The sequence below is a fragment of the Xyrauchen texanus genome, chromosome 7 (assembly GCF_025860055.1).
Source record: "Xyrauchen texanus isolate HMW12.3.18 chromosome 7, RBS_HiC_50CHRs, whole genome shotgun sequence".
In the NCBI taxonomy this organism is placed as follows: Eukaryota; Metazoa; Chordata; class Actinopteri; order Cypriniformes; family Catostomidae; genus Xyrauchen; species Xyrauchen texanus.
Window position 1 is genome coordinate 47,252,133 of NC_068282.1, and position 144,179 is coordinate 47,396,311.

The 144,179-nt window shown below is 41.3% G+C and overlaps 2 protein-coding genes across 3 annotated transcripts in view; both read right to left on the bottom strand.

Moving 5' to 3' along the window:
• Window positions 1-10,705: 10,705 nt before the first annotated feature.
• Window positions 10,706-105,795, bottom strand: st3gal3a (ST3 beta-galactoside alpha-2,3-sialyltransferase 3a). The gene is given in 14 exon segments (XM_052131062.1): window positions 10,706-13,435; window positions 18,104-18,250; window positions 18,751-18,897; window positions 34,818-34,904; window positions 34,906-35,005; window positions 35,187-35,282; window positions 35,471-35,534; window positions 41,096-41,190; window positions 52,854-52,946; window positions 57,288-57,330; window positions 61,254-61,301; window positions 79,420-79,568; window positions 104,825-104,912; window positions 105,768-105,795. Coding segments are annotated over 12 exon segments (1,119 nt in total). The 5' UTR covers window positions 79,529-79,568; window positions 104,825-104,912; window positions 105,768-105,795; the 3' UTR covers window positions 10,706-13,345.
• A 12,541-nt stretch (window positions 105,796-118,336) lies between these two features.
• The window catches only part of LOC127647014 (lysine-specific demethylase 4A-like), a 32,754-nt gene continuing 6,911 nt past the window's right edge, over window positions 118,337-144,179 (bottom strand). Inside the window, exons 10-22 of one of the 2 annotated variants that reach the window (XM_052131061.1) lie at window positions 141,878-142,032; window positions 139,857-141,559; window positions 139,691-139,781; window positions 139,305-139,486; window positions 138,699-138,894; window positions 138,143-138,219; window positions 138,006-138,061; window positions 137,758-137,866; window positions 126,230-126,418; window positions 123,304-123,474; window positions 120,701-120,820; window positions 120,508-120,600; window positions 118,337-120,415 (exon numbers count right to left, since the gene is read on the bottom strand). In XM_052131061.1, coding sequence (XP_051987021.1) covers window positions 120,278-120,415; window positions 120,508-120,600; window positions 120,701-120,820; window positions 123,304-123,474; window positions 126,230-126,418; window positions 137,758-137,866; window positions 138,006-138,061; window positions 138,143-138,219; window positions 138,699-138,894; window positions 139,305-139,486; window positions 139,691-139,781; window positions 139,857-141,559; window positions 141,878-142,032 — 3,280 coding nt within the window. In that variant the 3' untranslated portion in view covers window positions 118,337-120,277. Of the gene's footprint in view, window positions 120,416-120,507; window positions 120,601-120,700; window positions 120,821-123,303; window positions 123,475-126,229; window positions 126,419-137,757; window positions 137,867-138,005; window positions 138,062-138,142; window positions 138,220-138,698; window positions 138,895-139,304; window positions 139,487-139,690; window positions 139,782-139,856; window positions 141,560-141,877; window positions 142,036-144,179 lie in introns of both variants that reach the window. The other variant, XM_052131059.1, reaches the window with a different exon arrangement.

The window sequence follows — 144,179 nt, forward strand, 5'->3', positions numbered from 1 at the left end:
CCTGTGGTAAATGGCACAAAGACATTAGCAGCAGATCCTTCAAGTCCAGTAAGTTGTGAGCTGGAGCCACCATGGATCGACTTATTTGTCCAGCACATCCCACAGATGCTCAATCGGATTGAGGTCTGGGGAATTTGTAGGCCAGGGCAACACCTTGAACTCTTCATCATGTTCCTCAAACTATTCCCAAACAATGTGTACAGTGTGGCAGGGTGCATTATCTTGCTGACAGATACCATTGCCATGTAGGTGTGTACCTGATCTGCAACAATGTTTAGGTAGGTGGCACGTGTCAAATTGACGTCCACATGAATGGCCGGACCAAGGGTTTCCCAGCAGAACTTTGCCCAGAGCATCACACTGCCTCCACTGGCTTGTCGACTTCCCATAGTGCATCCTGGTGTCATCACTTCCCCAGGTAAATGGCGCACACGTACATGGCCGGCCACGTGATTTAAAAGAAAACGGGACTCATCGGAACATTCTTCCACTGCTCCAAGGTCCAGTTCTGATGCTCGTGTGCCCATTGTAGGTGCTTTCGATGGTGGACAGGGGTCATCATTGGCACTCTGACTGCAGCAGTGTGCAATCCACTGTGTGTTGTGACACATTCCCCCACTAACCATCATTAACATTTTCCACAGTAAACCTTCTGTCAGTTCAGACCAGAGGGGATAGCCTTTGCTGCCCTCGCACATCGATGAGCCTTGGGCGCCCAACACCTTTTCACTGGTTTCTGGTTTGTCCCTCCTCGGACCACTATCGGTAGGTACTCACCACAGCTGCCTGGGAAAACCCCACAAGCCTCACATTATTTTGTATTTAATTCATCATAATACATTAATGCATTAAATTAACAGTCTTACTAAAAATACAGCCTTACTCGCTTTTGACGCCACTCTGTGGACATTTCACCCGGACACTGGAGTTCACACGCGTCCATACGTTTAACAACACTTCCAGCTTTGGCCACTGGGGGCAGTGATTGTAATTTTGGTAAGCATAGACTGATTTCAGCAGAAGAACTTTCGACCTCTTGTCGCCGATTTCACAGTGCGATCACATCTATCTGTCTGTCTGTCTGTCTCTCTCTCTCTCTATCTATCTATCTATCTATCTATCTGTCTGTCTATCTGTCTATCTGTCTGTCTATTTGTTCTAAAGCGGCATAATTCAAGTTACTTTGAATATAAAGCAGCTGCTAAAGCACAAACAAGTATCTACCAAAGGGCTCATTTTACACTGAATGTTCCCAAGCATTGTCTTCAGCAATACAGCAGCGAGTGACCTTTAAAAATTGACTAATGAAGAATATGATTTAATTCTAGTACTAATTTAGACTCCAGTCGGCTTCTGTCAAAGTGATATATATTCAGGGATACGTTTTTCAGCTGCGAAAACAAAGCACTTCGCTTGTAACATCTTACAGTGTGAGTGAAATTCAGTCCCTGTAGTGTGATCACAGAGCCGCAGCTGACCCGCGTTCACACACATGTGTACTCAGGAAGCCAGACTGCCTGCTTTTCAGAATACCGGGTACACAAAGTTCCCCTGAAAAAAAACATCTTGTCTGGAGAGCATCAAATTAATTCAAACAAAAAGTGTGCTGTTTTTCCACAAGAACGTGCTCAAATTTGGTATATTTTGTTTAGCCTCAGACAAAGTGTGCCAGCATTCAGAGCCAGAATTTGACACTCCAATGACCTGATATGTAATCAGGGCAATGAAAGAATAATTTACGTTAATAAATGGCTGGGGAAAGAAATAACATATGAGATATGCTGCATCTGAGCCAGTATAAAATTGCATTTGATGACCAACACCATCAATCAAATCCACAAAACAAAGATGCAGTTTTATACTCTTTAGTACACTTGATGTGGATCTGCCTTGTCAAAGTAGTCAGTTAGACTGCAGATTGTAAATGCCTCACTGTAACTGAGGAGGGACGAGTTGATTTTCTTTTTCTTTTTTTTTTTTTTTGTGGTAATTAACATTATGCCACAAATGCTGTCGTTTGAGCTTAACTTGTATTAAAACCAGAAAATTCCTTTAATTCAAGACACACTATGTTCTATGAAAACAAGTCTTAAAGGGACAGTTCACCAAAAAATTTAATTTCTTTCATCTTTTACTCACCCTCACGTTGATGTTGTTCCAAACCCATATGACTTTCTTTCTTCTGCAGATCACAAATGGAAATTATTTAACCTCGTGTCCACAAGTGTGGACGTTGTATTTTGGCTTTGCTATATGCAGCATAATTTCAATTAATTTAAGCCGACTGAATACTGTTCACAAGACTCTCGGCTGTCTTTGAATGGTTAAATTTCTCACGCACCGAGCCATGTGACACAACAACATGACGTCGATTTCCATGAAGTGCTTCTACAGGCACAGAGCCAACATTAGTGCCTCTAGTAAGAAATCTCTTTACATCTCTTTTCATTGAAACCTGTTTGGGTGTAAAAGGTAGCGTCTCTAGTATTCATATATATTAACTGTACATTATCACATTTAGAATAAATGGTTCATCCAAAAGCTAAACATAATTGTTCCCCGAGCATTTATATGGAGTTAGAATGAAAATAAGGTGCATATGAAACTATTCTGAGACCAGTGCAGACAGACAGCACACTTGAGGTTAAGTCGTTCACTAATTAGGGAGCAAGGGTGCATCCTATAGCTCTCTATGCAGTTAAGTGCATTCACTCTTAAAATCTGATCAAAAGTTCAGTTTCAGGCTGCAGATGATGTTTGGATCACTCAACATGTTTGACACACATGGGATGATGATCATCAGTACATAGATTCACCATTTATAATGGATCATTTTATTTGAACATGGTTGGCAGTGATTGGATGATGCTGGACATTACTTTGAATCTGAATTAATTATGCTAATTTCTGATGTCTATAACGTTTTAAAAACATGAGTGACATAATAATTAATTTGATAAAAATCAGACTTTCTATAGCTTAGTGTTATTTAAAATGTCACAACTTAGTCCCGCTGTCCACATATGTGGACATCAATTTCTAGGAAATCTATTTGCTCAATAATTGTCAATTTATTTTTGCTTGTTTATTAGGTGCTACTAGTTACAAATCAACTTTGATGTAAGTTATATTTATTCATTTATTAAGTAGTGCAACAGTTTGGTGTTAGCTGTTTTTGTCTAAATGAATATTAGTGGCCAAATCATGCTAAAGCAATATTTTTTGTGCTGTGTTTTGTTAATACTCATTAAGTTACTGCTTTTAAACAGCAAGCTTTCTCTGGACCATAATATTACCCTTACACAGGGCCATTCTGAGTTCTGTACACATTCCTCAGATTCAGTTATTGAATGTGATTTTCACATTCTGAATTAAATGGATATAGCATTGACCTTACGTCACCAAAGTGAGGACTCCGAGAAGCACCGCAAGAACTGAGGGTGGCATTTAGGACAGTGCTTTGTTCGTAACCCCTGAACATGACCTCCACCCTAAGATCCTTGTGTGTGTTCACTCAGATGTCCCACGGAGACCTGCTCTCACTCTGGTGTCTATTGTGAGGAAAATCTCAAGTAGAACAAGAAGACAATGGTGCTGAACAAGACTCTTTATAGCTGCACTCATCAGACGCTGACCTCTGAGACCTAGATATACCACCTTGATATGAGAGAGGTCAGAAGATGCTTGGGTGGTCACTGCAGGTCTGAGTATCCAGGATCAGACTCCTGTGGTTCAGGTCAAGCTGGCAAATAATTCCTCTATGCATTACCATTCCATGGGCCAAAAGACAAGACTACCACCCCTGATCAGTGTCTGCATCAAGACATGGCATTCAGTATGTTTATTCTGTAATATAAACAATAGTATCCAGATAACTAGATTTGTACATTCATACATGCACATTTGTACTTTTTCTTTTGTGTGTGAAACAAAATGTAAATGGTGAATGCCCATGCAAAATTTGCCAGCACAAAGCATGAAGGGGTATTGTGGGTGGTTGCCATAGGATATCTGGGTGGTTACTTACAGCCCGATTCAAAAAGAGCCCACCCCCAAGTCTCTATGATATTCTGGTCTGTAGATATGTCTCAGGTCCTTCCGTCAATGTAAGTCTATGGGATTTGTTCATCCATTTTATCGTCCTCTTCCTCACAAGCTGCATTATTTGTGAACAATAGCTAGTTTCTGTCCAAGTTGCCAGTATAATTTTATGTAAAATATCGGAATATCGTAAAAACTATTCGCGATTAAAGCAGCGTTTCCATTTCATGTGTTTAAGAGAACAAATTGATCACTTCTTGGGAAATTGACACAAATTAGAAGTTAAAGGAATATTTGGGGGTCAATTGACAGCATTTATGGCATAATGTTGATTACCACAAAAAATGTATTTCGACTCGTCCCTAATTTTCTTTAATAATAGCACTTACAATGGAAGTGAATATGGCTAATTTTTGGAAGGTTTAAAGACATAAATATGAAGTTTATAATTTTATAAAAGAAAAACGTTTGTGTTTATTAAGTTTAATAAGCGATTTTATCACACTAAAATCATGTGAACACACATTGTTGTTGCTATACTTTTGAAACAGTGAGTATTTTAAAGTTTACCGACACATCGAACGAGCTGTCAGAGCTTTCTCTTGTGTGTAATACTTGTGGATGAGGTATTCGTCATTTTTCCAAGCGCCGGTTTGCCTTTGAAATTATTCACTTTAGACCGCAAGCTAATACAGATGCATTTGACGCATGCGCATGACTGCTTTGCGATCCTCTTAAGTACATGGTTTTTACCATTTTCAACCAATGAAATTTTATGACATTTCCAGTCAAGTGAGATGTCGGGAAATACATATTTTTAAATAATTTTCATTCAGACTGATTCGCCGATGAATCATGACCAAATAACTGCAAAGAAACTACTCAAACGAAGGATTCGGTCACAAATCTGACAATGCTAAATAGCTTGAAGGTAAAAATAACCAAGAGCATTATTTAGGGATTTCGATATTTTAGAGCACAGCTTAACTTGAAAAATTTATTTTCAAGACTGGAAAACACAATTTTAATATGTCTATCTTTTCATAGACTGTGGGAATCCTGTTAGTACAGTTGAAGGCAGGTGCGTGCAGATAATGCGCACAGATACAGACCGGTCACGTGTCAACAAACACGAGCGGACAAATATGCATCACAAACACTTTGCGCCAAATGTAGTGGCACGTGGACAACCAAACTATACTTTGGCCATTTGGGTTGGGAGTTTGTTTATATCTCTACGTTTTTATTTAAGCAAGCACCACTAATGAGTTTAGTAAAACCCGAAACTAGAAGAATCTACTTCCTTATGAATGAAATAGTTGCCAAACCTTCCAATTAAATATAGATGATACGGCTTGGACATTTATGTTGGAGGACAGTAGGCCTACATGCTGGCCTCTTAAAGACAGAACATAAACTAACAATATAGCAAACAAAGCTGGCGTTTATATTTAGTCTGTTCAGCCAGAGAATGTACCAACGCATTGAGAGGATGCTTGACGGTGAGGTAAACACACAAACATATCGGAACGTTCTGCTTCTTAAAAGGGTCCCAAACAGAACCGAATGTTCTCAAATCTTCCGATTAGATCATTAAGAGCATTACCTTCACAAATTAAAGGAATACTCCAGGTTCAATCTACAGCATTTGTGGAATAACGTTGTCCCCAAAAATGTATTCGACTAGCCTCTTCTTTTCTTTAAAAATAAAAAATGGAGGTTCTAGTGAGGCACTTATAATGGAAGTCAATGGGGCCAACCTTTGGAGGGTTTAAAGGCAGAAATGTGAAGTTTATCATTTTATAAAAGCACTTACAGAATATTAATTCTTCTGTTAAAACTCATGTATTATTTGAGCTGTAAAGTTGTTTAAATCGATTTTTACCTGGATTATAGGGTTTACGGCATTACGTCATCATGGCAACAAAGTTGTAACATTTTACATAACTTTACATAGATAAGGTTAGTAAGCCATTTTATCCCACTAAAATCATGTTAACACACACATTGTTTACGTCTTGTTGCTATACTTTTGAAACAGCTAGTTTAAGGATTGGCCCCATTCACTTCCATTGTAAGAATAAATAAAGACTATTACATGTCATGTCCACCAAACACAACAAATAATCGATAATGTGAGCCTTAAGGATACAATTAAATGGTTAGTTCACCCCAAAACAGTCCACACCATAATATTCATATTGTCAATCTCATTGAGGGGGCACTGAAATCTCTTTTTAAGGGTGCTGTTGCTCTGTTTGTCATTGTGGAAGCTGTTGTAGGTGTGTTTTGTGTTGGGGTTTCAAAAGAGAAGGTGGGAACTGACAAAGTGTCGGGAAGAATAAAGCCAACGGAGAGTGATTCTTCACAGGCACAAACCGGCCTTTAGTCAAAACTCACATGTTAAATAATTGTGTAACTGAAACCTGGTCAACTCGGCCCCATGGAGTGTGTAACTGTCAAGATGTGACATCACCATCACAAGTGTGTCACGAAGGCCCACCTACATGGAGAAAGACACCTGTCAGAGTGAATTCCACCCCCTCTATTCACTTCTTCAGCTCTGGAAGCCAGCAACGCTCTCGCTACGCACACAGTCACAAACTCGGCCGCAGTGTATGACCAGGTCAAGGATTGTCTTGAAATAGTAGACACCTGCCTGTTGTGTTCATAGCTCAACTGTCTGTGATCTCACACTACTTTCTAAATCTGTTTGCTATTTACTGCAGTCCGAATAAATGTTTTAGCACACGGGCAGAGACAGAGAAGTGACACAGGTTGAAGGCAAGGCCACGAGGCACCGTTGGCATCCTAGAACTGCTGCCCTGAGCACCACATAGTTGTGGAATTTGTTTTAACGCTTGTGTTTGAAAGATTTACATTGTGAAATTTCACTGTTAACATGACATTTAAAAAAAAACAAAACAAAAACAAATCAGGAAACATTCATTAATGATATTTAAAACCATTACCGAATTTTTAACCCAAAAAAGCATTTGGAGACTTTTGGACACTTTAGTAGTATGGAGGACCAAATTATTCTAAAAATGATTTAAATAAATCATTAAATATATAATACAACTGTTACAATTGATGGTAGTGAAGAAAAGACAAGAAAAGAAGGGAATCAGGAAATGTTGCGAGCCATAATCGAAACCCACATAAGCATCACTGTGTGATATATTAAAACCCAAATAACTAGACCAGTGGTTCAATGTAACCTCAAAAAAAAGATAGATTCTTTATGAACACAATTTTGCTTTTACATGTATTCAACATAGTCTCATGACAACTCTAAAATGTTCTTTTACCATAGAGACCAACCAATCAACAAACAGAATTTAAATACAATGTCTCTGTACAAATGTGGTCACTCATTCCATATTTATGCAGTTCATTTTTTTTAACCCTTTGTAATTCCAAAACAAATAAAACAAATACTGGTTTTCTGCATTAATTGGTCATAAAATGTGATCTCATCTTCATCAAAGTCACAAGTACAGACTAACACAAAGTGCTTAAGCTAACAACACACAAACAATTATAATCTTTCATGTCTTTATAGAACACTTCCCATTAAAAATTCACAGTGCTGTGGAAAATCTACGTGAACCCTTACATTTAATAACATGTCTTTCCTCCTTCGGCAGCAATAACCCCAACGAAGCATTTCCGGTAGATGCGGATTAGACCCGCACAGTTTTGGACCATTCTTCTTTTCAGAACTGCTTCAGCTCAGCCATATTCTTAGGATGTCTGGTGTGAACGGCTCTCTTGAGGTCATTCCACAGCATCTCTATTGGGTTAATGTCTGGGCTCTGACTGGGACACTCCAAAAGTTGGATTTTTTTAAGCCATTCTGTAATGGATTTACATCTATGTTTAGGGTCATTGTCCTACTGCATCACCCTACTTCTACTGAGTTTCAGCTGGTACACAGACACCCTGACATTATCCTGTAGGATATCTTGATAAACTTGGGAATACATTTTTCCCATGATTATTACAAGCGGTCCAGTCACTGAAGCAGCAAAGCAGCCCAAATCATGATGCTCCCTCCACCGTACCTCACCATTGGGATGATGTTTTCTCATGTTGGTATTCGGTGCCCTTTTTACACCATAAGTAGTGCTGCGTGTTCTTTCTAAACAATTCAACCTTAATTTCATCAGTCCAAAAAACATTTTACCAGTAGTGTTGTGGAGTGTCAAGGTGGTCTTTGGAAAACTTCAGGCATGCAACAATGTTTTTGTTGGAAAGCAGCAACTTCCTTCGTAGTGTCCTGCCATGGACACAATAACTGTTTAATGTTTTCCGTATAGTAGACTCATGAACAGAGATGTTAACCAGTTCCGATGATTCCTTCATGTCTTTATCTGTCACTCTAGAGTTCTTCGTTACCTCATTGAGAATTCTGTGGTGTGTCCTTTGAGTCATCTTGGCTGGACGACCACTTCTAATGAGAGTACCCATAGTACTAAATCGTCTCCATTTATAGACAATTTGTCTAACTGTGGACAGATTAATATTTAAGCTCTTCAAAATAACTTGGTAATTATTTCCAGCTTTATGCAAAGCAACAATTCTTCTGAAATCTCTTTTTTTGGCATGGAGACATTAGTCATTAGTCTAGGGGTTCACATACTTTTTCCAATCTACACTGAATGTTTGTCTTTGTTCATTATTGCAACATAGATGAAGATCAAACCAGATGTTAAGACAAATATACAAAATTGTGAGTAATTCCAAGGGGTTCACATACTTTTTCTTGCCACTGTATATCGATGTTTTCTTTATTCTGCGGTACACAAGTTATCTTCTTTTTAAAATTGTGGTTAGGTGTAGGGTTTGAGGAAGGGTTACACTTTATGGTTAGGTTAAGTTTAAGGTTAAAACAAATCCTAAAAAAATGTCAATGTTTTTTATTTTTCTCTATGGAAAAAAAAAAGTTGTGGATTTTTGTACAAGCCAACTTACAATTTCGTTATCTCATACTAATTACCAGCAGGGCTGGACTGGTAATCTGGCATACCGTGCATTTTCCCAGTGGCCGACGCACTTTTGGTCCGATCAGGGGTGGAATGTCCATCAGGAGAACCGAGCGGGCCGGTGGTTTGGCTGCGAAACGGGCCGCGATAAGCAACAATGAGCCAGCGTGTTATGCAGAACGGACCGCAAAACGGCGACGTGATATGCAGAAAAGGCCAGTGAACCCCCCCAACAGTTGGGCCAGTTTCCATATTAAATCACAGGCCGATTTCTCTTCCCAGTCCAGGCCTGATTACTGGTCATGAGAACGGGTTGAATGTATCTAGTTTTAAGGATGTTAAGATGATTTAACTGGAACGACAACTTCCAGAGGAAAAGTTGGACCAAGGCATTCACAGTAAACACACAGTCGAAAAGATATCATTAACCTTCAGACCTACAGCTGATGTACTGTATCTCACGTGAATAACTATAATCTCCATGATTCTGAAAGAGGCTGGGCACCCTAGAATGAAAGATATCATGAAAATGGAAAGTGGTGAAATTGTGTTCTCAGGTCGTCTGGATGGTTGACAGGAGAGGTACTGATCTCGGAAACCAAACACAAGGATTTCCAGGAATGCTGCCTGACTCCCAGCCTTTAAAAAGGATCCTTCAAAAATTCCTGATACTTCACATTAACCTTTTGGCACAAGGGTCCAGAAAATCCCCTCAGCATGCCAGTGACTCATCAGTCAAACAGCCAAAGTGTTTGCTTCCACCACGTAAACATCCAACTGAATATGGTAGGTTGATCAGGTGGGAGTTTGAATGCTGACAGGAGAATAAACATAATAAATCACTAATATATATTAGACTGGTGATTATATTGACCAGGCCAATAAATCTGACATTTTCAATTTGTTGCTATTGGCCAATAAATGTGCACAAATGGCAGATTGATTGGTGATAGTTACCTTTCTGGCCTTGTACTGTAGATGGATGGATATTGCTAAATTGTTTATTAAAGATAATTTTGAGAAAATATTGTGTAAAATAAATTGTAATATATGCAGGCATTATAGCGGCAAGACTGACAAGCCCACTAGTTTAGAAACTTTTTAGAAATCGTTAAAAAGCTAATTTTCTTTTCATTAAATTTATTTTATGAATCTACTTATAGCTTTTTTCTTATTCTAAATAGCTCTAGCTCATTAAATCACAAAAAAATATCACTATATATAAAAAAGGCAGGCAGGATTATAAAATTATGGCTGGCAATTAATTGTCATACAATCATAAAATGTCATAAATCTCACATTTATGAAGTCATCTATTCACATCGACCTGAAAGAAATACAATATAATTTCCTTTAAGACTTTATAAACAAATATTACACCGTTTAGAATGACATGGGGTCCACTTTTCTGTTTTGGATACCAGCACACCTGAATATTATATTTAGTAATAATTTATAAATTAATAAAATAATATAATTATATTATACTGCATATTTTTATTATGTATTATATATATTGTATTGTTATATATTCTTTGTTTTATTTTGTATTATTATTATTTTATTACATTGAATATTAGATTATGTTTATTGCATTTCATAGTATTATTATGGAACAGTAATATACAGCTCTGGAAAGAATTAAGAGACCACTGCAAAAAGATCAGTTTCTCTGGGTTTACTATTTATCAGTATGTGTTTGAGTAAAATTAACATTTTAGTTTTTTCTATAAAGTACTGACAACATTTCTCCTTTATTCCAAATAAAAATATTGTCATTTACAGCATTTATTTGCAAAATAACAAAAAAGATGCAGCATTTTCTGACCTCGAATAATGTCCATATTCATTTTTCAAGAACACAATACTACTCTTCTAACTTGGGAAGAGTTCAGAAATCAATATTTGGTGGGATGACCTTGATTTTCAATCACAGCTTTCATGTGTCTTGACAAGATCTCTAACAGTCTTTCACATTGCTGTTGGATGACTTTATGCCACTCTTGGTGGAAAAACTGGCTGAAGCACTCCCAAATCATCGCCGATGCTCCACCAAATTTCACAGTGGGTGCGCAACACTGTGGCTTGAAGGCCTCTCCAGGTCTCCGTCTAACCATTAGACGACCAGGTGGAGGATCGGTGATGATCTGGGGGTGCTTCTGCAAGATTTTCCACCAGGAGTGGCATAAAGTCATCCAACAGCAATGTGAAAGACTGGTAGAGAACATGCCAAGACACATGAAAGCTGTCAAGATGTCAAAACAAAAATGTGTTCTATATGAACAGCCCCTTTTTCAAATGCATCAGTCTACAACCAAGATGAAAACCTCATTTTGGACTCAATCATTTATAAATCTCGATAATAATTTAATGGACCTGGTCTCCTACACTGTGTGCACATTTATTAGGCAAACTGTATTCCTCTGGTTTAATTATATTGTTGAACAAACACAATGTTCTTAGTCAATTCAAAATGTTATTGAGCCTCAAACCTGAAAGTTTAACAAAGAAAAAGTGAGTTTTGTCTTTCTCAGGGGATATATATATATATATGTGTGTGTGCCCAATTATTAGGCAACTAAATTACAAAAAGTATTTCTCCCAACCCCATCCATGGAGTCTGTCAGTTTCATCTGTTCATGATCAACTCTGGCCTGAATGCTGTTCAAAGGGGTGTAAATGTCCCTCACTGTAAATGTCACATTTGAGGATTTAAGTCAGGTGAGTAAGGGGGCCAAGTCATTACTTCGGCATCTTTGCGGCTCATGCTGGCTAGCCAAGCAGTGGAGTACTTGGATGCATGTGATGGAGCATTGTCCTGCATAAAGATCATGGCCTTCTTGAATGCTGAGGACTTCTTCCTGTACCACTGCTTGAAGGAAGTACTTTCCAGAAACTGGCAGTAGGTTTGAGAGTTGAGTTTCAGTCCATCTTCAACTTGAAAAGGTCCAACTACCTCATCCTAAGTGATAGCTGCCCATACCAGTACCCCCTCCTCCACCTTGCTGGCACCTGACTCAAAGTGGTGCCCTGTGCCCATTAGTGATCCAGCCATGGGCCCATCCATCTGGTCCATCAAGAGTCACTCTCATTTCATCTGTCCATAAAACCTTTGAAAAATCTGTCTTAATGTAATTCTTTGCCCAATCGTGATGGTTCAACTCATGAATATATTCAGTGGTGGTCGTGTTTCAGCCTTCTTGACCGTGGCCATGTCTCTGACCACTTGGCACCTTGTACTTCTGGACACTCCAGGTAGGTTGCAGTTCTGGAATATGGTAGCATTGGAGGATAATGTGTTCCTGGTAGCTTCACGTTTAATTCATCTCAATTCTTTTGCAGTTAATTTGCGCCTTCTCTTCTCCATGCTTCTTTTGCTCCCCAGTTGATTATTCACAACAAAACGTTTGATTGTCTGGTGGTCACGCCTCAATAGTTTAGCTATTTCAAGAGTGTTGCATCCGTCTGAAAGGAATTTTACTATATTTGACTTTTCAGTGTCATTTAAATCTCTTTTTTGGCCCATTTTATCTGAGGTAATGAAGCTGCCTAATAATTATGCACACCTTGATATGAGGTGTTTCATTACACAAAAACATCCCACTTGAAAATGATTGAATACAATAAGCACTCAAGTTTATATGGTTTAGAGTTAGAAAATGTGCATGGAAATAATGATAAGATCAGAATACTCACTTGCCTAATAATTGGGCACACAGTGTATATATCATGTTCAGACTCCACACAGAGAGTTTTACACATGTGCAAGGTGCAGGAAGCAAGTAAATGTTGATTGGATAAATGGCACAGTTTTGATCAGAAGAGCAGCAGGAAATCAACGCTGACAATCATTTGTTCTGTGGTGTTGTGCAGTAACGCACAGCCTGAGATTGAACAGTTTAAAAGCATTTCAGTTTACCTATCTTAAAAAAATAAAGCATCTTAGTGATGGTGATTCGAATACGGTCTAATAAATATTAAGTACATTCAAAGAGTTCACATCAGAAACCGCTTTTACCTCTGCTGTAGAGTAAAAAAAAAAAAAAACGGAGGAGGCATCAAAGCTTTCAGTCTTTGTCTTGCTCTGTGGCACAAAAGGATGGCCATTCCAGTGTTTGAGGTATGGTTGCCATGGGTAACATCACCATAAGGGGGAAGGCCATTCCTCCAGAGGTACCATGTGATAAACTAAAACATCTCTTCCTTTATGACCTGTGATGGCTCACATTAACGTGTCCATCCGCAGGGACTGCTACACTGTCCACAAAAGGAGGATGTTGAATACTGCCTGTTATCCGTATGATGAGGGCGTGACATCAGATCCCATTGGTCAGGTCCTGAATAACTCCACCCTTCACCAGCTTCCGGAGAAACTCCTTCTCTTTGGGTATGTCGTGTGTCCACGACTGGGTGTGTGTGAGAGAAGAAAAAGACAAACATTACAATGAACGTATAGAAATAGACACAAAACAATCAAAATACGTAGTATATGCGATGTTTACCTTAAGTAAACGTGTTACATTTTTGTAACATATTTAATGTTACAAATATTAACGTACAAATGGCTACGTATGTTAATGAGATCAGGCTGGTTGAATCAACATTGACATTGCAACAAAATTTCAAAGTTAACATCATTGAATCAATGTTAGAATTTGATGTTGGATTCTACATCACTTTTGTTGAAATATCAACAAAGATTTAAGAAAATTGGTGAAAAACAATTATATAAATAAAATCAACTTTCACATAGTTTCTACAGTTTCATTTATTTTCATCACAATAGTAATAACAGTTCAAACAAAAAAGTTTTAGCTGGAGTAGAGGTCTGCACGGGCTTTAAAATTAAACCCGACCCGAAACCCGTTGTTTTCTCGTTGGGTTGCAGACCTCTAAGCTGGAGGTACTGGACAAACTCCTCCCACACACATTTGCCGAATTAATGCATCTAAAACAAACATATCAAAGAGAAAAACTGTATGACCAAAATTCATGGAACAGAATAATAATATTGTGGCAGGGCGGAGGGCGGTCCCAGGTTTCGGCACCAGTGTAAAAGGATTAAAGGGAAAGGAGGCGGCGAGAACGGGCTTGAGAATATAAATAATATTTGAATAAGAAACTTAACCAAAAAGACAAACACACACACAGGTGTCGGACAGCTGTCTGTAAATCTCTCTCTCTCACACTGCCGTCTTCGGTCGGCCTTTATCCCTCTCGAGGGCTAATTAGTGTGCGGAATCAAGACCCGGCCCTGCCACAAATATGAATTGTCCACAAGTGGAAATTTTGTTTGTATATTCCAGCAGTGTCATGCTTTGACAAATTGATCATATATGCTAGTTCAGTCCTGCACATTTTGAATGTCTCCCTTGATTCAACTCATCTCGTTAGAAGATCAGAAAAACATTCATAATGTGCAGTCCGTGGGAACAAACAATTCCGGCAACATACGGTTTGTCTAGATTTTTTTAAAAGGTCTCTGGTATTTTTCCATGTTTATTTTTTCTTTATTTTTCTAAACTTCTCCCTCATAAGACACGAGGAAAGGATGCAAGGATGCTATGCAAGTGCAGAATCAAAGAATGAAATCATCAATACTGTACATGTGTAAAATGGCATCTCCTTGCTTACTCAGGGTAATATGCTTTTACACAGAATGTATAACCAATGCACGTTGAGGGATCTTCCATAATGCTGTTTGAACTTTGTTAATGAAGACATTCCTAATAAATCTTGATTAAACAATGTTTTAGATGCTTAAAAGACTTTAAGCACTTTTTAATGAATGCATTTAATTAGTGTAACTAACAGAATCCATCACACACAAAAAAAGCAGTGCAACAAAAGGACAGAGAAAAAATAAGCAACGCCATTGTTTGAAATTGTGCCAGAGAATTTGTGAGTGTGTCATGTGGTTCAACAAACAAGACTTCTGTGTACGGTGTACCTGTGATTCCTCACTAACGAGGAAGCATTAATTAGAATGATCTTGTGGTCATCAACTACAAATCAATGTAAGTTCAACACACTTTAAACATTGAAATTTAGATCTCGACCAAAATGATGATTCAAATGAAAAATCAACATTGTATCAACGTCGCCTTGCCATCTGGGTTGGTTAATTAACAAGAAGAAATCAATCAAAGCGATATCAAATGAGCAAGAGTGCGATATGACCCTACATCAGCACTGCTGTGATTCGGCCGCAGGTCAAGTGCCGTAGCGAGTGTGATATTGCTTATATACAACAGAAAATGTAAATAAATTAGGAAAAACGGTATGTACGGTCATAAAAACGCATTTGTGCATGGAACTAGTCTCTTACGCAACCGATCAGAATCTGCTGTTGCTGGTTCAAACCAAATGATGCGTCCAAGCCTTCGTTAGTAATTCAAAAATGTCACTTCAGAAATAGTATCACGGCTTGTACTGTTTCTAACAAATTATTGGATAAACGAGGATAGATGGATGGATGTGTGTGTGTGTGTGTGTGTGTGTGTGTGTGTGAGTGAGTGAGAGAGAGAGACGGAGTGTGTGCAATCACCTGTTGCCACTCCCAAGCAGAGATGCTGTCAGCTTTCTGAATATCAGCTTGCTCAGTGGAAAAATAGCATACAAGCGGGGATATTTCTCCCTATTTTGCGGTAGCCGGTGCGCAGGAGTCGATCACTATAGAAACCGTGATGTCCTCCGCCATTTTAACCAGTACTTTTTCTCCAATGTGGAAAATCCAGTAAGAGGTAAGCACTTTGAGTTCTGTAATAAATCAGTCTGTTGTGTCTCTCAGCTGTGATAAGCCTTAATGTTGAAGTTGTCCGTTTAAAGCTATTTCCTAGCTTTGGTAATGTATTAGTAATACGAGCGATCACGGAGCGCTGTACTATGTAAACGGATTCACTTTACGTCACCAACTGGCTCGTATTACACACAAAAATGATCTTTTGCCACCACCTGCTGGCTAACATAAGTGATGTCAAAAAAAAAGAGCACACACACACACACACACACACACACACACAGGTCTGAGTGCCGTTTCAATACTCTGACCTCTTGGGTTTCTGCTTGTTCATGAAACAGCAGCCGCAAGGTCATGTGACCTGTTTGTAGACGTGACTTATCAAATAGAATATTCCAAAACATCATCAACAAGAGAGCAAACTAGAGGACACATTAATAAAGTCCATTCTTTTTACCCAAGCAGCTTTTCTGAATGTAAAGAAATAGTGGCTGTGCTGAGCTACACACCTAGGCATATAAACATATTAAACAGATAATGAATGGCATATAATGCATTATTATATAGGTGTTTCTCAATAGTTTATTTAATTTGTCTACCAACAATGTCCATTAGTGTATGTACATACATCACAGGATATTTATGTCATTTATGTAATTTTTAAAGTCATAAAAATTCCAATCACAGTGTAATTTCCAGCACATCTAAAATTCTGAATTCTGTGCTGGAAATGATGCTGATGGAAATTACATTTTTTATTTTATTTAAAATTGTATCCCCTTTTTTCTCCCAATTTTGGAATGCCCAATTCCCACTACTTACTAGGTCCTCGTGCTGGCGCGGTTACTCACCTCAATCTGGGTAGCTGAGGACAAGTCTCAGTTGCCTCCGCTTCTGAGACCGTCAATCTGCGCATCTTATCACGTGGCTTGTTGTGCACGACATCGTGGAGACTCACAGCATTTGGAGGCTCATGCTACTCTCCGCGATCCACGCACAACTTACCACACGCCCCATTGAGAGCGAGAACCACTAGTCGCAACCACGATGAGGTTACCCTCCCTAGCAACCAGACCAATTTGGTTGCTTAGGAGACCTGGCTGGAGTCACATCCTGGATTTGAACTCATGACTGCAGGAGTGGTTGTCAGCGTCAGTACTCGCTGAGCTACCCAGGCCCGCGGAAACAACATTTTTAACCTTTTTGAAATGAAATGACAAAATGCATTTTTCTTGCTAAGGCTAATTTCATGGCGTACATACTTATTTATTAATATCTTCACACTTTTTACGTTATTTGGAAAAATGTATCTTGATTTGAAATGATGCCCGATAAAAATATTCTGCTAACAAGCAGTGTTGGGTTTATTCCATTTACAAATAGTTTCTATAATCTAAATTCTTTTTAGTCAAAAAAGTAGCGTAATGCATTACATTTTAAATTCTTGTAATCAGATTACAGTTAACTTTAAATTAATGTAATTACTTTTAAATACATTAGAGTTATGCTATTATTTATGTAGAGTACATGAATTATGGCCCCGTAACGAGTCACTGTGAAGGAGAAATATGATGTGCTGAATGTATGACTTGTGTGTAACAATGAACAAGAAATATAGACATAATTTTGAATTTGTTGAGCAGAAAAGTCTTTTAGAAAGTAACTTGAAAGTAAAATAATTAGTACCGTGATTACTTTTAAAACAAAGTAATTAGTTAAGTACTATAATTACAATTTTAGATAAATAATTAGTCATTTGTAGTGGATTACTATTTTTAAGTAACATACACAACACTGCTCGCCAGCAATATTTACCTTGATTCTTGTTTTCTTCAGACATCACTTTTGTTCACTTGTTTGACAAGTACACTAACTTTTGAAAACAAAAAAAAACCTTATTAGGGGACAAAATTGTTTGGTGTGGTTGAAATGACGCCACAACGGTGGGACAGTCGTAATTGAGGAAAAATTTAAAGAGATTATTTTCACACTATATGAATTGAGATGGTATATGTTTATTTCACTATTTGTTAAGGTTATTATAGTTTTAAACACGTAATAATTTGTATACTTAACAAGTATTTTCATTGTTTATTATTGAAAGTCTGGGTCTGGCACAAGGCTAAAAGATCAAATCTATTCATATAAGGCATTTGAAAAGTACCAAACATAAATAATAAAGGCCTGGTAAAAATGTTCCAAGTCCATTTTAATGTGATCTTCATTTAACAAAATGAAGGAAGTTGGGGCAGTGTGAACCAGTGTTCATAAAGTAGCTGCCTGTGTATGCAGTAGACACTGAGTCTGGAAGGTCAAGTCAGTGTGGTGCTGTTACCTCTTTGATAGCAGACATCTTGAGTGTCTCATAATAGTGCACAGGAGCATTAGGCGAATTCAAGTCATATCCAAACCCAGCCACTGCCACCTCATCACAGTTATGAAGGGCCATCGTGATCGCAACGGCCCCCAATGTTGGAATATTCTGAAGACAACAAAAAACACTTTAAATTCTCTGAAGTATATTTATAAAGTGCTGTACTCAATAGTATCACTTGAGAATTTCAGTAAATATATATACTTTATGAAAATGGACTCAAGAATAGAAATGGTGAAATACAGGGGGTGAAATCTGTTGTGCAGTAACCACACTCAGGCTACTGTTGAGTGCTTTGTTCAAACACTTCAGTTCAGATAATGTCCCCATGTGACTGACTATATCAGAGAGAGATGTGTGTCTGTGCGTGTTTATCAGCATGTCACTGTCTGATCAGCGTGTTTGGAGTCTCATTGTTTTATCTGCACAGAGAGACACTTTCTTGGCTAATCCTGCTCCAGACACTCTGCCTGTATGCTGATAATACAGGAAGCACATATAAACTAGAGTCCTGTGGCTCACACCACCTTAAACTACTGTGTTTTCATGCTCAAACAGACTCTGGATCAGGCTCAAAGATGTGAGTCAGAGTACGTTATGCTCCTCACCCCTCTGCCCATGAGGCCGTTGTTGTGTGGAAGGCCGATTAATCTGAAGGCTGCTTCTTGAATGAAATACGGATTGAGGATACGCATGTCCACAGGTTCTCTAGGAATTCCAAGCGCCACAGACTTCCAGAAGCCCTCTGTAGTCCGCTGCAAGAGACAGAGAGAAAGTGTGGACGTCAAGAACAGGATATATTGTACATCACAATACATACACATGAAACAAATGAAATGACTAAACCTGCGTGACTTTACTGGTGGTCTTTACTATGAGCCGAAGCAGCTCTGTGAATGAGCTATTATAAGCGCAGAAAGGTTGTAAGTGAAACTGACACAGAACAGTCACTCGCGATCGCTGAATAATGCACTCAGCTGAGTAAATAAGCCACTCACTTTGATAGCCTCGCACTTTGATTTTCAGAATAAAGAGGGTGACGCCAGCACACCAGAAATGTCATTACAGTTGGCCCGGAGCCAACAGCATGCCCAAACACAGAGCTCTTGCTGTCCTGGTGGGACACCCACTTCACCTGCACCCAATATTTAGGACCATACAGGCACACATGGAAAAAGCAAAAGAGTCTATAATTTTGTCTATAAATTCTATTCATGTCCATCCCAGTAGTGGTGGTGGTGGCGTAGTGGGCTAAAGCACATAACTGTTAATCAGAAGGTTGCTGGTTCGATCCCCACAGCCACCACCATTGTGTCCTTGAGCAAGCCACTTAACTCCAGGTTGCTCCGGGGGATTGTCCCTGTAATAAGTGCACTGTAAGTCACTTTGGATAAAAGCATCTGCCAAATGCATAAATGTAAATGTCCTTGAATCAGTTCAAACTGTACATGTCAATGCATTGATTCCATACTTCTGATTCTATAATTTGTTGAATCGTTTGTGCCTGAAGTTGAATATATACATTTATTCATCTTCAGGCACTTTCATGTCCCAGAGGTTGATTTTTATTAAAACTAACAGATTTTAACTTTTTAATCGCAGTTTGAAGGTTACATAAAAACTGACTTGGTAACTATTAACTAGACCTTGAACATTTATTTTTAGTACTTTCAAATACCTTTTATGTAAAGATTGTCCTGTTTTAGCCTTGTCCCAGATCCAGACTTTAAATTGGAGGTAGACCGATATACTAGTTTTACCGATTAATCGGTGCCGATAGTTGGCGATAGTGTTTTCTTTTTTCCCTAATTTCTTTAAATCTTCATCAATAAACCTCATTTGGTGAAATATATACATACAAAATTCAGCTGGTGAATATATAGGCTATAAAAAGCTTCATTTGGTAAATACATAATATAGAGCATTGTAACGAAGCCAAGTCTTAATCATCTGCTTTATGCACCAAATCTTCATTGTTCTGGTTAAAATTGGTATTTTGGTTGCACTATAAATTGTTTTTGGGACTCTATTCATTTTGGACTCTTGTAGCCTCAATGTCTGTGCCCTTCATAGTAAGGAAAGACTAAGACATTTCTATAAATCGATTTTTAAAAACTATCGGCCGATTAATCTGTTATCTGCTGTTATCGCTATCTGCAAAATCCCCTATCGGTCAGCCTCTACTTTAAACTATGAAAATCTATTATAAAAAGTTTTTGTCACTTATAGCGTTTTTCAAAAGTTAGTGTTCTTGTTATCAAGTTGATAAAAGTGTCAGCGAAGAGCATGCTTGTGATGGTTGAAGAAAAATCAAGGAAAATATCATTTTTGAGCCATTTATTTTTATAGAAAGTTTTATCCAATCGAGCTGTACTTTCTAGAAGTTTATAGTGCTAAAAGTACCTGAAGTTGAAGAAACACCTATTTGTCGAAGAAATATGTTATTGTTATTGTTAAAGGGCTGAAAAATATCAATATGATTTTTTAGCTATTTTCCCAGCCATACACCTTGGGAAATGTGCCTCGTAAAAGTCGTAACTTTAGTTGACATTCAGGAAGTCTGGGGCAGCAACTCCGGTGGGAATTCATCAAACGGCATCCCACTCTTAAAAGTCATGGTACCACAAATGAACACCGTATATAATTACACACCCTGTATGAAGCCTGTGTTTTCTTTTCATGGGTGGGACAAGCTTTACAGGTTGCAGAACTGCAAAAATAAAAGAAAGGAACAAAAAAAAAAAAAAAGTGGTTTGTCACACAGAACGTTTCTTGTGGTTTTCTGGTTATAATAAGATGCTTTAATGAGTGCAAATATTGAATATACAAACCACATGGGGAGCGGCACAACCCAGTTATTTGCTCCATCTGGATCATGGCCCTCGTTTAATGATGTAAAGGTACGCAAAAAATCACAACCTGCTCCCTTACAACTAACTACACCAAATCAACTGATTCACTCAGTTCATGCATGACAGAATTTGAGAGAATGATCAGAGACAGGATTTCTAAATGAAGTTAAACAAGGGCTGTATCCCAATTTGCTCTACTATGCTAAGAATGTACTTTACAGGTGATGAGAGAGTACACACTTTTGGTTATGTACTACGGCCACGTCCACACAAATATGTTTTCATTTAATTACGCATTGATTTAGCTATGTTTGCCCCTCTCATCCACACGGGGACATTTTAAAACACTCTCCATTACTACCGGTAAATACTTTGTAATGGAGAAACTTAAAACAGGACTTCCAAAAAAAAAGAAAAGTTTAATATCCCTTTATTTATTTGGCAAACCGTCATGTAAACCTACAGGCAGCTACCAATATTTTGCCACTTACCTTATTTTGTAATTATGTTTATAAATGTACAAACAGGTACAAAAGCTTATTTATTTTTCTAACAATCAATAATTTCCATTGAACATGGATTGGATCTGCTAAACACATATCTGGCCAACATTTTAAAGAGAGCCACAATAGAAGATAAATAGAAAAAAAAGATACAAAAATAATTACGTATGATAACATGATGATTAATATGAAAAAAAAAAATTTTATACTATTTTTGCACTTCTGATTTTGCAGTTTAAAACAACAGAACTCACACTTTACATGAATGTACTGTATGTAACAGAACATTAATAATTCACACTATGCATACTGTATGTTGGGTAATTCCACAGAAATGTTAACCAAATCATGCAAAAATGAAAAAAATTTAACCAAAAAGAACAAAACCCCCTTTTAAATTCTGTATTATAGTATAATGGATAATGGAATCCAGACCGCTAGAGGGCGCCGCTTGCTCACACAGCACAGACTGAAGCGCTGATTGCAGAAACAAAACCTTTTTAGGTTTAGTTATAACGCAAGACCATATGGTGATTTCAATCTTAATTCAATCAATTGTGCAGCATTAATGGATAGCGTACTGATATTTCATAAGTCAAAGTCTGCTGGTTTCAAAGTGTTTTGTATGGTTTCCCTCATCATGTAGCCTATAGGTAAGTGCCGTTTTCACAACTGTCACATCCGTTTTTCCACATTAACTTGAGAATGAGAAATAATACAAATGAAATATTACATGTTAGGAGTGCCACATATTTTGGTTTTTATTATTTCTGGATTGTGCATTTGAGTTTTCACAAAGCGTGTCACTAATGGTGCTGGTAAGTCCCTGACAAACTTAAACCCTGCCACGGCAAGCTCTGCTCTGAGATGCTGAGTATTCAGAACAGGGTGCACTGAAGCAGAAATAAATCGTAGAGCAGCAATATGTTGTTCAGTGTTGAACTCAGCAGCTTGCTTGAAGAGGGTGAGTCACAAACACAGGTGGAAAATGTGACGTGGATCAGGCAGAGGGATATAAACACAATACCCTGCGCCATAAGAGGAGAGGGGCCATTTAAAAGCCCTTTGAAAAACAAGAAGGGCAAACAAAACCTCATAGAAAAGGAAGCCCCTGTATCATTCACCCTGCGGCGGGATCTGCCTCCTGCATCGCAAATGGCCTTTGTGTGCAGAGTTTCTCTGATACCTGTGGCCGAATCGCTTTAAATAGATCAACGGGTAAAAAAACAGACAACTGATGATTACGAACTCTGAACTCTGGCTGATGTGTGTCCACTAGATGCAGCTGACAGTGCTGTCTACATTACTCATTGTGCCATATTACACACACGGTCACTCAACACTGCCGTAGCAACGAGCAGCAACTAATCTCACAGAAGTGTTTCCCACACCACCATCTCGCGTGTTTTCTACTTTGGGCACTTTTAGCACTGTGGACTTCTAGAAAGTAAAACATAAATTAAAATACTTTTCACACTCTCACAGGTTTTTATGACAGCCATAAAATTCCAATCACAGTGTCATTTCCAGTGCATCTCAATTTCTGTATTGTGTTTAATAGAATTATGTGGTGGAAATTACATTTTTAACACTTTTGAAATAAAATGGCTGTATCTTTTGCTTTGCTAAGACTAATTTCATAGCTAACATTTTATGTATCATAAATACACACAATGAAATAATATGTTTGCATTTTTTGGCCAAATTACAGCTTGACTTGTAATGACCCCCAATAAAATCAAATGACCTTGAACTTTCTTCAAACGATAAAGAATTTATCAAAGTCGAAGTACAGACAAACACAATGTACTTAAGCTAACAACACACATTTATAATCTTTCATTACTTTATTGAACACATCCCATTGAACATTGACAGTTCTGTGCAAAAAGTAAGTGGACCCTTGGATTTAATAATTGGTTGTTCCAACTTTGGCAGCAATAACCTCAACCAAAGTTTCTGGTAGCTGCGGATTAGACCTTCAACGTTCAGGAGTTTTGGACCATTCTTCCATACATTACTGCTTCAGCTCAGCCATATTCATAGGATGTCTGGTGTGAACGGCTCTCTTGAGGTCATTCCACAGCATCTCTATTGGGTTAAGGTCTGGGCTCTGACTGGGACACTCCAAAAGGTGGATTTTCTTTCTTTGAAGCCATTCTGTAATGGATTTACTTTGATGTTTAGGGCCATTGTCCTGCTGGATCACCTACTGTAACTTCTACTGAGATTCAGCTGGCACTCAGCCACCCTGACATTATCCTGTAGGAAAGGGGTCGGGAATTTTTTTTTAACTAAATATTTTTATTTTTGGTTGATGCATTTTCTGGAAAGAGCCATAGCACAAACAAATAATTTACTATTTTCAAAAACAACGTTTTTCAATAAAATAAAATTTTATATTGCCCATAGACTACTCAAAAACACAAAAACAAACAAATATGCAAATTGTGGAATTGAATGTTTAACATGTTTGTGCGGGTCTCCATAAAATTACTTCATTTTACAATTGTTTATGAAAACTTTAACTTCCCTTTTGGGCTGGGCAATATGTAAAAAATATTTTAATGATAATCGCCTTTAAAATATCACGATATCCTATTATATGGTCAACCCCCTGCCAAGAGTCGTGAATATTTTTGCTTTATTGATTTTGCTTTAAAAATTAAATTAATTTATTGAAACACAAAAACTTTTCTAAATTCAAATTTCACTTTAAACGAAAAGAAAAATGCTATTAAAATAATAGTGATTAAAAATTTGTGTCTCATTAATAAAGTTTATGCTGCCTAAAGAAAAGAAAATAGAACTCAATTTTAGGTTCAAGTTGAACATCATAACATCATCAAGTTTCATCTTTGTTTCTTTCATTCAAAGACACCTGTATATATTACTGAACCTGCAGAGATGCGTTCACAATGTGTAAGAGCAAACTGCTCCGTGGAAATAAAGCAAACTAAACTCACAACACCTCACGAGATGATCAGAGATAATTTGCATCATTCTCATAGACAGCATTATTCTTGCAAACAGTTTTAAGACGAATGAAACAGAGAAAAAGGAGTGATAATTCTTTCCATGCACTTGTTCCACGAGACAGGGTCCCGCTTCACATCTCTGAACAAACAGAGAATCAGACACGAGCACTGACGACTTTTCTTAAAAAAAGTCTGTTCTTACAATACGATAAAGTGTGTTTCTTCAAGCACATGTCTTTTTGACTAACAGCATTTCTTGTCATTTGTCACTCTGAGACGTCTTACAGGTCACCCACCTTTTGCGGGTAGATAAGCAAAATTACATACGCATGAAATACCTGCATTTGAACGAGGAGCTCACAAACTGGATTGAGCCTTGTCGCATTTTGCGGGTGCTATTTCACACGCTGGGCGATTCATAAAATTGCTCGTAGAAAATGCTCTTAACAGCTAAGATCAATAGTTATTGGGAAAAGAGTCCCAGAACTCTATGAATGTACGTGTGTTGGAGAAGCGTTTTCATTGCACTTGTGAATAACAGCGCTCACTACGAAAACATTTCAAATCAGACGCGCATCGGCTGCTTTTCTTTCGTCTGTTCTTCAAAATATAATCATGTTTCGTCAAACACACGTTTTTGTGTCTAATTTCTTGTAATAGATCACTCCGAGAAGTCTTACAGGTCACCTTCCACAGTGGCTGGTACATCAGCAAAATGCTCAGCATGAAAAATCTGTATTTGGCAGGTGTTCATTTCAAACCTTGTTCACCAGGAGTAGGCTGTACAACAAATTTGGGTGAAAGGAAATCAAAAAAGGGTCATTGACTTCAAGCATTGCAATCACCCCTACACTTTCTGCAGGAAAATTATTTCTAGAAAGTTTTAAATGATCATGTGTTTGTGAATGGTGAAAAAATGGTGTTCTTCTCAAATAATTCAACCTTAGTTTCATCAGTACACAAAATATTTTACCAGTAGCGTTGTGGAGTGTCAAGGTGGTCTTTGGAAAACTTCAGGCATGCAACAATGTTTTTGTTGGAAAGCAGCGGCTTCCTTTGTGGTGTCCTGCCATGGACACAATAACTGTTTAATGTTTTCAGTATAGTAGACTCATGAACAGAGATGTTAACCAGTTCCATTGATTTCTTCAAGCCCTTAGCTTTCACTCTAAGGTTCTTTATTTCTTTTAACCTCATTGAGCATTCTGCAGTTCACCCTTTGAGTCATCTTAGCTGGATGACCCCTTCTAGGGAGAGTAGCAACAGTATTAAATCATCTCCATTTATTGACAATTTGTCTAACTGTGGACAGATGAATATCTAAGCTCTTTATAGCTTTATGTATTTAAATGTATATTAATGTACTTTGTCCTGTTAAATGTATATGGAGTGTAAAGTGTCCTTTAACTTGTAGAAAGTTGCTATATAAATAAAACATTAATATTATTATTTATGCAAAGCAACAACTCTTCATCGCAGGTCTTCTGAGACTTTTTTGCAAGGCATGGTCCATGTCAGCAGATGCTTATTGCTTATATACTCAAAATGTTTAGGTGCTTTTTATAAGTCAAAGTAGCTCTACACCTCCAATTTATTTTCATTGATTGGATGCCAGGTTTGCCAACTCCTGACTCTAATTACCTTTTGTTGACATCATTAGTCTAGGGGTTCACATATTTTTTTCCAATCTACACTGTGAATGTTTGAATGATGTATTCAATATGTACAAGAACAATACAATAAATTGTGTGTTATTAGATAAAACAGATTTTGTTTGTTCATTATTGTTACTTAGATGAAGATCAAACCAGATTTTAAGGCAAATGAAGACTATACATAAATCCAGGTAATTCCTAAGGGTTCACATACTTTTTCTTGCCACTGTATTGTGCAAAGCACCAGTGAATATTGCAGTATTGCTCTGCTGATTTCCACCCCTAGTTTGAATCAGTGTAACAAATTTGTCAAATAATGAACTCTCTGAAGAATGTGAACCGCAAGGCATTACTTTTGGTTTTATCCAACCCACTGCAAAAACACAATTCTTTAGGAAACACCAGCAAATACACACTCTAGGTCACATACTTTCCCCGATGGGTAATCTTCAAACCCTCTAGTTCTTAGCCTCCAAACTTCCCTTTCTTTGGTTAAAAGGGATCCTGACACATTTTTGTGTGATGATGCTGGCCTGTAACCTGTGGGCGTAGAGCGGGCCCTGTGTTACCCTGCACTTGAGAGAGGCACTGGAAGTGATTACAGCTCATACACAACAATAGCCACTCTCAGACTCTGTTACTCTCTGGAGTTGCGGGTCGCAGACTTTATCGCAAAATCCATCAGTTTCCACTCCGCTGACACACATTGCTGCATTCATAAACCACTGCTGTCTTCAGCAGTGGTCTGATCTGTGGTTGAGCGCGCTGACCTCGACACTGACCTCCACTCCGCTGTCTCCTCATGTCTGAATCACCAGCCTCAAGCACACTTGATGCTCATTCACATCATTGTGTTTGAATGTGTAAGAAGAACGTGTCCTACAAAGCATTAAATGATTCACAGACATGGGCCCTGTTACTAATTCTAGTGAGCGGCCTATCTAAGCCACATTTTAAGGCATCATAGGCATACTCCGGACATGAAGGCTGTTCCAAATAGTAGGCAGTGAAATTAAATTGCATTAAAAGAAATTCCATTTTGTTGCCTACGATGATAACTGCTTATGTAGACAGGAGCTAACAAGAGTTTAGAATAGGGCAGATTTCCTGATTTGATTTCAAAAGCTATCAAATTGATTCAGATTAATTTGGGTATATTTAAGTTCAAATTACCATTGTGCTTACATATAAAAAAAAATATCTGCTAATTCTGTTAATTATACAGGGGCCCTCATTACTTGGTACATTAATAAAATAAAAATATTAAATAAAAAAAGTTATTCGTTTTTCATCATTTTGGTCAAATTTTTGCTTTTTTAAAATGTACAAATTCCATCAATAAATATGTCTTATTGCGTGAAATTGCACATTATTTACACTGATGAGACAAAACATTATGACCACTCACAGGTAAAGCATATTACATTGATCCTCTCCTAACAAGGCCACATGTCAAGTTCTGGGTAGATTAGATGGTAAACGAACAATCAGTTCTCACAGTGAAAGTGTTGAACGACCAGGGCGTACTGAATGACTCCAGTCAGGCTTCCTAAGCAACCAATTGGCCCGGTTGCTAGGGTGGGTACAGTCATGCTGGGTTAACCTCCTCGTGGTCGCTATAATGTGTTTCTCGCTCTCGGTGGGGCATGTAGTGAGTTGTGCATGGATGCCGCGGAGAACAGCATGAAGCCTCCACACGCGAGGCTTGTGGGGTGCTCCCAGTCAGCAGTGGCGAGTACCTACCAGCAGTGGTTCGAGGAGGGAAAAACCGGCGACAGTGTGTTGGGTGCCCAAGGCTCATCGATGCGTGAGGGCAGTGAAGGCTATCCTGTCTGGTCCAACCTGAAAGAAAGTCTACTGTGGCACAAGTCAAAGAAAATTAAGGATGGTTACGAGAGGAATGGGTCACAACACACAGACCATCGCACCTTGCTGCGTATGGTACTGCGTAGCTGCAAACCGGTCAGAGAGCCCATGATGGCCCCTGTCCTCCGTCGAAAGTGCCTACAATGGGCATGCGAGCATCGGAACTGGACCTTGGAGAAGTGGAAGAAGGTCGCCCGGTCCAAAGAGTCCCGTTTTCTTTTACATCACGTGGACGGCCATGTACGCATGTGCTGCTTACCTGGGGAAGTGATGCCACCAGGATGCACTGTGGGAAGACGACAAGCCGGTGAAGGGAGTGTGATCCTCTGGGCAAAGTTCTGCTGGGAATCCCTGGGTCCAGCCATTCATGTGGACGTCAATTTGACAACATCTTTGCAGACCAGGTACACCCCTTCATAACAATGGAATTCCCTGATGGCAGTGGCCTCTTTCAGCAGGATAATGTGCCCTGCCACACTGTACACATTGTTCGGGAATGGTTTGAGGAACATGATGAAGAGTTCAAGGTGTTGCCCTGGCCTCCAAATTCCCCAGATCTCAATCCGATTGAGCATCCATGGGAAGTACTGTACCAACAAGTCCAATCAACGGTGGCTCCACCTCGCAACTTGCTGGACTTGAAGGATCTGCTGCTAATGTCTTGGTGCCAGATCCCACAGGACACCGTTTGGGGTCTTGTAGAGTCCATGCCGCGGCAGGTCGGTGCTGTTTTGGCAGCACATGGAGGACCAACAGCATATTAGGCAGGTAGTCATAAGGTTTTGACTCATCTGTGTTTATATATTGTTAGACGTTAAATGTTTACATGCATAATTTGTACTACTTCCAAGTATTTACACTGATATTTATAACAAGAGCTAAAACTTTACTTTCTCTTTAAGAATAGTGGCAGATCAGCGTGTCTCACAGAAGTGTTTCGAATCAGCATGTATTAACGAGAATCGTACGGCTTCTTTAGAGCATCCATGCTGTGTGATTTAAGAATTAAATGTTTTTTTAGATGTTTATTATGATCAACAATTGACTGTTAAGAACAGGAAGGGTATTAAAAGAGACATTATTCAATGATGAATAAATTGCGTGAATCTCATCTTTGGACACATATTTCACAGAACTTCAAACAAAACGTTTATTCTCAACACGCAGTGAAAGGATCTCGCTGCTGAACTTCTTCGCCACTATACAACTCAATCACTAATGAGTTAAATCTTAACATTTACTTTCCAGTGGCTAGTCATAGAAATTTTCATTCACATAATACAAAATCTGGTCACATTTGTGAGTGATTTAATAGCAATGTAGAAGTTTGTGCATAGAGATCATTGTTGGGATTTTAGGAATCGATATTAGGATTGTTCAAATGATTGTTCATCTTGATTAATCCCCCTTTATTTTTTTTTTTTAACCCAGCCCTAGCTTGGACCAGTATTTGTCTTCAGAAAAGAAGGATGAACTAAATGGTATAACTGTATTTTCAACTGAGTATGTTTTAAAAAGATGATATGAAACCCTGCCAATCCGTTCTCTAAACTCTCATGTCACAGTGTGTAAAGTGATCTGGTGAAAAGAACTAACACTAGGATCAAGTTGACAGGTGATCCCTAAATCCCCTTATGTTCAGAGTCCATTCAGTGACACCAGAACCCTTGTGGTAACATCAGAACCCTTCTACTACTGCTGCTGCTCATTCAGGCACATCAGTTCAAAATGCACCTAATTTTCAACCTAACGCCATATTAAGCCTCGGAAAACAATTTATTTAGCTTTTGGGTGAACCCATTGATTCTCAATGTGATAATGCAGTAAATATAGGAATGGATTTACTAATGTTAATGAATACATCCGTATTGTACAGTGATCAAATAAAATATAACAACATTTACAATAAAGTTAAGCAAAATGACCCACAGACATGTTAATATTGAAAGTTATTCAAAATATCTAACATGTATTTTCAACTTTTGAGGGAATACTGCTCAAAATCCCACGTATGTGGACATCATGTTTATCAGTGCGCTGAGGCGCAAAAATGTATAGCAAAAATAAAGCGGCAAATCAAACGAAACTAGAGATGCTACTCTTTACACTCAAACAGGTCTTCACAGAAATTGACGCTATGCTCTTGTGTCAAGTGACTCAGACGTTTGTGCCAGACGTTTAACCCCTTGAATGACAGTCTAGTCTTGTAAACAATATTCACTCATTTAAATTAATTTACTTTATGTGTTGCGTATAGCGAAGCTAAAATACAACATCCAATTGCACAAGCCGCATCACTATATCAGCTCAAATAGAGCAGAGTTAAGCTGGATTATGGGTGGTTAGTGAATAACTAACCTCTTCTCTTCTCATTTACACAGAGCAGCTAGAAACGACTCATTACACCAACAGTGGAAACAACAGCAACCAGTTTATTGACTGCTCACCCACCTGCTCATGTTTACCTTTCTGTACAGCCGCTTTAGAAGCTCAATTCAAAGAGACAAAGAGGAGACAAAAGCATAGGGACAGCTACAACAGCTGACATGACCAAAACCTCCTCAGCAGACCTCTGGCTGGGCTAATATCTCACATATGGTGGCATTAGTCTAAACAGACTGCAAACGCAATGATGATTTAGCTGTTTTGACGCATCATTTACGACAAGATATCTTGGCCGTTCTTTTGCTTTCAGAAGACATAGTTGCCATTTAATTCTGAATCAACAGAGATGAAAGTAATAAGCGTATTTCAAAGTCTAAGAATCGCACGGCAAGATTACCGCCAATAAACAGACATGAAGGAAAAACATCTACTTTACCTTCGACCTCTCAATTATTCTCATCAGTTTTCCTGTTTGAATGTTTTGAATGGAAGGCTTTTTACTAGACAGTTCGGCTTGAAATCCGCACACTTCAAAACCTTCCCCGCAAAAACACGTTCCGGTTAATTTCATGTGTAATTTAGATTTGTGATTGTAGCATGCAGGAGGAAGGGTCAATGACGGATAATGCTTTCTAAGTGGAAGAGACATTCAAACTGAAAACAATTATTTGAAAAATTTATTTTGTTGTTCTAAGCTGTGGAGTTTTTTGAAGTCTGTTTATCATTATATAAAATTACAAGTAAATTCTACTTAAAGTGGTTAATTTATTGTTCAGTTTGTTCTGTAAATCACTCTTACAGGCCTAAAAGGTAATGGATCTACTTATAACGCACGCTATGGCATGCCGTAAGACTGAAAAGATCCATCTTCAATCTCATGCATACATAAAACACTCCAGACCTAATGGGCGATCGGATCCCATGGCAGACTTTTCCGTACCTACAGTCCTCTCTTGGTATTAATGGCTTTGGCGATGGGAATTCTAATGGAGTTGGATATAGAAGGCGGAAGGAACGTTATCTTTGGCAGGTGTTTTTAGAATAAGAAAGAGTCAGTAAAGCGGTTGCCTATGGGGAATAGTGCTGTATGAAGTCTTTCAATAGACACAGTGGTGAATCTGAGCCACGAACCTTATCAGGATACAGTGCGACACTAAATTGATCTCTTATTCTAAAGACGGCCTCTCCAGAAGATGTTTGTGGGCTTTGTGTAACTCCTTTTGAATGACTCTCTAGTCGGATTGGCTGTCAGCAAACACACACACACACACACACACACACACACACACACACACACACACACACACACATATATATTTAAAAAAATACTAATAATAATTATAGACATTGAACGTTTTGTACTGTTCCATGTTAAATTCATGTTGATTTTGATGGATGGTGTCCCTAGGGAAAAGGAAAAATACCAGACATTTATGACCTGATGATCTGCTGTCGATGAATTACTGAGCTCATACATGTTTCATCTGGGCATACTGTTGTACCTACTGTCTACCTGCTACTGAATGCATCAAACAAACTCTTGAGTTTATCTCTAAGATCGGATGCCACACTAGATCCTCCTTAAAAGTGTTCATTGTATCAGCCTCTTTCAGCCCAAAGCAGTCAGTCAGAATGGACTAAGAAACTGACTTTACCAGCCATTTGTCTCTAAGAGAATCCAAAGAAGACATTTCCTTGAGCAGAAACTCCAGTTACACACAAGTGATTTTTATTACAGTGTAGCAACGTGGGCATCCAAATAATGCAGAAACGCCCTTGAGCTGACTGAACCAGAGTCAGCTTTCATCACGGGAGAAGGTCCTCTATCAAAAGAGAGGCCAGATGTGAGTGCCATTTTCATTAGCATTCTGGACATAACACACAGAAAGAGCCCAAACCCAGGAGATAAGAAGCCCATTCTCCGGGCCAGAACACACAACTAAGCACATCGCTGAACTCCTGTCAATTACCTGAGGGAAACGTTACACTGCCTGTCACACAAAGACAAAGACATCAGCCACACACAGCTGCATATAAATGACATAAGAAACACAAAACCCACAAACTTCACAACTTGCCACCAGCTGACCAGTTTCCTGGATACCTGTGGTTAAAAACCACTGCTACATATTTAATTCTTTTTTGTAAATTATATTCTCTCATTGATAGAATGGGAGGAAACATACAATCTGTGGCCGTGCCCAAATGTGTTTATGACATACAGAGAACCCAAGAAATTACGTGGACACTAAGCCCACTAAAATGGATTAATTTAATTGCACTATATAGCAAAATATAGTAGTAAAGTTTATGTACAATCTTTCTAGATAGATCGATAGAGCCATTGTTACAGCCATGCACATTCACTTTGTCTAATGTGTTTAATCTTGCACTGCTTTTTGAGCATCCCACTATGTGCATTGACTAGAAGGCGGCATTTCAAGTAAAAAAATAATACAACTTATTAAAAAACCCAAAAGAGCCTAATTATATAGGCTTACCTTTTAACCAATACGTTGATTAGTCGTTCAGGCAACCAATCAATTAGGCATGAAGTTTTGCAATTTAAAGTGGTGTCTGCAAATACTTCCTTATGCTTGACACATGCACAAGTGCACTGTTTAAAAGGAAGCAGGGAAGTGTAATCGAGCTTCTTTAATGAACGAACCAAGGAGACTGGAAATCCAAGATTTGTACTTATAATGGGGTTTTTGGGGTCCTGGGTAGCTCAGCGAGTATTGACGGTGGCTATCACCCCTGGAGTTGTGGGTTCAAATCCAGGGTGTGCTGAGTGACTCCAGCCAGGTATTCTAAGCAACCAAATTGGCCCGGTTGCTCGGGAGGGTAGAGTCACATGGGGTAACCTCTTCTTGGTCACTATAATGTGGTTCTCGCTCTCGGTGGGGTGCGTGGTGAGTTGTGTGTGGATGCCGCGGAGAATAGCGTGAAGCCTCCACGTGATAAGATGCATGGATTAACGGTCTCAGACGTGGAGGCAACTGAGATTCATCCTCCACTACCCGGATTGAGGCAATTCACTATGCCACCATGAGGACTTGGAGTGCACTGGGCATTCCAAATTGGGGAGAAAAAGAGGAGAAAATAATAAATAAAATAAAAATCAGTTGATTCGTTTCCTACCCAAAAATTATTGTATTTCTTCAGAAGACATGGATTAAACCACTCAAGTAATATGGATTAATTTAATCCTTCTTTCATGTGCTTTTTGGAGCTGACTTGCATTGCACAGAAAAAAATACAAATCATCTCCTTCACAATATCTTTGTGTTCCGCAGAATAAAATAAATTAATGCGAATTTGAGGCGGCATAAGGGAGAGTATATCTTTGGTTGAACTATCCTTTTTAAAGGGATAGTTGACCAAAAACTGAAAATTCTACCATCATTTACTCATCCTCATGCCATCCCAAATGTGTATGACTTTCTTTCTTCTGCTGAACATAAACAAAGATTTTTAGAAGAATATGTTAGCTCTGTAGGTCCTTACAATGCAAGTGAATGGGGACCAAAATTTAAAGCTTCAAAAAGCACATAAAGGCAACATAAAGTTAATCCATAAGACTCGAGTGGTTTAATCCATGTCTTCTGAAGAGATATGATAGGTGTGGGTGAGTAACAGATCAATATTGAAGTCCTTTTTCACTATCAATCTCCACTTTCAATTCCACATTCTTCTTCTTTTGTTTTTGGCAATTTGCATTCTTTGTGCATATCACCACCTACTGGGCAGGGAGGAGAATGTATTTTTGGGTGAACTATTCTTTTAAGATAGTAGCATTACTACTTTGTTAACTACTCCCATCACTGGTGAACACTATATCTATTGTTATATCATTTCAAACCTAATAAACTTCTTTTGATTAATGTTTTGCTTGAAAAATGTGCTTGGGATATCTTTTTGTTAAAAAGAACATACAGCTTTTATATATATATATACATACATACACATACATATTTTGTCTCTCTCCACTGCTCATACATGAAAATAATATAAATAATTTCTTTTTTTTTTCAGGGCTGACTAAAATCTCTTTCACAGACTGCAAACACTCATCCCATGTTTCCAATGGATCCCATGGATCCATTAATTCATCTTCAATACCAGTGTTCAGAGCACACACCATGCTGCCCCCTACTGGTGCATGTATCAGCTGTCAACATTTGATGATCCATTTTTTAATCAGAATAGTTTCCCTTTTCTGTGTTGATTATGAAGTAAAAATCTGTGGAATTCTGATAAATTATTATTTAAGCATGGTAAAATGTATCAAAAGGCGCTGAGAGTAATAGACTCCTATAAATAGCCAAAAGCATAATCAAATTAGCATGCATAAGTAATCTAACACAATTTCTATGCGATTCTACCTGCTTATAAGGTATGAGAGCTTGTTGTTGCATGAACAGCAAATGTCTTACCGGTCTCTCATTGAACACTATGTCTCGGAGCCATTTGAAGTCCATCGATTTGAAGGCAGAGAGGACAAAAAGCGAGTACTTCTCGTAGCTGTGCCAGTTTCTGGATGGATCCTTCAGGGTATGTGATACGCATGGTTGTCTTGGAGCCCACGTACTTCTCAAACCCACTGACTGGAGCCGAATTCAGTCTAAACCCAACGGATAACATGAAATCAAAATGGACCCGATTAACTTTATAACAATGCAAAAAAGTTCATCTTTTATTAAAATGTAATCCTAAATGACTTTTCAACTGACTTCTCGCCTCTGAAACAGAATATAAAAAAATATGAAGGCTAAACAATCAAAACATATTTTCTTAAAGCTTACCGTACAACAACATCATATCCATCAATTCTGGACCCCAAGGACTTGCTCAACAAAATGCCGCCGTTGCCAATAATAATACACCTTTTACAACTCATTCTGCAAAAGACAAACAGCATTTGATTAAGCATTGATCATTATTCAGTTGTACAGCATTACAGGCTGAAAGCATGAAAATAAAATGCTTCTATATAAGATAATATAACAAATACTTTTGGTGGATGTTGATTGTAAAAGAAAGGAAATAAGTGCTGACACGCTTCAGTTTTTCATTAGAAATAAATTACCTGTCCATTTCAGGGCCCAGTGAATATCTCTTTGTAGCCTTTAAAATAAGATCGATGATATTTTCTGTAGACAGAAAAATAACCAAGTTACCCATCCAGAGAGTATTAAAACTGATGAAGAATACTTCTGAGCTGTGGTCGATGTTGACCTGAACACAGGAACAGAATGCCAACAGGAAGTCTAGTGAGCATCTAACAAAATGCATTACTTCCTATTCATTATTACTTAACTGTTACAACATGTTCAACTATCTAAACTCAATGTGTTCAGAGATAACTACTCTACGTATGCTATTTGTAGTTTGACTTCCTTAGGAATTTACACACTCTGTCTCTCTAATGGAGACCATTATTTGAATATTGTTCTGTTTATTTGAGCAGTCTGACGTGACTATTTCTAATCTTGCATTTAGGATGGACAGTATGTGAATTAGGATGCAGAAAAAGAGACTAGCACAGTCTCACGCTGTCATGAACAATGTTTTATCCTCACAACAGCTTCAAACACACTCAAGCATGAGTTTCCAACTCACTTTATCCTCTGCAATATCCCCTGTGCTATTTTTAGTAAAACATACAAATCCAGTACTGGGAAACAAGCTCTTTACTCTGAAGATAATAGAAAAGGATTTCAATGTTAAGTCTACAATAACAAAAAATGATGGAGCTGTTTTACTTTAAAAACGTTTGTCTATTCCAAATAAGCACATGTTTTTAGTATCTCTTAAATAATCCTCTTGAAAAGATGTTGCTTAAGTGTTCTGACTGTTATGTAGCACATTGTTATGTGGTTGCTAAGGTGTTTTGTCTGGTTGCTAGGTGGCCAAAAGAGCCCACCTTCAAGTTTCTATAATATTCTGGTCTCTATATCACTGCAAGTCTATTGGTTTGCTTAGCATAACAATAGCATACCTTTGAAGTTTGAGGCATCATACATGTCTATGGCACAAAAGTGCGGTACAAGTTACACAGTAAAATTAAAAACTTCGGGAAAGTAATTGTAATAAATAGTACTACTGATGCTAGCCTAGCAAACATCACTAGCAATAAAGCGCAACAGTGTCTGCCAACTTTTCCAGCCTTCTTGTTCCGGAAGTGTATTTCCATTAATGTCACTGCAGAGCTCTTTTGGCGCACTTTGTTTTTATTGTGATTCTCTGATTGGTGGATTTCCCCCTCAAGATCATGGGAAGTGTAGTTCTTCATTAATCACATCTTTTTAAAAATGAAGTTGTAATAATATGGACTGATGGCTTCAACAGAAGCATATACCATCGATTAACTTGGAGGTCTGTATTTAAATGTGCACTCAGTAATTTTTTGAATATGTCATCTTGGACTTACACTGACACCTAATGGCTTGGATGCAGCATCATTTAAAATCAAGTTTTCAGTTTCAGACGCCATTGTAGACATTCACAATTCACAGCCAGTCATGATTCATTTAATCTCTAAGTGTAAGGGTCAAATAAGAGGGCAGTTACTGAGATTAAACAAGAAGTATTCGGCTGGTCATGTGATTCTAACATGGCCGCCCCCATGTGCGGATCCTCTCCATGAAGAATAAAACAGCTTTTATAAGGTTACTGATATCACCGGAGTCTTCATCTCATGCGAGCACTTACAATTTTATACATATGTTTCAAAATATCAATTAATTTCTTTAGAAGTAAAACTTTTTAAATTAGGAAATAATGACTGAGTGCACCTTTAAAAGGTTTAATTAAAAGTTATCGCTAATAATCAATTCCCTCCGGGAAAAATGTATAGGATTTTTCTAAATGGCATTGCTTAGAAAATGCAGCTGTTTAAAATGCACAACAGCATCTGCTCACTCACTAAGGTAAAAACCAAAGTAGCTAAGCGGAGTCAGAGAAACATCCATCACTTAACAGCAATTGTGTGATTTAATCCGGCTGGGAAGCAATTAGACCCAAACCTCAAGGGCAGCACTGAATGAAGGTAAGTGGCAAGGAGAAATGGCTTGTGATTTTGATTTGAACATCTGCAAGTATCTGGAAATGGTGGATGTGGACTGCTATAAGAAACTGGCTTCCACCTTACCTCTAAGGGGCCCCAGGTGACTAGTTAAATAGACATTATCTACAAACTATCTAACCAATTTTTTTCCCCCTCATTTGTTCTCATTAGTCACATTTGAGTAAAAAATGTCCACAAAATGGAAAGAAAAGTGTAGGCTATAAACTGCTTAAATTGTCTAAATCTTTTGATTTGAAAGTCCTGTTAGACAGACATTTGTGGCCATTGTGTTGTGCCCCTATATGTTTCCATCACGAGCATCACATTTTTAGATGTTGTGCCGAGTTAAAAAAAACGTGCATTCCGTTTCCCTCAAAAATGCATCCTCCAAATTTGTACCCATTTGGCAAGTAGTTTTTCTTGATACAAGCATAAGTCTTCCAAAATTGAGAAAGGTTAACTTGAGTAAATTGAGTTGGGTACAGTAATAAGAGAAAACAATTTGCCAATGGTGTAAAGAAATTAACTTAATTCAAGATATATTCGCTGTAAACAAGTCTTACTATTGTACACAATTTGACTTCTCAATCTTATACGGTGTGTACTGGACAATAAGACAAAAAGTCTAATTCAGGAACTCGTGCATCTGTGCCTATCTTAGAACATAACAATGGTTAGTGCTATATGTGTAGATGTTTATAAAGCTACATGAATGGAATCTTCTCAGTTAATGGACACCATCACTGACAAAGAATAGATAAGATTACACCATCGAGAACCAGCTGTTAATGGGTAAAGCTTGACAAGAATCTTCTGAATGAGACTGCTGAACTTATTTGACTGTTTAAGGCAGTACAAATACATATCTGCCAGAAGAATCCAGATCTGAATCTGAATGTACTGAGGAACAGTGTTCGGAGCAACACTGCCTTCACTTTATATAGTGCACTTCATCATTGTGACCGCAGGTCAGTCTGACTGCAGCTTGAAACACACTTTAAGAACAGGAAAGATAAAGTTGACTGAGCGTATAATGACTGTACGTGAGGGAATAGAAGCTGATTAAATTATTTTCTTTTGCTGAGAGGAGATCTTTGGGGACGAATAACACTCTTCATGTGCAGATCATGTTGAAGTCTTGTTTGAGCTTTATATTCTGACTGGATGAGCCGTTCAAAGCTGTTGTTAAAAGGACAATATATAACAGTTAGCTCCAGTCTAGGGATGCGCCGATGTGAATTTTTTTGCCAATTCCGATTTTAACCCCCCAAAAAACGATAGTTTGCCACTGTTTTACTTTGGAATTCTTAAAAAAATAATTTTTTTTCACTTTTAACAATAAATAATTTCCATTGTACATTGGATCTGTTGAACACATGACAGGCCAAAAGTTTAAAGAGAAACACAGTGAAAGATAAATAATATTTGAAAAATAAATAAATATGATAACATGATGATTGATTTGGAAAAAGGTCATTTTTGTACTTCTAAAACTTCTGTTTTTGCAGTTTAAAACGCAGCCTTTTGAGGTTTAGTAATCACACAAACCCATATTGTGATTTCTAATCTTAATTCAATCAATCGTGCAGCATTAATGGACATCATCCTGCTATTTCAGAATTCAAAGTTTGCTGGTTTCAAAATGTTTTGGATGATTTCCCTCATCATGTAGCCTATAGGTAAGTGTCACGTCCATTTATGACGTTTTTACCGTGAGAACATTGAATATTAAATAATAACAAATTTACATTACATGTTCTAAGGAGTGCCAAACCTTCTTCATATTGTGGCTATTATTATTTTTGGATTGTGCATTACCCATTTTACCATGGGTAAAGGGTGTTCGGAGGCTCTTAACAGAGAAAAATCGGCCTCGAGTGGCATATGCTTTAAAACAATGGCGGTACCAGCAATATGATAACAGATACCAATGTACAATAAAAAGTTACATTTATTTACAACAATAATCAGAGTAAACAATTATTCAACCACGTAAAGTGGTTTATCACCCTAAATGTAGGCTGTTTATGGTTACCAACAATGTAGCAACTTGGCACAAATATTATAAATGTGAGGTCACAGGCAGGGCTGGACTGGTAATCTGGCATAGTGGGCATTTTCCAGGTGGGCTGACGCATTTTGCGGCCATTGGGAGAACCGAGCGGGCCAGTGGGTCAGCCGCGAAAAGGCTGAGTGGGCCACGATAAGCTAAAATGATCCGCTGTGTTATGAAAAATCCCAGGCCGATTTCTCTTCCCAGTCCAGCCCTGGTCACAGGTATGCATATATCATCCTTTCACAGTGTGTGACTCATCCAATCAGAACTAACTAAACTATCGTTTTATAAGAGGTCTTGTTCTCATGGCTTATTGCTTTATCTTTGTACATCAGGGTATGGGATTGTTTTGTATTATTTAAACAGAGTATCAAGAGTAGTTAGGGGCATGTGCAACTGTGCAAGAGTCTGCTGGTTGGCAGAGCAGCACAGATCACACAAACAGTCAGACAAGACAGACTGGAACATCCTGTTGAATCATGGATCATAGTCCTAACTCTTTAATCTTACCAGCATGGAGCTGTCCATCCCATGTAGGTTTGTTTAAGAGTAAATGTCACTTTAATAACGATAGACATCTCAAGAATGTGCAATATATTGTGTTGTAAAATCGTATGGATTTTGCAGTGATAGCTTTTAGTGTGTACGTCAAGTTCTCCTTCTTTTGCTAAGGGATAGTTCACCCATAAATGAAAATCCTGTCATAACAAACAGTCGTTCCAATCCTGTATGATTTTCTTTCTTCCATTCAACACACAGGAGTACCATATATAAAATATCAAATATTGCGCACCGCTGTGAAGCTAAAATTAGCTGTGTGTGAGTGTGTGTGTGTGTGTGTGTGTGTGTGTGTGTAAACAGGGCAGGATGAATTCAATGACATTCATGATTAATATTCACTCTGTATATATTATATATTATTATATTATAAGTAATTTCATTATTAATACTATTTTATACTTATAATTATAACTAACAGCAACAACGACCATAATTCAGCAAAAATGAAGCAGAAATGTATATAAGTGATTTTAAATATGTAGGTTTTACGTGTGCAGAAATAAATGACACATGTACACATTTAATCATGTATTTCTGTAATAACAAAAGCTTTTTGTTATATATAGTATTTGTAACTTAAATGATTATTTCAGACTTTTTTATTCATAATCGTCCAATATACAGAAGTAGCATTAAAATAAAGTTCAGGACAAAATCTGTTGATATTTCTCACTTCGCGCTCATAGTTTTTAATTGATTACATCACATCCGGTTGGGCAGTCGCAAATGGTCTAGTCGCACAAGCTCAAATATTTCAACGCAGCCGAAGCTCCGAAAATGGTCGGAACCGTACGTAGCCTCCGTGCGACTCTCCATTGGAAATGAAAGACTTTCGGTCTATTGCCTGTTGTCTGTCAGATGCAGTGAAAATGTGGTTTGAATGATAAATGCATTTTCTTTCTTGTGAAATTTCCTGTAATTGAAACCGTTCTAAACAAATAGAGAAATGAATCACACCTCTGTGCAACTTTACCAGAGCAGTCTCCAGGCAGGTGTGACATAAAAATAGACCCAAGGAATAAACATACCTTGTGATCTCACTCCAAAGGGAGGTGGGTATCTGCTGATCCTTGACAGCCGTTTAAAATTTTGATCGAGGAAAATGGGGGCTGGTTTTGAAAATCTAACAGAATAAATATAAGGAGAGAGAAAAGGAGAAATCACAAGATAAGTTACAGCCTGTGAATAAAATGATCACATTTATGAGCCCGCATGAGAAACAGGAATAAGGAAGATATACTGATAACCAGTGGGGCATTTGAAAGGATTATACGGTTCATATTACCCATAATCCACTAGCTACCAGTGTGTTTATAAGAGATGAGCAAGGGAATGTCTAAAGAAGCCAAATATGGACATGTCCTTACATGCCCTAACAGTATTGGGGAAACTCACTCGTCAGTTAAAATTCAATCAAGCAACTGGTTTGAAAAAGTAGTTAGCTGCATTTATAAGCTACTAACAAAAAATAGCTAACTACACTGAAGCTATTTAAGAGGGCAATATCTTTTTAAAATGTTTCTACAACTTCAGGCACTTTCATATACCAGGAGTTGTTTCTGTTTTTTTAAACAAACAAATTTCAACTTTTTTCTTTTTGTTATATGAAGGTCTCATAAAAACTGAATTAAAAACTTGTTGCCAGACCTTCATCACTTATTTTTGGTACTTTTCAAATGCCTTATATATATATATATATATATATATATATATATATATATATATATATATATATATATATATATATATATGTGTGTGTGAGAGAGAGAGATAGAGAGAAAAATGTTTTACATTTTCATTCCAGTGATGTTTGAATAAAACAAAAGAAGACAAAAAAATTACGTAAATCATGATGCATTTAAATACATTGTTGGACATTGTAAGTAGGCAAATAAATAAACTAGTGAGAGTTTGTTTTAATGAGACATTACTTTCTAGACAGTGCTAAAATATGCCGAAAACACCCACATATATCACCAAATATCAGATTATTTCATTTATTTATAATGTACTGTAATAATTGCACTGTAAGTTGCTTTGGATAAAAGCGTCTGCCAAATGCATAAATGTAAATGTAAATGTAAAATATGACCTTGTAAGCAGGAAGTATCTTGCTGTGAAGAGAAGCACAAGCAGAAAGATGTTTTTTTTTACATTTGAGGTTTACTGATTGTTGTGAGACAGCAAATGTATTCAGGTACATAATGACATTCATGCATAATGGTGCATATCCAATGCATAAAAACCCATGATTTGATTAGCACACTATTAGCTCTGAAGCACTAAGCTAGCTGCTTTTTTACAAAATAGTCACTATGAGGCAAAATGCGCCAAACAGTCTGGGGTAATTTGAGCCACATATTTGTTCAAATAACTAACTGTTTTGTTTATAATGTTTACAATTAAAAGAGGACCTTAAAAAAAGGAACTTTTCCAAAGATTTAAAAAAGTAAGAAGGAAATTATAATTAATAAATAAATAGATTATACATTTTGTGGAATTTTATTCAGTGCATAACTGAACAAATTCAATGGTCAGCTTATCCCCAGATGGCTCATCTTACCCACTGACAAGGAGGACCTTAACCCTAACCTGTGGCTGGTTAACCCAATGGATCACTTTATTTTTTTAAACTTCCATCACAGACTCATTTTTACAATTTCAAGTGATAACAGACACCCGGAAAAAAAGGTAGCTCTATTTGACCTCTGTTCAATTTTTTCTTGTATAGGAGACAACATATGTAAAAATCGGCTCATCTTACCCCACTCTCCCCTAAATGGAATTCTACATAACGAAAACAGACAAAAGGAGTGATAAAATGAAATGCTCCAAGACTGTTTAACAAACTTGGAAACTATCTTGGAATGCCGCTAAACTGTTATTGAGACAGACAGAGAACATTTGAGGAAACCGTGTTTGCTCAGCTGTAAAGCAGCATGCACAATACAATGTGATGTAAAAAAAAAAAACAGCAATGTAGCATTTTGTAACGCTACACCACTACTTCTTGTGAAAAAATGGTTACTGGAAAAGCAACACTTTTCCTTAAACAGCTAAACTGCTGTCACACTAATGAGAAATGGGCTAAACTTTACAGTAAGTTTGTATACACTATAACAATGGTTAACATGAACTTAAAATGAACAATACTTTGAGCATTTATTAGTCTTGATTAATGTTAATTTCTATAATGAACAACAGTATAGTTGAACTAAGATTAATAAACATACAAAATCATTCAATCTTAGTTCATGATACTTAATGCATTAACTAATGTTAACATATAGAACTTGTATGTAAAGTGTTACCACTAACTGTTCAGTGACATGTATTTAACACCAACCACTAACTTGTTCTGCAAACTATATAATAAAATACTCTCCTTGTTTTGCCAGGAACAGCGCCTGTGGTGTAGCTGTAAATCTGCATTTCACAGAGAAACACCCACCCAACACACGCACACCTGACTTGATAGCACCATCCACCACAAACACGCTTTCAGTCAGGCTGACAAAACAACGCCTGCACACTTTGTGCACAATTTTCATGTCGTACAGAACTGCCCAACCCCTGGTGTAATGTACTAATGACACAGGTGGTCCAGTGTATTAGTGTTCTCATGAACGCAGGACTCTGGGCCTCCTCACGTCCCAAACGTTTAAGTGAAGGTGACACACACTCCCCCAGTTTCTCACCAGTTCTGACTTCCAAACACGTACACGAGAAAAGTCTGTGAACCGCTCATAATTGTCGGTATTGCACATATGACTACAAAAATGTGATTGGATATTCTCTGTCATAATAATAACAACACAAATCTCACAGGTCCACATTTTTAGTGAACAAATGAGTTAATGATAAAGTGAATATATGCATTTCAGCGAGAAAGATATCATGATAATTTGTATTTTATTAAGGGTGTTCAAAACAACTTAGGTACAGTATGGGCAACAACTCTGACTGAAGTTGTTTCTTGAAATCTTTCAACAACTTTTTTAAACACAGGCTTATGCTTAAATGCTTGAAATTAATTTTGTAGAATATAAATAGTGCCTGATAGCTATATGTGTACACCTTTCCAAACTAAGGCAACGCACTAGGGTTGCGCGGTATACCGGTACTAATGAAATAACGTGATACAAAAAACATTTAAAAAGGTACCATATCATAATATTTTTACATTTTGGTACTAGCCATTAGCAAAATGCAATCTAATGTGACAGTTTTGAGATCAAAGACCATTTAAAAGTAATAATAAAAAGCCTCTATATAGCCAAGTGTGATCATTAAACAGCAGAAGGATGTAATTTAATGAAATAATATACAGTCAAATGCGCTGCACCCCACAGTATAAGAGGTGCCTCTCTGCCCTGTCATTCCCTTCACACACACACACACACACACACACACACACACACCTAATGCTTGATTTTCATGCGGTGTGTCCAATAGTATCCATTTGCAGAGCCACAGATCAGTGTGTTTAGTGTACACACGGCTGTGAACTCTCAAAATGACCATTTTCACCATTGCAGCTCAGAGATTTCAGCTCACGAGATGCAGGAAACTTGACATAAAGAATGAACCCTTCACATACAGGAAGAACTTCAAATGTCTTTTCAAATTAAAAGTGCCGCTGAAATGACAGCTCTATTCAAGTGTAATTGAAGAAATTACAACAGAAAAATATTACAACTGCGTAAATGTGTAATATTTAAAGCATTCCAAATAATATTCATAGTAACAGTGATATAATATTAATTGGTTAAATTATTAGTAGGGCTGTCAATCAATTACAATTTTTATAGAATTAATTACATGGTGTCTCGATTCATTAATGGCGTTTAATCGCATTTACAAATATTTGCTGAGAAAGCCCCTCATATAAAAATTACTCAGTATATAATAATGAAATAATGATACATAGTTACAGTGAATAAAAAAAGTCTACACACCCCAGTTAAAATGCCAGGTTTTTGTGATGTAAAAGAATGAGACAAAGATAAATCATGTCAGAACTTTTTCCACTTTTAATGTGACCTATAATGTGAACAATTCAATTGAAAAACAAACTGAAATCTTCAAAGGGGAAAAATTAAAATTAAAAACCTTACAATGACCTGGTTGCATAAGTGTGCACACCCTCTTATAACTGGGGATGTGGCTGTGTTCAGAATTAACCAATCACATTCAAACTCATGTTAAATAGAAGTCATTACATACCTACCATCATTTAAAGTGGCTCTGATTAATCACAAATAAAGTTCAGCTGTTCTAGTAGGATTTTCCTGACATTTTCTTGGTTGCATCTCAGAGCAAAAGCCATGGTCTGCAGAGAGCTTCCAAAGCATCAGAGGGATCTCATTGTTGAAAGATATCAGTCAGGAGAAGGGTACAAATGAATTTCCAAAGCATTAGATATACCATGGAACACAGTGAAGACAGTCGTCATCAAGTGGAGAAAATATGACACAACAGAGACATTACCAAGAACTGGACGTCCCTCCAAATTTCATGAAAACATGAGAAGAAAACTGGTTAGGGAGGATTCCAAGAGGCCTACAGCAAAATTAAAGGAACTGCAGGAATTTCTGTCAAGTACTGGGTGTGGTACATGTGACAACAATCCCTGTATTCTTCATATGAATGGGCTATGGGGGAGGGTGGCATGACAGAAGCCTTTTCTTACAAAAAAAAAACATCCAAGCCCGGCTGAAGTTTGCAAAAACAAACATAAAGTCTCCCAAAAGCACGTGGGAATATGTGTTATGGTCTGATGAAACCAAGGTTGAACTTTTTGGCCATAATTCCAAAAGGTATGTTTGGCGCAAAAACAACACTGCACATCACCCAAAGAACACCATACCCACAGTGAAGCATGGTGGTGGCAGCATCATGCTATGGGGAATTATGAACAGTTCCAAATACCAGCCAATTTTGGCACAAAACCTTTAGGCATCCGTTTGATAGCTGAAGATGAAGAGGAAGTTCACCTTTCAGCACGACAACAACCCAAAGCACACGTCCAAATCCAAAAAAGCATGGCTTCGCCAGAAGAAGATTAACGTTTTGGAATGGCCCAGCCAGAGCCCACACCTGAATCCAATTGAACATCTGTGGGGTGATCTGAAGAGGGCTGTGCACAGGAGATGTCCTCGCAATCTGACAGATTTGGAGCACTTTTGCAAAGAAGAGTAGGCAAATGTTGCCACATCAAGATGTGCCATGCTAATAGACTCCTACCCAAAAAGAGTGCTGTAATAAAATCATTAGGTGCTTCAACAAAGTATTAGTTTAAGGGTGTGCACACTTATGCAACCAGGTTATTGTGAGTTTAAAAAAAAAAAACATTTCCCCCTCAAAGATTTCAGTTTGTTTTTCAATTGAATGGTTCACATTATAGATCACATTAAAGGTGGAAAAAAATCTGACATGATTTATCTTTGTCTCATTCTTTTACATCACAAAAACCTGGGATTTTAACGGGTGTGTAGAACATCTGTATCTTTAAACAGTTCAAAATTATATATATATAATAAAAAAATATTCAGATAATTAAAATGCATTACATTCTTGTGGCAGAAGAGTTAATCATTAATAAGACAATTAAAAAAGTGGCTTTAGAATACAATGTATTGTTTTCTACCATATTATTGATCATAAGTCAATCATTGTCACACAGTTCACAGCAATCCATTTCACAAGTGAATTTGTCAATCAGTTGGAGATTTATTATGAGGGCTTGTTTAAGGACATAATGGCGTAGTGGGCTAAAGCACTTAACTGGTAATCAGAACTGGTAATAAGATTGTAGGTTCGATCCCCACAGCCACCACCATTGTGTCCTTGAGCAAGGCACTAAACTCCAGGTTGCTCCGGGGGGATTGTCCCTGTAATAAGTGCACTTTAAGTCACTTTGGATAAAAGCGTCTGCCAAATACATAAATGTAAAATGTAAATGTAATGAACAGCTGTGTCAGACATGCTTGTGTAGCGTCTCGGGTGCGTTGCGTCATAAATATACATTTTATAGGTCACTGTGTCAAGTTAAATATAGTTTAATAATTAGAACACATCTTGAGATCTCTTAGTTCGGATTTGCGCTCCATCAAGTGTTTTGAACGCAAGAATGTAACACGTGTTTTCATGTAATGAAATATTCTGTATATACAGTACTGTGCAAAAGTTTTAGGCACATAAGACGTTTCACAAAAACATTTATTTTAAGATGGTTATTAATATCTTCAGCTTTAGTGTGTCAATAGGAAATATACATTTTAGACTCCCAAACATTACTTCTGCAAATAGAAAAGATAAGAATAGGAGAACAGGGAGCCCTGCAACAGATGTAATGGCCCCCACAGAGACCCCCACTGAACATCGGGTCAGTCTGAGAATACATAAAGAGACAGAAGCAATTGAGACAGCCGAAATAGACAGAGGAACTGTGACGAATTCTCCAAGAAGCTTGAAACATCCAATCTCCCAACAACCAAGAAAATTGATTTTAAATAAATTGATTTAGCTTTTTTATATTTACTGCACTTTTTATGACATTAACTGATAAATTAAAACTATTTATGTCATTATTTTTGTAGACATCCTCACTTTGCAACATTTTTCGCAAGTGCCATAAACCTTTGCACAGCACTGTATACGTGTCTATATATATATATATATATTAGTTGGAAAGTATTATATTTTCATTTGATTAAAGCTGTACAGTATGTATTGATTAAACACAATTTGATCATAACATTTAATTAAACATTTAACATGCAATCCAGAAATAATAAAAAAAATACATTATTTGTATCGAGTTAGTATCGATACCGAGGTACCAGGGCCAGTATCGTACCGAAGTCAAAACTTTGGTATCAGAGCAATACTACTAAGTACACTAAGGACTAAGGACTAATTTGAAAATGGCACTTTTGTTTTCAAAATGCTCTTCATCCACACATTTCCAAAAGTTGGTTGTCCACACTGAAACGTTTGAAAACATTAAAATCCGTGCATGCAATAAACAAACAAAAAAACAAATGCCATTCCATGTTCAGTCTAAAACGCAATTGTTGTCGCATTCCATCGCCGGACAGCAATTTTGAGTAAACTTTCCGTCACCTTTGAAGGAATGCAATGGGAAGGTTGTACAAAGTAACATTTATCTTTAACTATGCTATCAAAGTGAATATCAGGCATAACAACACCTCTACAACATGGGCCACCATCTTGATTGTTTTGGGTTGAATGGATCACATGACCACGTCACTTGATCGTTTTAGAATATCTTTGTTTTCCCAGTCCACACCACAACACAAATGTATTCATTTGGGACAGCATTTTCGAAAAGCTTTGTTTTTGTGGACGGAAGGCCAAAATGTAGGGAAATTAATTTGTTTTTAAACGAAAACATATTGTGTGGAAGTGGCCTAAATTTTAGTGTGTAATGTGTCCATATTACTTACACAGTTAAATTGGAGCAGATAGTACAGGAAAAGCAGTCAACAAGTGTCCGGCATATACAGGAACTCCTTCAATACTGTTTAAAAAGCATCCCAGAATGCAATTAATGAAATTGGCTGAGAAAATGCCAAGATTGTGCAGAGCTGGAAACTAGACGAAGACTTCGAGAAAGCTAAAATGTAAGATTTTGATTTGTTGATTTCTCGTTTCTACATAATTCCTATACTTCCATTTGTGTTATTTCATAGCAAAAACAACATTTTCACATTCTAAAATATAACAAATAGCAATGAAGGAGTGGGTGTGCCCAAATATTGGACTGGTTCTGTATATGTCTGATCTGACGTGCCATACAAAAAAAGTCCTAAAAATGCCAACAATGGGTTGGCATTGAGTCTATTAAAAGTGTGTGGTTCATTGGTGTTCATGGGATGTTACCACAGAATAAGACACAAAAACATTGCTGCCAGTTTCAAGTTCACTAAATAGGCAACTTCCTGGAATTTCAACATCATTACTGGAAATCTGCTTTTTGAAGAGGTTAGTCAAAAGAGGTGCAGTAATGTTTTGATCTTTGGTCAATGACTTCCCCACTGTATCAGGAAATCCAGTTTTCTTTATTTTATTTATTAAGAATGGGACAAAATATGTATGTAGCCTATGTGTGTTTCTCACAGATTATTACCCATGAAGCTCCACAAGATTACTCCATTACTTTTTTATTTGAACATCTGTTAAAATTATGACACTAAAATGTTACTTATGTTGTTTGTTCATATTTAGGCACAATACATGTGATTCAGAGTGAATTAAGGTAATCTGGGATATTTGAGAGAGAGGGAGATGTAAGGAGATTTCAAATGAAATATTAGTTTCATAGGAGACGTTTGTGAACAATGCCACTGTATAGCACGGTGTTTGCTCATTACGTTTGCCAACTTAAATCTAGCTGGTAAGTGACACTGCAGTTCTCCTTGTATTGAAATGCTTCATGCCATTTTCTGTAAGCAGCTCCCAGGGCACGTTCAACAATGCGTGTCAGATGCTAATTACAAGCCTAACTAGATGTTTTAGGTTTAGTGTCTAAACAAACATTGAAGATGTCATGGTCTATTTAGTGTTCACATCTGACTCCATTTAGACTTGAATACTGTCGGTTCTGTATCAAGAACCCAAAGTCAGAACAACAATCATGTGATCTGGGTTGCCCCATATTTCACAACTCATCTTTATTCAATAGAGCACTTTCACATGAATGCTGGGTAATTTCTAAAGAAATAAAACAAACAATAAAAAGGTAAAACTAAACGCTTTTACATTGACAGCTGTACAGTGTATGAAAAACAGAATTTGAATACTCTGTTGGACTAAAACTAATATATGGACTTTGTTAAAATAAGTATTTTTATACACATATTTTATTAAATTAAAGGAATATTCCATGTTAAGTAAAGCTCAATTGACAGCATTTGTGGCATAATGTTAATTACCACAAAACATTATTTCAACTCGTCCTTTTCTTTAATCTAATAAGAATCGCAATTGATATAATGAGAAATAATGAGAATTTTTTTCAAAACTTACGACCTTTTAACCAATTAATTTATAAAAAATGTACATGACTTTTCCTGTCGTTCATGATTACTGGATAAGGTTTTTAAATAAAATCATATTACATAAAGGTTGCACTTTTCAATTTCCATTGTTTTTATAGGCCTTGAAATTACTATTAAAAAATGTCCTGATATTTCAAGCCTTCACACGACAACAGGAACCCGGTCAATAGCGAAATGCTTGTAGTGAAAATGCAAATAAAAAAGAAGAATATCTGTAAAAGCAGCTGAAGACTTTGCAGAATATTTCTTTTCTGGTTTAACCACACAATTTGAACCACAGATCGCCAATAAAAGCCTGAATTCGTGGGCAAATCCGAGCTAGCCCTCGCAAGCGACGATCGCAATGTATGAACTATCAAAGACGCAATTTGAGAGAAGCGCCGATGCATCGCCAATGTCAGTGAGATATCTAGAATGTTAAATATCTGGACCTGTCTGCGATTCCAAATCGCGCAATGTGAAATATGTTTTGACTGAATACAACAGCAGCGATGACCTACAGCCAACGATAGAGCAAGAAACGGGTCACGGGAAATTTCAGTGGGAGGAGTCCTGATGTACCAGCAACAGAACATCAACGAGTATGATTGCAGTGTCAAGAAAGTCTCATTGCACTGAAGAAATGGAGGAAAAATTAGTGAACATTGGCAGGAGCACTAGTGCCTATTTGATGTTTCATCTGAACTGTAGCACAACCGGGTGGAGAAAGAGAAGCGTTGGAGAGAAATTGCCAATTCTCTTGGACAGTCAGGTGAGCAAATAGGTCGATTTTTCAGTAGGAGATACTTATTCATATTGTAACCAATAAAATATATGATTAAAACCATACACATCATATTCTGTAATGCAACACATATGATCATGCATTTGTTTTCGTATCTCGTATCACTTCTCAAGTGCACTCTGTTGTGAAACGTAATTTGGAGTCAAGGTAGAGTTGTCGGGATTCGTCAATAGTGAACTGTTTTGTAATGTGTTCACCCCTGTCGCCGATTCGTCGTGTAATTTGAAAATGCAACGACTTCCATGACAAGACAGACAGTTGTGTACACGTACCACAATCCGATGTCTTTGAAAGTCATGTGGAGTGTAGGAGGCATAAGCGAGTAGTATTCGGCTGGTCATGTGATTCTAACATGGCCACCCCCATGTGCGGATCCTCTCCATGTAGAATAAAACAGCTTTTATAAGGTTACTGATATGACTGGAGTCTTCATTTTAATGTGAGTGCTCATGATTTCCTATATATATTGCAAAATTACAATTGATGTCTTTAGGAGTTCAACTTTTTTAATGAGGAAAAAATAACTGAGTTCACCTTTAAATAGACGTTTTCAACAGAAACTCTCTCATGGGAGCTCATTAATATGTATTGATACAGCCTACCTACCATGAAAAACTGAACAAGTGTGATTCTGATCGTTTATATCAATCTGTGAGGCTTTGGCTGAAATCTAGTGGCTTAAACCATTGCGTGTGAGTCTGCTGAATGAGTATATGGGCTTTCTCACGCACTGGGAGCTCAAAGGAACACAACAGACCCAAAAAAGATCCTACATCATACTGAGCGGTGATCACTGGACACGAGCATCTTTGAAATATGCCTTATATAAACACACACCGGACAAAGTGCATTCAGTATGGAATCCAATATTTAATTATTTAAAAGAGAAAATGAAATTGTTCCTTTTTATGCCACTCTGAGTTCCTCCTGGGAGCAATGAATGGAGAAACATCCTCGCTGTGTAATAGGTTAAATGCAAACTACAAAACACTACTCAAGCAATCTGAAAAGAAGGGCATATCCAAAAAAAATCAGCCCACTGTGTGTTATTCATTCTATATCGCCTATTCAAAAACATACAGGCATAACCTGGCGTGCATTGCATGGAACTACAGAGCTGAAATATTTGTTCTATAAATCTTAATTTGTGTTCAGCAGAAGAAAGTCATACACATCTGGGATGTTATGAGGAGTAAGTAAATGATTTGTGGGTGAACTATCCATTTAAGGCAAGTAATCAAATTAGTTATTTTAAAACTTTAATGTTAGTTCCACCTTGTAAAATTCTAGCAGTGCAAAGCTAACAAATTGCAATTCTGCTGTCACAAAAGGGACATTTTGTTTTACACACAGCACAAGTTGTAGGCCAATTGTCCCGACACGTTATACCCACAACTTTTAATTGACAGGAAATAATCGGCCCTGATCATTGGCTGTTTTTAAACAATCTGCCCATATTGGATATCGTCCAATACATCGTGCATAGCTAGTTAAACCCATCATATTGCTAGTTACTGGTATATCTTAGGCTCTTTTATGCTGGTTTGAACTGGTGACCAAAATGGCTACACTGGTTAAGATTGTGTATTTCCTATAATTACTAGCATCAACAGCTTGTGCTGGTAACAGACCAGACTTGCCCAACTAGAACCATTTCCAGTCAACATGTAATCAAATTTATATACACATTCCTGGTCTACAGCTATTTAGCTGATGCTTAGCAGAATGAATGACACCCTATATGACTCAAGTCTGTTAAAGAAGGCATCAAGAATATATGTTATGCTTCATCAAGAGATCAACAAACAATAGGCCATTGTTAATACAGTTAAGAGTCGCTTTTTTGACAGAAGAACAAAGTGTTTGTCTGTACTGTGAACTTCCTCTATTTCACAATGTAGGGTGAGATTAGCTTACTTTGGATAGATTGATGTCATCTTGGCTGCTGCGTAGCCTGGTTTACACTCGCCTTTACTGAGATTTCCATATTTATACTGGAGCTCAAGGGGCCTGTGAACCAATGAAAACAAAAGATTTATGTAGTAGTGCTGTCCGGCGATTACATTTTTTAATCGTGATTAATCACATAATATTTGTAATTAATCGCGATTAATTGCAGATTTTGAAAGTGCTGAAATTTGACACTATATATATAATTATTTTCTTGTCAAAATGCATTTATTTCTATCTTAGGAAAGAAAACAAATCAATATGTAACAATATAATACATTATTAAAAAATTTCAAACAAAGCCTTCCACAAGAAATGCCCTAAAATATCACCAATTCGAGTCTAAGTGGGAGTTTGACTAATTGATAGAACAAGTTGGTTTAAAACAGGTTGCATTTTCATTGCAATGGGCATTAAAATCTCTTAAACTGTCGTCCTCCACGATATTAATCTGCTGGTAGACTGTGGCTATCCGCTTTGTTATGGCAATCACAAAGCTGCATTCATGATTTGCGTTAGAGAGTCAGCACCAGCACCAAGCGCTACTTTGAACTCACCATGAAAAGTGCTTCCAGACAGATATGTTTGCGTTTTGTTGATAGTTAAGTCTTGACTTGCTTCTGTGGTAATTAAAATGCACCTTACAAGTCCCATCTGGGCTTGTTTTGTACATCATACAGCGCTAAGAGCTTCTTTATCCATAATTTTATCACTATTTTACTAAGATAACGATCTCTGCGGCTCCATCATAGGTGAATATTACAACTTCACCGCTCATAGAATGTCAATGGGTCCGCCACTTTATGTTATTTTATGCTGAGCTTGTAGGCTCCCCTTGGTAGAAGGGCTCTGGTGTTGTGTAATGACTCGTTACAAATGTGGACACATTACAAAGGTTCCGCCCTTCACACCAATGTTTATGCTGTATTAACAGTAAATGCATTAATCGTGATTAAGAAAAATTAATGCGTTAAACTTTTAATTGCACGCGTTAACGTGTTAGTTCTGACAGCTCTAGTATTTAGCCATTGCGTTGGATCTTGCTAGTTTATTTTTTCTTCAAACTTCTCGCACAGTGATCGTTGCATTTTTAAAGTAAAAAATGGTCGAGTTAAACTAGTTTAACTTTTAAAAACGTGTTTCGAGACCCGTGAATTCTGTTGCACACCACCTAGATAGAGAGGATTTTACGAAAGGCGAAACGAGCTGTGGTGAGCTCAAGCTGTCCAGAGTATCTGCAACGATAGAGGCTGCTCTATTAGATGACAAGTCATCTGGGGTGTAGTTTATTTTATAAAAGCGCCAGTATAAACCCACTAATTCACAGGCCAGCAAATGGAAACTTTCTAGTACGTTTACATCAATACTGCAAGTGCTGGACATGAAAAAGATGACCTGTTGACAGTGCTATTTATACAGGTGGGCGTTAATGGTAATAGGAGAGGTCGTGTCATGTTTTTCTTCTAGTAAACGGACCTCCCATTTAGATACAATCAGGATGGTGAAATCGGACAAGGCTGGGTGAGAGCCATTGAGTGCCAAGACATCATTAATTAGAGAGGCTTTAGGGCTCCATTAATTATCCTTGCAAAGTAAAGCTCAAATAAACAACAAGCCAAGTTATTAAGAGAGACAAATTGTTGGACAGCATGGGCCAAAGTGAACCCACACATGCATGCACATATTTATGCTCTGTTCCAAAACCTAGTGAGCTGTCTTACTGTCTAGTGCCTACATAGGCAGCTGCCTTTAAAATCAGCATTCTAACTAAAATGGATCATCAGTGATAGATTCGGAAGGCTCTACATAGGAATCAACTCTGTGATCCATACAAATAGTGCACTGGAGACTAGACTCACGTTTGTTTCAAAGAGAGTTTGACGTTTGCATGTTGCTAAGCAAACAACGCAAAACTCTTAATAAGCATAAAAAAAATTACAAATCCGTGGGTGAAATAATACATTTTTAATTAGACTGAACTGTTTCAGCCTTTTATTTCTATTACACTTTTTGCAACGATACTTTTCAGTATTGAATGAATAAAGTATGTATATAATCAACATATGTCTTGCATTGTCTGCCATCTTTGACAGATGTTTTTTGTTAAGCTTGTCGCAATATTTTATGAGATTATGTTCTCTACAAAGCATATATTTGACGTTAGCATGCTGCTAAGCTAACGACGCAAAACACCTAATAAGCATTAAAAAATAAATAAAATCACAAATACACAGGTACATTTTTTTATTAGATTAAACAATTTCAGCCTTTTATTTCAATTACACTTTTACGCTACACTACTCAGTATTTAATTAATTATTTATATAATCAACAAATGTCTTGTATCGTCTGCCATCATTTAACAGAATTTTTTTTGCTAAACTCGTCCCAATTTTATGGGATTACATACTCTGCAAAGGATACAGTTGAAGTCAGAAGTTTAAATACACCTTAATCAAGTACATTTAAACTCAGTTTTTCACAATTCCTGACATTTAATTGTGGAAAACATTCCCTGTCTTAGGTCAGTTAGGATCACTACTTTATTTTAAGAATGTGAAATGTCAGAATAATAGTAGAGAGAATGATTTATTTCTTTCATCACATTCCCAGCGGGTCAGAAGTTTACATTCAATGTGTTAGTGTTTAGTAGTATTGCCTTTAAATTGTTTGACTTGGGTATCCTTCCACAAGCTTCTCACAATAAGTTGCTGGAATTTTGTCCCATTCCTCCAGACAGAACTGGTGTAACCGAGTCAGGATTTTAGGCCTCCTTGATCACACACGCTTTTTCAGTTCTACCCACAAATGTTGGATTAAGGTCAGGGCTTTGTGATGGCCACTCCAATATCTTGACTTTGTTGTCCTAAAGCCATTTTGCCACATATTTGGAGGTATGCTAGTGGTCATTGTCCATTTGGAAGACCCATTTGCGACCGAGCTTTAACTTCCTGGCTGATGTCTTGAGATGTTGCATCACTATATCCACATAATTCTCCTTCCTCATGGTGCCATCTTTTTTGTGACGTGCACCAGTCCCTCCTGCAGCAAAGCACCCCCACATGATTCTGCCACCTGCATGCTTCACAGTTGGGATGGTGTTCTTCAGCTTGCAAGTCTCACCCTTTTTTCTCAAAACATAACATAATGGTCATTATGGGCAAATTTTTTTTGTTTCATCAGACCAGAGGACAGATATTTGTCCCCCTGTGCACTTGCAAACTATAGTCTGGCTTTTTTATGGCGGTTTCGGAGCAGTGGCTTCTTCCTTGCTGAGCAGTCTTTCAGGTTATTTCGATATAGGACTCGTTTTACTGTGGATATAGATACTTGTCTACCTGTTTCCTCCAGCATCTTCACAAGGTCCCATGGTGTTTATACTTGCATACTATTGTTTATACAATTGAATGTGGTACCTTCAGGCATTTGGAAATTGCTCCCAAGTATGAACCAGACTTGTGGCTGATTTCTTTTGATTTTCCCATGATGTCAAGCAGAGACAATGAGTTTGAAGGTAGGCCATAAAATACTTCCACAGGTATACCTCCAATTGACTCCAATTAGCCTATAAGTAGCTAATTGGATAATTGCCTAAAGGCTTGACATCATTTTCTGCTTGAAGGCACAGTTAACTTAGTGTATGTAAACTTCTGACCCACTGGAATTGTAATATAGTCAAATAAAAGTTAAACAATCTGTCAGTAAACAATTGTTGGAAAAATTACTCGTGTGAAGCACAAAGTAGATGTCCTATACGACTTTCCAAAACTATAGCTTGCTAATCGTATATCTGTGGAGTGGTTAAAAATGAGTTTTAATGACTTCAACCTAACTGTATGTAAACTTCTGACTTCAACTGTATGTAAGTTTCTCTGCCAAGCCGACAAAATATGTCAGACCTCAATTAAAACACAACGCAAGTAGTACATGTTGCATTCTTAAATTTGCCACACGGGCGCTATAGAGGAAATAAGTGTGAACCATCTGTTTCTACAGTGAGTTTCAACTACTGTAATGGTGGAACATCTCTTAAAGATAGTTTTGCTGAACATGTAAGGTAAAGTTAATATATTTATGACAACTTACCTGAATAAAAACAAACCCAGTTTAAATGGCACAAACTTTTGAAGGTAACTCTATCGCCCCTTTGAATACTGAGGTTTGTTACCACCTCAGTAACTAAAGATTGCAGATTATGCATGTTCGACTGGACCAGATGTTGGGAATGTGCAGGCCAATCTTTTGCATTTATAAATATGTTTCTGACCAATTCTTTTGAAACAATCATCATGTTGGCAGTGTGTCTATGGTACTTTAAAATGCTGCCTATTTAGGCAGTTCACTAGGTTTTAGAACAGAATCTTACACCCATGGAGAAATACACAACAATGTGTTACTTACAGTTTTCCATCAAGTTTAGTAAGGAATCCCTGCTTGTCGTATTCTGAACAAAGAAGAAATACAAGAAATCAACAGTTTAAAAACCTGAAAGAGAAATTAGAGGAGAGAGATACAGCATGCTATTCTTACTGTGCCAACAGGAAGGGATCCTACAAATAATACGGATATAAATTATCCATCACTTATGAAAACCCCAAATTCAGAATCTCAGAAAATTAGAATATTGTGAAAAGGTTCAGTATTGTAGGCTCAAAGTGTCACACTCTAATCAGCTAAACACCTGTAAAGGGTTCCTGAGCCTTTAAATGGTCTCTCAGTCTGGTTCAGTTGAATTCACAATCATGGGGAAGACTGCTGACCTGACAGTTGTGCAGAAAACCATCATTGACACCTTCCACAAGGAAGGAAAGCCTCAAAAGGTAATTGCAAAAGAAGTTGGATGTTCTCAAAGTGCTGTATCAAAGCACATTAATAGAAAGTTAAGTGGAAGGGAAAAGTGTGGAAGAAAAAGGTGCACAAGCAGCAGGGATGACCGTAGCCTGGAGAGGATTGTCAGGAAAAGGCCATTCAAATGTGTGGGGAGCTTCACAAGGAGTGGACTGAGGCTGGAGTTACTGCATCAAGAGCCACCACACACAGGCGGGTCCTGGACATGGGCTTCAAATGTCAAACGTCTTACCTGGGCTAAAGAAAAAAAGAACTGCTCTGTTGCTCAGTGGTCCAAAGTCCTCTTTTCTGATGAGAGCAAATTTTGCATCTCATTTGGAAACCAAGGTCCCAGAGTCTGGAGGAAGAATGGAGAGGCACACAATCCAAGATGCTTGAAGTCCAGTGTGAAGTTTCCACAGTCTGTGTTGGTTTGGGGAGCCATGTCGTCGGCTGGTGTTGGTCCACTGTGCTTTATTAAGTCCAGAGTCAACGCAGCCGTCTACCGGGACATTTTAGAGCACTTCATGCTTCCTTCAGCAGACAAGCTTTATGGAGATGCTGACTTCATTTTCCAGCAGGACTTGGCACCTGCCCACACTGCCAAAAGTACCAAAACCTGGTTCAATGACCATGGTATTACTGTGCTTGATTGGCCAGCAAACTCGCCTGACCTGAACCCCGTAGAGAATCTATGGGGCATTGCCAAGAGAAAGATGAGAGACATGAGACCAAACAATGTAGAAGAGCTGAAGGCCGCTATTGAAGCATCTTGGTCTTCCATAACACCTCAGCAGTGCCACAGGCTGGTAGCATCCATGCCACGCCGCATTGAGGCAGTAATTAATGCAAAAGGGGCCCAAACCAAGTACTGAGTACATATGCATGATTATACTTTTCAGAGGACCGACATTTCTGTATTTAAAATCCTTTTTTTTTATTGATTTCATGTAATATTCTAATTTTCTGAGATTCTGAATTTGGGGTTTTCATAAGCTGTAAGACATAATCATCAAAATTATATCAAATAAAGGCTTGAAATATCTTACTTTGCTTGTAATGAGTCTATATAATATATTAGTTTCACCTTTTAAGTTGAATTACTGAAATTAATGAACTTTTGCACGATATTCTAATTTTTCGAGTTTCACCTGTAGGTTATGTTAATGCCTTAAACGGTTTTCTTGCATTGTCGGATTATTTGAATGTTGGTTTTTGGTAGTTATCAGTGTATTGATGAATATTGAAGGGATGAAATTAGTTAAAACAGCACTTGAAATCAGGACAGAAGACATTCAATGATTTCACAAGCCTTTTCAGAGTAAAGGATTCAGGTGTAAGATTGCAATAAATGAGGGCTGGTTGACATCAAGTAAAAAAAATACAAATCTTTGAGACACAAGATGCTAGACCATGAACAAGCAACATTAGGCTGCGCAGATCACATAGGAAGAGGCATTGTTTTATAAGCTCTGATCTCATTAGTAGACATGGACGGTACCATACAAAAAACAATTTACAGATAAGTGATACTTTCCTGAAAAAAAGAAGTAAAAAGCAATGATCTTTAAACATTTTCAGATTTTGAAGAGGGACTGCTCAGGGTTTCTCGGGGTGTGTTGTGCGCATGATGCTCATATGAACATCTGGCATTAGTATGGAGGTAACAGAAGCTGCAGCAGGTGTTAGGTTATCAGCACAGAAAGTCTTACAAAGATCACAATGCTTCTGTCAACTGCTTATTATAGCATGACTGAAGAAATATTCCATACAGAATGCTAATTATTGTACGCTCTCCTGAACACATATGTGGCATGAAATAAACATGACTAATAATTATGAAACATTGAATATTAATTTGCACAGACACGGTTCTAGTCACTAACACACGTGATGTTTAAATGTTATGGTTATATCTTCGAAACAGTGTGATAGCTGTGCATTTAAAACGTTTATGTGCAGTGCATATATAATAACTACATTTCTCATTTGTTTTTACAACCTGAAGTTGAAACTATTTTCAGGCCACAGATGCTATCAATATAGCTTAAGTTGTATTCTACTTGGAATATTTCTTTGTTAATAATTCTACATCTACATGATTATTGATACATCTGGGTGTTTCTTCGACTTGAGGCACTTTAAGCACTGTGTCTTGTGAAAACCTCTCTCACACTTTAAAATACAAATATTCAGTTCACAAGTGATTTTTACCTTTACTTCACTGCTCATATTTCATCTCAAGCTTTTCATTGACACTTTTGTCCACTTGGTTAACAAGTGCACCAACTTTTGAAAAAAACGTGATTGGGGCAAAATGTTGTAATTGCTTTTACAAATTGATAGATATTTTCACAAAATAAATATCGAAATGGTTTATGTTTATTTTACTCCTTGTTTAGACTATTGTAGTTTTATTCATGTAATCATTACATACATTTGTATTTTTATAATGGATTTTCATAGTTTAATACTGAAAGTCTTGGAACAAGACTAAAACAATAAAATATATATACAAAAGGCATTTGAAAAGTAACAAATACAACGAGGAAGGCCTGGTAAAAAGTTTCCGAGTCAAGTTTAATTTATATAATAATAATAATAATAATAATAACAACAATGTAATACCTATTAACAAATAACCTTTTGACACAAAAGTGCCTGAAGTTGTCTATTTCAACACTATTAATATTTGTAATTAGTATGTTTACTGCTATCTATATTCTAAAATTCTAAAATGAAACTGACTGGTATTCACACTATATCAACATTGTAATGTTTAGTACAGTAGATAAAAGATTAGTTATCTTTATGAATGTTAAATGGTGATCAAAAGGGTTTTCACCTGTGCTTATCATGCAAAGCCGAAAAACTAGTATTTATTGCCTTTATCAGAGAGTCAGACAGAAGCATGACAGATGTCTTGAGGCGCACTGCTAAAACATCATAATGTTGGGAAATTAAAAGTGCTATTTAGCAATTTATTCACTTTTGTATTCAATATTTATAATTTAATTATTTAGCTATATAATTTCAGTTATGTTTTCTAATAACTGAATTTATTATTTCTGCAACAAAATGAAAGATATATATTTAATTTAGTTGCAAAAATATTTGATTCTGTATATATATATATATATATATATATATATATATATATATATATATATATATATATATATATATATAATTATTTGTATTTTTTTAAAGCATATATGGGAGACCATGTCAACTTAGCTGTCACACTTTTTACTCCAGTAAATATATTTGTATTTATTTAAGTCAATTTGTAAAGTCAACCTTTCGGTTAAAATCTGTATAACAAAAACGCAAATTGGGTTTTTGTTTGTCCGGAGGGTTGAATTCACAAAAAAATGTCCTAATGTAAGATACAAAACCACTGATAGAGAAAACAAGCATTTGTGTAACAACTTGCACGTGTGACAACTAGCCCTGGTCTCGCCTATAATGCAATTGTAATAGGTACAGTTTTAATTTTCCCAATATTAATGTAAAATACGGTATAGGGTGAACCTCTACCTGAAGCTATGACCTGTCTCATAGGGCGTAATCTATCCAAATCAGCCTCTGAAACACAAGAGTGTGAGTTGTTCATACAGCAGTCATGTCATCACCTCTGTTTGAATACAATCAGATGCTTTGAGTGTCTCTGTAAACATTACAGTAGTAAGTATCAGAACAAAGCTGTGGTTAGCACTTCAAACAAACACAATACACACTGGCACTCATAGTGCAATAAAACAACAGTGTAAAACAAACACAGTTAAAAACGTTGAATGAAATAACTTATTGCATTCATCATGTCAATGAATAAAAACGAATCGGTTACTAACGTAACCTCGGTTCTCTCTAGATGAGGGAACGAGTATTGCGTAAGCTAGCTTACGCTATGGGAAAGATTCATCTTTTCTGAGATATTGAAGCCAAAAAAATAATCCTTAATTTTGTATCCATTGTCAACGCAGTGCGGCAGCTGCAGACCTTGAGCGGGCTAGCTAGCGAGCTCATTGGTTGCTCTGCGGCATCTGCTGCAGCCTATAGACGAGCTTGGGCGAACTCGCATCCAATGAGAGGCGTCCGCGCGCTCACTGCATCAAAGCCCGCCAAAAAGGGCGTGACTAGAGTGCATATAAGCGTAGTTCGTAGGCTGGAACCCTGGTTTTCATTGAATGAAGCGAAAAAATCGCTCGTGGCGCGAGCACGGCCGGTTACGCAATACTCGTTCCCTCATCTAGAGAACCGAGGTTACGTTAGGTAACCGATTCGTTCTCTTACGAGAGGTTCTCTCGTATTGCGTAAGCTAGCTTACGCTACGGGAACCCTTTGTCAACACCGTGCGCGCCAAGCATCCACTGCATGAGCCCCAGGGAATTAAGAGGGACCCGGGGGAGCCCTTGTGAGTGGGGAATTAATATTTGGCCGGCAAGAGTGCGGGCCAGTGTGTGTGTAGTACATAAGCACATAGACAGAGCGGCGGTGCCGGTCTGTGTGGACTGTGTCCCATTAATGCAGCTCACCAGGGGAGCTGTAGCGTATTAAACCGCTAGCAGTTTAGCCTGCAGAGCGGGTACTTCCAGATTGTAAAATCTGACAAAGGTGGAGGGGAAGCCCAGCCCGCTGCCACACATATGTCGTGAATGGAAATCCCGCTGGACCATGCCCACGAGGAGGCCATGCCTCTAGTGGAGTGAGCCTTAATGCCTAGCGGGCATGGTAGGTCTTTTGACGCGTTACGTGTCTGTTTCGAGGCGCGAAGACCTTGGTGCGCCCTCCGAACGAAACGAAAAGCTGCTCGGAGCTTCTGAAAGATGCGGAGCGCGCAGTATACAATCTCAGTGCTCTGACTGGGCAAAGGAGATTGGGGTCGCGTTCGCTATCAGATGCTGGTAGCGCCGACAAGGAAATGATCTGTGCTCTGAAAGGAGTACCGACCACCTTGGGGACGTAGCCGTGTCTAGGCTTTAAAATGACCTTGGAGTCACTTGGTCCAAACTCAAGACACGCAGCGCTGACAGATAGCGCGTGAAGGTCTCCCACCCGTTTAACTGATGATAGGGCAGTTAGAAAAACGGTTTTAAGTGAGAGGTGTTTCACATCCACGGATTGAAGCGGTTCGAAAGGGGGGCTTTCATAGCTTCGAGAACTATAGAAAGGTCCCAGATAGGAACCGATGGGGGGGCGCAGAGGGTTCATCCTTCTAGCTCCCCTGAGGAAGCGGATGACCAGCTCGTTTTTACCTGGCCGTGCAGGGGTTCAGCGAACGCCGCGACGGCCGCCACGTACACTTTGAGCGTGGATGGGGATCTGCCCTTATCCAGCAGCTCTTGTAAAAACACGAGCAGCGGCGACACCCCACATGTCCGTGGGTCCAGGTCTGTGTCGGTGCACCATTTTGAAAACACAGACCATTTTGACGCATAGAGTCTTCTCGTGGAGGGGGCTCTAGCGTGTATGATGGTGTTTATTACTCCTTCTGGCAAAGCGACGGGTAGTCGTTGATCACCCACGCGTGTAGCGCCCAGCGCTCTGGGTGGGGATGCCAGATCATTCCGCGAGCTTGCGAGAGGAGATCTGCTCTCACTGGGATGGGCCACGCGCTGTCAGTGACAGCTGCGTAAGCTCCGGGAACCATGTTTGATTCTCCCAGCGCGGGCTATGAGGAGCACCGAGTGGCGCGTTTCCTGATCCTCTGCATTACCTGTGGCAATAGCGAGACGGGAGGGAAGGCATAAAGCGGGTGGTTGGGCCAGTCCTGGGCCAGCGCGTCCTCGCTTCGAGAAAAATATTGGGCAGTGAGAGTTCTCTTCTGACACAAAGAGGTCTATCTCTGCTCTGCCGAATATGCGCCATAACGTCTGGACTGTTTGAGCGTGCAGGGACCATTCCCTGGGGAATATTGTCTCTGGACAGTCTGTCTGGGCCGTCGTTCAGGTGACCTGGCACGTGCGTCGCCCTCAGCGAGCGCAGGTGGCGCTGGGACCAACTCAGTATGCGTTTCGTCAGATGGAAGAGGTTCCTGGATCTGACACCGCCCTGACGGTTTAGATAGGATACCACAGACCTGTTGTCCGAGCGGACCAGGACGTGGTGACCCTGAATGATCGGGAGGAAGCACACAAGCGCGTACTCGACCGCTATCATTTCCAGACAATTTATGTGAAGGAGCTTTTCCTGAACTGACCATAGGCCAAAAACCGGAGAGCCCTCGCAGACCGCGCCCCAACCCGTGTTGGACGCGTCTGTCGAGATGACTTTTCGGCGAGATACAGCTCCAATCATCACTCCCCGCTGATACCACTCGGCCACTGTCCAGGGCTGCAGAGCTGAAATACAGGTCTGAGTCACTCTGATTGGCTGGCGGCCTGTGGCCCAAGCACGGCGAGACGCGCGGGTGTTTAGCCAATGCTGAAGCGGGCGCATGCGCAGTAAACCCAGTTGAAGTACTGCTGCGGCTGAGGCCATGTAGCCTAGCACTCTCTGAAACTTCTTCAGAAGTGTGAGGCTGTTCATCTGAAATCGCTGCACACAGCGCGCGCGCTGTGTAGATAAGCGAGCCGTCATTGCCACTGAGTCTAGTTCTATTCCAAGGAAGGAAATTGTCTGACTGGGCTGTAGTGAGCTCTTGGTCCTATTGACTGCAAGGCCCAAACTGTTCAGATGACTGAGGAGAACTGTCCTGTGAGACAGAAGCTCCGTATGTGATTGTGCCAAAATCAGCCAATCGTCCAAATAGTTCAGAATTCGCAAACCCTGACTCCGCAGGGGTGCGAGCGCCGCGTCCATGCACTTCGTGAAAGTACGAGGTGCTAAGGACAGGCCGAACGGAAGGACGGTGTATTGATAAACCTGGCCGTCGAAGGCGAATCTCAAGAATGGCCTGTGACGGGATTTATCTGAATCTGAAAGTATGCATCTTTCAGATCGAGAGAAATAAACCAGTCCCCTGGCGCACATGCACGAGGAGTTTGCTGGTTGTAAGCATTTTGAATGGTCTTTTGCAAGCGCTTTGTTCAAAACCCTGAGATCTAATATTGGTCTGAGGCCGCCGTCTTTCTTGGGGACAAGAAAATAACGGCTGTAAATCCCTGACTCGCTCAGGGAGGCGGCACTCTCTCTATGGCCCTTTTGCACAGAAGGTTTGCTATTTCTGAACGAAGCATGCACGCTGCTTCCGTGTTCACAGTAGTTTCGAGCCACGCTCAGAAGCGAGGAGGACGGCGATCGAACTGTAGCAAATAGCCCTGTTTTATTGTGCTTAACCCCCATTCGGATATCCCTGGAATATCTTCCCACGCTTTGAAGCGTAATGTTAGAGGGTGAGTGGCCAAATCGCTCTGATTGCCGCACACAGCACGCTGAACAGAATGTGTGAGCGCGCTTACTGTGCTTACGCTGGACTGCTCGCAGACAGCATGGACAGGCTGTTCTGTGAGTGACTTCTCGATTGAGGTGAATGGGGAAAGAGTCACGTCTGTTAAGTGATACGCAAGCATAGTCACGGGCACGGGACTTACATACAGAGAAGTGTTTGCTGGCCGTGTGACAGAGCGGGCAGAGAATGGGCGCGCGCACGTATTTGTGAGCGCATTTATTGACTCTAACACTCGAGTGGCTCGTAACCGCTTTTGAGTGTGCTCTGATGGGGACACAGAACGTGTAATGCTTGTGTGTAGAGGTGAACACTGGATTGTGGGCACATTTTCTACACATAAGGCTGGTCGTGTGACAGAGCGGCCAGAGAATGGGCGCGCGCGCGGATTTGTGGGTGCGTTTATTAACCCTAACACTCGAGCGGTTCGTAACCGCTTTATGTGAGTGTGCCGTGATAGGGCCACGGGATGTGTAATGCTTGTGTGTAGGGGTGAACACTGGATTGTGGGCACATTTTCTACACATATGGCATGCTTGCTCTTTACCAGATTTATTTGGGTCGCCGTGAAAACGCCGTTTGAGTGCAGGCAAGCGGGCGTTAACACCGGCTTGTTGGCTGCTGAATCTACAACTGTAGTAGCCTGAAGGAAGGGGACTGACAGGGGGTGAAGCTTTGACGGTGGTCCGGCCGCAGCGGGACTGATCCGTCGTTTTGTCAACAAAGCTAGGAGGACTTCGGTTGTTCAGGTTTCAGCGCAATTCTAGTCCGAGGCCCGCGGGGGGGTGGCGGTCTGTGGCGGCTGTCTGAGCGAGATCGAGGGCGGCCGCCCTGTCGACGCTGAGAAGTCTGGCTTTGTTGAGCTGGGCGCTGTGAAGAGGCTCGTGCAGGAGGCTCACGTGGGCGGCCTGCAGAGGAGCTAGCGCGACGAGGCAGAAAGAGATTCATGGCTTGTGTGGCTTTTTGGACCTCTGAAAACCGGTCAATGATACCACTCACTGCGGAGCCGAAGAGACCGGATGGAGAGAGCGGTGCGTTGAGGAACGTAGAGTGCTCTGCTTCTCCCATGTTGGCTAGCATTAGCCACAGATGTCTCTCGGTCACAGTCAGCGCGGCCATGCACTTCCCTATAGCTTGGGCTGCAGCTTTGGTAGCGCGGAGGGCGAGGTCCGTAGCACTCCGTATGTCTGCAACCGCCTCTGGATGCCTGCTTTCCTCATCCCACTCCCGCAGAAGGTCCGCTTGGAGGATCTGTAGGACGGCCATAGAGTGCAGAGCAGATGCAGCTTGGCCGGCGGCGGAATAGGCGCGGCCAACACAGGCGGAAGTTGTTCTGCAAGCCTTAGACGGGAGCACTGGTTTAGACCGCCATTTCGCGGAGGGCGGGCAAAGGTGTGCTGCTACCGCATCCTCGACTGGAGGGATGGAAGCGTAGCCCTTCTCAGTGGCGCTGTCCACCGAAGCAAGAGAGGTGGAGACGTGGGATCGGACCCTGGCCGAGAAAGGCGCATTCCATGATTTGGAAAGCTCGCTGTGGAGTTCGGCAGGAAGGGAGCGGCCCGGGTAGCGGGCTCTGTAGAAAGCAGCCGTCAAGTCTGTTGGGTGCTTGCTCAAGGGGCGGTGACCACTCGAGCCCAAGGCGGTCGACGGCCTGTGAGAGGAGGCGTGTTAGTTCCCCTTCGACTCCGGCGCGAGTCCTGCTGGATTCCTGGGCCGAGGAGGAGGCGTGTGAGCCTGACCACTCCTCGCTGTCCGAAGCCATGATGGAACAGCCCTTATCCTCCGCTTCTTAGTCCGAGATGGCAGCAGAGCAGCCGCTCGGCGGGCAACTGCGCGCCCGGGTGGGCGGGGAGGGTGAAGGCGATGCTCGAGGGATGGGCTCCGGCGAGGCAATCGCTTCTACCACTGTTTCCGGCAGCCTTTGAGAGCGGCGCTTTTTTCTGCGCGGCAGAACGGAAGGCGGCGCGGCGGCTCGGTCCTGAGCGCTCGAGTCGAGCCCGCAGGGTCGACATCGGCAGCTCCTCGCAGAGATCGCATCCGCCCGGCGAGGGCGAGCTCTGCATGCCCCAGTCCCAGGCAGAGAGCGCCAGATGATGTGGCGGTCTCCGGTGCTGAGAGGAGCGCGGCATGAGGCGCAAGTGGAGCGAGGCATCTTAAAAAGACGCTCATACTCTTTTGTGAAGTTCTTTAAGAACTAGCTTGCTTTTAAAAGGATACGTCGCCGGATGGCGTAGCTCGCAGGACGGCTGAAGGTGGCGAAGACGGCCGGCTTCTTCGAGCGCTGTCCACGCTTGCTTGATGCCCCTCGAACGGCGACGCGGCTTCCGGTTCAGTGATGCGAAGAGCTTCGCTGAAGAGATGAAAATTAGGGTTCCAGCCTACGAACTACGCTTATATGCACTCTAGTCACGCCCTTTTTGGCGGGCTTTGATGCAGTGAGCGCGCGGACGCCTCTCATTGGATGCGAGTTCGCCCAAGCTCGTCTATAGGCTGCAGCAGTTGCCGCAGAGCAACCAATGAGCTCGCTAGCTAGCCCGCTCAAGGTCTGCAGCTGCCGCACTGCGTTGGCTTCAATATCTCAGAAAAGATTAATCTTTTCCGTAGCGTAAGCTAGCTTACGCAATACGAGAGAACCTCTCGTAAGAGAACTGTCCTAGTGCAATGCCAACAAACAGAAGTTACCCACAACCTGGGTTTTGTACTACCTGAAATACACCTGGGAATTGTTACAGTGCAAAACATTGCAATTCATAGATATGTAAAGTCACATTTTATTCACCAGCTATTAAACCATACAATTTAGCTTCTGAAACAAGATTACAGTAAGTTTAAAAACATCTGACTGAATGAATTACACTATAAAATTGTAACAACATGTGATGACTAGGTGTCTTCTTTAAAGACAGCATTTTTATTTTGAGGAACTTTATTCGTTCAAGTGACACTATGGTTAAATCTTAATTTTTAACATTATAAAATCAACAAATTACAAAATACAAACAAAAATTGAATCTGATTTACAGTAGATGATGAACTCGAAACCTTTTTTTTTTTTGTGAGAGGATGCCGATACTAATATCAACTCAGCAAAGATATAATACAATTTTAAGATAGCAAATAAGAGCTACACAAAATTCCCAACACTTATAACACATATTTTACATATTTATAAAAAATATAAATATATATATATATATATATATATATATATATATATATATATATATATATAATAAGATATTTGAGTCTGAGTGATTCTCACAAAACCTGTCAAGACAATGTCCTGGTCATATTTAACCCCTAATAAAAATAAACAAAAATGAAATTATAAAGAAAATGAAGCTAACGCATCCCGCTGTTTTACTTTTATTATTCCCATTGTTTTCAATGGAGATTTACATTATTGTAACACTGTCATGTTTTAACTGTATTACAATAAAAAGATGCTGTTGTACAATTAAAACAATAAATCGGAAATGAAAGGCAGTACCAAGCGATTACTACTTACTGAAAAAATAAATCATAATATAATAATTCACGTTGCTGTAAAGAGAATACTATAACGAAACCGCTATTTCTGCATTGTGGTAATGAAAAACGAGGGGTAAAATGTGCATAATTTTCATGAAAATACTGTGACAGTGACAAAAATAGGTTTCATTTTCTATATGCAAAATATTACTGATTTGTTTCTAAAGTTTTAAATAAATAGGATCGAGACAATTTTTGGACAAGTTTTGGGAGAATCACCTAAATAACTCCCTTCAGTTGATCGCTTCTGTTTATCGACCAATAGGGATCAGTTATTGGCCAATGCCGATAATATCAAAAGAGCCAAATATTGCGAATATTTGGCTGTTTTGATTAATCACCCCAGTCAATATATTAGTCTATAACTAGCTATACGATCTCATGCCATAAATCCAGCAGAAAACTGCAGGGCTAAATTAAAATCTGATTTACAGTGAAGCAAGCCTCTGACTTGGCGAGGAGATCTGCCAGCAGGGGTTTGGAGGGTAGCCGAGAAAATTCACAGAAAAACACACCATATCTGGATGAAGAACGCAAAAAGAAAAAAATAATGCAGCCACATGCTAGTGCACAAAGAGCTGAACAGTAAGCAATGTGGTAGCATTTGTGCTCCATTTTGCAACCTGGACTCATAGTGAAAACATAACTCTTGTATACATTTTGGCAAAACCTGATATACATGTCTCCAGGTACAGTTCCCTGCAGTTTTCAGGTGAAATGAACACTAGTGGCACTACAACACTATGATTATACAGCTGATTATGACTTTATAAACACTTATTTTTCTCTCTATTACTCATACCCTGCTATGTTATGATATCGAGATTCAATTTATAATTTAAAAATTATAAATTTCAACGATTGTATGACAAATTCATCTACATACAGTATATACACTTATTGCAACATAATTAGTTTGCGTGGTAGCGCACTTCATAGAGAGTTGGACTTTGGACTCGGAGGACCGCGGTTCAAAACAAGACAAGAACTCATGCTGACACGTGACACGACAGAGACAAAGTGACACGAATTGATGTAGCTGCTTCAGAATATTTGCTTTCCATTTCACTTCTGCGTTTTAAAACACTATCGGTTAAGGTTAGCTGTTGGTTAACGGAAAGGATGTCTTTTTTTAAAGTCTTATTACTCTTTTTGGACACAATTGGTTAAGTTTAGGGTAAAGTTTTAGGTTAGGGAGGTACGTTTAATTAAAACTTCCACCTACAATTCACCTTAAAAACCTCATCTGATTACAACCTAATTTCGCTCAGTTTTGGCACCCCCTGCTGGACATTTCACTTGAAAAGTGCAGCTAAAAGTGTTATGAAGCACGTAATTTCAGTTTTGCAAATTCTCATTACTAAAAAATGCTGATCAGACTCAGTTACAGAGATTATTTCCAGTTACACTGTACAGGAAAACATTGAAGAAAGAGAGAGAAAGAGAGAGAGAGAGAGAGAGAGAGAGAGAGAGAGAGAGAGAGAGTGAGAGAGAGAGAGTGAGAATCACCTTTATTTAAAACATATAGGTAAACCCACTCTGTGTTACCACTGAAGATCTACATTCCACAATCTCAAATACAAAGGGAAAAATAATAACAAAGATTTAAAAAGTTAAATAAAAAAAAAACGATATAACTTAAAGTCAACAGTAAATTATAATTTTCATTAACTGTACATAACAGCCCATTTATGGCCCAAGTATTCACAAACATTGGTAAGCACCCTACCAGTTTGTAATACACATATTCTATCCTAAACCTTGATGCTACCAAACCCATTAACATCAATAAAGGATCTAAAGTATCTTTACCAAGCATCTTCTTTTTCCTTGTTTTCCAAATGGCGAGATTGGCAGTTCCAAACACAAAATATTATAAAACCAAAACATTTTTAAGACTAACAGAATATTTTGGCCCAAAAAAGAACAATTGATGAGATACATCTTCACCTAAAGATGATACCCATTGAAGTAAATAAGAAAACAAATTACCCAAACGTACACATTGCACAAAAAGATGAAAAATGGTTTCATTTTCAGAACAAAAAGGGCAACCCACCCCTACAGTTGGATTGAGGTGCACCACATGTCTGTTAGTAGCTATTGCACCATGTACAATCCTCCACTGTAAGTCACCAGACTGTTTATAAATTAGCCATTTGTACCTCAATTAGCCGTTTGTACAGTGACTGCCAGCTACCTTTGTCCACTCCAAAAAATTCAGTCCATCTAGATGACATTACTCCAGATAAAATATGTGCATTGGTCACTTTCACACGAGTCACATGCAGAGCTTTTTTTCCAGCAGTCTGAAAACTATTCAGCTGAGGGGTTTTAAAAGACAATATAAGACTTTCCTCCTCATGCCATTCCCTTACGTCAGCAGTTATCTTCAAGGATGGAAAATCATAGTCACACCCAGCTATCCATTCTTTAATATGGTTAGAGTTGTTGATAAAGAGTTGTTGATCAAAATTCAGCTCTCCAACTACTTCATCAGTAAGCCGTTTCAAAAGTCGAATAGATTTGATCCCAGTTCTCTCTCCTAGGGTATCAAAACTGACACTTAAAATGTGGCCAAGTTTTACACATCCAGCAGTTATCAGCCGTATTGACAAATTGGCAGAGCATTAGCGTCTAGAAGGTAAAAAGGGTTCTGGAACAATGGCTCTTCCATCAGCCAAAAACTAGCAGGTCTTGAGACAGAAAAAACTTTACAGGCTTCCATCACAGATCTATAGAAGGAAGTCAAGTCTGTTAAAATTGTTTCATTCAAGTTAATTAAAAATAAGTGTTTATCAAGTCCCATGCTGCCTGCCTTTCTCAGGAGTGCAACTGCAATGTTAGACCAAGCAATATCATTGTTATTCAGCAATCTCTGAGCAGCTTGTAGATGAAAATTCATAAGTCTAGATCTGATATCTACCAGACCTTGTCCCCCTTCTTGCACTGGCAAAAAAAGAACAGCTGATCGGACCAAAGCTTTCCTGACCAAAAAAAGTTCACCAACATCTTTTGAATGTCTTGAACTAATCCAGCGGGAGGCTGTAACACAATAAATTTATGCCACAGAGCAGAAGCAACCAAATTGTTCGCAAATAAAACTCTCCCCCTGTAGGATAACTGGGGTAGCAACTAGTTCCCTCTACACAATCTCTCCAAAACTCCCTCTCAATTTTTCTTTTGAAACTCAGCAGATCCCAAAAACACGGCAAGTATTTTTAGCCCTTTTTTATTCCAGTTTAAGTTACCTGGTAGTTGTGGGAGATTTTCCAAATTTCTTTGGCCTGACCAGAAAGCCTCAGTCTTATCCCAATTTACTTTTGCTGATGATGCCCTTTCATACAAAACAAGTGCTCTAGACAGAGCTTTTTATCATTATTGTCATTGACAAAGACTGTAACATAATCAGTATAAGCAGTAATTATAGTTCTTAAATGCTGAGGCATTGTGGGTATTAATAAACCAGTTAGAGTTTTCCTTATATTAAAAATTAATGGTTCAATAGCAATACTGTACAATTGCCCTGATAAAGGGCATCCTTGTCTAATGCGCCTTGAAACCAGAATAGGCCGACTTAGACCACCCCCCACCTTAACCATACAAGAAGCTCCAGTATATAACAACTGTATCCATTTGATAAAATCCTGACCAAACCCAAAAGCAGCAAGTAGATTAAAAAGATAATTATGATTGACCCTATGAAATGCCTTTTCTTGGTCTAAAGCGATCAATCCAACCTCATTTTGCAGATATCAAACATTTTGCAGATATCTAAGGTATCTCTCACCAAAAAAAGATTATCCATTATAAACCTCTTTGGAATGCAATAGGTTTGGTCTTGATGAATTATCTAATATAAAAACTTCTTAAGTCTATTAGAAAGACATTTGGATAGGATTTTGTATTCTGTTGTTAATAAAGCAACAGGTCTCCAGTTCTTTAACAAAGTCAAGTCTCCCTTTTTAGGTAGTAGGGATAATACAGCATGTTGACATGTAACAAGTAGAATGCCATCTTTATAACTTTCACAAAAGACTTCATAGAGGTCCATTCCAATATGCTTCCAAAATGTTTTATAAAATTCAGGAGTCAACACGTCAATGTCAGGAGAACGACCAAATTTAAACTGTCCAACAGCAATAGTGAGTTCTTGAAAGGTAATTTGCGTGTCCAAAGCAGTCCTAGAAACACAGACTATTTGAGGAAGTTCATGCAAAAGTTGTGCTTCACAACCAGAATTGCAATGCTCAGCTTTGTAGAGACAAGAATAAAAATCAACAGCATGGTGACACATTTCTATAATGTCATTTGTAATCTTCTCATCTGGAAGACGTAAACATGTCATCTGCTTATATTGTGCCACTGAATGTTTAAAATAAAAGAAATAGGCACTTGGGGCATCAATATCAGTGACTGTCAGTGTAAATCGTGACCTCACCAAAGCTGCCTTCACCCTCTCATTCAAATTAAAACTTAACTGTTTCTTTTTCTGTAGTAAGTTATTAATAACGTTTGGGTCATGTTTTTTAAGCATTTCGGTCTCTATAGACTCTAAATCTCTTTCCAGGGCTTGAATAGTTTCTCTTTGAGTGGTAGTACAGTATGCTATGTACTGTTGACAGCATAGTTTTATTTGAGTTTTACCAACCTCCCACCATTGTTTCAAGTTTTCAAATTCTGTTTTCTTTTTTTTTGTTTTTTTACAATTTAGCATTAAAATGCCAATAAGATTTTCTTGGAAACTGTACCATATTTACTGAAATAAAAACCAGATGGTGACCAGAAAAACCTTTAGGAGAAATACAACAATCAATAGCCCTGTTATTAAATTGTTTTGAAACAGATTCTGTCTAATCGAGCAGCACTAACTCTTTCAAAACAGCCTCTTTCATTAATCTTGACAAATAGTTGGAGGAAAGCATATGACGCTCTTCATTGTTACGATAAACATTGAAACATTCTGTACAGTTCCAATCTCCACCAATGATGATGTTTCCATCGCTAAAATCTTCACACATTAGTTAGTATACTAAAAAATAAATTGTCGTTCATGTCCCACATTAGGTGCATAAACATTTATAAAGTAAAATATGGTCCCTTCAATAATAGTTTTAACAAGGACAAGACGACCTTTTACAAATTCAATACTAACTCTTCTATCTGGATAAAAATGGAGAGCAATTCCAGCGCTCAGATTTGTACCATGGCTAAGTATATGCTGACCTTTCACCACATCCCCCTCTCGGTTTCATGTCCATATCACTATGGGTTTCTTGCAATAAAATGACGTTTAGCTTTTTATTCTGCATTATTTCAGACACTAAGGCTCGTTTAGGTCTATCCCTCCCACCATTAATATTTAATGAACCCACCCTCAAAAGATCCATATATAAGTTTAGGAAGGATAGAGAAAAGATGAAAGCAGAAGAAAACAGTAGAACAAAAGACAACAACACCACGTGATGCATGGCTAATCACTTATAAGAATGCATTTAGCCTCTTCTTTTTATCCGCCTTTTTACATTTTCTGATGACTGTAACATGTTTTTTTAAACAAAAACGTTTCTTTTCACTCAGTTGGTCAAGACTCACAGTCTTTTGAAGAGATGCCACCGACCTCTCAAATTTTTCAACATAAGGAAAAAAATCTTTCATGTTGAATTGTTTTCCAAACGTCTCATCAAGAAAATCATTAATTTCCTCTAACGTATACAAACAAGGATCTTTAAAGGACATATCTTGAGATTCACCTTCAGGTCCACATACAGAACCACCTTGTGAGTCACATTCATAATCAAGAAGAGAACCATTTTCATCAGATTCAACATCATCCATTGCACTACCATCATTACTGAGACACAACTCTCTTTTTCTTGTACCCAAACAAAAAGGCTCGTCACACCTACTTGAACTGGGCCCTGCATTTACCTTGTTACCTTGCTGCTCATTTGCATTAATATTTTGTACAATATTTGCAATATTTTCATTATGCTGACGTTCATTCACATTAGTATCTGTATTAGTAACAACATACTCATGTGTTTCTACGGCGGATGGCGCCGCACAAGAATCGCTTGCCTCTGATGAACCTGCTTTTTCCTCTTGAGCAGTGTGCTCCGCCACATCTCCCTCTCCTGAGACAGTAGGCCCATTCTCTGTTGCACGCTCTCTATGTGGGCATGCAAACTTTTTATGACCTAAATCGCCACATTCAAAGCACCTTAAACTACCAGTTGTTGCATACACCATGAAGGTTCTCCCTTCGTATCGTGCTTGGAATGAAACATCCAGCGTATTCTCGGGGGAGTCTAGAAACATAAACACCTGTCTTCTGAAAGACTTAATGTGTTTCAGAGATGGGTGTTTACAGCCTAGCGTTATAGTTTTGAAAGCGCTGGCAAATTTGCCAGACCTTACTAATTTCCGTTCCAAAGCGCCATCCGGAATAAAAGGTGGAACATTCGATACCATGATTTCCGCTGTCGGAGCATGTAATGGGGTAACCTGAACAAAATTGTAATTTATAACAAGGCCATTCACGATTAAATGATTAACAAGGTTTTGCTCTTTCAAGAACACCACTACGGCTTTATTCATGCGAAAAGCGGACACAATATTTTCATGTCCTACTTTCTCCCCAGTCGAAATGAGCACATCTTCCACTGTGACGCCATCCTCTGGCACACACCTAAAACCATTGCGCAAGAACAGCGATGTCAGCGATGCCATCTCCTTGTGCAATAATCACAATAATAATCAAACTGAGTCTAAATCAAATTTAAACAAACCTTGCAAGGAAAATAGTTAATAGAGAAACAGGTCTCCAGTCCTTTAACAAAGTCAAGTCTCCCTTTTTAGGTAGTAGGGATAATACAGCAAGTTAACATGTAACAAGTAGAATGCCATCTTTATAACTTTCACAAAAGACTTCATAAAGGTCCATTCCAATATGCTTCCAAAAAAGTTTATAAAATTCAGGAGTCAACACGTCAATGTCAGGAGAACGACCTGATTTTAACTGTCCAACCACAATAGTGAGTTCTTGAAAGGTAATTTGCGTGTCCAAAGCAGTCCTAGAAACAGAGACTATTTGAGGAAGTTCATGCAAAAGTTGTGCTTCACAACCAGAATTGCAATGCTCAGCTTTGTAGAGACAAGAATAAAAATCAACAGCATGTCCTGTGACGCATTTCTATAATGTCATTTGTAATCTTCCCATCTGGAAGACGTAAACATGTCATCTGCTTATATTGTGCCACTGAATGCAATTTGAGCACGTCTTCCACTGTGACACCGTCCTCAGGCACACACCTAAAGCCATTGTGCAAGAACAGCGATGATGCCATCTCATTGTGCAATAATCACAATAATAATCAAACTGAGTCTAAATCAAATTGAAACAAACCTTGCAAGGAAAAATAGAAAAAACATAATTAAGGCAAGGTGAATTCACACAGCTCAGATCTCACCCAACACCACTATCAACCCACTCCCAGCAAACAACACACAGACAGAGAGGGAGAGAGAGAGAGAGAGAGAGAGAGAGAGAGAGAGAGAGAGAGAGAGAGAGAGAGAGAGAGAGAGAGAGAGAGAGAGAGAGAGAGAGAGTGAGCGAGATCTTTTATAATGGCAGGGTAAACAGACTCGAATTACTTGTTATTACTTTATTACCTGAAATATCTAAACAACTGTATGGCAAGTTTCCACATATTCATGACTTATGAAGCATAACATCAAAGGGCATTTTAATGTTTTTCAGGTAACCTTACACAGGGATTTTCAAACTTTTAGGTACCAAGTATCCTCAAATATGACGATCGGCTTGTGAGGCACGTCTCTTTTAAAATATAAATATTTTGCCATCTATTTTCATTTATAAAGACCAATTTAAACTGAGAAAATCTGTAAGTGTGATATTACAAATACAACTTTTGTAATGAAGTGAAAATATATTTAGCTTCCTTTGCATTAAGATGACAGCATTTAGTTTTTTTCCTCCCAATATTTGAGTGATGTTAAATGTATAAAACTGAGTGAAACTTTTAGATTAAACTGAAATGTATTTATAGTCTTTATAATGCAGAATTAAATAGCAATAATATAAAAAATCTGTCAAAAAGTATTAACAATTTTTCTTCCTCAGAAATTTCCCATGGATCACCTAGCACTCTTTTACTACCCCCAGTTTGAAAACTCCTGACCTAAAATAGATTTCATATAGTAAACAAAGAGCGATAAAGTCGATATCAGTCGAGCTGAAAATCTAAGAAAAATAATAATATTATAGAAAGGCATGGAAATAAATAAAATGTACAATTTCAGAATAGTTAAATTTTTCAGCGACTAAAACAGATAGTTCAAACTTTAATTTCTGACTGGACAAGCCAAGTATAAAGCTGTTGTTAAACCTGTGACTGCACATTCTATAGTAATGCAAAAAGCTGCTATGCCACTTGAAAATCGTCTCCAGTTAGGTTATTTAACTATTTTACTTGGGCAAAAGAATTGTTTATTAAAATTATTATTATTATTATTAAATGCAGCGATTTCATTGAACATTGCTGTCTTTTTATACACAGCTGTTGCTGCTATTTTAAAAAACAAAGCCATAAGAAGCAGTAGGGCTGGGGATTGATGCTTATTTTCCAATTCAATTCACAAGCTCTCTATTTGATTTTATTCTGATTTGTTTCAATTCCAATTCTTTTGGGCATATTCAAGTTATAATGTCCATTTTGCTTATTTATGCTACCTCTCTCAGCTAATGCTGATAATTATACAGGGGAACTAAATTTTTACAATTTGAAAATATTAATAAAAATATATATATTTTATCATTAGTTTTTCATAAGTTAGGTTACATTTTAGCTTTTGGAAAATGTGCAAATCCATACATTACATCAATAAATATGATGCTGGGGACCTGGGTAGCGAGTATTGACACGGACAACCATCGCTGGATTCACAAGTTTGAATCCAGGGCATGCTGAGTGACTCCAGCCAGATCTCCTAAGCAACCAAATTGGGCTGGTTGTTAGGGAGGGTAGAGTCACATGGGGTAACCTCCTCGTGGTCGCTATAATGTTGTTCTCGCTCTCAGTGGAGCATGTGGGGAGTTGTGTGTGGATGCCGTGGCACACGTGCTATGTCTCCGCGGTAATGCGCTCAACAAGCCACGTTATGAGCGGATTGACGGTCTTAGTCATGGAGGCAAATGAGATTCCTCCTCCCACACGGATATTTCTGTATATCTTTACTCAGCCCTAAGAGTCAGTGAGTTTTTGTCATTGTACCACTGTTAAACAGATTTTATCCCAGTTAAAGGCACTCTTAATGTTGTGCACCCATGGTAAAATCAACACATGGCCTCTCATGGCTTATTGTTTTAGTTCCCATCCAACAATCATAAATGATTGCTTTCAGGTCTGCTCTTTGTTTCTTATTACTCAAATTGGTTTTGGATAGTATCAGATAGTTTCCTTCTAATTTTAAACTGCGACAGATGATCAGGTTAATGCTGCACTGCTGTGTAACTACAGTATAAGTCCTACAAACTGCAGTCTAAATAAAGCCATCTACAGGATAGATTTAACCTAACAGGGTCTCCAAAAACAGCAGAAAATCATGACACAAATGATCTAAAACTGATTAGCTTTCTCTTGCTCTTCACAACTGAATACTTTTAAAGTATTATTTTAAGCATAGCAATGATCAGTTTGTTCATTATTCTGTAGTAGATGATGACCTTTAGTTTGGTTTGCCGGTTAATTTGTTTGTTTCCAGGAAGCAAACACAGCCAGCGATGGGGTCTTAGCTCCCCCTTCTGGCCACAGTAAAACAGGAATTGGTTTATTCTTGAGTCATTCTCATTTTTAAGCATGACCTCAACAGTTATCTGATGCCAAATACAATGACTAGGTGAGTTGTGTGGCAAAATTAACTGCCTCGGTTTTAGATAAGACATTATTCTTGAGAAATGTAGAAGAACAACAAACAAAAAAGCATTTTGAGAGAGTGCGTCATCAATATTTTTCCTATGACTAACTAGATGCTCTTGTATTATAAATCAGATTAGAACAGAATTAAGATCAATTTGCAAATCTCATGGAAGTCAGAGATCTATGCTATATCAACCTGCACATTGAGACCTAAATACGGTACATTTGCTTGCACATTTATTTATTATAAACAGTTCATGTAACATGTCAATTCCAAATCTGTGTTCAATACAGGTTAAGGTCAATCAACTGCATTTGTGGCATAATGTTGATTACAATAAAAAATATTTTGACTCATCCCTCTATTTCTTACACTGAGACACTTACAATGGAAGTGAATGGGGCCAATTTATGTAGGGTTTAACATATTTAGCTCAGATGGGCCTGCCGCTGCTCTACTTTACAATCCATGTAGGCATTATGACTAAAACTAAACAAGAGCTTTGAAATTTGCAGACAAATCCGAAGTGTACCATTCTGATAATTTATTTAAAAAAACGTTGCACTGTACATATTACTGCAATCAGTAAAAACATCAAACTGATCAAATAGCCATGTTTCAAAACTCTCAAAGAGTAGAATACAACCAGCCCAAAATTGGCAAAAGTAAGAAATCTCAAAATTAAGACTAAATTAAACTCTTATTGTATGTCAACAATGATCTCATTTGTCTCTATTTTTATTTTTATTAAAGAAGTTGATACATAAAAACTACTCCATTAAGTCTTAGGAGCTTTGACAAAGAAAGTTCTGACCAATAAATCCTTCCTCAGGAAATACTCACGAGATTTCTGGACCCAGGTCCGTAGGTGCAGTTTTCCAAAAGAATAGTAGAGGAACCCCAGCACCAGCATGGAACAAAGTAAAAACATGAAGTTCCGTCTGGACTTCATCCTTGCTTTCTCACAAGAGGCTTCATCTGCTCTGTGACACCTGAGAACACAAAGACACACAACACAATGACTCATCTGTTCTCCTGTAATTTCGCAATACAAATTTGAACTTGAGGAATTCAGAATCTGAAACTGTCATTGTGTTCACTTACATTTACCATGGCTACCAAAAACAGGATTGCTACCTGATCTGACCCTATCAAATACTTACAAATGCAAATACTTTTATTGGTGTAACCTAATGTTATCATAAACTGATATATCGACAACGCCAAATAATTGGCCACTAATTGCCCTGCAAAAAGCAACAAAAAGTACAATGATATTACCATGTTTTCCGTACATGTTTTGGAAAGTGTTTGTGAGAGTGAACATTTAAGCATTTTTTTAAGCATACCTGTGGTATGCCTGGGGGAGGGCGTGGTCATGTGTTTGTCTGCGGGAGAGGGAAAGTGGTTTAGCTCTAACACCTGTCTCTCATTATAGTGATGGTGGAGGGAGACCTTATAAGAGACACCAGAACACCAGAACATGAGAGAGAGTGACCAGAAGCCACGAGAGAGAGTGACCAGTGATTTAGAGTAATTACAGCCCAGGTGACGAGTCTAAACAGACAGACACATTTATTTTGAAGTGCTTAAAAGAATATCATAGTATTATCATGATAAATGTCCAAAATAACATTATGAGCCAAAGTACTGTGGTGAATCCGTGGTACAGTGACTGTACTAAACGGTAATAACACAATATGTTCATGGTTCATATATAACAAATACCATGGTATTTACATGATACTCCGAGGTGTTTCAAAGAATACCATGCTATTGCCACGATACATGTCCAAACAGCATAATGGCACTACAATAGTAAACGTCAACAAACACGGCATTACCATGATGGTATTTTTTCTTAGTGTACCCAATTCAATGGTATCACATGGTAATACCATGATACACTGATAAAAAGTGCATTCAGAAAGTATTCAGACCCCTTAATTTTTTTCACGTTCTATTGCAGCCTTGTGCTAAAATGCTTTAAATTACAATTTTTTTCACATCAATCTACACTCCAAACCACATAATGACAAAGCAAAAAACAGATTTTTGATAACTTTGCAAATGTATTAAAAAGAAAAACTGAAATATCACATTGCCATAAGTATTCAGACCCTTAACGCAGTACTTTGTTGAAGCACTTTTGGCAGCGATTACAGCCTCAAGTCTTTTTGATTAGGATGTGACAAGCTTTGCACACCTAGATTTGGGGATTTTCTACCATTCTTCTCTACAGATCCTCTTGAGCTGTCATGTTGGATGGGGACTGTTGGTGGACAGCCATTTTCAGGTCTCTCCAGAGATGTTCGATTGGGTTTAAGTCTAGGCTCTGGCTGGGCCACTCAAGGACATTCACAGAGTTGTTCCTAAGCCACTCTTGTATTGTTTTGGCTGTGTGCTTAGGGTTAATGTCCTGTTGGAAGGTGAACCTTCGACACAGTCTGAGGTCCCAAGCGCTCTGGGAGTATGGGATAATTGTAATATTTGGGTGAACTAACCCTTTAAGTTTAATCCAGTAAAGAAATTCACTGCAAAAAAATCTAATTGTAATTATTAGATAATTTTGTCATCCAATGTATTTAATTTATTTTGTTGATCTGCAATCCCCGTCTCGATACGGCTCAGCTGAGGGAAGAAAGAAATGACACAGACACCCAATGGTATCAAATCCTTCTTCAAAGTTTATTGTTCAGAATTCTGTTATATGGTCCAGAAAAAACACATTCCACTGGACCCCCACCAATGAAATAGTTCTTTACCTTATATGGGGGTGACAAACAACATACATGTTTGAGCTACATGTGAAAGGTGAGAGTAGAGACAAGAAACACATTCCTAAAGAACACATCCTTTGAACAAGGAGCAGCTTTCCTTTGTGATGACACAGAGAAGTTGTTGAGAAGCATTAATTATTTCAGTTATCAAGTGTTATTGTTTTGTTTTCCATTTAAAATAGTCTAAAAATCCATAAAACAAGATACATTTACTTGAGAAGCAGCATATAAGATATTTAGATTTGCTTTAAGAGAATGTATCTTAAATATACAGTATGTGTATTTTGTATATACGTGTATATTCTTCACTTGGTTATACTTCTGCGAGTGCAGTAAAGACAAAATATACTTCTATTCAAGATCTATTCTCTAAAAGCAAGTCTAAATATCTTTATAAGCTGCTTCTCAGGTGAATGCATCTTTTTTATTTTTAATATTATATTCAACACTCTCAGATAAAAACATTTTCTTCTGCAGAATAATTCATAAAGTAAATGTACACTGTTTTAATTAGTTTTAGATATTCTTATTGGAAAACAAGCCAAAACAAATCATAAACCTATTTTGTTGCAGTGTATAATGGGGCCAAGACTCTCTCTTGAATTGCCAATTTTCTTCACGATAAGAAATGCACAGTGACATATTGTAACGTATGACCTTGTCTTGTTTTACTGTCTCCCCTTTTGTTTTCCATTTGTGTCACTTTTGTTACTCCATAGTCTTCACTTTTGACCCGTCTGTAACTCCACAGTCTTGTTAGCCCTCGTGTTCATTGTTTTCACCTGTCCTCGTTAAGTTTCCCATTGGTTTCTGTTCATCACCTTATCATGTTATTTTGAGTTCTGTTTGTTCATTGGTCCTTTCTTGTATTTATACCCTGCCTGTTTGTTCAGTCACTGTCGATCGTTGTTTGTTATGGAAAGTTTGTTTAAAGCCTGCTCTGTGTTCACTTCCCGAGTTCCTTGTTTATGTTTATTTCCCCATCGTGGGTTTTCCTTTGTGTTTGTTTATTTAATAAAGTTACTGCTTGTGGATCCTCAACCTTTGTCTTCTTCGTTGTCCTACCGCTATTCGTGACAGAACGATCGACCGCATAAATGGATCCAGCAGTTCAACGGGCTAACTTTCTTCTACTCAACCTAAGACAAGAAGACCGTCTGATTGAAGAACACGTTAGCGTCTTCCTCAAGCTGGCAAATGTCTCGAACTTCCCGGACTCATCCCTGGTGGCCTTCTTCAGGGGTAATTTGAACACTTCCTTGAAGGAGCGGTTGCCAAAGGACACGCGAGGCTGGACTTCCTTGAGGAGACGTTACTGGTGTGAGGCTCGACACTCACTGTGGGCGTTGCTGAGGAGGACTTTACCTCACCACCCACAGGGGAGACCCTTCAGCCATCCCTGGCGCTCCCAGTCACACCAGCTCCACATGTCAGCGAGCAAACCCCCACGCCAGCCACTTCCCCGGAACCCACACGGTCAACCTCGTCTGCCCGGAGGAGGAGGAGAAGACGAGCTTCCGCCTCACAGCCCACGCCTGCCCAGGTCTGTGGGCCAGAGCCAACACCTTCCCCGGTCGGCGAGCCAGTGCCTACTGCCTCAGTCGTCAATGAACCAGCGCCTGTAGCCTTGACCGTCCCTGAGCCAGCGCCTGAAGCCTCGACCGTCCAAGAGCCAGTGCCAGTAGCCGTGACCGTCCAAGAGCCAGTGCCAGTAGCCGCGACCGTCCAAGAGCCTGTGCCAGCAGCCGCGACCGTCCAAGAGCCAGTGCCAGTAGCCGTGACCGTCCAAGAGCCAGTGCCAGTAGCCGTGACCGTCCAAAGGCCAGCGCCAGTGGTCGCGCCCGTCCAAGAGTCCGAACCCCCCAAGCTTTCCAGAGCTCCTCCTCCCGAGCTTTCCAGAGCTCCGCCTCCCGAGCTTCCTAGAGTTCCGCCTTCCGAGCCTCCCGAGCTTTCCAGAACTCCGCCTTCCGAGCTTTCCAGAGCTCTGCCTTCCGAGCTTCCCAGAGCTCCGCCTTCCGAGCCTCCCGAGCTTTCCAGAGCTCCGCCTTCCGAGCCTTCCAGGGCTCCGCTTCCCGAGCCTCCCGAGCCTTCCAGAGCTCTGCCTTCCGAGCCTTCCAGGGCTCCGCCTCTCGAGCCTTCCAGGACTCCGCCTCTCGAGCCTCTCGAGCCTTCCAGGGCTTCGCCTCTCGAGCCTCCCAGGGCTCCGCTTCTCAAGTCTCTCGAGCCTCCCAGGGCTCCGCCTCTCGAGCCTCCCGGGGCGCCGCCTTCCAGAGCTCCGCTCCTCAAGTCACTCGAGCCATCCAGGGCTCCGCCTCTCGAGTCTTCCAGGGCTCCACCCCTCAAGCCTCTCGAGTCCTCCGCGGCCTTTCTCCCAGAGACTCCCGAGCCTCCCACGGCTCCGTCTCCTGAGCATCCTATGGCTCTGCTCCCCGAGTCTCCAAAACTTTCTACGGCTCCACCTCCAGAGCCTCCTACGGCTCCACCTCCCGAGCCTCCATGATTCACTGCCAGCTTTGGACTATATCACACTTTTTCTTTAATTTTCTATCAGTGAGTAACTTCGAGGTACGCTATGTGGAAAGCACCTGTCTATGTTTAGATTTTTGATATTGAAATAACTCAAAGTCTGATGCATTCAGTTTTATTTTATTTATTTATTTTTTTCCACAAGGGCATGGTGATTGGATATGGAGGCGCACTTAATGTGCGTTATAAAAAGAGCACAAAGTGTGTAAACTTATAGTGAAACGAGAGTGATTAATTGAGTGTTAATAATAGCGAACAGCATCGGTAGTAAGGGTTCTGGTTTGGCTAGAGAAGAGTGGTTAAGCTGCTCCTCACTGTGTGTGGAGTGGTTGCATGCGATAGCTGGAGACGTACTGTCGAGGGAGGGATATACATACGGGGAGGTAGCGAGGGGTAGTTTGTGTTCATGTTGTTGGATATACGTTCTCATATCCGGGTTGGTTACGCTTCTCCATGAAAAAATCCTGTCTTATGAGGTAAATACTTATTTCCTGATTTTACAGTTTTGATATATCTCAAATGTCGCAAACACTGAACCTGAAGTTTGTTACGTGGAACTGCAGGGGCCTACAACGCGTTAAAAAGATTAAACAAGTTATGACTAAATTAAAAGATATGGACTCTTAAGATAATATTTCTGCAGGAGACACATCTTGTGGAGGAAGATGAGACAAGGGTTAGGAGGAGGTGGCGAGGTAGTGTATTTACAGCAGCATTCACATCTAGAGCAAGAGGAGTTATGACTCTGATCCATGATTCCGTTCCATTTCATGTAAAAAATTTTATTAAAGAGGGGCAGATATTTAATAGTTCAGGGATCTTTATTATTAGAGAATTTAAATTAGGTTAATGTATATGTGTCAAGATTCCCTTGTTGTCTGCCCTGGTTTCACTTGTCTTTGTCCGAACTACATTTCCCACAATCCACCTGCCGTCATCACTGCCATTTTGTGTCATTGTTCACACCTGTTTATCATTTGTATTATCCTGTCTTTGTGTATTTAAGCCCTGTTTCTTGTTCACTCCTTGTCGATCGTTGTATGTTGTAGCCTGGTATGTGTTCTCCTGCCCTATTGTTTTAGTTTATGTTTTGTTTCCCCATTGTGGGCTTTCCTTTGTGTTTTGCCTGTATTCTAGTCAATAAAGATAACTGCATTTAGATCCTCTCTCCTCGCTGCCTCATTCGTAACAGAACGATCGACCTCTATGGATCTAGCGGTTCTACGAGCCAGCTGCTCAGCCTCATTCAGGGGGACCATCCTGTGGAAGACCACATCCGTGATTTCCTCGAGCTGGCGAGCATCACGGACTTCCCAGACTCCTCCCTGGTGGGCTTCTTCCGGGCCAACCTAAACAGTGTGCTCAAGGAGCGGTTGCCACCGGCGACGCGCGGCTGGACGCTCCGCGCGTACATTGAGGAGACTCTGCTGGCCTGCACCTCGCCGTTCACTGTGGGCATTTTCGAGGAGAACCCTGCCTCTTCTCCCACAGTGGTAACCCTCCATTCGCCCGTGGTTCGTCCCTTCACGCCTGCAAGCGAGCCAACCTCCATGCCTGCCTTGGTCAAAGAGCCAGTGCTGCCAGCTTCGACCGCCCGGAGGAGGAGGAGAAGAAAGGCTTCCGCGCCCCAGTGCACACCTGCTACGGTCAGTGAGCCTGCGCCTGCCCCCTCAGCCGTCCCTGAGCCAGCGCCTGTAGCCTCGACCGTCCCTGAGCCAGCGCCTGTAGCCTCCGTCGTCAGCGAGCCAGCGCCTGTAGCCTCCGTCGTCAGCGAGCCAGCGCCTGTAGCCTCCGTCGTCAGCGAGCCAGCGCCTGTAGCCTCAGACGTCAGTGAGCCAGCGCCTGTAGCCTCGACCGACCCAGAGCCAGCACCAGAGCCAGCACCTGTAGCATCGACAATCCCAGAGCCAGCGCATCTCGAGCCTCCCAGGGCTCCGCCCCTCAAGTCTCTCGAGCCACCCAGGGCTCCGCCTTCCAGGGCTCCGCCTCCTGAGCCTTCCAGGGCTCCGCCTCCCGAGCCTCCCAGGGCTCTGCCTCTCGAGTCTCTCGAGCCTTCCAGGGCTCCGCCTCTCAAGTCTCTCGAGCCTCCCAGGGCTCCGCCTCTCAAGCCTCCCAGGGCTCCGCCTCTTGAGCCTCCCAGGGCTCCGCCTCTCGAGCCTCCCAGGGCTCCGCCTCTCAAGTCTCTAGAGCTTCCTAGAGCTCCGCCTCCCAAGTCTCTCGAGCCTTCCAGGGCTCCGCCTCTCAAGCCTCTCGAGCCTACCAGGACTCCGCCACTCAAGCCTCTCGAGTCTTCCAGGGCTCCGTCCCTCAAGTCTCCCGAGCTTTCCAGAACTCCTCCTCCCGAGCCTCCTAGGGCTCCGCCTCCCAAGCCTCTTGAGCCTTCCAGGGCTTCGCCTCTCAAGCCTCTCGAGCCTACCAGGACTCCACCACTCAAGCCTCTCGAACCTCCCAGGGCTCCGCCCCTCAAGTCTCTCGAGCCTCCCAGGGCTCCACCCCTCAAGTCTCTCGAGCCTTCCAGGGCTCTGCCCCTCGGGCCTCCCGAGCCTTCTACGGCTCCGCCCCCAGAGCCTCCCGAGCCTCCTTCGGCTCCGCCTCCCGAGCCTCCTGCGGCTCCGCCTCACGAGCCTCCTGCGGCTCTGCCTCCCGTACCTCCTACGGCTCCACCTCCCACGGCTCTGCCCCCAGAGCCGCCTTCCTCGGCTCCGCCTCCTGAGCCTTCCAGGGCTCCGCATCTAGAGCCTCCTACGGCGCCACCTTCCTCGGCTCCGCCCCAAGAGCCTTCCAGGCCTCCGCCTCTAGAGCCTCCTATGGCGCCACCTCCCTCGGCTCTACCTCCTGAGCCTTCCAGGGCTCCGCCTCTAGAGCCTCCTACGGCGCCACCTCCCTCGGCTACAACTCCTGAGCCTTCCAGGGCTCCGCCTCTAGAGCCTCCTACGGCGCCACCTCCCTTGGCTCCGCCTCCGGAGCCTCCCAGGCCTCCTGAACCTGTCCTTACCCTGTGGCCAGCTCCCAGGCCTCCTGAACCTGTCCTTGATCTGTGGCCAGCTCCCAGGCCTCCTGAACCTGTCCCTGCCCCTTGGACTGCCTGCCTACCCTCTGTGCCTCCTTGGACTGCCTGTCTGCCCTTTGTGCCCCTTGGTCTGTCTGTTTGCCCCTTGTGCTCCCTTGGTCTGTCTGTTTGCCCCTTGTACTCCCTTGGTCTGTCTGTTTGCCCCTTGTGCTCTCTTGGTCTGTCTGTTTGCTCCCCCCCCACACTCCTTGGTTGTTTCTGAGGAGCGTCTGGAAGCCGCTCCTTTGAGGGGGGGTTATGTCACGATTCCCTTGTTGTCTGCCCTGGTTTCACTTGTCTTTGTCCGAACTACATTTCCCACAATCCACCTGCCGTCATCACTGCCATTTTGTGTCATTGTTCACACCTGTTTATCAATTGTTTCTTGTTCACTCCTTGTCGATCGTTGTATGTTGTAGCCTGGTATGTGTTCTCCTGCCCTATTGTTTTAGTTTATGTTTTGTTTCCCCATTGTGGGCTTTCCTTTGTGTTTTGCCTGTATTCTAGTCAATAAAGATAACTGCATTTAGATCCTCTCTCCTCGCTGCCTCATTCGTAACAATATGGTCCTAATATAGATGACTCAGGGTTTTATCAAGATTTATTCCTTTTACTTTCAGCATTACCAGGGCGCTATGTGATTGCAGGGGATTTTAATTGTACCCTTTACCCAGGCATAGATAGATCTGAAGGAACAGACCAATCACATAACAACTGTAGGATGACTTTACAACGCTTTATAAAGGATTTTAGATAGCTGGATATCTTTAGGAAATTGCACCAACAAACCAAAGTCTATTCATGCTATTCAGCAACATTTCAGACGTACTCTAGAATAGATTATTTTTTTAATTTCATCAGAACTGCTATCCAAAATTCAAGATTGTTTATACGACAGCATAGTAATCTGTAATATAGAGACGACAAACTTACATGTGACCCACCTAGATGGCGCTTTCAGCATAAATGGCTGATGGATGAAGAGTTTAAGTATATTGGACAACAGATTGTAGTCAGGTCCGAATCTTCAAGATTGTGTAACTGTAGGCATTTTTGAGGAAAAGTTGTTATAACACATTTTTTGAAAGTTCAATGTCTCCTGAATAAGGATCCACCGTATAACATTGAAATAAGGATCCCATTTTCTTGTAATTGTTATCGAAACAATAGGTGCATTATTCACAGCCGAAACACTACAGGTGGATAGGGTAAAAATTTTAAGTTATAGATATCACCATAAAACTTTTCCAGTTTTTCAGTTATATAGAGACAAACATTTTTTGTATTACAAGTTTTCTGAAATGTCATGTTTACATATGTAAATGAGGCATTATCGATTTAAATATGTGCTAATTTGCATAATCTAAACTTTTATATCGGAATTGAAATCCACAGACTCGAATAGACAAAGTGTCGTTAAATTAACAGTTGTGCTTTGTATTGTTGTGTATTTTCTTTGCACTGATCTGAAGGAATACATGTTAAGGAACCAAAATAACACAAAATCTCAAATGACCACTGCATAAAAAAACAACAACAGTGTTTTTGGTTGTACTTCAAGTTAAATAGTGCCATGAGCATTATGCAGGGATCAAATGTCTAGCCCTTTTTGTAACAAATTTGATGCAGTGCCACAAAACAGGGACAACAGCATTTGGATATGTCAGTGAAGTATAGCATTATAAATAAGACTATTTCTTCCAGTTTGCATTTCTGATTCGCCTGATCATGGAAGCTGTTTGCAGTCTCAAGCGGATTCACCATTCCCCAAATTTAGAAGAATGTCTCATCTGTCAAGAAAGGAAAAGGGAAAGGTTAGTAAAGGCTGGAGAAAAGGGCTTTGAGACGTTAAAATGTGCTTCCCAAACAAGAGAGAAACTGTGTGATATAGACAGCAAGCCTGCAATCGACCGAATCAAGGAAATATCTTTACATGATGTTAATCCGCTGTTGTGGCACAAGTCATGTTTCTCATTATTCACAAGCAAGACTCTCATTGAAAGATTACAAAGGAAAAAGCATATTTCCAGACCACAAAGTGGTGAACCTAGTACATCAGCGACAATGCTGCGAAGCTCAACGACATCTGTCAAGTGGGATCAAACAACATTGCTTGCTTCTGAAGAATTTCAAGCAGTCACAGAGGCCTACATTAAAGCCAACAACAACCCAAACCTCATGTTTTGGTGGGGCTACATGAAGATGGTTCACATTCTTCTATTTTTCATTCGTGCACAGAGGGACGGAATCTGGGACCTGCACCTTTGTGCATTCCAGCAAATGTTGCCTTATTTCATGCGGTATAACCACATCAACTATGCTCGGTGGGGGACCATCTACCTGAACGAGATGCACCAACTTCCACAGCCTGTGAAGGAGGAGTTTGAGGCTGGAAACTTTGTAGTCAAGCGCTCTTTACATCGCTTCAACCAGGTGGATCCCAATCATAGTCAGGAGTGTCTAGGCTGTATTGGAAAAAAGGGAGGAGGAATTGTTGGTATCACAAAGTCATCTTCAGCTCTTGGCAGATGGGCTCTGTCTTTCAACTTCCGATCCAATCTTGCCCATGACACAAAAAGTGCCTTTGGTCTGGATACAGACGATGACTACATCCACAATGAAACCACAAAAGGCAGAATGAAACGGGACTCAATAGATGAAGATGCTTTGCTTGCAGTATTGCAGAGATTTGGTCTCTTTTTGGCTAACCTGCCCCAGACACTGCAAAACATTGCAAACAAAGACTTTGCCACCCAGGATATTGAAGATGAGCTGTTGACAGCTACACAGAAAGGGCAAAGTCAACTGGATACATTTGTAGAGGAGAGGCTGTTGCCATCTGAGGGGAGAAGAGTCACTTTCAGGGACAAACTGAAAAAGAACAAGTATTTGACTTTTGCTTCCCTGTTTGAAGTTCAACAGTCAGACCCAATCACTGGGAAGGCAAAAACTGTCAAGGCAGACAGAAACATTCTACAGCCTCATTGCTGCATATGAGGCAGGACGCCCAGTCAACCTCAAAAGCATTATGATGCATGAACTATTCGTTGTACCTCTGTCCTTGGCAGAAGTTAATGGGCAGCTTCGTTCAGGTTCAAAGGCGATACTTACTAAGGTCTTGACTGCTGACATTCCATGTCCCAACTACCTTGGTGCCACAGACCTACAAGACGAATCCATGCTTATCGTTGATGGTCAAGCTTTGGTCATTGCTATTGGGAAGCCACAAGAAGCAAAGACTTTTGGAGACCTGGCAGACATCTTTGTGGAAACTGTTCTCCGAAGTGGAGCACAGTTCCAGCGAATTGATGTTCAGTTTGATCGTTACCACACACACTCAATCAAGAGTGGAACACGTAAAAGGCGTGGAAGAGGCTTGGTGGCAATCAGAAGACCAGTTGAGGGCAGAGATTTACCTCTTCCCACAAAATGGGAGAACTTTATCGCTCACGAGGACAACAAGGCAGACCTTGCTCGTTTTCTGTCACAACAGCTGATTGTGAGAGCACCAGACACCAAGATTATAGTTGCTGCAGGTGGCTTCAGTGATGAAGAGAGGGTTGAAGCATCTAATACAACCCTTAACACTGACAGTTTGGAAGCTAAACATGAAGAAGCAGACACAAGAATTATCCTTCACTGCATCAGAAGCAAAGCATCAAAAATTGTTGTCTCTGCAAGAGACACCGACATCTTGGTACTGCTGATTGCCCACTTCCACATGATCCAATGCAAAAAGATCTGGATGAAGACAGGTACAGCAAAGGAGAGAAAGTACGTCCCAGTTCATACTGTAGTGGAACAACTGCAGATGGAGCCACAGGTCCTCGAGCTACTTCCTGTTTTCCATGCTCTCACTGGGAGTGACTCAACTTCATACATTGCAGGACATTCAAAGAAGACATGCTGGAAAGTTTTCATAGAGTATTCACATCTACTAACGGGGCTTGGCGAAGGTCCTGAACTGAGTGACCACACCATTCAGAATGCAGAAAAGTTTTTCTGCAAACTCTATGATGTAAAGGATGCTGATAACATCAATGAAGTTCGAGCAAGCATGTTTGTCAAGGGCATGACAATAGAAAGACTGCCCCCAACCAGAGACGCTCTCTACTTCCACATTCAGCGCTCTCTCTTCCAGGCTTTGGTCTGGCGGCAGGCCCACTTGCAGCAGCCAGTTCTGCCACCCCCTGAAACCATGGGATGGAAGACAGAGGGGAATTCCCTAATCCTCAACTCATGTCACTACCCCCAGTTTCAGATGCTTGTGAGGAGTTCATCACCTGTTCCTGCACCACTGGGTGCAAAACAGCCCGATGCGGCTGCAAGCCTAATCAATGCACTGCAACCTGCAAATGCAGAAAGTCCAATGATACTTGTATGAACAAATAACTTTTGGAATACCTGTGATCACAGTATTGTTGCTTGATTTTGTTGAAATTGTCAGAGTTCCAGCAGCCATTTAAACATTAAAAACTGTCCCTTTCATGTTAATGTTGTTTTTTCATTGTTTACATGTTTAAATATTCTGAGAATGCACAGTTTAGTTCTAATGTTTAATGTTTAAACTGCAATAAATGCATTAAAACGTTTTTTTTTTTTTTTTTGGCATCCATTTTGTTTTTATTGTTTATGCCAAAACAGTGATGTTTACAACTTGTTATATGGCAGAAATGGATTCAGCACCTAAAAATCATATAGAAACACTTGAAGTACTTTTCCTCAAAAATGCCTACTGCATCTTATCCATGGCTATTTATCTATTTTGGGATTAGACTATTGAAGAATTTTTTCAAATAAATACAAATCAAACGTCAGCGTGCGTGAGATGGGATGCTTTTAAAGCGGTTCTTAGGGGGGCATATTATTAGCTACACGGGCAACAAATCTAAGAAAGCTAGAAGGGATAGGTTGGAATTAGAAACTAAAATCAGGACCATTCAGGAAAGGGTTTATCAAACAAACGACACAGATTTGAAAAAAGAGTTGCTGTTACTAAGAGCTGAATATGATAAACAATCTAGTTTTAGGGCTGCGTCTAGTCTTTTAAGATTAAAACAGTCATTTTATGAACAAGGAGATAAAGCAGGAAAATTATTAGCTTGGCAAATTAAACAACTGGAATCAACAACACCAATTACATCTATTAGAACACAGGAAAAAAACGCTCACAGATCCTAGAGATATTAATAATGCATTTAAAGAATACTATCAGAAGTTATATGATTCCCAAGAAAACCATGATGGTAACGACTTCAATTTTTTTTTGAATGCGCTAAATATTCCAGTTATTTCAGATGATTCGAGGGTTCATTTAAATATAGGAAAAAATAAAGTAGAAATATCACGGGCAATCGATGGGATGAATTCTGGTAAGCAAGCAGGACCAGATGGTATTCCCATTGATCTCTATAAAAAATGTAAAGATAAATTGCTAATACCTCTATTAGATATGTTTACAGAAGCATTCGAAAAAGGCGAACTTCCATCTTCCATGAATCATGCCCCAATTACTTTGCTGCCAAAGCCTGGTAAACCCACTGATAAATGTGAAAACTTAAGACCTATTAGTTTACTAAATTCTGATATCAAGAACATTTGTAAACTTTTAGCAATACGGCTTCAAAAAATTCTGCCGGACATAATAAATAAGGATCAGAATGGGTTTATAATTGGAAGACAAGGTTGTCATAATGTAAGAAGGGTTTTGAGTGTTATTTAGTCTAAGGAAAATACCCAAGATACTGCACTCCTATCGTTGGACGCAGAAAAGGCCTTCGACAGGGTTGAATGGCCCTATCTTCTTCATGTTCTGGAAAGGTTTGGATGTGGAACTAACTTTATTAAATGGGTCAAAATACTCTATAATAACCCGACTGCGGAAATCATGCCAAACAAGTTATTTTCAGAGCCAATTAAAATTAAAAAGGGCTGCAGGCAGGGATGTCCACTCTCTGCCTTGCTATTTACGTTAGCAATAGAGCCTTTTGCAACAGCCATTCGCATCCATCCACAAATTTCGGGAATTACAGTGGGAACCACGGAGCACAGAATCTCTTAGTTTGCGGATGATGTCATCTTATTTTTGACAAACCTTAAGACGTCAATCCCGGCGGTGGTGAAAGTGATTCAGGAGTTTGGGAAAATTTCAGGTTATAAAGTAAACAATACTAAATCTTCCATTCTCTTATTAAATATAGCTGAAAGGACCAATTCTATCCGCGAGATTACTCAATTTAAAGTAGTGGAAAATTTTACCTATTTAGATGTCCAGATTTTTCCAGTATTGAATCAGGTTGTTAAAACTAACTATGAGAATCTAATGAAAACAATAAAAGATTCAATTAATAGATGGACAACCATGCCTATATCCGTAATGGGAAGAGTCAATATTCTAAAAAAGAATGTACTGCCAAAGTTATTTTACCTTTTTCAAAACGTTCCGCTGCCACCTCCTCCTGAATTTTTTATATGGTTAAAAAAAATTACTGTGGAAAAATTACTATTATATGGAATAATGGGAGGCCCAAGATTCATCTCTCCTTACTCTATTTACCATTCGATGGTGGAGGGCTAAGGTGTCCCAACTTTAAATTCTACTATTGGGCAACACAGTTAAGGACTATCATCTTTTACTTTTCAAACAAAAACAATCCACATTGGGTCGAAATGGAGTCTCAGGATTTAAAATTATCTCTCCCATTGTTCATGTATTCCGACAGGGCAAAAAAACTACGGAAACAAACTAGAAATCCAATACTAAAAAATATGATTAAAGTCTGGCATGATGTAAGTAAATCTTTCAAAGAAACAAACATTTTGTCACAATTTAGCCCAATATGGGGCAACCAGCTCTTTGTACCAGGAAGGGCAGATGCAACTTTCAAACGATGGGCATCTGTAGGACTTAAAACCATTAACGACCTTTATTCATCAGAGTCTGATATATTTATGTCCTTTGAAGAGTTACAATCCAAATTTAAGCTTGATAAAAAACACTATTTTAAATACCTTCAGTTGAGAAGTTTTGTGAAAGTGAATCATAGTAATCTAAGTAAACCCCCTCTTACATCGCTGGAAAAGTTGATGGTTAAAAATAAATTGAGAAAAGGCATTATTTCTGACTTTTATAATCTATTGATCTCCACTGTAGCAGAGAATTCGAGGGATAAACTTATGTCATGGAATGAGGATCTGTCATTATCGCTTGGAGAGCAGGAGTGGGAAATGGCTTGTGTACCATGTCTATAAATAGCCGTCTTAGAATGCTACACTATAAATGGCTCATGCGCGTATATACAGTGAGGAAAATAAGTATTTGAACACCCTGCTATTTTGCAAGTTCTCCCACTTGGAAATCATGGAGGGGTCTGAAATTGTCATCGTAGGTGCATGTCCACTGTGAGAGACATAATCTAAAAAAAAAAATCCAGAAATCACAATGTATGATTTTTTAACTATTTATTTGTATGATACAGCTGCAAATAAGTATTTGAACACCTGAGAAAATCAATGTTAATATTTGGTACAGTAGCCTTTGTTTGCAATTACAGAGGTCAAACGTTTCCTGTAGTTTTTCACCAGGTTTGCACACACTGCAGGAGGGATTTTGGCCCACTCCTCCACACAGATCTTCTCTAGATCAGTCAGGTTTCTGGGCTGTCGCTGAGAAACACGGAGTTTTAGCTCCCTCCAAAGATTCTCTATTGGGTTTAGGTCTGGAGACTGGCTAGGCCACGCCAGAACCTTGATATGCTTCTTACAGAGCCACTCCTTGGTTATCCTGGCTGTGTGCTTCGGGTCATTGTCATGTTGGAAGACCCAGCCTCGACCCATCTTCAATGCTCTAACTGAGGGAAGGAGGTTGTTCCCCAAAATCTCGCAATACATGGCCCCGGTCATCCTCTCCTTAATACAGTGCAGTCGCCCTGTCCCATGTGCAGAAAAACACCCCCAAAGCATGATGCTACCACCCCCATGCTTCACAGTAGGGATGGTGTTCTTGGGATGGTACTCATCATTCTTCTTCCTCCAAACACGGTTAGTGGAATTATGACCAAAAAGTTCTATTTTGGTCTCCTCTGACCACATGACTTTCTCCCATGACTCCTCTGGATCATCCAAATGGTCATTGGCAAATTTAAGACGGGCCTTGACATGTGCTGGTTTAAGCAGGGGAACCTTCCGTGCCATGCATGATTTCAAACCATGACGTCTTAGTGTATTACCAACAGTAACCTTGGAAACGGTGGTCCCAGCTCTTTTCAGGTCATTGACCAGCTCCTCCCGTGTAGTTCTGGGCTGATTTCTCACCTTTCTTAGGATCATTGAGACCCCACGAGGTGAGATCTTGCATGGAGCCCCAGTCCAAGGGAGATTGACAGTCATGTTTAGCTTCTTCCATTTTCTAATGATTGCTCCAACAGTGGACCTTTTTTCACCAAGCTGCTTGGCAATTTCCCCGTAGCCCTTTCCAGCCTTGTGGAGGTGTACAATTTTGTCTCTAGTGTCTTTGGACAGCTCTTTGGTCTTGGCCATGTTAGTAGTTGGATTCTTACTGATTGTATGGGGTGGACAGGTGTCTTTATGCAGCTAATGACCTCAAACAGGTGCATCTAATTTAGGATAATAAATGGAGTGGAGGTGGACATTTTAAAGGCAGACTAACAGGTCTTTGAGGGTCAGAATTTTAGCTTATAGACAGGTGTTCAAATACTTATTTGCAGCTGTATCATACAAATAAATAGATAAAAAATCATACATTGTGATTTCTGGATTTTATTTTTTAGATTATGTCTCTCACAGTGGACATGCACCTATGATGACAATTTCAGACCCCTCCATGATTTCTAAGTGTGAGAACTTGCAAAATAGCAGGGTGTTCAAATACTTATTTTCCTCACTGTATTACACCTGTACAACTAAATAAATATAATAATAATATACCGGATGTATGCATAAAGTGTGGCTCTAGAGGGACTCATTGCATGTGGGAATGCAGGCAAATATAAATCTTCTGGGAGGAGGTAAAAAATTTAATTGCAAAAATTACCTCTAAACAGATAGTATTGGATCCAAAATTGTTTTTAATGGCTTTATACCCAGACAAACATGATTATAGCAAAACTGAATGTACTTTTATAAATATAAGTTTGTTGTCTGCAAAGAAATGTATAGCCTTGTCTTGGAAGAATGTGAACAGACCCAGCGTCACCCAGTGGTTAAAGCAGATGATGTCCAGCCTCCCTCTAGAGAGAATAACATACATTAGGAAATCTAAACAATATTTATTCGATAGGATTTGGGGACCTTTCATAGACTTTATTAAGGACTTAGATTTGATGGATGACTCTTTGGACTTATGAAACAAGCCCGTAGTTCCACAATTTAAATTTAAGCTTAAGTTTAAATCTCATTTTAGGTGGGAGGTGGCCATCGGACAGGGACAGGTCCAGGAGGCCTGGGAGGCAACCTCAGGACAGGGGCAGGTCCCGGAGGCGGAGCTGAGAGGGGCTCTGGAGACGAAGCTGTGGGAGGTTCTGGAGGCCCAGGAGGCGGAGCCAAGGGAGGCGGACCCATGGAAAGCTCTGGAGGAGCAGGAGGCAGAGCTGGGGGAGGCTCTGGGAGCTCAGGAGGCGGAGCTGAGGGAGGCTCTGGGGGCTCAGGAGGCGGAGCTGAGGGAGGCTCAGGAGGCGGGGCTGAGGGAGGCTCTGGAGGCAGAGCTGAGGGAGGCTCTGGAGGCTCAGAGGAAGGCTCAGGAGACGGAGCAGAGGAAGGCCTAGGAGGTGGAGCCGAGGATGGCTCAGGAGGTGGAGCCGAGGGTGGTGGCGCCGTAGGCAGTTCTAGAGGCGGAGGCCTGGAAGGCTCCGGGGACGGAGCTGTGGAAGGCTCAGGAGACGGAGCCGAGGAAGGCTCTGGAGGCGGAGCCGCAGGTGGCTCTGGAGGCGGAGCCACAGGAGGCTTTGGAGGCGGAGCCACAGGAGGCTCGGGGAGAAGAGCCCTAGGAGGCTCGGGAGGCGGAGCCGCAGGAGGCTCGGGAGGCGAAGCCGTCGGAGGCTCGGGTGGCTCAAGAGGCGGAGCCCTGGAAGGCCCGAGAGGCGGAGCCCTGGAAGGCTCGAGAGGCTTGAGGGGCGGTGCCCTGGAAGGCTCGAGAGGCTTGAGGGGCGGAGCCCTGGTAGGCTCGAGAGGCTTGAGGGGCGGAGCCCTGGTAGGCTCGAGAGGCTTAGCCCTGGGAGGCTCAAGGGGCGGAGCCCTGGTAGGCTCAAGGGGCGGAGCCCTGGAAGGCTCGAGGGGCTTGAGGGGCGGAGCCTTGGAAGTCTCGAGAGGCTTGAGGTGCGGAGCCCTGGGAGGCTCGAGAGGCTTGAGGGGCGGAGCCCTGGAAGGCTCGAGAGGCTTGAGGGGCGGAGCCCTGGAAGGCTGAAGAGGCTTGAGGGGCGGAGCCCTGGAAAGCTCGGAGGGCGGAGCTCTGGAAGGCTCGAGAGGCTTGTGAGGCGGAGCCCCAGGAGGCTCGGGAGGAAGAGGAGCTCTGGAAAGCTCGGGAGGCTTGAGAGGCGAAGCCCTGGAAGGCTCGAGAGGCTTGAGAGGTGGAGCTCTGGGAAGCTCGGAGGGCGGAGCTCTGGAAAGCTCGGGAGGCTTGAGGGGCGGAGCCCTGGTAGGCTCCAGAGGCTTGAGAGGCGGAGCCCTGGAAGGCTTGAGAGGCTTGAGAGGTGGAGCTCTGGGAAGCTCGGAGGGCGGAGCTCTGGAAAGCTCAGGAGGCGGAGCTCTGGAAAGCTCAGGAAGCTCGGAAGGCGGGGCTCTGGAAAGCCCAGGAGGCGGAGCTCTGGAAAGCCCAGAAGGTGGAGCTCTGGAAAGCTCAGAAGGCGGAGCTCTGGAAAGCTCGGGAAACTTGGAAGGCGGAGCTCTGGAAAGCTCGGGAAACTCAGAAGGCGGAGCTCTGGAAAGCTCGGGAAACTCGGAAGGCGGAGCTCTGGAAAGCTCGGGAGGAGGAGCCCTAGAAGACTCGAGAGACTTGAGAGACTCGGGAGGCGGAGCCCTGGAAGACTCGGGAGGAGGAGCCCTGGAAGGCTCGAGAGGTGCTGGCTCTAGGATGTGCACGACCACTGGTGCTGGCTCTTGGACGGACCTGGCTACTGGCACTGGCTCTTGGACGGTCATGGCTACTGGCACGGGCTCTTGGACGGTCACGGCCACTGGCGCTGGCTCTTGGACGGTCACGGCTACTGGCACTGGCTCTTGGACGGTCATGGCTACTGGCACTGGCTCTTGGACGGTCAAGGCTTCAGGCACTGGCTCTTGGACGGTCGAGGCCTTTGGTACTGGCTCTTGGACGGTCGAGGCTTCAGGCGCTGGCTCTTGGACGGTCGAGGCTACAGGCGCTGGCTCAGGGACGGTCGAGGCTACAGGCGCTGGCTCAGGGACAGTCGAGGCTACAGGCGCTGGCTCAGGGACGGTCGAGGCTACAGGCGCTGGCTCAGGGACGGTCGAGGCTACAGGCGCTGGCTCAGGGACGGTCGAGGCTACAGGCGCTGGCTCAGGGACATCTGAGGCTACAGGCACTGGCTCATTGACGTTTGAGGCTAACGGCACTGGCTCATTGACGTTTGAGGCTATCGGCACTGGCTCACTGACGTCTGAGGCTACAGGCACTGGCTCGGGGACGGTCGAGGGCTCAGGCTCGCTCACAGTGACATGCGAGGGCTCTAGCTCGCTCACCGTGGTTGATGAGGACTCAGGCTCGCTCACAGTGACATGCGTGGGCTCTAGCTCGCTCACCGTGGCTGACGAGGACTCAGGCTCGCTCACAGTGACATGCGTGGGCTTTAGCTCGCTCACCGTGACATGCGTGGGCTTTAGCTCGCTCACCGTGACATGCGTGGGCTCTGGCTCGCAGACCGGGGCTGGCGCGGGCCGGGAGGCGGAAGCCCGTCTTCTCTCCCTCCTCCGGGCAGACGAAGTGGGCCGCGCTGGCTCATGGAAGGCGACTGGCGACGCTGGAACACTGTTCCTGGTCGGCGTGACTTCAGGCTCGCTGGCCAGGGCAGGCGTAGGCTCTGGCTTGCAGACCGGGGTAGGCGTGACAGGAGGAGCCCCAGACGGCTGAAGGGTCTCCACAGTGGGTGGAGAGGTAGGGTCCTTCTCGGCGAAGCCCACGGTGTACGGCGAGCCGCAGACCAGTAAGGTCGCCTCTAGGAAGTCGTGGAGAGTCCAATCACGCGTAGTCGGCGGCAAACGCTCCCTGAGCGAAACGTGTAAAGTGTCCCTGAAGAAAACCACCAGGGCTGAGTCCGGGAAGTCCGTGAACTTCGCCAGCGCGAGGAAGTCGCTGATGTGGTCTTCAACAGGGAGGTCCTCTTGTTTGAGGCTGAGCAACCGGTAGTTGGCCCGAATAACCGCTGGATCCATTGTGTGGTCTGTCGTTCTATAACGAATGAGGTCGGAGTCAGACAAGGGATGAGGATCCAAATGCGGGTTTATTTGATTAAAGGAAACAAACAGGCATGAATAAACAAAACTACCATGATGGGCAAATGAAAACAAAACATGAAAACACAGGAACTGGAACACGGGAACACAGGCATGGGAGCGAGCACAAACTACGTACAACAGCATTCAACGACAGACAAGGACTAAACCAAAAACCAGGATATAAATACAAAAACATGGGAAAAAGGGGCCAATGAACAAACAGAAAACAAACTAGGTGACAAAGTGATTAACAGAAACCAAAGGCAAATTAACAAGGGCAGGTGAAAACAATGAACAGCGAACACGAGGGAAAACAAGACTATGGAGGTACAAGGGTGACAAAAATGAAAACTAAGGAATAACAAAAGTGACAAAATTACAAACAAAGGGCAACAGTGAGACAAGACAGGGTAACCGTTACAGTTATATTATGTTTTTATTTTTATGCTTAATGACCTATGTTGAAGAGAGAAGCGGTGCTCACTGTATTAGTTTTTTTTTTTTTTTTTTTTGCTTAATTCTTGCCTTTTGATGGGTTTAAATTCATGTAATGCAGTCATTATGTTAACACAGACAAATTTGTATTAACAAGATTGTACTTACATGAAGGAAATCTTAATAAAAATATTTTGGCAAAAAAAAAAAAAGATGAAACGCTGGGATGTTTCCTTTAAAGAGCTCCGGCTCTGCTTATTCCACAACGAGAGTGCTTCTGTATTAGTGTTGTCAAAAATACCGGTACTCCGGTACCAACTCGGTACTCAAACAAAAAATTATTTCCGATACCACAATTTCTGGAGGTACCGGGGTACCAAGTACCTATGCAGAGTCAGGAACTTTCGAACGCTCACAAGCAAAAGATGACGACAAGCAAAGTAGCTGCTGCTGCGGAGTCTCAACTAAATCTTGTCGAAAAGAAAAGTGAAAAAAGCCAGGTTTGGAAATTCATAGGTTAGGGAAACATCATAGATCAGCAAAAATCTGTTTAATAAATGGTGCTTTCGCAATTTTCTGACGAAAGGAGGAAACACATGAAACTCAATAAAGCACATGAAAGACAGACACCCGGATTTATTCAAGCAACTAAAGCAGGTGAGTTTAAAAGCATATTATCATTTGCATTAGGGCTGAAACGTTTAGTCTGCATTATCGACATCGTCGAAAATACAAAATTTACAAGAAAAATGTTCGTTGATGAATAGTCGTTTGATCTCATTTAACGTAACATGAAATCACAATAAATTGTAACGATGACACGTGAGAGCAGCAGTTCACGCCTGACGGAGGAAGAATTACACAGATCAGTCCAGATGCACTCTAAACTTTCACAGTTTATTTTATGTAGATCTCAAAGTAAAAAAAAAAAAAAAAAAGTACATTCAGAAGCATGTACCGTTGAGGAATAAGCGGAGGCGGAGCTCTTTAAAGGAAACATCCCAGCGTTACATCTTAACACTAGAACTACCGGAATTCTATAACTACTAGAATGGCCATAGCGGTCATTCTGACCATTCATACTAGACTGTACCAGATTTCATTTTTTTCATGTCATATTTACATTCGAAACTTCTATTGAGGTTTTACAATGAAGCTTCTAATGTCTGTCGTCATGTTTTATGATGTCATCACCCTAAAAAAAAAAAAAAAGAATCCTCGAACAAAATCCTCAATTTGAATAATATAGAATAATATGGATTAATTGGAGCACGGAGCGCCAAGCGAACGCAGATAGGCTTATATAATACGATATTTTTTGTAATATATAATAGTGCTAGACTATACAAATATATAAATTTATATATATATTAGTTGCTAGACTGCCACGGAAGGTGCGTGCCTCGCTTTGTGTCCAGCTAGTTTTTTCACCACAGTGAAAATATTTTTGAAAGTCTAAACGCCAACAAACATGGATTGAGGCAGAATATTTAGTTAGATAAAAACATGTTGTGAATTTTGGAAATTATTACATCTATCTTTTTCAAAACATGTTGACTTTTGGACTTAACAACGCTCTGGATTTATTGGAAATGTTTGTACAACACGAATCGGAAACAATCCTATGCGGCCACCACCGGAATCAAAATCCATGAATAAATTAATCCTTTATATTAATAATAAACACCAGGACATGAAATTTAAATTCTAATGAATGTGAAAATGTATTAGTTCATCGACAACCACAGAAGTTGCTATTGTAGCTAATTACAGATACAAATGTGATTATTTATATTCTATTATTTTCTTTGTAAAATAAAAACAAATCAATACAATAGCTTATAAAAACATCACCAAAGTGTATTTCAATGCATAGTAAAAACCTTAGACATGTATAAAACACATATAGGCCTAACACAAAATGGCCAAAACGGTTAATAAAGAATATGAACATTCGCTAAACTGCGGGAAAACAAACTGATTTAGAAAGCAATATTTGTTTTACTGCGAGCAAAAATATCATGCTGTAAAACTATAATTAAAATATTATGCTGTAAAATCATAATGAACGAATTCTCCTAAAAGTGGGCTCACTTGAACAAGGCATCTGGTTGTTTTGTGGGCAAACCTCGCACATCATTCACTAACGCTTGTGGATCGATTACTCACAGTCAACACAGGTACTCTCTACCTTCCATGTGCAGCTCCCACACAATACCTTTTGACATTTGTCACATGTGTCCTTAGTTTTGTTTTCTTGCAGTTTCTCCACACTTGGCACTGCCTTCCCCTCTCCATCATCAGCTGCTCATCCCTCGAGCGCACACGCTTAATGCAGCTAGATTAGAACGGGATTGCTCGCGACTTATTTAATCATAATATCTATATATATATGTCCATATGCATTTCTTATCATGAAGAAAAATTGCAAAATACAGCTTTATTAATAAGAGAGCACTTTGCACATTAGTTTGGAAATTGTTTTTTATTCATTCTATTGTATGCTTGTTTATTTAGGTTTTGTTTTTTAGTACTTGGTAAAAATTTTAATTAAAAGTTGCAAAAGTTGAAGCAAATCTTATATAAGTGTTCAAAAATACTTTAAGCATACATTGTTCAGTTTTATTATAATTAAAAAATAATATATATAAATTAAAGTTTTGCTCAATGGCATATGTTTGCTCTTAGTTCTGCTGCTAATGTTTTGTAGACTTTGTTATTAAAAGAGTGTTGTTTAGTAACTTGTTTGTGTTTTGCTTTGGTACCGTGAAATTTCATTGGTATTGGTAGAGACTACTGAAATTTTGGTACCGTGACAACACTATTCTGTATTGACTTATTTGGTATTTTTTTATTATACCCTTGTACTTTGTGATCTACATCACCTGAAACTGTTTGGAAAGTTTCGAGTGCATCTGGACTGTGATCTGTGTAATTCTTCCTTCTCAGTCAGTCAGAACTGCAGCGCTGCTCTCACGCATCATCATTAGAGTTTAATGTGATCTCATGTTACGTTAAATGAGATCAAATGACTGAACATTTTTGTCTACAATATAAAATAAAAAAGGGGGGTTTTCATTAAGGATATCTCTGTATTTTGCTGCGTTAAGCTTTCCTCTGGAGCTCAAACAAAATGATCAACGGGTTCTTGGTCACCTCTCTTATCAAGGCCCTTCTCCCCCAATTGCTCAGTTTGGCCGGGGGGCCAGATCTAAAAAGAGTCCTGGTTGTTCCAAACTTTTTCCATTTAAGTATTATGGAGGCCACTCTGCTCTTGGGAACCTACAATGCAGCCAAAATTATTTCGTAGCCTTACCCAGATCTGTGCCTCAACATAAATCAGTCTCTGAGTTTCCTTGACCTCATGGCTTGGTTTTTACTCTGATATGCATTTTGACAGTTGTGTTCCTTTCCAAATCATGTCCAATCAATTCAATTTGAAGAAGGTGGACTCCAATCAAAGTGCAGAAACATCTCAAGGATAATTTATAGTAAGTATATAGTGAAGTTAATAGAGTTTATAGTGGTGTATAGAGTGTGCAATCATGTATAGTGTTTATAGTGGTGTATATTATGTAGTGAATAGTGTTCAAAATAAAGTCATGATCAAGAGTGTATGTTGCTTTGGATGAAAGTGTCTGCTAAATGACTAAATGTAAATGATGAGTGTATATAGTGAAGTGAATAGTGTTTATAGTGATGTATAGAGTCTGCAGTCATGTATAGTGTTTATAGTGATGTATAGAGTGTGCAATCATGTATGATGTTTATAGTCATGTATAGTGTTTATGGGGATGAATATAGTGAAATTAATAGTGTTTATAGTGATGTATAGAATGTAACTTTAAAATAATTGAAAAGTGCATTAAAGTTGCTGGAAAAAATTTAAATATAGGCTGTGTTACAATAGTAGAAATGTACCTATTGTAAGTACATAAAATGTATAGAACAAAGAAAAAAGAAGCACGCTTATTAGCGTCCAAAATCAAATAAAGATTGTTACAAATCAAAGATTCACGCACTTCATTTTCCCCCTAATTGGGAAAAACATGGTCAAGCTAGCCCCCACATTGTTTTGCAAGACGCATATACAACGCACTAAGGTAAGTACTTTGACTTTCCGGTGAAAGTCATTTCAGATTCAGTCAGTCTGTCACAATAATGAAAAAAATAATAAATGAAAAAATTAAAAAAAAGAACTACAAAAAAAAAATTTAATAAATGTTAAACAAAAAAAATGACTATTTTAATAATAAAAACAATAACGCATGCAAACTTAATAATTTAGAATACATTTAAAAAGTTCATCTGACTTTTAAGCGCAAAAATGACAGACTGTCATTGAGAAACCATAGTGTGGTATTTTTATTCCATATTGTAATTTAAATGTTTTGAGATGCTCAGTTGTAATAGTTATTTTATATTTATTATTTTATTCATCTCGTTTTAATTGTGTTGTGAAACTCTTTGTAACATCTCTTTTGACAAGTGCTATGTAAATAGAAATTGGTTATTTTAAATTAATATAATTTCATAAAAATGCACTCGGTTCAGTGTCATACATGCCAATTATATTCTCCACGTATAAATTCACCACGTAACTACTGAAAAAGGACGTCCGAATGTGTGAAAAAATAAACCAACTTTATCGCACCCTGACACCATAGACATTACACCATCAAATCAAACAGTTTACTGTAGCAAATGCGGAGCACCGTAAACACTAAAAAGCGTTATAACCGCTTATAACACCTTGAGTAACCAGTAGTGTGCACGTGAGACCATGTGTATTTGTAGCTATAACGGTGACGCACAAATCCAAACTTCATGCCAACAAATCCACATTCCCTAAAGCCACCCCAAAACAAACATGCGAATGACACGACTAAACTGTTACACACATTTCTGACCAGAATCACTCGAAAATAGAGCCGTTATGACCGAAGAAAAGCACAATAAAACACAGCTAGCGAGAGACTGCTAACTGTCCTACCTGGCAGAGCGCGTGCCCGAGACACAGTACAGGTCGGGGAATAAAACACGTCCACAACGAGCCGCTGTTCCGCACTTCTGTCCAAACACTTTTGTTGGAGACACAGAAAAAACGTGTTTTACAGCTCGGTTCATGTTATCGTCTCGGTTACCAGGGGGAAGGGAAGGGAAGTGAAAAGTGAAGAGGGGAAAACAGAGTTCATAATTGAGGGACACACTGAAAAAAAGTCTCAGAAGAGGTGATGAAAAACAAAGAACGACATTTAAAACAAGCGTCCATCTAACCTTGCACTGATATATATATATATATATATATATATATATATATATATATATATATATATATATATATATATATATATATATATATATATATATATATACTGCAGCCCCAGCAGGGTCATCTCCACATTGTTCCACAATGTTTTCCAGGCTGAGGAACCAGGCTTTTTAAACAGTATCGAAGGCGTTCCCAACTAGGTTGGGCACTTACTGGCTTCTTTTCTTTATTATTTGGTCCAAGTCATCAATTTCAAAAACTTTTTTTTATAACTTTATTTTATAATGAATTAAAATAATATGGGAGCACAATTATATTTTTCTCTAAAAAACTAATTTCAAACATTTAAGCATACACCTTCAGATCAAAAGATTTTTAAGATCAAGAGAAACATTTCAGTCAAGTGCTTCAAAACTTTTGACCTGTAGTATCTATCAGTGCATCTTAGATGGAAACTTGTTTTAAATGTCGTTCTTTGTTTTTATTTCCCTTCTGAGACTTGCAGTCTAAAGCATCACTTCACACAAAGACTACAGTCACGTCATCATCTTCCTGTTCCATACAAACAAACTTTGCCTAAAACAGCAAAAGCAATACTTATAGACCAACATCATGCTGTCATGCAGTATCATTCGCACTATTATTGTAACTGATTATTACTAACCTGGAACTTGGTAATCTTGAGTGCAGCATTCTTCGTTTGTGATTCACTTTAGATAGGAAAGTGTCAGTTCCCTATTTGTCACTCACTCGACGTTGTGTCGGTGAGTTGACACTCGGGGTCGCCACTGCGGAGCCCAGACATCTCTGATCTTGAGAAAAGGCAGACGGAAATTGCCGTGTGGAATTTGCATGCCACTCCCCCCGGACATACAGGTATAAAATGAGTGACGCTGGAAACATACATCAGATATCTTCTTCGGAGCCGAGCAAGCAAGTTCACAGAGCTGAATTCCTCTGCCACCTCCACTCATCTCTCTACGCTGTTGGATCTCCGAGCGATGAGGGTCAAGGCGTGGTCTCTCGGGCAAGCGATTTCCCCCTTAGTGGTCCAGGAGAGTCACCATTGGCCCAACTTGGTCGAAGGAGTTTGGCCTATTCAGCGGCACCGTAGAGGATTTCGCCCAGCAATCCTCAGTGGTTAAAAGGCAGACGGGGACCATATAACACATCCTGCCCCAGCACTACACAATGTCTCGCACCCCTGTCTGCCAAGGGCGTCCCCCTGCGGCAGCAACACTGGCTCCGCCACAGCCCACCCCAGTAGGCTGACCCCGGCATCGAGCCACCCGCAGAAAGCAGACGCCAAGAACCCAAGAAAGGCTTCAAAGCGTTCCCCGAGACGGGCAGTCCAGGATGTAGGAGACCCGCTGCACAGGAGCTGGTGGAGGTGGACGGCTGGGTGGAGGATCTTTATTTCCTTTTCTTACCTCACCGCATGCCTTGCCTCACAGTCGGTGTCCCCGGCCATCGTTATCACGACCACCAGGCACCGTTTCTCTCTCTGGCAGGCATGGTGCTTGGGGGCGGGCGAGCCCAGCTGTGGCAAAAATCTGCCCCTGATGTGATGGTCTCCACGGGCTATGAGGATGAAAATCTCCCCCATCCCAAACTGTTCCGGGAGCAGTCACAAGGAGCCAGGTATGTGCTTTGATGTTTCTAAACTCAGCACCTCGGGCTCCGCCCCTTTGCGAGGCCCCGCCCGCTGGTACGTGCAATGCTGTAGTTCCCTTGGTCCCTCTCGCGCAGAGCTTGGGCCGTGGCTCGCACTCTCCAACCTGTCGCGTTGGTTGATCAGGACCGTCCGACTCTGAAGGGGATTTACAGCCCTTACTTCATCGTACCTAAAAAAAATGGCCAATCCTAGACCTGCGAGTTCTGAACCAGGCTCTGCACAGACTCCCACTGAGATGCTCACGCAGAAACGCATTTTAGCGAGTGTCTGGCATCAGGATTGGTTCGCGGCAGTAGACCTGAAGGATGCGTACTTCCATGTCTGATTCTTCCTCGACACAGACCCTTTCTCCGGTTTGCCTTCGAGGATCAGGCTTATCAGTACAAAGTCCCACCCTTTGGCCTGTCCTTGTCCCCTCGCGCCTTTAAAAAAGTCACAGAGGCAGCCCTTGCCCCGCTAAGGGAAGGGGCGTCTGCATCCTCAACTATCTCGATGACTGGCTAATCCTAGCTCACTCATGGGACATGTTGTGCGCACAGGGACCTGGTGCTTAGGCACCTCAGCCGCTTGGGGCTTTGGGTCAACTGGGAAAAGAGCAAACTTGCCCTGGTTCAGAGCATCTCTTTTATCTGTATGGAGTAGACTCAGTCTCAATGAAGGCGCGCCTCCCCAACAAGCTTGCGCAGTCAGTGCTGAACTGTCTGCATGTGTTCAGACAGAACACATTGGTCCCACTGAAATCCTTTCAGAGGCTCCTGGGGCATATGACGGTCACGCCACTTGGGTTGATGCATATGAGACCACTTCAGCACTGGCTACAGACCCAAGTCGAGAGACGAGCATGGCGCCATGGCACACACCACGTCCTTGTCACACAGGCTTGCTGCCGTTTTCTCAGCCCCTGGTCAGACCTAGCGTTCCTATGGTCATGGTTACGACAGATGCCTCCCAACGGGGCCGGGGCGCTGTATGCAATGGGCAATCAGTCGTCAGCCCTTGGACCGGCCCGTGACTGTGTTGGCACATCAACTGCCTCGAGTTCCTGGCAGTACTACTTGGCCTGAGGAGGCTATTGCCATTGATCCGGGGCAAGCAAGTGTTTATCTGGACGGACAACACAGCGACGATTGCATACATCAGCCGCCAAGGTGACCTACACTCTCATCGAATGTCATAACTTGCCCGTCGTCTCCTCCTTTGGAGTCCGAAGCGGCTCAAGTCGCTGCGAGCCACCCACATCCCAGGCCACCACAACAGCACAGCGGACGCGCTGTCGTGACAGGTTACACTCAGGAGAGAGTGGAGGCTCCACCCTCAGGTGGTCCAGCTGATCTGGAGTTGATTCGGCAAGCACAGGTAGACCTGTTCGCTTCCCCAGAATCCTCCCACTGCCCACTTTGGTACACTCTGACCGAGGCTCCCCTCGGTACAGATGCCCTGGCACACAGCTGGCCCCTGGGGCTGCACAAGTATTCGTTCCCCCAGTGAGCCTACCTGTACAGACGTTGTGCAAGGTCAGGGAGGATGAGGAGCAAATCCTCTAAGTGGCCCCTTTATCCCTCCTGGATTTGGATCTCGGACCTTATGCTCCTCGCGACAGCCCCCCCTGGCGAATTCCCCCGAGGAAGGACCTTCTTCCTTGGGGACGGGGCACCATCTGGCACCCGCGACCGGACCTTTGGAATCTCCATGTCTGGCATCTCAACAAGGCGCCCTGATGGCCTGAAGTGGCGTCTGTTCGCTCATTGGTGTTCTTCCCGAGGAGAAGACCCCCATAGATGCGCAGTAGGGTCAGTTCTTTCCTTTCTGCAGGAAAAGTTGGAGAGACGGCTGTCCCCCTCCACCCTGAAAGTGTATGTAGCCGGTATATCGGCGCATCACTATGCAGTGGACGGTAAGTATTAGGGAAGCATGATTTGATCATCAGGTTCCTAAGAGGTGCGAGGAGGTTAAACCCCCCCAGGCCACGCCTCGTTCCCTCGTGGGACCTCTCCGTGGTCCTTTGGGGCCTTTGGGGGAGCTCCCTTCGAGCCCCTTGTGTCAGCAGACCTAAAGGCGCTCTCTTTGAAGACCGCCCTCCTGACGGCGCTCACCTCCATCAAGAGGGTTGGGGACCTGCAGGCGTTCTCTGTCAGCGAACTGGGCCAAGAGTTTGGTCCGGCTTACTCTCACGTCATCCTGAGACCCCGACCGGGCTACGTGCCCAAGGTTTCCACGACCCCTTTCAGGGATCAGGTGGTGAACCTGCAAGCACTGCCCCAGGAGGAGGCAGACCCAGCCTTGGCGTTGCTGTGTCCGGTGCGTGCTCTTCGCATCTACTTGGATCACACGCAGAGCTTTAGAAGCTCCGAGCAGCTCTTGTCTGCTTCGGTGGACAGCGGAATGGAAGCGCTGTCTCCAAACAGAGGATCGCCCACTGGGTCGTCGATGCCATCACTATGGCATACGAGCCTACCTACAGGTAACTTGTAGTGTAATCATCCACCTGACTGTATTTTAACTCATTTATAAGCTGCTTGTAGCTTGGAAAACTACTGTATTTTTATTGGTTTTCCCATTAGCAATACAGCATTACAATACAATTACAGTCAAACAGTATCAACAACTGCCCATTCCCTCCACACCACAGTGCCAAAATAAACATTAATCTTCTGGCATAGAATAAATAATGAAAAATGAAAACATTCATAGTTTGTTTGTGTTGTTACAATACCCACATATGACAGGATTTCACCCCAATACTTTATAAATAAGCCTTGACGTTTCTTCAAATTAAACTTTATTTTTTCCAAGGGCACATAGGAGAGTATTTTATTTCACATAGAAGTAGTGGGATAATTAGAATCCTTCCATTTTAAAGTTATACACTTTATAGCTGCCAAGAAATCCATCCTTAAGTATCTGAGATTGATGCCTGTCTGTTCCTTAAGAACTGTCATATCACCTAACAGGAAGAGCAGAGGCTCAAAGGGGACATCAATATGGATGACACTGGTAACAATCTCCTTACTCCCTTTCCAGTATTCATCCAATTCTGGACATGCCCATAGCATACGTAGAAGGTTTTCAGAAGGTCACAGGTTCTAACCCCACGGCCACCACCATTGTGTCCTTGAGCAAGGCACTTAACTCCAGGTTGCTCCAGGGGGATTGTCCCTGTAATAATTGCACTGTAAGTCGCTTTGGATAAAAGCGTCTGCCAAATGCATAAATGTAAATGTAAACTATCTATTTTACATCTGGGACAAAGCTCAGTCATGAGTCATGAGTCTGAGTCAAATGTCTGGGCATTCTCACATATTATTTCCCAGTCCTCATTACTAAATGAGAGCCCCAGATTTAGCACCACATATATTGGCAGTAGTTAATTGGGACAATCTGTTGTATGTGAATGAAACAAAAACCTTAAACAAAACAAAAAAAATGTATCCCTATATAACTTCTAGTGGAGTGAAAGGAATATTTAATGAGTGACCACACTTTGCTTAGCGAGAACATTTAAAGAGTGTATAAAAATTTAAACTGCAGATGGTTAAAAGATAAGAGTGTATCGCCTTCATAGAGCTCACCAAATGTTCGAATACCACCCTTGTACCATTGTTGGGTTATTCCATCCTTAAGTGCCCGCGGCAGTTCAGGATTATAATGAAAGGCCATGGATCTAAACAACATCTGTTTGCAACCTATCTTCTTCCTATTATCTGCCCAGAGTTTACATGTTCCAGTGATCAGTGGGTTTGATGTAAATTGCTTTATATGTTTTATAAAGAAATGGAATTGCAGCAAGTTCTATTCCTTGGACATGTGCTGATTCTATTTGACTTGGTTTATATTTGACAAAACCAAACAGTTCTTAATTGGGCTGCACAATACAAAAAATAACAAATCAGGTAGTGGTAGCCCACCTTTCTTAAAAGTCCAAGTTAGAGTTTTCAACTTAACTCGGGTGTGATTTTTCTTTCCATAAAAATCTAGAAATAAGTCTATGAAGGTCTTTAATAAAGGATTTAGTTAGTACATGAGGGCGTGTATGAAATAAATGTAAGAATTTGGGCAGGATCTTCATTTAAACAGAGTTTACCCGACCAATTAAAGAAATAGGTAGAGGTTTCCATCTTTCTAAATCTTTTTCCACTTTTTTTAGGATAATTTAAAGGATAATAAGCATAATTTAAATTGTACACGTGAGTTAGATCTCTAGGTATTTGCAGCCCTAAATATGTTAGTTTATCCATATTCCATAAAAAGGGGGAATTTTTAAAGGGAAGTTGCATCAATACACTTTTAGTTGTGTTCATTTTATAACCAGATATCGATTAATAATCCTGTAAAAGTGCTAACAGGGCTGTTATAGAGTTATCTACATTCGTTAAAAATAGTAAGATGTCATCTGAATATAGTGAGATTACATGCTGAGAGTTATGGATTGTGAAACCCATAATATCCATGTGTGCTCGTACTGCAGTAGCAAGGGGCTCTATTGCTAAGGCAAATAGTAGGGGAGACAATGGGCAGCATTGCCTCGTGCCTCTTTCTAACGTAATCGAGTCGAAATCTCACTATTAGTTTGAATGGCTGCTGTTGGATGATTATAGAGCATCTTAGCATATTTAGAAATGTAGGTCCAAACTTCATTCAAACTTCAGGACCATTCAACTCAATCAAAAGCCTTTTCTGCATCCAGAGAGAGATGGCAATCACAGGATATTCCACCTGAGAGGGAGAGAATCTAGCATTCAGAAATCTTCATACATTATCATATAGTGAACGATTCTGAATAAAGCCAGTCTGGTTGTACCAAATGCGGAATACATTTTTCTAACCGTTGCACAATAATTTTAGCAAATATTTTATAGTCCGAATTAATTAATGAAATCGGACTATAAGAACCACATAGATTGGGGTCTTTACCCAGTTTAGGGAGAAGTGTTATCATAGCTTGCTCCAGAGTGCCAGGCAGCCATTGCTGTTCTATAGCATGAATTTACATATTTTTAGTGGGTCAATCAGCTTAGCTAGAAAGGCTTTAAATATATCCATAGGGAATCCATCTATTCCAGGCGACTTGCCAGCAGAAACGCAGGAGCCTCCTGTATTTCAGTCTCAGAGATACTGCTCTCTAGGTCATCCCTATCCTCATCAGAGAGTGTTGGTATCTCTAATCTATTAAAAATAATCCTGTGTCTTTGCCATATCAGTGCCTTGAGACGTATACAATGACTTTTGAATTATAATGAAAATTGCATAAATTCTTGGATAATAAGTTCCGGATTTTTGACAACACTGTTGTCTTATCGTCCGATTGATTTAATTGATTGTACTAACTTTTCCTTACGGATCTGCCAATGCCGGTAGTTTACCGTACTGTGCGTAGCTCCTGGAAGGCATTGTCTCCTCCATCCAGAGAGCACGGTCTCTCCAGTTTTTTAATATCCTTAGAAAGTGAGTCTAATTGTCTTTTGGTATTTCTTATTTTACTAGCTAAGTAGGCAATAATTAACCCCCTCAAATATGCCTTTAGTTATTCCCATAATGCTGCTGGAGAAGCTGAGCCAGCATTGAAGGTCATAAAGATACCAATATTAATATTCAGCAGCTTCACGCATACAGAGTCCATAAGAAGAACATTACTTAATCTCCATCACCTAGTACAGGGTTTAACCTTAGGTGAGGCAATTGTAAGGACTAATGGGGAATGATCAGATAAAGTTCACGGGAGATATTCACATGAATCAACTAGGTATTGTTGTCTTTTATGCAGAAAGAAAATATCGATTCTCGAAAAACTGCTATGGAGTCGAGAATAAAATGAAAACTCCTGCTGAGTCCTCTGTAAAACCTTCCATATATCAATCATATCCAACTCTGCCATGAAATGTTTCAACACTTTTGCTGATGCAGTCAAAGTAAAAGGTTTCATAGATGATCTATCTGCTGGATCCATCCCTAGATTAAAGTTGCCCCCCCATAATAGTGCAAGATTATGGCAATTTAAAATGTAAATTTTGAAAAAATTGAGGGATATCCTGATTGGGACATAAATATTCACTATTGTCACTATTGTCACTGTCTCACAGACAATACGTCCCATATTAAGAATCTTTAGATAAATAGCAAATAAGGCAAACAAATCAAGATAAGGCACTGACCCATCCCCCTTGAAACCACGCGGGATATGATGCAGTGCTAGTCGCTAAAGCTAATTTCAGGTTTCTATTTTGTGCTCAGGAGGCTTTTTGGAAGGTATTTCGAAAAAAGTAGATCACTAACAATGACTATCTAAGAATTAGCAAAAACTAAATGATTGGGTTTTGCAATTCAAGAAAACGTCTCGGGTTATGACTATAACCCTTGTTCCCTGAGAAGGGAACGAGACACTGCGTCGTTGAAAACGACTCTTTGGGGAACGCTCCTTAGCGTGCGCCTCTGAATTATGAATGAAACTATTCCAATCTTGATTGGTGTTGCGTCATGACGTAACATGTGACGGCATAACCGGATGCATAAAAGTGACGCCGGTACACATACACATTAGACTAGCGATGAAGCAAGCCGCTCTCAGGCCTTGAGGGGCGTGGCAGGACGACGCAGTGTCTCGCTCCCTCTCAGGGAACAAGGGTTATAGTCATAACCCGAGACGCTCCTTCCGAGGGAACTCGCGACTGCGCCGCTGAAAACGACTCTTTGGGGAACGAATGCCCACTAGGCCACGCGACCAAAAAAAGGCCTGCCCTAGGGTGAAACTGAACTCAGGCACTCAGCTAGGACGAGAGCACACGTGCGCCAGGCGTACTAGGGAGGTGCAGACTGTAAAACCTGATGAAAGTGTGCGGGGTAGCCCAACCGGCTGCCTCACAGATCTCCTGGAGGGGTACTCCCGATAAGAGAGCCCTAGAGGACGCCATGCCTCTAGTTGAATGAGCCCTCACGGCCAAAGGTGAAGGCAAATTACGCACCTTGTAGGCCGAGATAATAGCCTGAACAATCCAATTACTAATGGTTTGTTTCGAGGCAGGGAGCCCCTTCTTAGGTGACCCAAAACACACTAACAGTTGGTCCGACCTCCTCCAAGAAGAGGACCTCTCGAGGTAAACACTCAAAGCTCTGACAGGGCAGAGCAAATGGAGCCTCTCTTCTTCTGCCGACACATGAGGTGGAGGATAAAAAGCCTGCAGGATCGTAGACCGTGCCGTGTTAGACGGCACCTTAGGCACATAGCCAGGTCTCGGTGTAAAATGGCTTTAACTCCGCCAGGGGCAAACTCCAAGCAAGCTGGCGTCACTGCCAGGGCTTGAAGATCACCCACCCTCTTTAGAGAGGTAATAGCTAAGAGAAAAGCCATCTTGAACGCCAGGTCCTTGGGCTAAGCCGACTGAAGGGGTTCAAGGGGGCCAGGGATAACCCTTCGAGAACCACCGCCAGGTCCCAGGCAGGAACCCTGGACCTGGTTGTCAGTCTCATCCTCCATGTACCACGGAGAAAACGAATGACCAGCTGGTGCCTCCCCAGAGGCCCATCACTCAGTGGTGCATGGAAGCCGAAATGGCAGCCACGCACACCTTAAGTGTGGAAGGGAGAGACCACGAGAGAAACGATCTTGAAGAAACTCCAGAACTGAAGCCACCGGGCAGTTAACTGGATCTAATTCATGTTCTCTACACCAAGTGGAGAACACATTCCACTGGAGGCCATATAATCTCCTAGTAGACGGAGCCCTAGAGCTAAGTATGGTTTCAACCACCCCGCTGATAGACCAGCATTTAGGTACTGAACCCCCTCAGGGGCCAGACCCACAGTTTCCACAGCTCTGGACGAGGGTGGAAGACTGTGCCCCCGCCTGAGACAACAGATCCCTCCTCAGAGGAATCTGCCATGGCGGAGCTATCAGGAGTGAAATTATGTCTGAGAACCATACTGGCCGGCCACATGGGGGCAACCAGAAGTAGACTGATGCCCTCTTGGCGGACCCTTTCCAGGACTCCCGGAGCAGAGCGATCGGGGAAATGCGCACAGGCTAAGCCTCGCCAAGCCTGTACCATGGCGCCCAACCCCAGTGGGGCTGGATGTGAGAGGGAGAACCAAAATGGACAGTGGGACGCCTCTCGAGATGCTGAATAGATCCACTTCTGATGGTCCAAATTTGTCCCATATCAACTTCACCACCTCTGGATGAAGTCTCCATTCCCCGGGCCTCAGCCCCTGCCTCGACAGGATGTCTGCTCCCTGATTCTGAACCCCGGAATATACATGCTCTGATAGACAGTATTTTCCCTTGGGACCAAAGAATTATCTGATGCGCCAGTCTGCACAGAGGGCTGATCTGAGTCCTCCTTGTCGGTTCAGATAAGCTACAACTGATGTATTGTCCGAACGCATTAGGACATGGTAACCTTTGATGTCTGGAAGGAAGCTCCTCAGAGCCCTGAACACAGCCAACATCTCTAGACAGTTTATGTGCCAAGAATGATGATGGTCCTGCCACAGACCCCTGGCAAAGCTGCCGCCCATGACCAGCGCCTCAGCCAGTGAGGGAGGCGCCTGTCGAAACGGTTTTCCCGCGACATGACGCTCCCAACACTGGCCCTAGGGACAGGAACCAAGGTTTCTTCCATATTAGCAGAGAACGAAGGCATCTGCGCATTACTCTGATTATACTGAAATGGATTCCCCTTGGGGAAAACACCTTGGCTTTCAGCCACCACTGGAGGGGCCTCATGTGTAGAAGGCCCAAAGGTATCAAGTTGGATGCCGCTGCCATGAGGCCCAGCAGTCTTTGAAACTGCTTTACAGTGATGGCCTGGCCTAGTTTTAACCCGACACCATCGCCAGAATGGACTCGACACGTGCAGGAGACATGCGTGCCTGCATCGTAACAGAGTCCCACACAACACCCAGAAACGTTGTGCACTGGGATGGTTGTAACACACACTTTTGTGTTGAGTCTCAACCCCAAACTTCGAATATGGCCAAGGATCTACATCTCGATGCCGAATCGCCATTTCTCGAGACTGGGCCAGAATGAGCCAGTCATCGATAAAATTCAGTATGCGGATGCCCTGAAGTCTCAGAGGAGCAGGAGCTGCATCCATACATTTGGTGAATGTGCGGGAGAGAGTGCTAGGCCGAACGGAAGAACCCGATATTGGTAAGCTTCACCCGAAGCTGAACCTCAGGAACCTCCTGTGACATGGAAGGATGGGTACATGAAAATAGTCGTCTTTTAGATCTATCGTGACAAACCAGTCCTCGGATCTGATCTGACTCACGATGACAGGAATGGTAAGCATTTTGAACCTGAACCTCCTCAAAGGCCGGTTCAAAACTCTGAGATCTAAAATCGGCCTCAACCCCCCATCCTTTTTTTTTTTTTTTTTTTGGAACTATAAAGTACTGGCTGTAAGACCGGACTCCCTGTCTGAATGAGGAACACATTCTATGGCCTCCTTCAGCAGCAGAGATTGCACTTCTTGTTCCATCACCTGAGCCTGCTCCGAACCACTGTAGTCTGCACCACCCCAGAGAATTTGGGGGCGGTGCCCGAACTGCAGTTTGTACCCTGATTTTATTATATGCAGGACCCATGCAGATATGTTGGGAAGATGATTCCATGCCTCTACAAAATCTACTACGGGAACCAGCCTCTCGAGGCTGGTCTCGGGTGTTTTTCGAGCACTGTTCTCGACTTCCTGAAGCGAGATACCGGCAGGATTTAGTCGATACAGTCCTTGTGACCACAATTGATGTGTGTTTTTTATTTTTTGAAATTGATGTGGCCCGAAGCGTCAGAGACGGCGGGAACCGACACCGATTTCCTGAGGACTCCGCTGCGAGAGCAACCTCGGTTGCCCTCCGAGGTTCTACCACCTCGGTAGGACCTCTATCCCGAAGCTTCAACTAAGGGAACCAGCCTCTCGGGTGTTTTTCAAGCACTGTTCTCGACTTCCTGAAGCGAAAGACCGGCAGGATTTAGTCGATACGGTTTCTGTGACCACCACTGATGCTTGTTTTTTTTTTTGACACCTAACGGCACGGTGTGCGTTCGCTGGAAATTGATGTGGCCCGAAGCGTCAGAGACGGCGGGAACCGACACCGATTTCCTGAGGACTCCGCTGCGAGAGCAACCTCGGTTGCCCTCCGAGGTTCTACCACCTCGGTAGGACCTCTTTCCTGAAGCTTCAACTAAGGGAACCAGCCTCTCGAGGCTGGTCTCGGGTGTTTTTCGAGCACTGTTCCCGACTTCCTGAAGCAGGAAACCGGCAGGATTTAGTCGATCACGGTTCTTGTGACCACAATTGATGCTTGTTGTTTTTTATTTATTTTTTTTATTATTTTTTTTTTGACACTAACGCTCGCTGTACGTTCGCTGGAAATTGATGTGGCCCGAGCGCCAGAGACGGCGGAAACCAACACCGATTGTGTGCGGCCATGTAAGCCCTACTTATTAAAGCAGATGTATCTCTGCAGGGCTTACTAGGCAGCGCCGGGTTTTAGCCCATATACCGTGCCCCCAAAACATCATCTGTAATCAAACACTGGGGCTGGAGATACGGGACGAATGCGGTTTACCCCACGATCTCGCTTTTAGATAACTTTGTGGAGATCGGGGATAAACGGCAAACCCCGGCGCTGAGTTTGTGATCTGTGCCGCAGGAAACGCACGCCTAATTGCTTTCAACTTGCGCTCCCTGCTCATTTTGTGGCCAGCTGATATTCAGTCTGGCCACGCACGCGCCACAACCTCAATCAGCTCCTCATAAGCTTGGCCAAAAACTGGCGTGCTTGGCTCACGGTCGTCCGCGATCGATGCTGAGCATATCCACTTCCTCGGAAGCAGTGAGCTCAAGCAAGGGGACCTGATCATGGGCAGAAGAAGCCGCGACGCGGGCTTCTGCACCACTCACAGTAGGCTCGGGATCCTCAAACGAAGAATGAGAACGTGCCGCAGCAGTCTCATTCTCATCTGCAAAATCCGCTGCGAACCCCGCGATTTCAATCGCCGGCTGCCTCAACAGACGCGGGACCAAAACCGTGGGGAACGCGAGCCTGACCGTGCTCATCGAAGCACGCCAACTGGGAGCGCAGCACTCTCATGGGTAGTGCTTCACAACTTTCACAGGCAGATCCCTCGAGAGCTGCCTGTGCGTGCTGTGCTCCCAAACAGTTCACACATAAAGCGTGCGTGTCCCTACCCGTAATGAAACGAGGGCAGGAGTGCACGCACTTCTTGAACTGTTCGGTGGCCATAATATTTTTAAATCAGACAAACAACACCAAATAAGACAAACAATTTCAACATAGAGCTTTGCTGAAGAGCGAAAGCTAATGTGTATGTGTACCGGCGTCACTTTTATGCATCCGGTTATGCCGTCACATGTTACGTCATGACGCAACACCAATCAAGATTGGAATAGTTTCATTCATAATTCAGAGGCGCACGCTAAGGAGCGTTCCCCAAAGAGTCGTTTTCAACGACGCAGTGCGAGTTCCCTCGGAAGGGAACCAAACCCTAATCCTTCAACAGGAATAAAGACACACTCCATTGTAAGAAACATGTCGGCACACATCTTTTACTGACAAACATTAATGCTTTTTTACTAAATACATATGGAAGTCTTCGAGTCTCTGCATTCATAGGTACAGCAAAAACGAGACTCGTATTTAAAAGCAAAACAAGAGGCAGCAGAAACGTGCTGGAACTCAACATTTGAAATGAACTACATCAAATTCTATCTGACAGTATATAAACAAAAAACATGTATTTTAAAGCAATAAAACAGGCTTCTTGATAGAAAAAGACCTTTTATAATTCTTTCATATTGAAGACTAGCCCTCTATTGAAAAAACAAGGGACTCAAACGAGCTTACTTTCTACAAAAGCTGTCGGCTAGACGGCCCAACAGATAAAGACAAGCAACGGGCAACAAAAGGCCCTCTGAACTTCCTAAGTACATTTATGCCTCTGGAGCTTGACTACTGCAAGGGGAAAAAAAAGAGAATTAATAAAAGTACAGCTCAGAAGTGCAAAAATTGCTTATTAAAACCTTGGGGAGGGTTGATAAAATGTTGACAGCAGTAAGCTATATTAATGAAAATGTTTTAAAACAGAGTACAAGCTGAGAAACAGGGAGGAAAATTCCTTGGCATTTCAGTACGTGATATTTATATGATCCTCATTCTAAAAACAGAACTTCAACAGGAATTTGACTCAATGTATTGCAGAAGTTGCCTTTGTAAAGCACCAAGTAATAAATAGGCAAGTAAAAAAAACAAGTTATATTCAATATGTTCAAAAATAATTTACAATATTCAACATCAGTTGCTCACTTTATGAAATATATAAAGGAAATCTGTATCCATAAAATGGCAATGACACCTCTGTTCTGTAAAATGTGGGTAGAAACAGCACCCTGAATTAAAGGGACAGCTCCCCTAAAATTAAAATTCTGTCATTATTTAATCATCCTCACATTCTTCCAAATCAGTATTCTTTTCTTTCTTCTGGGGATCACAACAGGAGCTGTTTTCCATACAATGAAAGTGAATGGAGACCAGATATTATCAAGCACCAAAAATTATTTAAAAAAAAAATCATATTAAAAACAGTCCATATGACTCATGTGCTTTATTCCAAGTCTTCTGAATCTATGCGATAGCTTGGAGGACAAACGAAGCAAATTTTAAGTTGTTATTCACAAATTAAAGTATATAAAAATAAGGTCAAGATGCGTCATGGCAGATTTAACATCAATAAACCCAAACATCGTTGCTTATTGTGCAAGTAGTCACCTAATTTAAATATGCGCATATTCAAATCGAACAATTGAGATTTGAGACCTACGGCAGAAGGGAAGATTTTCAGTGAATGACGACTTAAATTTCAGTCTGTTCCTCACACAAGGCTATCGTATGACTTCAGAAGACACAGAATGGACTACTTTTATGGTGTGTTTTTTTCTCTCCTATTCACTTTCATTGTTTGGGAAAGAGCAGAGCGAATATTCTTCACAACGTGCACCTTTCAAGGTCTACAGAAGGAAAGTCATACAGGTGAGGGTGAGTAAATGATAACAGAATTTTGACTTTTGGGTGAACCATCCCTTTGAATAGAATAAATTAATGTACATTTAATGCAATGGAGATTACAAATAATCAAATGAATATGTATTAGAAAGACTCCACAAACTACTGCTTTCAGTGGGAATTCATCCGGAGACCCTGTGAAGCTGTTGAAATCCAAGAGTGTTTGTGACACGGTTTCACAGTGTTGAGGTTAAAAAGGTGTCAACACATCCTACAAAGCAACATTATCTGAGAAAGACACTGTAAGAAAATCAGAAAAAGTGTGTTGGATGAATCAGGGCATGTACATTCCCAGGGAGTGGTCAAAGCCATCCAGACATCTGGTTCCTGCAAATGGAACACTATTGACATTAGCAGGCTGTGCTACAGTCCGCTGGATGGGTGCTGGTGTTTTTGGGTGAAGGCTGTGTTATCGCTGGCTACTCCATGATGGCTCTGTAAATGACAGGCTCAATATAGTCCCCTCTGTACCTGGAGTTGATCACTCTCTGTCGTTTGCTGCTCTGGACTTTCTTCTCTCCGAACATCTCGTCAAATCGCATGTCCGATGCCTTAGACTGAATCACACACATTCAGAAATCAAACACACATAAAGATTTGAATCTTTATTGATTGCAAACCTTGCAAACTCAGTGAGTATGGAGCTCACCAGACGAGACTTGACTCTCTTGGGAAGTTCTTCATCTAGCGTGTAGACATCATCTCGCTTCGCTGTGAGCTGTGATCCGTCCTCAAACTCCACCTGAAAAAGAAGCAGCAATTCAACTCAATCCAATGAATAATAACTGTGTAAACAGAGATAAATCAATTTCATGAATTGAGATCTCTCCAAGATAAATTACCTGGTACATCTGTATGACATGAGCTTTCACAAACTTGGCTCCATAGACAAGACCATCTGTCCATCTGACCTGAACCACCTCACCCTGTGACGGAGGACCCATCTGAGCACAGTCCCGGTTCTAGATCAAACCATTTACAAAACCAATAGAACATTTCATTAAATAAGGAAAAAGATATATATATATATATATATATATATATATATAGAGAGAGAGAGAGAGAGAGAGAGAGAGAGAGAGACAGATATGCAGACAGACAGACATACAGACAGATAGACAGATAGACAAGGGTGATAGACTGACAGACAGAAACAGTGACAGACAGACAGACAGAGAGATAGAAATTGCGACAGACAGACAGAGAGACTGACAGATAGAAAGATTGACTGACAGACAGGTACAGACAGATAGAGTGACAGACAGACAGATAGAGAGTGACAGACAGAAAGAGCAACAAAAAGATAGACAGATACAGACAGACAGATAGAGAGAAAGAGCGACAGATAGAAAGAGTAACAGACAGATACAGACAGACAGAAAGTGCGACAGATACAGACAGATAGAAAGAGCCACAGACAGACAGACAGACATTCCGATAAACAGACAGATAGACATATACACAGATGGACATAGAGTCAGTCAGACAGACAGATAGATAAACCAACATAATTAGTAAATCTATGATACTGTCTAACTGCTGTAAAGGAATAGTGTAGTGCAGGGGTTTTCAAATTGGGTTAAATTGAGCCTCCCTCTAGAGAACTTAAAGACAGCCATGCCACTGAGATTTTAGGATAATTTTAGGCTACTTTAGCCAATTCAACTGTGAAAATATCAACATCAAACAACATCGGCAAGATGGACAGCGCTGTTTTGTCACAGTATCAAATGCGTAAAAATCACTTCCATATAGGCCTACGTTAAGCAAAAATGTGATCCGATTTTGCTTCTTTATTTTCATCGGCCCTACATCAGTGGGAACAATGAGTCCGAGTTTTTGATGTGCACAGGTGATCGATGCGGGGCTGCACGGTAGAAAGGAATAAACGTAAATCGTCCTCCACCTGCAGCCTTGATCGGGATTTGCTTTTAAGCAGGGTCAAAGTGGAAAACCTGCACTCACATAAGTAAGTGGAGGTGAAGGGGATGAGGACTTTCATAGCCTTTCAAGAGAGGTGGAGAAACTCCATTTTGCAACACGCATATGCATAACACGCACTTTAACACACAAGCTAGCAGGACAGATGTGTACAGACGTGAACCATTATCAGGGTTCATACACATTTTTACCAATCATTTTCCATGACTTTGAGGCACATTTTCATGACCATACATTTCCTAAAACATATATGTACACATGCCAAATAAGAAAAATGTACCACAGCATATCTTAACTAAAATGAATGACAAATGACAAGCTATGTGGTTTACTACAAAATAAACATTTATTTAAACAACACGCACTGACACACCAGTATGACTGTTAAATAATAGAATGTGTCAGAGAACTCCATTCTTTAGCCTTCATAAACGTAAACGACTCAGAGGGACACGAATGTTTGAAAAAAAAAAAGAAAAAAGGAAATAAAAGTGTCCAGTAACACTGACATTAACTTAATTAAGATTAAAAAAGCAGACTTTAACGCTGTGGAGGCACAAGATAACTCTTATGCTTTTAGGATAAATGAGAAATGCAAGTGTTTGTTTCTGTGCAACTGATGATGTCATCATGCTTAATAAGCAAAAACGCACATGCACGTCATTTTGTATTCTGTACTGCGGTCTGCAAAACAGTTTTCCCATTAACAAATTTCATATGAACTGTGCTCTGTTTCGGACTAAACTGCCAGCGTGAAACCCCCTGCTTTTGCTCCGGTACACTGATGCGACTCTTGACAGAAAGATCAAGGGACATCAGTGACGACCAGCGCAGGTCTTCTCACATGTTTTCCATTAAAAACAGGAGAATGTATGTGATACTGAGACTTTTAATGATTGCTCCTCAAGAAGTGAATAATAACACTGCTCAGACTCACAACATCCCCATAAGCTTAATTAACATGGCAAGTTATTACATACAAACATTTAAAGACTTAATACAGTATATTTGAACAATAATGTAAATATGAAATGTACTAATTCCTTGTACACTATCCATATGAACTTGAGCAATCGTGAGCGAACTTTTCTAGTGTTAATGAGGCAGCAATCGCGACGCTGCATGGCGCTACGCATAATCACAATCTACTCGGTTTACGCAGCAATGCATTTTGCATACTGCTGCTCCGCGCGGGCTCTGAGTAACACTTATTCACGTTGCTCCACGATCGTGCCAAACTTTAAAAATGATTAGCGCACTTGTACTGCTGAAAATATTTTTTAGAAAATTCCATGACTTCTCCAAAACATTCAGTGTTAACTTGTTTTTCCATGACTTTTCCAGGCAAACACATTTTCTAAATTTCACGACATTTCCAGGATTTTCATGACCGTACGAACCCGCACTGCGCCTCCCCTGGGGCTCTCTGGCGCCCCCCAGGGGAGGCGTGCCTCACCAATTGAAAACCTGTAATATAGTGTATAGATCTCTTTATCTCCCTCACCACAATATCCTCTGGGAAAAGGTTATCACTGAAGGAACCATCATCAAAGTTGACCTCATAAAACGTCTCTTTTGACAGCTGTATCACTTCACACTGATAGTAACGCCCGTTCTTGTGCTTGCAGATGACCTTCTGACCCACGCTGAGCTCTCTCATGGCTGCTTTATTACGCTACAGGAAGAGAGACAGATAGATGAGTAACTAAATTCAAATTAATAATAGGACTGAAATAATTAGTCAACGTTATTGACAACATCGACAATACAACATTTTCAAGAAAAATGTTCATTGTCCAATAGTCATCTGATCTCACGTAACGTAACATGAGATCACAATAAACTCTAATGATGAAGCGTGAGAGCAGCACTGCAGGAGGAAGAATTACACAGATCACATTCCAGATAAACTCGAAACTTTCCAAACAGTTTCAGGTGATGTAGATCACAAAATATGAGGAAATTATAATGCAAAAATACAAAATCAGTAAATACAGAAGCACTGTCGTTGTGGAATAAGTGGAGCTGGATCTGTTTTCATGGACGTTTAATACAACCTTTTAAGTCGGGGCATAAATTGAATAATCAAAATAATCATTACTAATATAATTAATGCTAATATCTCTACATGAGCCTAAGAAGTACATTTACATTTCTGCATTTGGCAGATTCTTTTATCCAAAGCGACTTACAGTATAGTCAAGGTACATGTTTTATCAGTTTGTGAGTTCCCTGGGAATCGAACCCATGATCTTGGTGTTGCTAGCACATAGGGTTGCAACGGTATGATAACAGTCTCAGAAAATATCACGGTTTCACGGTATCACACAATTACACTTTATTATAATTGAAACTTGAAAGCATTTATTTTATTGACGTATGTGTAAAAAAAAGTCTCCCTTTTGAAAATAAAATAAATAGAAAAAATAAGAAAGCTAACAGAATTATAATAAACAGAATTATAAACATGATACAAAATAACATGTTATATAACTAAAGCATGTTAGCATAGCATGTTAAATGAACTTCTAACTGAAAAATAACATCAGCTGTGTGAGCTTTTAAAGTAATGTCCTATGATTATTAACAGTTAACATATACTGTAGATGTGCGACAGTGAGGCCAGACTGCTCCTGTCTGTACCTTTAACTCAGTGCTTCACAACTGGTTTTGCTTCAGGACAGATTTTACATTTGAAATCAAGTGTCGACCTGCCATATATTAAACATAGCATGTATTTAATGTATCCTGGGTTGCATTTCCTTTTATGTTGCATAGTTTTGCTCATGCTTTTCCAGTACAAGGACATGCATCAAGTGACATTATTTTTGTTGTTGATGTCAACAACAAAATCTACAGGACGTTTCTCTCCCCCAAAAATTGAAGATCATATTTACTTATATGAGCCCATTATTATCCCGTTTGTTATCTAATATTACATAGTTATACACATATTACAGAGAAGGAAAGGCTCCTCGTTACCATGGTTAGGTCAGTGTGCTAGTCTTAAATAATAGTAATAATAATAATAAATTAATGTAATTATGACAAATAAATACTAGCTGAAACACTGTTGATATAAAATGAGGTGTAATAGATTCTACCTTTAGATTATTTCATATGAAACTATAACATTTTGTCAAAATATAACAGTTACTTTTACTCATGTAAAATCCTGAAACTAATTTGTAAAGGTGATGTGTGTAATTTTTAATTTATTTATTTAATTTAATTAAATGAGTGTTCCTCTTTTCTTCAGTGCTGTTTGGCATGTCAGGGCTGCTACTGTTTGAGAGGTTCGAATTGACAATCTCCGTAACAATTTAATCTAGAAAAGTCTCGCTAGAATTGAAATTGGTCACAGTTTTGATGTCTGCGCTCCGCAATATCGAGGGAAGCTCAGTTGTTGAACGCGCACACCAGAGAGAAGAGCAGATCATTAGCGCAAGCTCGTTACACTCGCGAAAGTGCAGATGATAAGTCTTTAGCTGTTTGCGAGATGATCATTAAATCTGCCTCGGCAGGTAAATACTCGATCAATTGGGCGGCCGCCAAAATATCTTCAATGGGAGAAGTTACCATGGCATTGTTATTTCCCTGCTGTCCACGACCTAGTTCGAATAGACCAGTTGAGAAACACTGATTTAACTCACACACACTCATGTCAGACCCCCTCGCCTCGCTTCTCTCTGACATCTGCTGCATGTTTGTGTGTGTGTGGCGCAAGTTGATGAGTCTGACAGACTGTCAAGAAGGAAAGGAGATGCGCACGTGCATGTGAGAATCTCCGTCCGGTTGCTTTTTTTTCTCACTACTGTAGATAAGCAAATGTAAGATGTAACCGTCAATTTTCAAACCATGGTATACCGCTGCAACCCTACTAGCACCATCTTCCAGTTGAGCTCAAGGAAACCAAGAAATAGTTCTTGCACATTACATGACATCATTGTGAGTTCGACTGAACATTAAATTAGAATATGTCTGGGTGCAAATGAGATTAACAGAGAATAATGCCTTAAATATCAGTCTGTTCCTCACACAAAGCTATCGTATGTCTTAAGAAAACTTGGAATACAGCACACAATGTTTATATGTTTATGGTTCCCCTTTGGGCTTGACCTCACCTAGTCACTAATACGCTTTCATTGTATGGATAAAAGCAACATGAACATTCTACCTAACTTCTCTTTTTGTGTTCCACGGAAGTGAAGAACACAGGTTATTGAACTACGCCCTTAAAAAGTACTGCAGATAAGAACTATCTATTTTACATCTGAGATCTGCTTTTTGCATTTGCTCTTAAGGGACACAGAAAGAGGCTGACGCTGTGCAGATATCTACATTCATCAGGGAGACATATCAGATTGTAGTGCAATAATGTTTGAAATTCTAAAGTAGATCTATATGACACTGTGTTTCAGAGGCTATACCTCTGATTGGACAGGCCCTTTGTGGCGGCAGCAGGTGACGTAGACGACGAAGGGCCAGTCATCCGGGTGCATGATGACGCCGGCGGCTTGAGCGCAGGTGGGGTGGTATGAGGTTGGGCAGCGACCATGAGAACACTGCACACAACAGCCGGATGTTTTCTTCATCCGCCGTTTGCAGTAGTAGCATTTCTGCAACATACAAGAGGGATAAGGTCACAGGAAGTCAGTTTAGAGGAAGTGAGACAAGGAAATGACTGAGTGCAGATATAAATAACATTATGCCAGCATTGGCAGAAACCTTTCTGTTAAAACCCACATCCTGGAGAACAGTTTTCACAGTTTTATCTTCTACTTATCTACTACTCAACTATCAGTGCTTCTCAACTGGTTTTGCTTCAGGACCCAGACTGTCTCAAGTAACAAAATAATTTAAATGAAAAGGTAACAGAAATTATATATGATAGATTATAAGTAAAATATTAAATGCATTAAATGAAGAGTAACCAAAAAATAAAAATTCTCTCATCATTTACACACCCTCAAGCTATCCCATATGTATGACTTTTCTTTCTTCTGCTGAACACAAACAAAGATTTTTAGATACATTTTTCAGCTCTGTTGGTCCATACAATACAAGTGAATGATGACCAAAACTTTGAAGCTCAAAAAGCACATAATGGCAGTATAAAGACTCCAGTGGCTAAATTAATGTCTTCAGAAGTGATATGGTAAGTGTGTGTTAGAATCAGATCAATATTTAAGCCCTTTTTATACTATAAATTCCCCTCCCTGCCCAATAGATGGCGATATGCACAAAGAAGGCAAACCGCCAAAAACAAAAGACGAAGAATGTGAAAGTGGAGATTTATAGTAAAAAAGGACTTATATATTTATCTGTTCCCCGTCTGTCGCTCTCTGTCGGAGCGCCGAATATACCTCTGATCTATGAAAAAAGGCCAATGAGAAGTTTGCAGCTAGTATTTGCATACCCCGCCCCCCGAACATACGGGTATAAATGCGAGGAAATACTATGAGTTCATTCAGAAAACGTTGGAAACGTTGCGGTCGCGGCTCGCTTTCAAAAGCGAGCCACTCTAGCCGCCCCCCGCATTGCTCCTTCTTCCCACGGGATTGAGGATGGTGCGGGTGGCACTGGAAACGATCTGGGGATGGAACCCTCCGTCCTCCCCACAGCCATCGCGGTTGGATGACTGGTTCCTGGGGCCTGGGCGCCGCTCACGGCCACACCTCCCCGGTCCCGTTTTTCCTCAGAGGTGCATGATGAGCTGATGTCACTGTGGAGAGCACCCTTCTCCACCCGTCACAAAGCCACTCTCGCTACCCTCGACGGCGGAGCGGCCTATGGATACACAGCGATTCCCCCGATGGATAGGGCTGTTGCGCTTCACCTGTGTCCCGGAAACCCTACCATCTGGTGGGGTCACCCTGTGCTCCCTTCCAAGGCCTGCAGGACAACATCCTCGCTGACCACGAAGGCCTACAGTGCCACCGGACATGCCGCTTCCACCCTGCACGCCATGGCCCTCCTGCAAGTCCACCAGGCCAAGGCGCGCAAAGAGCTGTACGTGGGGAGAAGCGATCTATCTACAAGAGTCTGCAGTTGTATTTAAGTGTGTTTATTTCATTGTTTTTAACGTCGTTAGAGTGGTATTCATTGCTAGATCAGGTACTGTTTGTTTACTGTCTTGAACACGGGTCGCTTAAACGTGTGTTTGGTGTGTGTGCGATATATTTGTTTAGACTTGTCCCATAGTATTCGCTGCTAGATTTGTTTAGACCTGTCTCGTAGTATTCGCTGCTAGATTTGTTTAGACTTGTCCAGTAGTATTCACTGCTAGATTTGTGTTGACCTGTCTCGTAGTATTCGCTGCTAGATTTGTTTAGACCTGTCTCGTAGTATTCGCTGCTAGATTTGTTTAGACTTGTCCCGTAGTATTCACTGCTAGATTTGTTTTGACCTGTCCCGTAGTATTCGCTGCTAGATTTGTATTGACCTGTCTCGTAGTATTCGCTGCTAGATTTGTTTAGACTTGTCCCGTAGTATTCACTGCTAGATTTGTGTTGACCTGTCTCGTAGTATTCGCTGCTAGATTTGTTTAGACTTGTCCCGTAGTATTCGCTGCTAGATTTGTTTAGACTTGTCCCGTAGTATTCGCTGCTAGATTTGTATTGACTTGTCCCGTAGTATTCGCTGCTAGATTTGTTTAGACTTGTCCCGTAGTATTCGCTGCTAGATTTGTTTTGACTTGTCCCGTAGTATTCACTGCTAGATTTGTTTTGACCTGTCTCGTAGTATTCACTGCTAGATTTGTTTAGACCTGTCCAGTAGTATTCACTGCTAGATTTGTGTTGACCTGTCTCGTAGTATTCGCTGCTAGATTTGTTTAGACCTGTCTAGTAGTATTCGCTGCTAGATTTGTTTAGACTTGTCCCGTAGTATTCACTGCTAGATTTGTTTTGACCTGTCCCGTAGTATTCGCTGCTAGATTTGTTTTGACCTGTCTCGTAGTATTCGCTGCTAGATTTGTTTAGATTTGTCCCGTAGTATTCGCTGCTAGATTTGTTTTGACCTGTCTCGTAGTATTCGCTGCTAGATTTGTTTAGACCTGTCCCGTAGTATTCAGCTGCTAGATTTGTGTTGACCTGTCTCGTAGTATTCGCTGTTGGATTTCGGGTTGGTTATCCAGTTTGTGTAAAACTATCGTCGTTTTAATGTCTGCAAACAGTTCTTCACTTGTTTTAGAGTATTATTAATTGCTAAAGTGCAGCATAATTTATTTGCGGTGTACAGTAGTTGCATTTGTTCCTGCGCAACCCTCAGTTTCGGGTGACCATGTGACTAGCTTTGTTGTGCTAAGTAGCATTAAGGCGTGGCCGCTTTTTCCACTGAACGGCTCGTTAAAGTGTGTATTTATTGGACTTAATGCTGACACGGAAGCAGCAGTGGTGGCCCTCGTGTAAAGCCCTCCTCGTGTGAAGACCTACTTGGGTAAAGACCAGCGAGTCTACCTGTACGAGTCCACCGAGCAAGGACACTGACAAGTCTCAACAACCAAAGCACTGAAGTATTTTTTCTATTCTATCTCTTTTATTAGTTTACTTATACATACATACTAACATGACTAGTTCACTAATAACACATGCCTTCAAGCACATCCCTGTTATCTGTTGTAGACTGTTCACAAGATACAGATGCAAGACAAAACACAACCCATACAACCTACGGGCGCTTTGCCCTTCAACACCTGCTCCACTCTCATTCTCAGTGGGACTCTGGAACTGCCAGTCTGCTGTGAACAAAGCTGCCTTCATTCCAGCTTTCGCCACATAGTCCACCCTCAGCATCCTGGCACTGACAGAGACATGGATATGTCCTGAGGATACAGCAACACCTGCTGCTCTCTCCAACAACTTCTCCTTCTCCCACACCCCTCGACATACTGGTAGGGGTGGGGGAACAGGTTTGCTAAAACATAATGACTTTTTCACCACAGGCTTCACTATGTAACAATACATCTTTAGAATTCCATGCCATTACTACAATGCAACCCACAAAATTACATGTTGTTGTCATCTATCACCCTCCAGGTCTGCTGACAAGCTTTCTTGAGGAGTTGGATGTCCTGCTGTCCCCACTTGTGGTTCTTGGCGATTTCAACATACACCAAGACAAGCCCCAGGCCATTGAACTGAATACTCTTTTGGCCTCATTTGACTTGGAAAGACTACACACCACAGCAACTCATAGATCGGGGAACCAGTTGGACCTCATTTTTACACGTAACTGTACCATCTCAAATATCCTAATATCCATCCATAGTAAAACCGACTCCACCTTTGGTTTCCTTTCGCCCTCTCGCCTTTCCACTGATGTCTCTGCCTCTCTTCCCACAATAAATGTATTTTCCATACTTGATGTAAACACTGCTACAGACACACTTAGCTCTACTTTAACAACCTGTCTAGACAACATCTGTCCTCTCTCCTCTAGACCAGCACGTACTACACCACCCAGCCCCTGGCTGTCTGACGTCCTTTGTGAACATCGGACTGATCTCAGGGCAGCTGAGAGGAGATGGCGGAAATCTAAAGATCCAGCCGATCTAGGTAAATATCAGCTTCTGCTTGCAACTTTTTCAGATAACATTAAAGCTGCAAAAACTTCATATTACCAGACCAAGATCAACAGCACCACAGACACTCGTAGCTTGTTTAGAACATTCAACACACTTCTCTGCCTTCCCCCTCCACCACCTGACACATCACTGACAGCAGATATCTTCGCCACATTTTTTACTAACAAGGTTACAGCCATCAGCAATACATTCACTGCACCACACCCTGTCAAACACCCACCTCCTGTATGCAACTCTTCTTTCTCTATGTTCTCTCCTTTAACTGACACTGAGGTCTCTAAACTCCTCCTCTCCAACCACCCCACAACCTGTTCCCTTGACCCCATTCCATCATACCTTCTCCAGGCCATCTCTCCGTCCATCCTACCTGCACTTACACACATAATTAACACATCCCTTCTTGGAGGCACTTTTCCCACTACATTAACCCCACACAGATAGAACACGCTCATCCCATTCATGGCAAAAACGGAAAAAAAGGGTGGTTTTCAATCAGATCTCTGCCTATCTCTCACAGAACAAGCTGCTGGATGACAATCAGTCAGGCTTCAAAAGTGGACACTCCACTGAGACTGCCCTGCTGTCTGTCACAGAGTCACTGAGACAGGCAAAAGCTGAATCCAGATCATCCGTTCTGATTCTGCTGGAGCTTTCTGTTGCTTTTGACACGGTCAACCATCAGATCCTACTCTCCACCCTCTCTAAACTGGGCATCACTGGAACTGTGCTTGGCTGGTTCAACTCCTATCTCTCAGAAAGGTCCTTTGAGGTAGCCTGGAGAGGGGAGGTACCCAAACCACATCAGTTACTTACTGGGGTACCTCAGGGATCAGTGCTTGGGCCACTTCTCTTCTCCATATACACTATATCACTGGGACCCATCATCCAGTCACATGGTTTCTCTTACCACTGCTACGCTGATGACACGCAACTCTACTTGTCTTTCCAGCCCAACGACACCACAGTGACCGCTCGAATCGCTGCCTGTCTGGCAGACATCTCAGCCTGGATGAAGGAACACCACCTGCAACTCAACCCAGCCAAGACCGAACTCCTTGTCTTTCCAGCCAACCCTGCTGTTGAACACAACATCACCGTGCAGCTGGGTCCAACTACAGTTTTGCCTTCCAAAACGGTCAGAAATCTAGGGGTAACCATTGATGATGAGCTAAATTTCACACACCACATCTCAAAGACTGCAAGATCATGTAGATTTACACTACAATATCAGGAAGATAAGACCTTTCCTCTCTGTACATGCCACAGAACTGCTCGTTCAGTCACTTGTCATAATTAGACTGGACTACTGTAACGCTCTCATTGCAGGCCTCCCAACATGTGCTATTAGACCTCTCCAAATTATCCAGAATGCAGCAGCATGTTTGGTCTTTAATGAACCTAAGAGAGCACATGTTACACCACTCTTTGTCTCTCTCCACTGGCTGCCGGTTCATGCACGTACTAAATTCAAGGCCCTGATGCTGGCATACAAAACAGTCACTGTTGATCTGCTCCAGCATACCTAAAAACATTTATGCAGAGCTATGTTCCCACCAGAAGCCTGCGGTCGGCTAAGGAACGTGGCCTTGTAAAAACCAAAACAGAGAGGCACCAAAACACTTTCCCGGACTTTCAGTTTCATCATACCACGTTGGTGGAATGACCTTCCCAACTCAATCCGTGAAGCTGACTCACTCTCTATCTTCAAAAAACGGCTAAAAACACATCTTTTCCAAAAGCACTTAACCGGTCACAAAAAAAAATAAATACATTTTTTTTAAATAAAATTTTTATTGCACTTAAATCTGTTTTGTATACTATTTTGATGATAGTAAAACTTTGTAGTATGGCACTTTTCGTACCACTGTCTCCTTAAGATGATTCGCTTATGTTTTCCTCTTTTGTAAGTCACTTTGGATAAAAGCATCTGCCAAATGAATAGATGTAAATGTAAATGTATCCCGATGTGCTGCAGGAACTGCGCTCAGTGACCGATCTCGCCCTTAGAGCCACAAAGGTCACAGCGCAGTCACTCAGGCATCTGTGGCTGAACTTGGTCGAGATGCATGAGACCGACAAGATTCGCTTTCTCGATGCCCCAGTCTTCCAGTTCGGCCTCTTCGGCGACACCGTCGAGGACTTTACCCAGCAGTTCTCCGCGGTGAAGAAACAGACAGAGGCCATCTCTCATACCCTGCCCCGTCGCAAGTCTGCTCGCCCTCGGCGTCCCCCTGCGAAGAGACAACAGGCTGCTCCGCCTCAACCTGGGCCCAGCTCTCAGCCCACGTGTCGCGCGCCCTGCAGGAAGCAGGTGCCCCCCGTCTCACGGACCCCCCCGGTGGAGGGCCGGGAGGAGAATCTTTTGTTGAATTCATTTAATTTGCCGCTCCCCTTAGACGGGGCTGCTGCACCCAACCGCAGGGCGTCCAACTTTACTGCAGTACACGGTGAACATGCCAAATCCCTGCACGCGGAAATCACTACTCTTTTACTCAAAGACGTGATAGAGCCTGTCCCTCCAACCAAAATGAAGAAGGGTTTCTATAGCCCTTACTTCATTGTACCCAAGAAAGGCGGTGGCTTACGACCGATCTTGAACTTACGAGTTTTCAACTGGGCTTTGCTCAAACTCCCATTAAAAATGCTCACGCAAAAGCACATCCTAACTTGCGTCCGGCATCTAGATTGGTTCGCAGCGGTAGACCTGAAGGACGCGTACTTCCACGTCTCAATTCTGCCTCGACACCGACCCTTTCTACGGTTCGCGTTCGACGGCCAGGCGTTCCAGTACAAAGTCCTCCCCTTCGGCATGTCTCTGTCCCCTCACGTCTTCACGAAAGTTGCAGAGGCAGCCCTTGCCCCGCTCCGAGAAGCCGGCATCCGCATGCTCAATTACCTCGACGACTGGCTCATACTGGCCCACTCCCGAGAGTTAATATGTGCTCACAGAGACCAGGTGCTCAGGCACCTCAGCCGCCTGGGGCTTCAGGTCAACCGAGAAAAGAGCAAGCTCACCCTGGTTCAGAGCATCTCTTTCCTCGGTATGGAGTTAGACTCAGTCTCAATGTCAGCACGTCTCACCAACGAGCGTGCGCAGTCGGTGCTGAAATGCCTTGCCAAGTTCAGGCCAGGCACGACGGTCCCTTTAAAACTCTTCCAGAGGCTCCTGGGGCATATAGCATCCTCCGCGGCGGTCGTGCCACTGGGGTTGATGCATATGAGACCGTATCAGCACTGGCTTCAGACTCGAGTCCCGAGACGAGCATGGTGCCGTGGCACGCACCGTGTGATGATCACCCCCGCCTGCCGCCAGACATTCAAACCCTGGACAGACCTCTGCTTTCTATGGGCAGGTGTGCCCCTGGTCACGACCGAAGCCTCCAGACTGGATTGGGGCGCCGTGTGCAATGGGCACGCAGCTGCGGGCCGTTGGAGAGGGGCCCCACTGTGCTGGCATATCAATTGCCAAGAGTTGCTGACTGTTTTCTTTGCCCTGTGGAAGTTCCTCCCATTAGTTTGGGACAAACATGTCCTAGTCAGGTCAGACAGCACCATCGCGGTAGCGTACATAAATCGCCATGGTGGCGTACGCTCCCGCCACATGTCACGACTTGCCCGTCGTCTCCTCCTTTGGAGCCAGGTCGCCAGGAACTCAGGTCGCTGCGTGCCACTCACATCCCCGGCAAACTCAATGTGATAGAGGACGCGCTGTCACGACAACGCTTGCCAAGTGGAGAGTGGAGGCCCAGTCGGTCCAGCTGATTTGGGAACGATTCGGCGAGGCCAAGGTAGATCTGTTTGCCTCCCGAGAGACCTTTCACTGCCCGCTCTGGTATGCCCGAACAGAGGCTCCCCTTGGGGCAGACGCACTGGCACACAGCTGGCCCGCGGGAATGCACAAATACGCATTTCCCCCAGTGAGCCTTCTGGTTCTCGGACCTCGTACTCCTCACGACAGCCCCTCCCTGGCAAATTCCCCTGAGGAAGGACCTTCTTTCTCAGGGGCAGGGCACGCTCTGGCATCCGCACCCAGACCTTTGGAACCTCCACATCTGGCCCCTGGATGGAACGTGGAAGATCTAGCCGGTCTACCACCTACCATCGTAGACACCAAGCCAGAGCCCCTTCTACCAGGCACTTCTAATTGGTGATATTCCCGAGCCGAAGACCCACAGAGGTGCGCAGTTAGGTCAGTGCTCTTATTCCTGCAAGAGAGGCTGGAGGGGTCGGCTGTCCCCTTCCACCCTAAAGGTGTATGTCGCTGCTATCGCTGCCCATCACGACGCAGTAGATGGCAAGTCCCTGGGTAAGCACGACTTAATTGTCAGGTTCCTAAGAGGCGCCCGGAGGTTGAATCCCTCCTGTCCAAGCCTGTTCCCCTCCTGGGACCTCTCGGTAGTCCTCGTGGGCCTCCAGAGACCTCCCTTTGAGCCGCTAGCATCAGTTGGACTCAGGGCCCTCTTTCTTAAGACTGCCCTGCTGATCGCGCTCGCCTACATCAGGGACCTGCAAGCGTTCTCTGTCAGCGACACTTGCCTGGAGTTCGGTCCAGCAGACACACATGTGATCCTAAGACCGCGACCAGGCTACATGCCCAAGGTTCCTACCACGCCTCAGGGTTGAGTCAGTATCATCCGTGTTTTCTCAGGTCCGAGCCAGTAGAACTCGGTAACACGCTGATGGGCTGGCCTGGTGAATCGCTTGCATATAGCACCCTTTCCCTCGGTTGAGGTAAAATTGTGTGTTTTTTCTCCCAGGAGAACCCACTCCTCGGATCCCTGGACGATTCCTCCCTAGCCCTCATGGGTCCGCAGTTCAGCAGTCTCTGCGGGTACTTAATCTACCCTGTACTGGAATAGGTGCTCCACAGGGTGAGGACTCCTACGCGGACTCCCCCTGTTTGTATTTTCCACGATACGGTCTCCTTACAAGTGGACCCGGGTTTTCCTTAGGCAGCCCCCGCCTGCCCTCTGGTCACCGTGTTGTAGCAACTCCCCCCTCCTTGAGGCTGGATCTACCACCACGCCACTTTCCACGTGTCGCCTAAAAACACATGTGACGTATTCACTACTCGTACCTCCACTTCCGGGCAGGTGTGGTCTCCGCAGGGTCTTTTCCCCCTGAAAGAATAGGAAACTGGGTAAGACCCCATTCCCTTGATGCATGTAGTGCCCTGGCCGTTTATTGCTCTATGCGAGAAACATAGAGAGAAAAGAGGCCCAGCCAGGCTTGGCCCTTTCCCAGGTTGGCAAGCGTCACCTTGTTCCCCTGCCTAGGGTAACCAGAAGGATTCCGACGACTTTTTTGGGGCATTGGGGAAGGGTACGTGCAGTCTGACACAGCTGGTCGTCTTGGCACATAAAATACCTGCCCGCTACTGTGTCAGCAGTACACGTACACGGCTCAGCGCATGGCGTGATTTAAATTGGACCCCTAGTGTCGCTTCTCTGGCACAACGTTGAAGAGAGCAACAGACGGGGATCCTCTAGGTTATGGATGTAACCTCCGTTCCCTGATGGAGGGAATGAGAAGTTATGTCCTCCCGGCCACGTTGCTGAGCCGAGCCACTGTAGTGGCCGGACCATTTCCGGCTCCTCAGAAAAATCCTGAATGAACTCATAGTATTTCCTCGCCTTTTTACCCGTATGTCCGGGGGCGGGGTATGCAAATACTAGCTGCCAACTTCTCATTAGCCTTTTTTCATAGATCAGAGGTATATTCGGCGCTCAAGAGAGACCCCTAGTGTCGCTTCTCAGACACAACATCTCATTCCCTCCATCAGGGAACAGAGGTTACATCCGTAACCTAGACGTTTCTCACACACACACACACATAAGGCTGGGCGATAAAACGGTATCGTATTTACCGAAGGTACACCTTTATCGAAAACGATATAAAATGTTTTCTATATAATGCTTGATAGTTTCATTTAAATGTAAATATACATGAAGTTTGGTTGCATGAACAACCCTCAAGCATGTGCCGTCCCTGGATCATAAACAGCATCACATGGCTTGATAAAGGAGCATGTTATTGGCTGTTTGCTTGTCACTCGTAGCAAGTTGCGTTGCTGTGGGGTTTGGTTGCGCTATCGCCATGTGACGTCAGAACACAGTGAGTGCCATGCCTGCCGGCAATGAGGAGATAAAAAAAAGACATGTCAGCTCGACAGTGTGGCAGTTTTTTGGTTTCTTTACGTCTGGCCAACACCAGAACACCGTTGTGTGTAAGCCAACATCAGAACACTTAGGCTAAAAGTACGGAAACACAAGCAACTAATTATTTCATCACTTTAACTCCTTCCGCCATTTGAAATATACAACATGTCGTCCGCCACAACCCACATCTACCTCACTTCAATAAACAACCCACAAGCAGTCGATGATGGAGAGGTACCTGGCCTCAATGCCTTATGAGAAATCCTCCAAACGATATTTGTAACATTTTCTAACAAGTTCAATAGATTCTTTATCACTTGTGTATTTAATCTTCATATAAGAAAGAAGATATTTGTTTACATTTTAATTAGTTTTTGACTGTTAAAACGAAAATTATTTTTGTTTGCATTAATAGAGTGTATAAATTACAAATACAGTGGTTAAATTCAAACCTTTTTTCTACTGGTACATTTAAGGTTATTAAAATGTATCAATAATTATCGATACCAAATGATATGAAACATTAAACCGTGATACATTTTTTATCTGTATCGCCCAGCCCTACACTTACAGTACCTATCGTATCTCTTCAGAAGACATGGATTAAACCACTGGAGTCGTATGGATTACTTTTATGCTGCCTTTATGTGCTTTTTGAGCTCAAAGTTTTGGACCCTGTTGACTTGCATTGTATGGACCTACAGCACTGAAAAATTCCGTTTGTGTTCAGCAGAAGAAATAAAGTCATACATCTTGGATGGCATGAGGGTGAGTAAATGATGAGAGAACTTTTCCACGAAATGCATAGGGACAACAATACATGTTGTGGCTAATCTTCAAATTTGAGCCACTGTCCTAACAACTGTATTTTGAATCCATATGATGACAAAAACTATTACATCAACAACAAAAGTTGGATGGTTTTTACACTCTCTTTTAAAAGTTGAAACCATTTTTTATTTTGCTATCCTAATGTAACTATGCACAGTTATGTTTTTGGTTACATTGTATTGTATTAATAAAGACAATTACATCACTGTTTGTCACCTCCTTCCGTGACAGTATCAGAAAAGACCTATGACCCATTTTGACCTGTTACCCACCATTTGCCAAACTGTTAAGTAATAAAGGTTTGGGACAGAGAAACATCTTTGAGGAGGGAATTGTTCCTTTTTAAAGGGCAGCCACTTGGGTGAAGGGAACATAAACTCACCAGTTTAAATCTAAGTAAGGGAATGCCACTGAGATCCACAGGTGATCGTTCACTGATGTTTATAAAGCGAGCCTCAAGCACTGCCACCGCACACAGGACGTGAACCCATCTGCGTAACAAGCCACATTGTTACATTTTAGGAACCTGGGGTGGTAGTTTTTGTCATTTTAACACCATCAATAGATCATAAAAAAGGTTGTATTATGTCAAGTTGGTGCTGCCCTCTAGTGGACCTTCAGCTTACTTACTTGCCATTATTGGCTCGGTGTAATGCTCCACCTCTCAACGAACATAAACAGCAATTCTGGCGACAGATTAAGACATCATAAACCTAGGATTCAGACAGAAAATGTTTGCGTTTAATGCAACGTGATGACAGTGGTACCTCAGTGTGGGCGTTGGCTTTACAGCGGGCACATTTCCAGTCTTTTGTGACTCTCACTGGAGCGATACCATAACAACCTAGAAGAGAACAAACAGCTCAAATTAATCAGACTTCTGATAACTCAACACACCTCTTCTGCATATTCTTTCAATATTTAATATAAGTGGTGTTTGCCAAGGCATGCATCACTATTACTTTAGTTCATTCTCACACCCCAATCTTTGTGTACATATTATTACACACCGTTTGTGCTACGGACATAAATGATACCTCAAATCCTGAAGAGAGATGTGCTAGTTTGGTTCTAAGTAATCAATCTACAGATGATACAAAAAGCAAAAGCAACTGAAGAGCCAAGTTAGTGTTACTTTTTTGGACATTTTGACATTATTGTTTTTATGTGAATAAATAATGCATTGCTAGTTTCAAAATTATTTGTAATTCATGCATTTGTTTTGTTGGACAAGAAAAACTAGCTTCATACCATGTGACCCACATATCATTTTTGACCATTGAAAATGGGCCAGGCCAAAATATGGGAGGCCTGTTTACTCACTGGTGTGCACGCGAACGCTACACTGCGAACAGCTGATGAGCAGGCTGGTGCCGTCCTCTTCCAGGTGAGGTGTGGTCAGGTGGACATCAGCGCTGTCTTCTGTGGTCATTGTGAAACACATCTCTGGAATCAGAGGCTTGCTCCTCATCTGACCCCCTGACATCACTACGACTGGCTCAGTTTCGCCCCCTTCAGACTGAACACACACACACAAACAGGAAGTTGTACAGGAGGACATAGAGCGTTGGGAGAGGATTATACACAGATCACACGATGCGCACAATTATTTAGTGCAACTATGCCTCTTTTCAAGGTAAATAAGGCTCTTTTTGTATTAGCATAATTTAAATAAAATAATCACAGTAAACTGGGTTACATGAGCAACAGTATTGCTTTAATCGCATTATGAGGGTGCATGTAAACATAGCCATTGAATGTTGTATATTACACAGGGAACCTTCTAACTAGTACATTATGAAAATATTAACTTCTTAAATATTACATTAATACCAGCGCTCAAATGCAGTTACATTTCAGGCCTGTCTTGGCATTGTTCTTTTATTTGTTACATTCAAATGTTAGGTTTGGTAAGTTGTTGTGCCTTACCTGTTGGTGTGCCTGGAAAAGCATGCACACAGAGCAGTACGGTGGCAGCAGACTCATCTGTCTGTTGTATTCTCTTTCTCTCTCTGGATTATACGGTCTGTTCTGCCACAGCTGGGTCAGAGGTCGAGCCCAGGCCTCCCCGTCCAAACCATCCTCCTCTGAAGCAGCCTGATCCTGCAGCTCTGCAAATATGCACACAATTCATCAGTGGAGAAATTCACACAAGAATAATAACCCATCAGGTACAGATAGAGATCTAGTAGAATAATGGTGTATTCTGGAGTTGAATTTTCACACTGAGCGCAAACTGTCGTCTCAAATTCATTGTGAAAATTGACAATACAAGAAAAGGTTAAACATTTCGTTGATCATTTCAAATAACTAACCTTCATCACTAATGCTGTCCTTCATCAGAGGATGGTGTCTGGGGAGTCTAGGGAGCCTGTGCTGGACTTCAACTGGATGTTCATCTGATTTCTACAAGACGACACAAACACACTCATTATACACAGCCACACACAGCAGTATGCATGTTGTATGTGGCATACACACCTTGCTGTCCTCTTCGCTGTCAGAGTCGCTGTCTGGGTCTCTCTCGGGCCTGCTGCGTGATTCCATCTCACTGTAATCTCCTTTAGCGTAGCTGTGGACGTGCAGCACCTCTGCGGGACTCAAGGTTCTCTGGAAGATGTGCTGGACTGCAGGCCGGCTCACCTGACTACTGCTCACTGACACAGAGATACTCCGCGAATCGGCAAGCTCACGTTTAGGGCTGACAGTAATGTCGCTAGGTTCTGTGGTGACATCATACGTGTGGGCGGAGCTTATGCTGGTTTCACATTTAGGGCTGATGGTGTTGGTGCTGGGTTTTGTGGTGACATCATAGATGATGGTAGAGTAAAGCCTGGGCTTAATGGGTTCTGTGGTGACATCATAAGTGTGGGAGGGGTTAATGCTGGGCCCACTTTCAGGACTGATGGTACTTGTGTTAATGGTGTTGTTAATGGGTTCTACAGTGACATCATAGGTGTGAGCGGAGCTAATACTGGGCTCACTTTCAGGACTGAAATTACTCGTGTTTATGGTGTTGTTGCTGGGTTCTGCTGTGAAATCATAGGTGTGGGCAGAGCCATTGCTGGGCTCGCATTTAGGACTGATGGTACTCGTGTTTGTGGTGTTGTTGCTAGGTTTTGTGGTGACATCACAGATGAGGGTGGAGCTAATGCTAGGCTTACTGGGTTCTGTAGTAACATCATAAGTGTGGGCGGGGATAATGCTGGGCTCACTTTCAGGACTGATGGTACTTGTGTTTGTAATGTTGTTGCTGGGTTCTGCGGTGACATCATATGCGTAGGTGGAGCTAATGCTGGGCTCACTTTCAGGACTGATGATACTCGTGTTTATGGTGTTGTTGCTGGGTTCTGCTGTGACATCATAGGTGTGGGCAGAGCCATTGCTGGGCTCGCATTTAGGATTGATGGTACTCGTGTTTATGGTGTTGTTGCTAGGTTTTGTGATGACATCACAGATGAGGGTGGATTTAATGCTGGGTTTACTGGTTTCTGTGGTGACATCATGAGTGTGGGTGGGGTTATTGCTGGGCTTACTTTTAGGACTGACGGTACTCGTGTTTATGGTGTTCTCGCTGGGTGCTGAAGTGACATAATTGGTGTTTGCATAGATAATGCTGGGCTCGCATTTTGGGCTGATGATGCTGTCGCTGGGTTCTGCAGTGACAAAGCAAGTGTGGGCAGAGCTAATGCTGGGCTCACATTTAGCGCTAATGGTACTGTTGCTGGGTTCTAGTGCGACATCATAGATGTGGACGGAGTTAATGTTGCTGGTCTGCAGCTCTGGTGTGATTTCAGTGGGTGGGACTTCAGCAGAGAAGTCACTGGAACACGAATGGTGTGTGATGTCACTTGGCTCCATTATGAGTTCACCGTTTTGAGTGATGTCATCCGGCTTGCTAAGGACATCACCTGACTGAGAGGTGACATCAATGATCTGTGCCACATCATCCCTGGTGTCATCACTGATGTTGCTGGATTGTGAGGATGAGGTGACATCGCTGGTTTCAGAGGTAGTGATGTCAACACTTGGTTGAGGTTGAGTTGTGATGTCACTGCTGGAGGTGGGGTGTGGCTGCTGGTTGGATGGAGTGAGTTCTGGCTTCGTGCAAGGAGAGGCTTGATTCTCTTTCTGGTATGGAGAAGGTGTGTCTGTCTCCATGGTTTCCTCAGCTTTCCCATCACCTGATGAAAAAAACAGAATATTTATAGTATTTATAAAAAAAAACTACTTTTTTCTTTTTCAGGAGATCCTCCAAACACCTTTTAAATGGAGCCTAAAATATCCTAGTTAAGTGCCTCAAAGCTTTTCCCTTATTATGGAGTTACTGAAGGAACCGTTGACAGTCTTTAGAGTTCATGCAGGAAATAAGAGAACTACGTTTTTCAGACAACTAAATAGGTTTCTGGAGGATCTCCCGAGTGTTCCGCCGGTGTGGCAGCTGAGAAAACACACACAAGGTATCTAGTTTTACAGTGTATATTGTATATAAAGGTCTCTACCTGGGTCAGTGGAGATTAATTGTTCATCTGTCTCAGTCTGGCTGAATTTGGCTTTCTTCCTCTCAACTTCCTCCTCTTCTACCTTCACCTTACTGTCCACATCTTTCTCTCCGGTGTCAGTGCTAGGTCTGAGCCGTTTCTGCTTTGGACTACTGCTACTGCAGATATAAGAAGAGAGATGAAATGACAAACATCATGTAAGATTGCAGGATCAAACCCCACTTGTCTGCAAAATGACAAATTAGTATCTTTGAAAGGAATCTGCACCCTCAGAATCCCAAAGAAGCAGATTTCTGCAGAATTTGAAATGCCATCATTTTTGAAACCGTTCAAACACCTCACTTCTTTATTGGTAATGTTGTGAATATTTTAACTAAATTGAAGATGCTTTCAGCTATCAATAAAAGTGTATTAATCCCAGCTCTGTTTAACACATTTTACCATATTTAATCCATTCAGCATAATTCTGCAGATTTGTTAATAAATCATAAATAATTTGTTCTGCTTGAATTAGGCCCAATCACCACAGCCTAGTCATTAGCTGTTATAGAACAGCGTCCGCCCATTTTTTCTGCCATCTTTGTTCCGATAGTATTTTTTGCATACATTTTTTTTCTATTGTGATTTCATAAAATTCTTCATAAAAGAGTTCTAATCCATGAACAAAACCAACCAGCTACAAGGTGAATCCCAACATTATCAGACAGTATTTGAAACATTTGACAAAAAGACAAAGGTATCAGATGTTTTTCATGAGGGAAGGAACTACAGAAGTTGTTCATTTTAAGTACTTCAACAAAATATTTTGATTTTATGCAAAATAATCAGGTATGTCCAAATATACAAGTAGTTTGAGAGTTCAGGGAGACCCATTAGAACGAATCATGGAAGAGTGCGGTCGCTGCAGAGCTCTTTTGGCGCACTTTGTTTGCAGCTATTCTCTGAATGGTAGAGTTTTTCTCTTCAGGATCATGGGAAGTGTAGATCAGGGCTCTTCAACTACTTTCTTGCATGGGCCAAATTATCCATATAAAAACTCGAAAGATGGCCAAACATTGTTCCTTATTTATCTTATCTAGCTATTTCAATGTAAGTAACATGTTAACAAAAAAAACATTTAAAATGGTCAAGGGTATCTTCAGGTCTGGCCATTATTTCCTTCTAATCTTGTTGAAAAACAAACATGATTTCACACTCTCAACAAACAAATAGGTTTTGATGAACTTCACTTTGAAAATAAAAACATAATGATAATGTTAACATTGTAGGGTTATTGTTTACAAATTATAAACCCACATAAGAAAAGAATAATCTAATGTAGAAGTGCCTTGAAGTAACCTAACTTATAAATGGTGTTTATATGTTAGGTTACTTCAAGGAACATGTCCAATAAACATAGTATTGACTTGGCAATTTTTGGTACATTTAAGTGCTTTCATGTAATGTTAGTATTTTGATACACTTTTATTTAGAACATGCTTTTACCTGCAGAAGACAATCGCTCACAGGCTGCACATGCACATGACCTTCATCACTGGCAAATGATTAAATGCAGTTGCAGGTTTTGTTTCAATTAATTGTGAGTAAATATCCACTTCATTCTGCGTTCCTTTTTGTTCTCTGTCTTCTAAAGCATCCCGTTGCTATTTTACTGCATGACAAAGCACTTCAAAAGATTCTGCCCTCATGTTAGCTAAATTAATCGAAAAGAACCAACTCAAAAGAGTAAATATTTCTACACGTATCAGGCATCGCTCCGACCAGTCTATGACCATGTTCACAATTGTATACTATCCATACCACTCTCAATGTTTTTGCCAAATGCAGGTTTAACAGAAACAGTAAGAGTAGTATGGTAGTAAGGCATTCAGTACACAGTCTATATGTTCCGTGGAAGTTTGGAGGGCGTCACAATTGCTTATCGGAACGCACAGGGCGCATTTTGTTCGACGCAGATTGGACACCCTAGGCGGTCGCCTATAGTCAGGATATGTGCATGCATGCATGTTCAGTGGCGCTTCGCGTTATCACTTTTAACAAGCACTGATCATTCGGAGGGCCAGATAAAGATGATCGGCTGGCCGGATTTGGCCTACGGGCCACAAGTTGACTACCCCGTGTGTAAATTCTCTACCAGAAATTCTGCAAATAAACCATTTTTTAATTTCATTTGAAATAACGTGGAGTGATGGCTTCAACAGAAGCATATACCATCGATTAACAACCTCAGAGCTCACGGTAGGTCTGTCTTTAAAGGTTTATTAGATATCATTAAAAACCGGTTCCCCTATGGAGAAAATGA